Below are 125,410 nucleotides of genomic sequence, written 5' to 3' on the forward strand. Positions count from 1 at the left end.
GCTGGCCCAGCTCTGCCACTATTAGCTGTGAGGTCAGGCAGGCGACAGTCTCTCTGAGCCCCAGTGTCCTCCTCTGTAAAGTAGGAATTCTAGAACCTACCTCATGGCTGTAGCAATGATTTGAGTAATGTCCCTATGTTGTAGCTCACTGTTGGTACACCTCCCCCTCACTTCTCGTCCCAAGCCTGTCACCTTGGCCTTGTTCCCCTAGAGCAAGACTTCAGCCAGGATCTACCCCACCTACCACACAGCCTTCGACACCTTTGGTTACGTGGACAAATTTGTGGACCCTGGTGAGGAGGGGGGCAAAGGGAATCCTGAGGCTGGGGGAGGATGGCCTGAAGACTGAGCCCTGGCCTGGTCACCCTGCCTGCAGGCTTCGGCAGCCACCAGGCTGTGGCCCGGACAGCAGGGAGCGTGCTGCTTAGGCTCAGTGACAGCCTCTTCCTTCCGCTGAATGTCAGTGACTATGGAGAGACCCTCCGAAGTTTTCTGCAGGCTGCCCAGCAGAACCTGGGGGGCCTGTTGGAGCAGCACAGCATCAGCCTGGGTATGGAGCCCCCTTGACATGGGAGGTATGGGGAGCCCTGCACCTCCAGGGCTAAGATGCTGGCTGTTCCCCACAGGGCCTCTGGTGACTGCAGTGGAGAAGTTTGAGGGGGCAGCTGCAGCCTTGGACCAGCACATATCAGCACTGCATAAGGGCACCCCTGAGTGAGCAAGGGCAGCAAGCGGGTGTCTGGGAGGGCAGCATCCGGGGCAGAATGCAGGCTGGCCGCTGGGCTGCTGGTTCCAGGGTGACAAAGGTCCTGCCACTTCCAGCCCCCTGCAGGTTCGGATGCTCAACGACCAGCTGATGCTCTTGGAACGGACCTTCCTAAACCCGCGAGCCTTCCCAGAGGAACGTTACTACAGGTGAGCCTTGGGAAGTGCAGTGGGGTGAGGCTGGGCAATGGGCACCCATCTGAGGGAGGAGAATCTGGCCTTTAGAACACAACCCACCCCCCTGAAACAATTGGGGAATCAAGTTCAAAGGATGGGAAGCAAATCAGTCAAAGTCACCCTGGGACTGTAACCTACGTCTCTCACCACCACTGCTCTAAGGGCCCCAGCTTTCAAAGGCAGTGGGGAGGCGCTTTTGTGCCTTGCTATATACAGATGAGCCCGTTCCAGGCTGAAGCTCCTCTCTTTCCTGGTCCCCGAGTGACTTTGCTTCTCCGCTGTATCTCCCGTCAGCCATGTGCTCTGGGCACCCCGCACCGGCTCCGTGGCCACATTCCCTGGCCTGGCCAACGCCTGCTCCAGGGCCATGAACACAGGCCTTGGATCTGCAGCCTGGGCTGAAGTGCAGAGGCAGCTCAGCATCTTGGTGGTGGCCCTGGAGGGTGCAGCAGCCACCCTAAGGCCTGTGGCTGACCTCTGACCCCAGCTCCCCACCGTCCTTCAACCTATCCCACTCCAGTCGTTCTTGGGTGTGTCCCAGTATTCCTTGATGCCAACCTGAGGCACAATCATGGGACCCTATTAAGCTTCTGAGACAACAGCTTAGGGTCCCACCAGTTGCGGACACCTGAGGGGAGTGAAGCCTTCCTCATTCTGGCTCTTGGTTGGCAAAGGGTGACGCACAGGAGACAGGAGCGGTGGGGAGTGGCACTCTTGGTGTGGGTGGGTAAGGATGGGACGCATAATGCCAACCAGAGCTACCCCTCAGGGACGAGCAGGGGAACTGAGGCCCAGCATGGATAGTCTGAGTTGTTCTCCCTGTACATCCCTATCGTGTCTCAACTCCTCCCTGCTCTCCCCCAAATAAACCAAGCATAGTTATTATTCCTACAAAACCTTTTATTGTGTAGGAATTACGAAAAAAGAAACCTGAGTGCTTAGATCCAGTCCTGGGCTCTGGGAGAGTGCACGCCTTCTCCTCATGCTGGGGACTTGGGTCTGCCCACACCCTCATCTTCCTCCTCAGCCATGACCACCTCCTCCAGGGTGCGCCCTCCAAGTTTGTTCCCCACCAACACTTTGCAGGTCCCAGCAGGTGGCAGCCCTTCCTCAGTGTAGCGACCCCTGAGAAACACAACTCTTTCCTGTCCATCCAAGGGCAGTCCATGGGCCTGGCAGAGGTCCCGCGCCTCTTCGGGGCCATCCAGGGCCAGAAGGTGGACCATGAAGCCCAGAGGCAAGGTCTGGCCTTTGGGGGTGCTCAGGGCCCGAGCGAGGCGGGCCAGGGCTCCCCGGCGGGCACGGCCTACGTGGCACCAGACTGCGCAGCTCTGCAGGTAGGGCAGGATCCGGAGCAGACGGAACAGGCGGGCGGTGTTGCCTTCGCGAAAGGCCGAGTCCACAGCCAGGGCCCTGCGCAGGGCGGGGCAGGAACGCAGGGCATTAGGTAGCTGCAGAACCTCATGAAGGGCCTCCATGGAGCCTGTGAGGGCGGAAGCCAGGGTGAGAACTCCTTGTCTTTCCCCTACCAGGCCACCTTCCATCCCATCTGCTTAGGCCTCCTCCCATCTCTTCTCCCAAAGGCTGGGGTCCTCAGCCAGGCCCACCTCTGGCCAACCACCAGGCCCATCTCCGACCTTGGCTCGCCTACCTTCCACTCTGGCCACGCCCCTCCCCTGGGCCAAGCTCACCTTCTCGCCCCCTTTTTTCTACCAGCCCCTTCCAGAGCCTTATCTGAATGAGTTGCCAGAGCCCCTTCACACAGTCTGGATCCTCATAACAAAGTAAGGCATTGTTTTTGGATGAGGAGACAGGCCCAGATAAGTTCACGACTTGCCTGAGACTGTCTTAAGAGTTCGAATGTAGTACAATTTGACACAACAAAATCCAAGTTTTCTGACTTCAAACCCACGGCCCTTTCTCCACTGCCCTAGCTGCTGCACAGATTAGGAAGTGGGCTCAGCTGTCAACCTGGTAAAGCCTTTTCTTCGAGGACATTCTGCTTCTGCTTCCAGGAGATTCTCCAGGAGAATCATGGACACTGGAACCTTGGGCCACTTTTGTAAACTGAGGCTTCTGACCCATTAGTGGGTTTTGAAACCAAGAGCATTTGATTACAATTAAATACAATAGAATTTATTAGAATGCACCAACCATCCACTGGAAGGATCTAATGTCTTGAAACTTCTGTGTCAGATATATTCTCGGCTGTTTTGCAACACTGAACAGAGTTAAAAAAAGTTTGAAAATCCCTGGGCCAATTTTTCCGTTCCAACCCCGTCCTCTCCACTTTTATCCCAAAAAAACCCACAAAAAAACAAAAAATAAAAACAAACAAAAACCCAAATAGGGGAAAGGACAGGCCAGAGGGCCCACGGGGCGGCGGGTTCCGTGGATCTTGCGCGTGGACTCGACACACATTTAGAAGGCAGGGATGGGGAGGGAGCTAATGGTGAGACTGTCAAGTTTCTCTTTCCTTCCCCGGCCTCCACTGTCCCCACGGAGGCACCCCCCCCGCCCCGCCGCCGAGACCCCGACTCACCCAGGTTATAGAGCAGAAAGAGACCCTGGAAGGCGGCCTGGCGGGGATGCGGCCCGGCGCCCTGCCCGTAGCAGCGCCGCAGAGAACCGAAGCTCTCGTGCAGCTGGGCCTGCAGCAGCACCGGGTCCGCTGGGCCGCGCGCCGCGTCCGGCCCCAGCCGCGCCACCACGGCCAGCAGCACCGCCAGCGCCGCCTCCAGCACCGCCGCCGCCTCGGCGTCGCCCGCGCCCTGCAGGGCCAGGTCCAGCCGCACGGCGCGCAACCGGTCCGCCACGAAGCTGGCCACCTCCGCGCAGGAGGCGTCGGCGCGCTCGGCCACCTCGCCGGCCAGGTAGCGCACGGTGGCCAGCAGCACGGACGGCGGACGCAGCTGGCTCGGCGGGGGCCGCGCCTTGCCGGCGGCCGGCCGTTGGTACTCCTTCACGGCGCGCTGTGGGTCTGCGCGGGGCGGGTCGCTGCGGCCCCCCGGCGCCACCTCGAAGCGGTGCAGCCGTCGCTCCTTTTCGCGCTCGGCGCGCTCGGCGGCCGGGCACATGTCTGGGCAAGTGCCCACGGGCAGCTCGCAGCCGGCCATGGGGGCGCTGAGGGGAAAGGAGAAGCCCTCAACATCTCGGAGACGATGGCGGCCACTCGCCCCGTTCTACACGAGGACTGGCGGAGGCCGGCCGGGGCTCGGGCGCCGGGGCGGGCTGATCCCAGCCGGGCCCCGCCTACCCGCCCCCGCCGTCCTCTCACCGAGCCTCGTCAGCTCCCACAAAGCCTGGAGTTGGCCTCCCGAGACACACTGCGTCGTAGCTCAGCGCCGCCACTTCCGACTCAGACGCCGCCAAAGCTTCCAGGATGCACCGCGCCCAGCCCAGCCCACTCCCATGATGCGCCAGTTTGTAGTCCGTCCCGCAACCAATCGCTTCGCCGGAGGGGCGGGGGAGGAATGGAGCCACGCCCTCCCAGGCTTCAGCCCACCGAACCCCGAACCCTCCTCGCTCTTAGCCTTTGGGCACCTTCCAAAATGGGTAACCCCAAGTTGGGTTCCTCTTCATCATTCCCTTCACCCAATAACCTGGTTCAGTCGGCCTCCTGCCATTCTCTACTCTTGTTTCCCCGGAGACTATTCTCCCCATTTTCTAGATCAGGGGTCAGCGGACTTTTTCGGCAAAGGGCAAGATAGTAAATGCTTTGGGATTTGAAGGTCGCAACTGGGCAACTCAGCAACTATTCAACTCTGCTGGTGTAGTGGGAAAGCAGCCAAAGACAATATTAAGTGAAGGAGTCTGTGTTCCAACATAATTTTATTTTTAATACTTAAATTTCATGTAATTTTCATCTGTCACAGAATACTATTCTTTTGGTTTTTCTTCAACTATTAAAAAATGTAAAAACCATTCTAGCTCATGGGACTTACAAAAAACGGCCGTGGGCAAGATGTGGCTGCAGGCCATTGTTTGCAGACCCCTGTTCTAGATGGGTAAACAGCCAGTTCAGGACCAGGGATGCTGGCCATGCAAGACAGGCAGGATCGGCTTAAGTGTTCCGTCCTAATTCCAAAGTGGCACGTGTGGTCAAGGAGCTCTGAATTCATTATTTGTCTCATTCTTGGTCCAGTTACATAAAGAAATGACCCTTAGTGTTACTAGACCAGGATATCAGGCCAGGACCTAGGGAGAGCTGGCAGTGCTGGAGCTCCAGTCCCGGGCAGGGGTTCACTCCCTCTCAGGAGGGGGGCTGGGACAGGTGCAGGTGGAAGATTTCTTCTGCTCTCTTCAGGTACTCGGCTGCCTTCTTTTTCACACCCTCCCGGCGGGCAGGTGACGGGTCACCTGTGGAGAGAGAATGGCTCAGCTCAGATCCCTGGGTTCAAAACCCCTGGTCTAGTCCCCTACAGTTCACAGAGCATCAACATGTGTCTTTCCCTACCTCCCTGAGAATCAGGTCTATTCTCCCCATTTTACAAATAAGAAAACTGAGGCCACAAGAGGTAAAGAAACTGCCCAAGGTTGCACAGCTTGTCAGTGATGACCAATTCTGATCCTTGACTTGTCTTTCACTTTCCCTTCCCTTCACTCCACCGTCTGAGACTCTAGGCCTAACCTTCCACCTTCCGGTCGTACTCACCAGGAACGCCCTGTAGCAGGATGTGCACGCCGTCCCGATAGCCCTGCAGAGCTGCAGGGTAGGCACCTGCCTTCTCATCCCGCAGAGCCTGGGTGATGAGCTCTGTGGCTTGGCTCAGATAGGCAGGGGCCGGCCGGTCTTCCTCGTGCTCTTCCTCCTCCGGCCCTCCGGGCTCCCAGGGTTCCTGGTCCAGCCTTTCAGACTCTGCCTCCACCGCTGCCAGCTCACCCATGTGGGTTGGACTGGGGCCTGCACCTTCTACCATCAGATACGGAGGGCTCAGGCCAGACTGCCCTCCGTTTCCCAGGGCCTGCAGCCCATCCCCAGACCTCTCTTGCCCATCAAGGTACCAGCCTGCCCCAGGTGGAGGGAAGCAGTGCCTGAGCAATTCAAAAGCCATTCATATATAACAGACTAGCCATGATTGGTTTAATTGGTAGAGTTACTGTGTTTTTGTGTTTTTTTTTCCTTCAAGATTTTATTTATTTGACAGAGCGAGACACAGCGAGAGAGGGAACACAAGCAATGGGAGTGGGAGAGGGAGAAGCAGGCTTCCCGCGGAGCAGGGAGCCCGATGCAGGGCTCGATCCCAGGACCCTGGGATCATGACCTGAGCCGAAGGCAGACGCTTAACGGCTGAGCCACCCAGGCGCCCCGAGTTCCTGTGCTTTTGTAAAAACCATATTACCTTCCTAATTCTTTAGGTACATATTAACATTAGTTTGCGAGGTCTGGGTCACTGCGCCTACTTCCTTCCTGACTACAGTTGATCTACAAATCTAAGAATTCCCTCCGTAAAGTTTAACTGAAGGACGCCAGACCAAATAAGCCAGGCCAAGGGTAGAAATGCTCCAAACCTTGGAATGTCAGAATAACAGAGGCAGAGAATCTCAGGTCTTACAACCTCAGCTGAGGACCCAAACATGAAGACAGTGGGTGGTGGGTGTCCTCAAATTCCAGAGAGAAGGTCTCCTTATATACCCCAGGACTGGCCAAAAGGGGGCCAAACATCCCCTCTGCAGCTTATACAAGAGAAAGCTAGAGATTTGGTCCATCATTGGCGAAAAGGCCTTTGGAGGGAAAGTGCCAGAATCGGGAGCACCATGGCGTACCACTCACTGGTCTGGAGAGGGGAGGGTGGACATTTCTCTAACTCCATTCCAGTGACCCCATGAGGAGACTGGGAGGCCTCCTGCAGGAAAGGAAGATGCCCTCTCACTTCCCAGCTGGACATACGGCCCTCCCTGTGTTGCTCAGGGAGCAGAAGGCAGAGCGGTTCCTGGGATGCCCTAACATGAGGACGAGAGTTTGAGGCACGTGTTGAAGACAGAGATGAGTGCCAGCTCGTTGCCGGGAGGATTCTGATGCTGAGGGACTTGCTGGAGGTGCCCACAACAGTGGGGCACAGAGCTGAGGCAGCATCTGAGCAAACTGTACTTCCAGGCTTTGGCGGGGCAAGAGTTTGGGAGTTTTCTTTTCTTTCATTTTTTTTTAAGATTTTATTTATTATAATTTGTCAGAGAGAGGGAGAGCGAGAGCACAAGCCGGGGGAGCGGCAGGCAGAGGGAGAGAGAGAAGCAGGCTCCCCGCGGAGCAAGGAGCCTGATGCGGGGCTCGATCCCAGGACCCTGACGCTTAACCAACCGAGCCACCCAGGCGTCCCAGAGTTCAGGAGTTTTCTTATGGGCCAAGGGAATGTGTGATGGGAGCTACGTCCTAGGAATCCTGACAGGCTCCTGTCGGAGCATCTGGCCACTGGCCACCCCTGGGGGCTCAGCTGGGGCAAGGCAGGCAGGCCCCGGTGGTACCACCCTCACCTTTCCCCCTAATTCCTCCTTCCCCATCGCAGCTGCGGAGGGGCCGAAGGAACAGCGACGGGAGGAAGCAGAACAAGAAGAGGAAAAGGATACCCCTCCCCGGGCGCCTGGGTGGCTCAGTCGGTTAAGCGACTGCCTTCGGCTCAGGTCACGATCCCGGGGTCCCGGGATCGAGTCCCGCGTCGGGCTCCCCGCTCAGCGGGGAGTCTGCTTCTCCCTCGGACCCTCCCCCCTCTCATGTGCTCTCTCTCTCTCATTCTCTCTCTCAAATAAATAAATAAAATCTTTAAAAAAAAAAAAAGAAAAAGAAAAGTAAAGTTCCAGTGTCTCAGAGCCTGGGACTCTCAGCTCAGCTCCAGGACCCAGACCTCCATGGGAAGAGGGAGGGGGGCTTCCCCCTTCTATGGCGGGTCTGTGGGCCCCCACGTGCCTGGGCCCCCTGTGCTCTCTCTGAGCCCGGGTCTCATTCCCCCCACCCCCTACCAACAGGCCTCCCCTGCCTTCAGGATCTGCAGCGCGACCCTAAGCTGGCCAGGAAACCCCCCCTTGGGCTTCCAACGGAAGGAACTCAAATCCTCCCAAGACGGTGTGATGCCTGCCTGTTCCAGAGCTTTTTTGGGGAGAAGATCCAACTGTCCCTGAGAAGATCTCCCTTGTCTTTCTCCCTGGTTGCTCACTGTCCAGGGGCATCCAGCTCATGAGCCCTGGTACCGGGGTGCCGGCTTCCAATGCTCACTAAGGCTGCCAACTGCCCGGAGTGGGGCATCTTTCTAGGATTTACACAGGCACTACACACGCTAGTCGGTGGCTCTGCCCGCCCTCCTTGCCCCCACCTCTGCCCCCCTCTGCTTGTCCCAGCTCGTTACCTTCCCTGGAGAAGGGGTCGAAGAGGGCAAGCTCAGCCTCTGTGAGGGGGCCTTGGGCAGGGGAACTGGACGCCTCCTCGGTGCTCCCACAGTTAAAGAGGAGATCCAGGGCCTCCTGGGCAGGGCTGGATGGTGGGGGATCTGCTGTGGAACAAATCAATGGGGACATTCATGCCCGTCCTTATCATTTCCCAGCTTTCAAAATGCAATTACCCTCTCCCTAACTCCTTGTGGCACCCACGGGCATAGACGAGCCCACTCCTTGTCAGGGTGGTACCCCTTTTACAGACTAAGAAGTTGTAGCCTAGAGAAGGAAAATGGCCTGGCCAGAGCTCCTCAGCACGTTAGTGGTAGAGGAACTGGGACATACTGCAGCATTTTTACAAAGCTCACTGAGAAGGAAGTGTGTGTTCTCCACCACCCCCAGACCCTCCATCCCTGGCTCCCTTCCCAACCCTGAGGTACCTGGCACGTCCAGTTCCTCGAGGCCTCTCCTCTCTGTGGGGAGCGGCTGGGGCAACCAGGTATCCTCAGGGGGCGGTGTGGGGATCAGAGGGGGTGGCAGGATGTGCAGGTCTCTGCACACGTCGGAGGGCCGGGTCACCTCCCCACCCTGCAGGAGAGAAACACAGGGACAGGGTGGGGGAGGGGGTGGGGGGGTGTCTCAGGGTGCAGCCCAGGCGGCAGGTAGGCTTCCCAGGTGCTGGGGAGGAGGGACAAGCAGGGACACATACCCGGAAGAACTCCTTGAGCTGGGGGCTGTTGTTGAGCGCGGGGATGTGCACAGTGAAGCGAAGCAAGTCCTCAGCCCCCTTCCGCCGCTCTTCAATCACTGAGGCCTCAAACCGGCCTGCAGCGCCCCCCAGGACGAGGGGTGGGGAGAGAAACAGGGAGCCACAGGGGTCACTTTCCTGCTTCTGCCAGAGAGGATCCCAGCAGCCGGCCATCCCCCCAGCAATCTTCCCTGGCTCCTCCTGGGGGGTGGGCGTGGGCTGCTTGCAAACAGGGACCAAGCCCCCTAGGCCTCCATGTACCAGATGTTTACGGAGCACCTACTAATGTGCTAGGTTCAGAAGGTGAATGGGAGGAAAGCAAGGTCTCTGCTCTCATGGATTCCCATCCTAGACAAGGGAGGTGGGTGGGCAACCAACAAGAAACAAAATAATTTCAGATGGTTTTGATGTAACGGAGAGGAAAGGAAGACTCAGAGAGAAGTGACTTGCCCAAGGTCACACCGCAAGTAGCTCCTTTTTCACAGTCTCCCTGCTCTGTTCTAGGCATGCTGCGGAATGAGCTGCCTCTGACCTAGCAGCCGGCCACACTGCCCACGGCCTGCATCACCTGCAGGCAGCAGCCCTTCGCCTTGCTGGGAAAGAATATCTCACGGGAGTCCAGAGACCCAACTGACAGATCAGTCCTGTCCACCAGAAATACATCACGAGTGGCATGTGCAATTATTAATTTTCTCATAGCCACGTTAAAAAGAAACAGGTTAACTCAACTTGAATAATTTATTCCACTTAACCCGGTATATCCAAAATAGTCTCATTTGTACACGTGATCAATATATAAATTATCGCCATAGTTTACATTCTATTTCAGTGTGCATTCAACCCATTCGGCACACCTCGGCTCAGACTCACCACCTCCGGCTCACAGCTGCTGTTTTTGGACAGCGCAGACACCAGCTCCTGGGGAGGAATTCTGGTTCTGCCACTTACAGGCCAAGCCCCTCTATGACCCTGAGCCTCAGCTGCCTTGTCTTGAAAATGGGGCTAAGGAAGAAGGAATGCTGAAAGGCTCCACACACACCGAGGGCTAGGCTGCTCTGAGCCTCAGTTTCCCCATGTGTGAAATGAGGCTGTCTCTAAGGGCCCTCCCCAAAAGTGCTTCTGCTGGGGGTTTGGGCCCCCCTTCCGGTCCCCCCCCCACCCAGCAGGGGTCCCCTCTGCCCACCTCTCCCTCCATCTCTGGCCTGAATGCCTAGATCAACACTCACCAAACACCTGGGCGCGGGGGAAGGCCGGGAACTCCTCCAGGCGGCGGAAGAGGTTGCGGTGGGTGTAGGCCAGGTCCCCATGCAGCTTGCGGAAGTCGCTGTACCGCTTCCAGACCACCACCTGCCGGGGACCCAAGACTTGGCCCAGGCCGGCATTGGTGGCGGTGGAAAGAGGCTTTCCCCATCCCCAGCCTGGGCTAGCGCGTGCGTGCCATGCCTGTGTGCGTGCGTGGGTTGGGGCACCGCACCTGCTCCTCCCAGGGCCGAGGAGTTACCACTTGTTCCTTTGCTGCTCCTGCATCTGGAACTAGGGAATGGTCCCCCTTCCTCCCAGGAGCCTCACCTCTTTGACATCCTCTGGGTCCCTCTTTGAGATGAACTGAGGAAGAAAGGCAAGAACCAGGTGAGACCAGAGACTGACATCTGACACCCCATCGCCCAGTAGAATCCAGCGATGCCCCAGGTACCTCCCAGCCCTCGTTGTGGCCTTTGGCTGTTGTTGGCCACTGGTATCAAGGTGTCCTGGCTTCAAGGCTTTGTGTCACCTGAAGCAGTTTTTCTATCACGTGCTAGTTTCTTCCTCTGCCAGATGGCAGGATCCCATCCAGACCCCTTGGTCCTCAGCCCAACTTTTATCTCAGTTCCTTCATGAATTTGCGTGTCATCCTAGCACAGGGGTCATGCTAATCTTCTCTGTATCGTTCCAATTTTCTATGTGTGCTGCCAAAGCCAGCACTATCTCACTTCCCTCGACGGGCCAAGTCCCTGCATCTCCTTCTGAAACCAAAGAACCTCCAGTTCTCTAAAGAATGAGGTTCTGTCCCAGGAGCCACTCCCTTTTTTAAGTGAGGAAGCCTCTGTGGGCCAACACTCCTTTGGGCGGAAGGAAACATCACTGGGGTTGCAACCTCTAGAAGAGAAGAATGGGGTCTGAGCTGGGAAGAGGACTCTGTACTCACTATGGTATAATCATAATGATTAGAGAATAACACTCCACAACGTGGACCACTTGATAGTTTTCTTTTTTTTTAATTTTTTTATTGTTATGTTAATCCCCATACATTACATCATTAGTTTTTGATGTGGTGTTCCATGGTTCATTGTTTGTGTATAACACCCAGTGCTCCACGCAGAACGTGCCCTCCTTAATCCCCATCACCAGGCTAACCCATCCCCCCACCCCCCTCCCCTCTAGAACCCTCAGTTTGTTTCTCAGAGTCCATCGTCTCTCATGGTTCGTCTCCCCCTCCGATTTCCCCCCTTCATTCTTCCCCTCCTGCTATCTTCTTCTTTTTTTTTCTTAACATATATTGCATTATTTGTTTCAGAGGTACGGATCTGTGATTCAACAGTCTTGCACAATTCACAGCGCTCACCATAGCACACACCCTCCCCAATGTCTATCACCCAGCCACCCCATCCCTCCCACACCCCACCACTCCAGCAACCCTCAGTTTGTTTTCCTGAGATTAAGAATTCCTCATATCAGTGAGGTCATATGATACGTGTCTTTCTCTGATTGACTTATTTCACTCAGCATAACCCCCTCCAGTTCCATCCACGTCGTTGCAAATGGCAAGATCTCATTCCTTTTGATGGCTGCATAATACTCCATTGTGTATATATCCCACATCTTCTTTATCCATTCATCTGTCGATGGACATCTTGGCTCTTTCCACAGTTCGGCTATTGTGGACATTGCTGCTATAAACATTGGGTTGATAGTTTTCCAAACATCTCCTTTTAATTATCCTAGATCCCAAGGTGGCAGATATGATTAACAGACCCATTTACCAGATGAGGAAGTGGAGGGGCAGAGAGGGGACGTGACCTGTGCAAGATCACACAGCATGTTTTGCAAATGATCTATCTGATAATGAGTTGATATCCAAAATATATAAAAAACTCCTACTCAACACCAAAAAAACAAAACAATCCAATTTTAAAATGCGCAGAGGGGGTGCCTGGGTGGCTCAGTTGGTTGAGTGTGGGTCTCCTGATTTCGGCTCAGGTCATGATCTCAGAGTCGTTAAGACTGAGCCCCATGTAGGGCTCTGAGCTGGGTGTGGAGCCTACTTAAGCTTCTGTCTCTCTCCCACTCTCTCTGCATCCCCCACTGGCTCGAGGAAGGGAGGAAGGAGGGGAGGAAGGAAGGGAGGGAGGACACTAGTAAAGGTAGCTCAATAAATATCAAAAAAAAAAAAAAGGGGCAGAGGACCTGAATAGATGTTTCTCCAGAGAAAATATACAGATAAGCAACAAACACATGAAAAGATGCTCCACATCACTAAGCACCAGGGAAATGCAAATCAAAGCCACAATGAGATATCACCTCATACCAGTCAGAACAAAAAGGTAAGAAATAACAAGTGTTGGTGAAAATGTAGAGAAAAGAGAACCCTTGTGCAGTGTTGGAGGGGATGTAAACCAGTGCACCAATATGGAAAACAGTATGGAGTTTCCTAAAAAATTAAAAATAGAAATACCACTGGATACGGTAATTTCACTTCTGGATATTTACCCAGAGAAAACGAAAACACTAATTCGAAAAGATATATATCCCCCTATGTTTAGTGCAGCATTATTTACAATAGCCAAGATATGGAAGCGATCTAAGCGTCCATCAATAGATCAACAGATGAATGGATGAAGAAAATGTCATAGATATATACAATGGAATATTACTCGGCCATAAAAAGGAATGAGATCTTGTCATTTGTGATACCATGGATGGACTGGGAAGGTATTATGCTACATGAAATAAGTCAGACAGAGAAAGACAAATACTACATGATTTCATTTATACGTGGAGTCTAAAGAACAAAACCGGAAACAGACTCTAGTTTTGAGAGAACAACCGGTGGTTGCCAGAGGGGAGGTGGACGGAGGGGGTAAGTGAAGTAGATGAAGTGGATCAAGAGGTAGAAACTTCCAGTTGTACAATAAGTAAGTCATAGGGACGAAAAGTACAACATAGGGAATATAGTCTGTAATATTGCAATAACTTTGTATGGTGACCGATGGTCAACTACACTTACCATGGTGAGCATTTCCTACTGAATATAAATGTCAAATCACTATGTTGTGCACCTGAAGCTAACACAATATTGTATGTCAACTATACCTCAGTTAAAAGTAAAAATTTAAAAAAAGTCACATACCAAGTAAGAGGGACTGGTAGGGACCAAAACCCTGGCCTTTGCTTTTCACAATAGACTTGGCCTGCAATATCTTGGGTAAAAGAAACTAGATTTAAAAACTGTTGAGGAGGGCGCCTGGGTGGCTCAGTTGGTTAAGCGACTGCCTTCGGCTCAGGTCATGATCCTGGAGTCCTGGGATCGAGTCCCACGTTGGGCTCCCTGCTCGGCAGGGCGTCTGCTTCTCCCTCTGACCCTCTTCCCTCTCGTGCTCTCTGTCTCTCATTCTCTCTCTCTCAAATAAATAAATAAAAATCTTAAAAAAAAAAAAACTGTTGAGGAATACAGATACCTGACAAAGGAGTCATATCCAGAATATATAAAGAACTACAGATCAATACTAAAAAGACAACTCAACTTTTGAAATTGGGCAAAATATTTGAGCAGGCACCTCCCACAAAAGGTGTTTGAATGGCCAATAAGATAATGAGAATATGCTCAACATCATTAGTCATCAGAGAAATGCAAATTATACTCCAATGAGATATTACACATCCACCCACTTAAAATGCCGAATTTTTTTTTAAAGATTTTATTTATTTATTCATGAGAGACAGAGGGAGGGAGAGAGAGAGAGAGAAGCAGAGGGAGAAGCAGGCTCCCAAGGAGCAGGGAGCACGATGCGGGACTCGATCCCAGGACCCTGGGATCATGACCTGAGCTGAAGGCAGATGCTTAACCATCTGAGCCACCCAGGTGCCCTGCCGAATTTTTTTTTAAAAGATTTTATTTATTTATTTGAGAGAGAGAGAGAGAGAGTGTGAGCACAAGAGGTTGGGAAGAGCAGAGGGAGAAGCAGGCTCCCCGCTGAGCAGGGAGCCCAATGTGGGGCTTGATATTAGGACCCTGAGATCATGACCTGAGACAAAGGCAGATGCTTAACCAACTGAGCCACCCAGGCACACCTACAATGCCGAAAATTGAAGATGCTGATGATACCAAGTGCTGGTGAGAATGGGGTTATAAAAGTACTTTGAAGTACCGTACCACTTTGGAAAACTGGTAATTTCTTTTTTTTTTTAAACGATTTTAAAGTTATCTCTAAGCCCCAACATGGGGCTTGAACTCATGACCCTAAGATCAAGAGTTGCATGCTCCAGGGCGCCTGGGTGGCTCAGTTGGTTATGCATCTGCCTTCAGCTCAGGTCATGATCCCAGGGTCCTGCAATCAAGTCCCACATCAGGCTCCTTGCTCAGCGGGGAGCTGCTTCTTCCTCTGCCTGCTGTTCCCCCTGCTTGTGCTCGCTCTCTCCCTCTCTCTGACAAATAAATAAAAAAAAAAAAATCTTTTAAAAAATTAAATAAAATCTTTTTAAAAAAAGACTCAAGGTGTAAAACAAGGACAGCTGTTTTTAATTCCTCAGAGAATTGGATTGCCACCTAAAAGATATCAAAAGACTGACACATCCATCTATGTTGAAAGGTTTTTCTGTCCCTTTGGGTACATTTAGCATAGGGATAAAGGCCAAAACAAACAAACAAACAAACAAACAAAACAACCCCACAAGTTCTTATCAGACTCTGAATATCAGCCACCAACCTGGCCAACTTCCAACCACAGAGCTACTTAAACATTCTTTTAAATATTTTGTCAGTTTCATTTAGGACCAACAGCAAACAGTGCCCTGGAAACTGGTAATTTCTAGGACAACTACACATGTAGCTATCAAATGATCCAGCAATTCCACTCTTAGGTACATACCAAGAAAAAAATGGGTGCACATGTCCATAAAAAGACTTGTACATGAATGTTCATACAACTCTACTCGTTATAACTAAAGATTTTTTTAGACACAACCCAAATGTCCAACAACAGGAGAATGAATAAAGAAATGGTGGTATATTTCTACAAGGGACTCCTATCACATGGCAATAAAAAAGAACAAACTACTTATACATGCAACAACATGAATTCCAAAAACATTACATAGAGAGTGAAAAAGGCCAGACACAAGTGAGTACTTGCTGTGTAATGATTTCATTCGGATGAGGTTCAAGAACAGACAAAACTAATCTACAGCGACAGAAGTCAGGACAGTGGTTACCTCTGTGGGAGGAGAACTATGGATTGGAAAGATACAAGGCAAGTCCCTGGGGTGAAGGAAATGTCTGTATCCTGATCTGAGCACTGCCTGCGCAGAGGTATACACTTTGGAAGTGCCTTTGTGTTTTTGCTTCCCTTTAATAGTTACAAATGCACCAGTTTCACAGTTGCCTAGTTTAAAATGCTAAAGGGACAAAACAATTTACAATGAAAAGTCTTCTCCCAACCAGTTCTCGGATATCATTCTACAGATAGTCTTTTATACGGTTTCTATTTTGAAATTCTTCTCATGGTTTCCCCTATGTATCTATAAAATCTGCTTATAAAGTTGTTACTGCTTCGGAATCAACTTTAGTCTTTCCCTATTGACTTCCTGCTGGGGCTGTGAAGGTAGAGACTTACTCTTGAAAATTCTCGAGCTGTATGAATTTTTAAAGTCACAGGTATTTTTTTGAAAATTAAAAATTAAACTCTTAAAGAGGGCTTTTATGTAAATATCAAACAAACCAGTTAACACAACTTACTCCAAGAGATTGGAGAACTAACTAATATTGGGCTGAGCCAGAGTTTTCGTGTTAAAAAAATTCACAACCAGATGTGCAGACACCACACGTTGGGCGTGGGAACCCACCCCTCCCACTCAGAGAACTGCCGTCCACGCCCTTTTAAAAGGACAGCGCCCTCCCAGGGTCGCACCCCCTGATGGCTAAAGATGTAAACGAAGTCTCCTAGCGCAGCCTCCCCTTAAAGGGGAAATGCATTTCTGTCGTCTAAAAAGGGAGCGTCCAGCAGTGCCTTGCCTTAAAGTAAAACACTGCCCCCCCTTGTTAAAAGGGTAAAGGTCCCCGTCGGGCCCCACCTCACCTGCGCGGTCACTTTATACTCGGTGTAGCCCTTGGGGTGGGTCCGGGGGTCGGAGACTGTGTACTGCCGCAGGAAGTCGTCCTTCGCCTGGCGGGACATGGCAGCCGAGCCGGAGTGGAGCTGCCGGCCGGCCTCCGCCTTCTCCACGCCGCCCCCGCCCCTCCGGGTCAGTCCTCGCCAGCCACCGCCTGTCCGTGGCCTGCGTCCGCCTTCCCCGGGCCCAGGGAGCCGGTCGCAAGTGACGGTGCAGTTCTCGGCCTCGGCTTGCGGCCAGGGAGCGTCTAAAAAGTTCTCAGTGGCTGGTAAAGCGTGAACTAGGTGATTTTTAAGAGTTGAGGACTGGGGAGGTTGGATCACTCAGCTCTGACCAGTGTTCAAGCCCGCCCCATCCAACGTGTCCAAACGACTTCTCCTCTGCTTCCCAGTTCCCTTCTTTTATCTACCTACCCAACTTTTATTGTGTCCAGTGCGTGCCAGATGTAGCCAAATCATTTCCCTGTCTCCCTCCATAGGATTCGATAATTCATATTTTCTGCAAGGGTAGGGGAAGCAAAAAAGAACTCCAGAGAAGCAGGATGGCTTTATAGGTTCTGAAGTCACACTTCTTACCAGCTGTATGAGTTTCCGTTAACTACTGGAGCCCAAGTTTCTCATCTCTAGAATGTTTATAGTGTTTATAAGGGATGTTTATAATAGAATCTACTGCAGAGGATGATTCTTTTTTCCCCTGCTTGGTCTGTCCAGCATTCAGCCCCACCTATCCGTTAGCACCATATCTTTGTTTGGAGGTAGTTCTCCCTAGGGGTAGCCCTTCAGCCTCCTACCCAGAATCCAAAGGTGCCAGCTCCTTTCCTTGCCCCGCCCTGGATGGGGGTGGGGGGAGTCTCTCCTGAAGCTTGAATCTTGAGTTTCTTGAGTGAGGGACAGAGGGCACAGTGCCTGGCAAGGGCACTAGTTTGTTCCTGATGTGCGGTGTTGGCTGTGGATTGAGCTGCCCAGCCTCTGGGCACTCTTTTTTCCAAACCTGATGTCCGGCATCCTGAGACCTTCATCGGGATTCTATGAGTTCTTAGTATCCTTCCAAGAACCATCCTTTCTGCTGAAGGCAGTTGTGATCCATGTCTGGGGCAGGCCTTCGAGGACCCTGACCGATACCACAATGACCAGGTTGTGAAGCTTCAAACTGGTAGTGTGGGTGAAGCGGCCGCTCTTATAGTGGACACTGTATGGCCAGTTTCCAGACAGAGACAAAGCCAAGTCCCAGATGAGACTCATGGAAGCTCAGACACAGGGTAGATCATCCGGGAGGTGTTTGGGAGGAGGCTTAGATGGGTGGCGGCCCCTTGAACAACACGCACCTCTAGAGACCCTTTTTAGACATCACTTCTGCTCTCTCAAGCTCTCCCGGCAGGACTGGCTCCAAGTCTTCTTCTTGCCCATCATTCCCTCCCCTCCCTGACCCTGCTCCCAATTCTCTCCATTTTCTCTTCTTTCGCCCTGTCCCCTCCAAGCCCATTCCTACGAAGATCAGTTTGTCCCCCGGCCTTCAGACTCCAACTCCACTATTTCCATCATCAGGAGAAGCAAACAGAAGAGCCCTCTTAGCCGTAAGGAGGAGAGAGGAAAGCTGCAAATGCACAGCTGCCAGTCGGGCCCCCCACATTCCTACCCCCACTGGGTTGACCACAGGATGCAGACTTGCTGCCACAGCTCAGATCCCCCATCCACAAGCCTTGGTAATGAGTATAACCTTGCTATTTCCTTGTCTCTAACCATGCAGAATTCACTCTTTTAAATCAAGGATGCTGCTAAGGGCCCCCAGGAGGACTTGACCCCTGGGGTGGCTCATCCAGATCAGTAGATGGCTGAGTTCCCGTTGGTTGGATCTGCTTGAGCTCCTACCGGTTCAAATACTGAACATGATGGCTAACATTATACAATGACACACAAGACACCCACCCATTTGGTCCTTGTCCCGCCCTTAGCGGGTGGGTGCCTTATCTTTCCCCAGAGGACAACACAGGCACAAACACGCGAGGCACTTGCTAAGCATCATCCAGTGAGTGGCAGGGCTGGGCTTTGGCTCAGGAGCCTGGGTCTGTTCACTCACCACAGGGCTTGGGTAGCACGGGGATGACAATGTCTGTCTTGCACAGAGGACAGGGCAGGGGGTTTTAATTTTCTACGCTAAAGGACAGTTTATGTTCTAAGGTTGTTTACCCAACATCAATTTCCCTTCTTCTTTCTTAACAGAGCCCAGATTTTGCACACATCTGTACCTCTCCAGGAAGGGATCCTGGTGCCAGTTTAGGAGCAAATCTCGGTGGCTCTTCCTCACCTTTTCCTTGGGAAAACTACTCTTTGCTCATTAGACACATCAGGCCTCCTCTCTCTGCCAGCTGAGCTTTGAGCAGAGACAAAAACCTAGAATAGTATGGCGTAGTGGTTAAATGTGCTGGGTCCAAATCCCAGCTTCCCTACTTCCCAGCTGGGTGGCTTTGAGCAAGTCACGTAACCTCCTTCCCGGAGGCTCAGTTCCCCTATAGACGGGATCTGGAAAGTCTGTACTGTTTAGGGCTGTTCTTCAATGTGATGATGCCAGGGAGTGCTTCGAACAGAACCCAACGGAGTAAGCAGCCCCAGGTAAGACCAGAGCAGGGGGCCCTGTGAAAACACCCATCTGTCGGGTCACCTGCCGGGCAACCCTGCTTCAGAGAGCGCCTTAGTCTTCAGAAAAAGACCTTTCCCTGCTCTGCTCGGTTAGCAAGCCCTGCTTGATGATCACGTCCTTACACCCGAGTCCTCTCCCCTCCCCACTTCCCAGGAGCCCTTGAGCTTCATTTCTCGGTCACGTGGGTCCCACTGCTTGAGCCAGCGCTGACCGCTGCCTGTGGGTTCCTGGCTACGGTGGGGAGTTGGGAGTTGAATTTCAGCCCGTATTCCCTTCAGCAAATCATGAGCCCTGATGTGGGGCTGTGTCCCTTCTTCTTATTTACTGTTTAGGTAAACTGTCCACCCCCTTCCTCTACACAGAGAACTTCTACTTAGCCTTCCCACCCAACGTCAATGTCACTTCCTCTGGGAAGCCTGCCTGGACTCTTCCAAATGGAATTAGTTGCAGCCCTGTCCCATGCTTCTGTAACGCTTCGTGTGTCCCTGTGACACAGCAGCAGTGAACCCTCTGACTGGAATGATCTGTCCCTTTCGGTGCCCCGCTACCCTGCGGGCTCCTGGGGGTGGGTCTCGGAGAGCTGTGGAAGCAACAAACGGCTCCACCAGGAACTGGGGCAAGGAACGGTTTATTCTCACGGCTGAGCAAAGGATGAGGCCCACAGCCTTGGTAGCAGCAGAGGCAGCCCCCTCCCGGGCCCGGCCCCCTCCTCTCCCTCCTCTCCGGACGGCGGCTGCGGGCGGGCTGCGTCGGGAGCCAGGGCAGCAGCCCTCCAGCCACGGGAGCCGGGGGGCCACAGAGCAGCAGCTTTAGGCGCGGGGTTGGGGGTGTTCGCCAGGCTGGCTGACTCGCATTCCCCCATGGATGGTGCCTGATGAGGGCTGGGGGTGGGGGCGGGGCTGGACTGTGAGGTGGGGGGCATCCGGAATGCTTCAGTCGGCCGTGAAGATGCGGCTGGAAATGTCATCCAGGAGCCAGTCAATGCCGAGTAGGAGGTTCTCCCCGGTGACGGCGCTACAGCCCTGGATGCACCAGTGGTGGCTATGGATGGAGTCCAGCTCCAGGGCCTGGGAGGGCGGAAGAGGGGGGCGGGCCCCGGTGACCGCGGGCCCTGCCACTCACAGCCCCTTCCCCCTCCCGGCCCAAGGGAAATCCGTGCCTCCCTCCAGGGCCCTCAGAAGTCTCCTGGGGAAGTCTCCCTTGAGGATCTGTCAACTCCTCGGGGCACCTGGGCTCCGGGTACACCACCACACCCCCTTCGTAACAGCATAGCAACGTGGGCTCCCGAGCAATTGTCCTCCCATCCATTCCTCCCAAGGCCCAGGGAGCCGGGGATTGCTGGCCAGTTTACTGAGGAGAACAACAATCCTGCCTCCCAAGTAGGAGGCAGGATACAATTTGGGGTCCCACAGGCCTGCCCTGAAATCCTGACTTGTCTGCTCACTGGCCGAGTGACCTCACTTCTCTAAACCTGCTTGGCCATCTGCAGAACGATCGTAATGGCTCCTCCCTCAGGAGGCTGGGGTGAGAACTGGATGGGCTCATCCACGCTCACCATCCATGCTCACTACCGGCTGGCTGCTGCTACCCTGTAGGGTAACGTTTGCACGTCTGCCTTCCCCCGGCCTGTGGGCCACAACTAGCCCTTATCCATCAATCTCCAGTGTCCGCCACAGGTCCTGCCACACAAGAGGAGCTAACACATGCTTTTTAAAATAAGGGAACCAAGAAACGTGTGCGCCTTTCCCTCCATGGGCTTATGCTAAGGCCCAGACTCACCTCACGGATGGCGTTAGAGGACAGTGCTCCGGGCAGGTCTTGCTTGTTGGCAAAGATGAGGAGGGTGGCTCCAGCCAGGCGCTGGGGGAGAGAAACGGTGGGGGGCGTGGGGGCTCAGAGGGCAGCCCGGCCCCTCCTCTAATCACCCAGATCAGGTGGGGTCAGAGATCAACCTGGAAAATCAGGGCAAGGCCCCGGGGTGGTATAAGAGGCCCAAGTGGGGTAGGCGGTGTGGACATGGCCTGTGAGTCCAGCCATACATGGGGGTGGGGCGGGTGGCAGGGAGGGAGCCCTAGGCTGGGGCCCAGCGGGCACCTCTCTTCCCCATGCCTCAGTTTCTTCCTCCATAAATGGGGAGGGGGTGATGGACAAGATGATTCCTGAGCCCTCTGGCTCTAGACTGTCCCATGTGATGACCCGACCTGTACAAAGAATGCAAGCGTCCGTCCCGGGGCCATAGGGTCTGCTGGGAGTGACCCTTCCCTCTTCCAAGGTCATGTAGCACTTTCACCGTTCCACTACCGGGCCTCACTCTCTGCCTTGGCTTCCAGTTACTTCCACATGTTGCTCCTGACCGGGAGTCCCTCCAGGTAGGTAGGTGGATCTGGGCCTGATGAAGGGCCTCGGGGTGCCAGGCCAGGGCTGAGCATGGACAGCCATGATCTCATTGGACCTGCGTGGCACCCCCTGGAGGTGGCTAGTGCTAGACCAGCTGACCGCGTCCCTGTGTGCCCAGAACAGTCCTGTTTATGTCTGTTGTCCCTGTGTAATTATTAACAAGTCCCCCTTTTGTTCTTAAAAGTGACCTGATTTTCAACTAGATGCAAGTGTAGTAACCCAGATCAAAACCTGGAACAGAAAAAGGATAGCAATGGAAAAACTGGTGAAACCTAAAAAGAATCTGTAGTTAAGAGTAACTTGCCAACGTTCACTTCTTAGTTTTGACAAATGCACGGTGGTTATGTATGATGTTACCATTAGAGGAAGCAGGATGAAAAGTATATGGGGTATCTCTTCACTATCTTTGCAACTTTTCTGTAAATCTAAAATTTTATTTAAAGGAAAGTGTTTGGGGCCAGATAATAAGTTATAAGATCACCCTAATTCTAATGCCCATCTTAGAAATGAGGAAGTGGAGGTTCAGAGAGGTTAAGTGTCTTGCCTGCGGTCACATAGCAAAGAGTCCAACTCCTGAGCCAGGATCCACTGCCTCCCAGAGCTTCACACACTGGCCTCGAGTCATCCTCCCTAAAGCCCCATTCAAGGTGCAGAACCTAAAGCTCAGGGTGCTGAAGAGCAGTGACATCAAAGGGACATGAACCCAGGTCTCAGTTCATAGCACGTCCTGCCCACAGCACTGTGGGGCTCCCTGGGACCAAGCGTACAGGTGGTCTCTGACTCCCCAAGGGTGCTGGGCACCTGCTGAGGCTCTGTGGAGAAGGAGACCCCGCCCTAGGTGCCCCTAAGGGGATCCACTGAGGAAGGTGTTCACACATCCACGCATGGGCACCAAGTTTCGGGGCCCGGATGCTGTTGGAAGCCTGGCTTCCCCTGCTTAGCCCGGTGCCCTGCCCACCTCCTCCACCAACAGGCTCTGGAGTTCCCGTTGGCAGTCCTGCATGCGCTGACGGTCAGCACTGTCCACCACCCAGATGAGGCCGTCTGTGCTCTCGAAGTAGTTCCGCCAGTAGGACCGCAGGGACTTCTGGCCGCCCACATCCCAGATGTTCAGCTTGAATCTGGGCGGGAAGCGGGGTGGCGAAGAGGGTCAGCCTGGCCCCTCACCCGCGCTCCCTGCCCTACGCCGGGGCCAGCCCACTTCAGGGTCCCTGCTTACCCTCGGTGCTCCAGGGTCTTGATGTTGAAGCCCAGCGTTGGGGAGATGGTGTCAATGTCTTCCCCATTGAACTTCTTGAGGATGGTGGTTTTGCCAGCGTTGTCCAGGCCGCTGGAGCACGGCAGGTTAAGGAGAAGTCCCCGTGCTCTGCAGAATGGTGACATCATCCCGGTGCCCCTCTTTTAGGGAACGAGTCATTTCCCACCAGGTAGCACATTAGTTGAGCCCGTGCCTGACACACAATTTACTGGCCCACGCTAAATGGGAAAGGATCGAGAGTGCTCATCTCTACCTAACCAAAGGTCCCTTAGTTTACTCTACAATATTTAGTGAACGCTTACTATGTGCCAGGCCCTCTTCTGGGGCTGGGGGTACCCCGGAGCCGAAGTCCCCACCGTTGTGCAACTCCTATTCTAGTACGGAGACAATCGATAGAGCGCAAACAAATGGGAAACAAGGCACCGTCAGCTCCTGGGGAGTGTTAAGAAATACAGCTGAGAGGCTTTCGGAGGGGGCCTCCACAGGAACTTTCTTTAGCTCGAGCAACTCTCTCAGAGTCTCGAGCTGAGGCCCAAACTTCAAGGAGGAGCCAGCTTTCCAAAGGACTAAGGGAAGAGCCTTCTAGACAGTGGGAAGAGCAAGAATATGTATCTGGAGGTAGCCACCCTCACCTTTCTTTTTCTGGAATGTTCCAAACCCTTTGCTGCGAAGTGAGGGGGAGTTCAGCAGCTGGAAAGAACCCCCTCCCCCCAATCCCATCCTTCTAACACTTAAGAGGGCTTGCAGCTGGGAGGGGGCCCAGGTGACTCAAACCAGTAGAATGAGGATGACAAAAGCCCTCCGGAGACCCAGACTTTGCCTCCAATATACCCCCCCACCTCCGAACCCCATCATCCCCTGGATCATTCCCATCAGCTGCAAGCCGGTGTCTCTCTCACCTTAGGAGAAGCAAACCACACCCTCTCTTGATCCCTTTATAGCAAACCTCCTCAAAACCTCTGTCCATACTCACCCTCTCCCATTTCCATCCTGCTCTTTCTTGAACCCATGAGACTTTTGCTCCCACTGCTTCCCTGAAACTTCTCTTGCCAAGGTCTCTAAAGACCTCACATTGTGCTCTGGCTGGGCAGTCCTCAGCCCCCCCGGCTTCCTCTCCATCAGAAGCACCTGACGGAGTGGCCTGCCCCTTCCTCCACTCCCTTACCTGGTTCCCATCGCCCTGACCTCTTACCCAGGTACGCCTCAGTTCTCCTCCGTCCACACTCATCCCTTAGTGCTCTCACCCAGGACCAGGCTTCAAATACCATCTTTATGCTGATGACTCCAAATGTACACATCCCACCCAGCTGCTCCTCTGGACTCAGTCCCTCTATGCAGCTGCCCATCTGACACTTACAGGATGTCCCAGAGGCATCTTGCATGGCCAAACGCCGAGCTCCCATCTTTCTGAACCTGCTCCCTGCCCCTTGCCCCAACTCAGCAAGTGGTTCCTCATTCTTTGCACTGCTCAGGCCAGAAACCTAGAAGTCAGGCTTGACTTCACGCTCCCTCCCACACTCGAGTCCAATCCAGCAGCAATACCTGCTGGGCCTCTGGTCAGAATGTCCCCCAACTTCCATCACCCCACTGCTTCCATCCCGGTCCAAGCCACCATCCCATCTCGCCTGTGGTGCGGCAACTAATCTCTGATCCCGCTTCCCCTCGGCAATTCTCATTTAAAGGAAAAGCCAAGAACCAAAAGGCCCTACATGAGGTGGCTCTTCTGTCCCCGCTCTGTCCTAACCTCCTTGCACACTCTCTCCAGCCACACGGCCCTCCTTGACATTCCTTTAACACACCAGCTGAGTTCCTCCTTCCAGACCTTGCACTTGCTGTTCCTTTTGCTTAAACAAATTTCCCCGGGTATCTACATGGTTCATCCCTCACCTCCTAGTCTTTACTCAACTGTCACTTTCTCATTGTGGCCTTCTTTGACCCTGTTTAAACTGAATTCTTCATGCATCCTATACCTTTTACCTATTTACTTTGTTAATATCCTTCTCCCCACAGCACTATAGACCGTCCATGACGGTTAAGGATCTGTTTTGCCGTTTTACCCCAGCTCCCAGGGCAGTGCCGAGCACACAGCAGGCACTCAATAAATATTTAATTGGGTGCGTGAATTCTCTGTGCCCTTCTCTGAGCTCTTTAAAACAGACATGATGTGAATGTTATAAAGTTATCTGCGCACTTAAATGTCTTCTCTGCCCTGCCAGGGGAGCTCCGGGGGAGACCCGCCCAGCTCTGGGATCGCAGAGTCCCGATCGGGCCTGGCACAGAGAAGGGGGAAAGAGGGCAGGCGCCCGCTAACGGGACTCAGAGGGTCCGTGGGGCCCTCGGGCCTACAAGCCGTCAGTCGCGGTTGGGGAGGATACCGTGCGGTCACAACCGAGAAACTCGACACACGGCAAAAACACCCCGCGCGGTCTACACCCGCCTCCCCTAGGAGCGCAGGGCGGGGCCCGCACGCCCCCGGGATTCCGACCTTGAGGGCGGGGCCGGGGCCTGACACCCTCGGATGGGGGGAGGAAGGTCAGAGGCAGGGAGGACAGCGGCCTCACGCTCGAGCCAGACCGACGGGTGGTGACATCCGAGTCGCCTCCGGGTCCCCCTCCCCCCCACACAGGGACATCCGGTCCCGCCGCTGCGCCTTTAGGCCCTCACCTTTGGCCTTGGAAACGGAGTCCCCCCCCGCCCCGAGCCGGTGGTACGGCCTCCTCCCGGCCCCCCGCCGGCGCGATTGGTAGGGCCCACGTGCGTGACGCACAATGGGCAGTTGGTACGCGCGGGCCGCGCACCCCGCGCCCGGTAGGGGGCGCCTGGCACCGCCTGCCCGGTGGGGAGCCCCCCCCACCGCTACCCTCGCTGCTCCGGCGTCCGGGAGGATACAGCATGAGCAGTCGCAGCTCCCGCTCTTTCTGCTTCATCTTCTTCAGAATGGTCAGAAGCCCCATGGTCCCTGTAGTCCCCTCCCGGCCGCCGTTTCTTCCTAGTCCCGGGACCCCTCTCCCTGCTCCTATTGGCTATCACGCCCACCGACAGCGCAGCCTATTGGCCGGCCTCTCGTTTGGTCCCGCCCTCCTCTCACGTGACCGCGAAGCCGCCCGGAGGTGCAGCTGAGATGGTCCCTCTAGCGGCGCTGGGGGCTTCTGCGGGGCCACCAGCGTTAACCCTTCGCTTCCCGAGGGTTTGGGGGACGAGGGCACCGCCATTCCTTCCTCCCCAGGAACCTAGGCTCGGCTGGGAACGGAAACCCGGTTGTGTCTTGGCTACATAGGAAGTAGGAGTTCTGACTCAGGAGTCGAAATCCAGAGCCCCAAGGAGGTTTACAAGCTCGTTCCGGGGCCCCGTTCCCCGGAAACATGGTCCAGATACGGCTCGTCGTGGACCTCGGCATCATCCTCAACCTGCCAGTTAGAGGGCCTCCCCGTTTCCCTGTCTCCTGGACTCGGCGAGGGTGGGCCGGAGATTCTTCATCGCGGGCGAAAATGCCCCCTAGGGGCCGTTTCGAAACGTGCGGGGACATTTTTGGGTTGTCCCAATTGCAAGGTACGGTCCCTGTCGTTTTGAAGGTAGGGGGCCGACCCGCGCAAGGAATTGTCCCGCCCAGGATGCCCATCGTTTCTCCGTTGAGAAGCACTGTTTTTCATTTTGCCAGTGAGAATATTGAGGTGCACATGATGCTTACACCGTGTCTGGCATATAGTAGGTGCTCAATAAATATTTGTTGTTGAATGAATGACTTTGTGCAAGAGTTTGGTTCTTTACCTCAGCGCTCAAGTCCTGAAGAAGTGAAGAAAATGAGGGCAGGGACTAGGTAAATTGTAAACTCAGAAGGGGGAGCTAAGCCTACTGTCTTACATGGAGCCCTACCCCCCAGCCAACTACCAGGGTAAATGTGAGTAGACGACACACAGAGGGCTCTTTCTGCTGCTTGGGAAAGAACAGTCCCTCACCAGCCGAAGATAATGGCTGATTTCTGTGAATTGTTTATAAAGCACTCCACGTTTTCTACTTCATCCTCCCACCAACCTGGGGAGGTTTGTTGCCTTTTTGCAGATGTGACAGTGAAGTCCAGAGGATTTAAAAGGAGCTTGGGCAGCAGTTGAAACTCAGGTCTGGTTGACAGTAAAATGCCCTATTTTTTAGGGGCTCTCCATAGTGTTGGTCTAGAGAGGGAGAAGTCTGGAGCAAGCCTGAGCTTCCAGTCCTGCAGAAGGAGGTTGTGGACAGATGAGGGCTGGACAGAACAGGGTGCCTGGCTGAGCCCCCTGGGCCAGTACAGTTTACCCTCCACCAAGCACACGCAAGGGAAGAAAGTGAGCCTGACTCCTATTCAAAGGCTTTTGAGACACAACTAAGACCACATGATGCCTGCCATCCTGCCTCCCTGAGTCTATGCGACAGAAATCCCAGCACCAGCACGTGAACGTTTATGACAAGGAAGTTCACTGTGGCAGGGTTTGGAACAACAAAACATTGGGAAAAAATCTAAGTGCCTTCAGTGGGGATCGGTTACCTAAGCTGGGATACACCTATGCGGTGGATCCCATGAAGATTTTGAGAAGGGCCAGATGAAGCATAATGTACCTGCATGGAAAGATGTCATGCCATGTTAAGTGAAAAAAAAAAAAACACATTTTTGGGGGCGCCTGGTGGCTCAGTCGGTTGGGCGACTGCCTTCAGCTCAGGTCATGGTCCTGGAGTCCCGGGATCGGGTCCCACGTCGGGCTCCCTGCTCAGCAGGGAGTCTGCTTCTCCCTCTGACCCTTACCCCTCTCATGTGATCTCTCTCTCTCTCTCTCTCATTCCTGCTCTCTCAAGTAAAGAAATAAATGAAATCTTTGAAAAAAAAAGAAAAGAAAAAAACATTTTCAATGCCATTTTAATATTAAAAATAACAGTAAAAACAATGACCCATGAAACAATGTCTTCCTGCGGGATGCAGCCCATTAAGCAGAATGTGAAACTACTTTAGCGTCACAAATTAGTTGAACCATATGAAATCGCCCATATTTTACCGTTTTGACTACAAAGATGTCAGTTTCATATGGTTCAACCTAGCAGCATTAGCAAAAAAATTACATGGAATGAAGACACTAGACAATATCGCTGCCTTTACCCGTGGAATAAAGGTAAGTCATGTTTGTCGGAAAATCCAGATATTTATTTATTTATTTTAAAAGATTTTATTAAAAAATTTGAGAGAGTTGAGAGAGAGCATGAGAGGGGAGAGGGTCAGAGGGAGAAGCAGACTCCCTGCTGTGCGAGGAGCCTGATGCGGGACTCCATCTTGGGACTCCAGAATCATGACCTGAGCCAAAGGCATTTGCTTAACCAACTGAGCCACCCAGGCGCCCCCCAAATCCAGATATTTATATGTACATGTGTACTTCTTAGTGAGAGTCCTAGTCATGAAAGTTTGAAAATCACTGCAATTCGACTGTTAGCTCTGGAGTAGGTTTGAGGGAAACTTAAAACCATTACCTTAAGCACATCTGGATTGTTTTACTTTATGACTACCACTAGTACTGAAATCCTTGTTTAAATGTCAGGATGAAAGCCCTGCCCTGTGCAAGCTGTTGCAGCTTCCCACGGGCCACAGGGTGGGATTATAATGGATATCAATAAAAAAACAACAAAAAACACTGGAAGCTCTGTGAAATAGTAGTCCAGGCTGTAACTGTATTTAACCTTCCATTTTTTTTTTTTTAAGATTTTACTCATTTATTTGTCAGAGAGAGAGAGAGTGAGCACAAGCAGGGGGAGCAGCAGGCAGAGGGAGAAGCAGACTCCCCGCTGAGCAAGGAGCCCGATGCGGGGCTCGATCCCAGGACCCTGGGATCATGACCTGTGCCCAAGGCAGACACTTAACCGACTGAGCCACCCAGGCGGCCCTGTATTTAACTTTTGAATAATAATTGCTTGGGGGCGCCTAAGTGGCTCAGTCGGTTAAGCATGGACAATTGGTTTGGGTTCCTGTCATGATCTCAGCATATAGGCTGCTTGAGATTCTTTCCCTCTCCCTCCTCCTCTGCCCCCCACCTCGCATGTTCTCTCTCTTGCTCTCTGTCTAAAATAAATAATAAATAAAAATCTTAAAAAAATAATAATTGCCTATAGCTAGAAATCTAGACTGGGGGGGAGGAGGGGCAGAGGGCTTTTATTTATTTATTTATTTTTTAAAAATCTTTATTTTTTTTTTTTAAAGATTTTATTTATTTATTTATTTGAGACAGAGAGAATGAGAGAGAGAGAGAGTACATGAGAGGGGGGAGGGTCAGAGGGAGAAGCAGGCTCCCTTACTGAGCAGGGAGCCCGATGTGGGACTCGATCCCGGGACTCCAGGATCATGACCTGAGCCGAAGGCAGTCGCTTAACCGACTGAGCCACCCAGGCGCCCGGGGCAGAGGGCTTTTAAAGACAAGTGCAGGGGCCTTAGTGAGGGACAGGCAGTATTTTCATTTGCCTCTTTGAAAGGAAGAAAGCGTGCTCTTAAGGAAGTAAAATCTTTAGGGAATACCCTTGGAAGAAAACTGGAAAGATTATAGAGCTGTAGCTATATATAACTGTGAATATGTATATATTCACGAGAGAGAATCGGGAAATTGAAATACCAAATCCTGTCAGCTGTGAAACCTGCTGTTGAAGGGAGAGTTTCTGGAGGCTAAATAAGTGGATTGTAACTTGAGGACAGAGTTCTAGATGCCTTTTTTTTTTTAAAGATTTTATTTATTTATTCATGAGTGACAGAGGCAGAGGGAGAAGCAGGCCCCCCACAGAGCAGGGAGGCTCATGTGGGACTCGATCCCAGGGCCCTGGGATCACGACCTGAGCCAAAGGCAGATGCTCAACCAACCGAGCCACCCAGGCGCCCCTAGATGCCTTTTAAAAAGGCATGCGTGTTTACCCAATGTCTGGGGAGGAAATTTTTGCATTATAATTTTAATTGTAAGTGGTGTAGCCTTTTTGAGTCAGCAATACATTTCATGTATCACCTTTATAATCATAAAAGAAAAGTGACAACTCTTTTTATCCTGGAACAACAGCAAGCCGGGGAAAAGACCCTGCCTTAATCAAATTGCTGGTCATTAAGCACTGGCAAGAACCATACCTAAGTATCCTATTTATTTATTTGCCCTAGATGAATTTTCTATTTGATTCTTCTAAAGTATAATGTTCATGGACATTGTTTAAAGTTACAGTTTTGATAAAAGGAAGTCTGTTTTTCTCTGGTGAGACACATCTGTGGAGCACCAGCATATGACAGAAGCACCAACCAGCACTTGGTGGCAGCATACCCAAGTGTAGGCTTTGCCCTACCAATCAGTAAACAAAGAACTGGAAGTTTGAGTGTGCAACCTAATCCCTGGAATGGCCACAACCTCCAGACCACAGTTCTGCCCGGGTCTGTTCTAGTACTCCCACCCCTGATCTTCCTGTAAGCTGTAAGGATCCAGGAAAAGCCCCTGTCCTCAGTGGGTGTGTCCGAGGTGCCGGCCACAGCCGAATGCCTCACAGGGCCAGCCAGAGTGTTCATGCATACTCATTCCGGTCCTTAGCCCAGCTGCCTCATGTGGGAGGGAGAGGAGGTATCTTCTCCAACTTAAGGATGACAAAACGAGCTGTTTACACACACCTTTGTCATCCATCCAAGGGCACATGACATCCTCAGGCTTTTCCAGAACCTTAGGAGTGGGGAAGGGACTTGAGAACCTGAGCTCTTCCAACAAACACATTCACCTCACCCGTGCCTGTGGGCTTCTCGTTGCCACGGCGCCTGGCGGGGTGCACAGTGGCTACGCCTTACCTCAGCAACCCGAGAGGCAGGTTCCGCTCTTCTCCTTACTTGACGAAGGAGCTCCACCCGCCCCATCACTACCACAGCCTCTCCCTCCCACCATTTTCCTGTTCCTTCTCCCCAAGGCAGAGGGACGTTTTTATCCTGTGCTCAGATTTTGTCCCTCCTCTGCTCAAAGCCCTCCCCTGTCTGCTGGGTGCTCCCTGTATCTCCCAGAGTTAGAGCCCAAGGTCTCCAGCAGCTCATAAGGCCTGTATGAATGGCCCACGAGGCTCTCTCCCCCCATCACCTACTCCTCCCCCTGCCCCTACCAATCCCCCAACACATGGGCACATTCCCACTGCCCCTAACCCACACTTCCGGGTCACCTGCCTCTCTTCAATTCTTTGCTCAAACACCCAAAGTCTCAAAAAAAATTTTTTTTTGTTGTTATTCAAATGTCTCACTGAGGCCCACCCTGACTGTGCTGTTTAAATTTGAAACCCCTTAATCCCCCACTCACATTCCCTAAATCCTTTACATGACACTTAAGGCCTTCTGCAGCCTCTATAATTCCCTTACGTTGTTACATTTATCTTCCCCCACCCCTCCATCCACCCTTGGATGGAAGCTCCAAAGGGCAGGGAGCTGGATTTCTTTCCCCCAGTTTTATTGTAAAATAATTGACCTACGTCACTGTATAAGTTTAAGGTGTACAGCGTGATGGTTTGATTTACGTATGTGGTGAAATGATTGCTGCAATAGGTTTAGCTAATATCCATCTTCTCATGTAAATACAGTAAAGAAAAGGAGAAAAAAAAGGAAAAAAGTCTCCTTGTGATGAGAACTCTTAGGATTCATTCTCTTAACTTTCCTATACCTCGTGCGGCTCTGTTAGCCACGGGCCTGGGGTCACACATTACGTCCCCAGGACTTAGTTATCTTGCAGCTGGAAGTTGGTATCTTTGGACAACCTTCCTCCATCTCTCCCTCCCAGATTATCCACCTCTGGTGTTGAATCTGGATTTTTTTTTTAAATACTTTAAAAAAATAATTTATTTATTTGAGAGAGAGCGAGAGCATGAGTGGGGGGTGGAGAGGGGGAGGGCAGAGGAAGAGGGATGAGCAGACTCCCTGCTGAGCAGAGAGCCCAACTCGGAACCTGGGATCATGACCTGAGCCAAGGCAGTTACTTAACCCACTGAGCCACTCAGGCGCCCATATATTTTTTTTTTCTTTAATCAGATGTCTCCCAGCACCTAGAGCAGGGCCTGCCACGTGGTGGATGCTCAGTAAATATCTGTTGAGTAAAGGGGACAGAGGCAGAGGGTCTGTTAACCGCTTCCTAGCAGCTCACTCAGCCAGAAAGCAGCTGAGCCCTGTCGGCCTTATTCTTAACCACTTAGGCTTCTCGGCCTCCCGACCTTGGCTGCTGAGATCCCACAGGGGCCAATTCCCAGAGTGGCCCACACTGAAAAGGGCATCACCTGGGCACCCGGGGAGCTGAGGCCTAGAGTGGGAGTCAGACAGGTGACAGTACCAGGAGAGGGCCCAGGCCTCCCGAGCCCATGTACCCACCCTCAGTTCAGTGTCCCCTTGTCTGATAGAAAGCCCCCTCTGTTCTCTCAAATGGCACAGACTCCTGAGGCTGCAAGGTGTCCATCTCCCAGAAGGCCTCAGGCCAGCCCCAGCCTCCAGCCACAGCAAAAGGGGCCCTGAAAGGTGAGTTGTCACATTCTTTCATGTTACATATGAGAAAACTGAGCCCCAGAGAAGGGCACAAGGCTGCCCGAGGCCCTGTGCCTGGTAGCACGTGAGCTGCCTGTAGATCCAGTTTTCCTGGGACCCTTTCCTAGGCTTTCTTCTGCGTGGGGACCCCCTTCGGCTTCAGGACCCCCGGCCCGGGACCTGTGGGAGGCCCCATCCTCATGGGTACTTCACCGTGGGTCAGCAGGCTTTCCCCTGCAGACCCACAGCGGGTTTCCACCACAGGAAGGAGGAACATTCCCCATCCTCCTGAGGGTGCTCTGTGTCCTCATTATTTCTGCTCCAGAGCCAGAAGCCATGAGCTGGATCAAGAGGAGCATGATGGTAAAAGCCTGCTGGGGGCGGGGGGGTGCCTGGGTGGGTCAGTCGTTAAGCGTCTGCCTTCGGCTCAGGTCTTGATCCCAGGGTCCTGGGATTGAGCTCTGCATCGGGCTCCCTGCTCAGCGGGAAGCCTGCTTCTCCCTCTCCCTCTGCAGCCTGCAGCTCCCCCTGCTTGTACTCTGTTTCTCTCTCTCTCTCTCTCTCTCTGTCAATAAATAAATAAAATCTTAAAAAAAAAAAAAAAAACCCGCTGGAGCTGTGGCAAAACCTGTCAGCCGGATTCTGCCCTGTCCTTGCACTTGGCCAAGTCCCCTTCTCTCACCGAACCTTACTTTCCCCACTCATAAAGCAAGGAGACTGGATGGACAATCTCCAGAATCTTCTGACCATGACTTATGACCAAGCTGCCTTGCCAAAGCTCTTGGCGCCCTTGGTACAGTACTTGGGATGGGAAGGCAAGTGCTCTCTTGTCTCTTGCTTGGGGGACACTGGCCACGCTGAGTTGGGCTTGTATATCCCACCCCACTTCAGCCCTCCAGGCTCTGGCTTATGACCCTCCTCCACTAGCCTCAGAGCAAGGCCTTCCTGGTGTCCAACACCAAAGACAAAATGAGGGAGAGCCATTTGGGGAGTGGAGAGGCTCCCTCAAAGGCCAGGGTGACAGCCCTTCCTCTCTAGTGTCTAGGATCTTAGCAGGGTCCCCAGCATGGGCCTCTCTGCTATGTGCAGCAGACAGAGGAGATGTGACAAGGGAGAGCCAGCCAGGGACGCTGGGACAAGAAGGAACTTGCTGGTGACTGCTTGCTTGCTTTCTCTCTCTCTCTCTTTTTTTTTTCTTTAACATTTTCTTTTCATTCATTTTGAGAGAGAGAAGGTAGGCAGGGGGAGGGGCAGAGGGAAAGAGAGGGAGAGAGAGAATCTCAAGCAGACTCCACACCGAGCACAGAGCCCAACGAGGTGCTCAATCCCAGGACCCTGAGATCATGACCTGAGCCGAAATCAAGAGTCAGACACTTAACCCGCTGAGCCACCCAGGCGCCCCTGGTGACTGCTTTCCATCCGTGGTTTCCGTCATCATGACAGTGCTGGCAAAGCAAGGCTATTATCCCCATTTTACAGACAAGGAAACTGAGGCCCAGAGAAACCATGGGGCCATGTCTAAGGTCACACAGCTGGAAGTGGCAGAGCAGGGATTTGAACCCTAGCCTGTCTGGGACTTGGACCACCTGGAAAATCCAGGAGCTGCGGTCACCAGGGCCACACCCTGCGAAGCCCTGGGAGGTCTGCTGACTCTAGCGCTCAGCTGTTGATTATTTATACTACCTGCCCACTCCCAAAAGTTTGAGTCCGTTTCTGGGAAAGATGTATATGTTCAGGGAACAGAAAATCAGAAGCACAAAGCTTTGGGGGCAGCAGAGGGCCCAGCAGGACGAGGGCTGGACACCCTGCCCCAGCTCCCACTGACAGGTGAGCAGTGATAGCGTCACTGAGCCCTGGTGAAGTCACCCAGTTCCTGGGAAGCCGGGCTATTTGCAGATTGCAGCTGGGATGAGTGTTCACAGGGTGCTGTGCTGAAGTGAAAGTGAGTCTTTTCCTCCCTCGGCCCACCCGGCCCTGGGGAGTCCCCACGATGTCGCTGCCCTAGTCCCTGCCCAGCATTTGGTTCACTTGGAATCCTTCCCTCAGCAGCCCCTCTGCTTTTCCACCCACGGGTCCCTGTGAAGCAAAGGAAAGAGAGGGTGCAGGGTTGGTGTCAGACGTGGGGGCATGGAGTCCATCCCATCTGGGGAATGTGACTCTACCAAGGGATGCATCTCTAGCAGCAGCTTCCTCATGTCTGAGTCTGAGCCAAGGTGGTGGCGTCAGCCCAGTATCTGTTACCCTCTCCTGCCAACAGCCCTATGGGGGTTGCCCTTCCCTCACCCATAGTCCCTAGGGTTAAAACAGGGCTGACCCCTTCTCTTGAGCTCCAGGATGGGCCTGAGACCCCTGCCTGGCCTATCTTACTTTATCTCCTGGCCGCAGTGACTGATGTCAGGAATAGCCACATGACTTAAGCCAAACCAAGTCCTGGCCCTTTGTGGGAACCTCTGGGAAAGTGGCAGGGGTGGGATGCGCCCTCCTCGTGGTCATCTTTCTAGAAGAGTGAGGGTGAGACACTCGCTCCTGATGACATGGTTTGGGCATCATGATCCAGCTGTGCCTAAAGCTGTTACCCTCTAGACTTGCCAGTAACTTACGCTTGAGTTAGATCATTCGGAAAACTAAGAATCCAGAGAATCCTAATTTCCCATCTGTTATTAATACTCCTTTACAAGCATGAGAAATTTTGAGCAACTGACATCAAATATTAAGTGCTGCTTACACGTGGACAGCAACACTTTTTTTTTTCCACTAAAAAGGTATTTCATTAGGGAAAAAAAAATCTCATCCCTCCTGTACTCCATTTCTTTCTTTTTTTTAAAGATTTTTTATTTGAGAGAGAGAGAGAAGGAGCAGGGGGAGGGGCAAAAGCAGACTTCCCGCTGTGCAGGGAGCCCAACATGGGGCTCCATCCCAAGACTCCCACTCTGGGATCGTGATCTGAGCCGAAGGCAGATGCTTAACCGACTGAGCCACCCAGGTGCCCCTCCACCATTTTTTTCTTAAAATACATAATAATAACTAAAATACAAGCCTTTGGTTATGTGAACAAAAATTTCTCAGGTATTTATTTATTGAGTGCCTTATTAAAATTTGAACCGATGTTTATGTGCCAGACACTGTGCTAAGCCCTTTACATATATGACTTCATCAAATCCTTATATTATTATGCCCACTTTACAAAAGAGGCAGAAAGAGTTAAGTGACTTGCCCGAGATCAAGTTCCAGGCCCCAGGATGGAGCCTGCCCATCCTTCAATGTCCTTGCTAAAGAGTTTCTTCTTTGGAGGGCCTTCTCTGATTTCCCCAGTAGGAAGTGCCCTCTGCTGCCACGGACGCCCCACCCCGCCTTGCCAGCTGATGTGCTGGGTGTGTGTCTCACACCCTGGGTGGGGTGTGAACTGGTGTGGGCCGAGGCTTCACTCCCACGCAGGTCCATCCACAGTTGCAAGTGGGAAGTCGATAGCCAGCCTCAGCCCCATCTGCAGCCACTTGGCCTCTTTCTCTGCTATCCTGAGAAGACCAGGCCTCAACTGAGGGGTGCACACGGTGGGCGGTTGGGGAGACCTAGACAGAGGGTCCTCATTCCTGGACAACTGGAGACCCCCAGCATCTCTCCAAGCCCGGAAGGTGTGGGAAGGAACTGGGACAGGGCTCCTCCCAAACCAACTGTGTGACTGTATCCTCCCTGTGCTTCAGTTTCCTCGCTGGTAAAATGAGGAGGTTGGTTGAGGAGAGACCCCCCCCCCGCCCCAGGAATCCAAGGCAGGTCCTGTGGGAATGAGTAAGGCAGAAGTTTCTTTCCTCGTCCAGGAAGCTTTTGGGGTTTCAGGCAAGCTGTCTGCGGGACTTGCATTCTTTCATTCATCAATTGATCACCCCTTATGTGGAGGCAGTGTTTGATACTTTGGAGAGTAAGACAGGAAACGACCCCGTTGCCCAAGAGCTCACTCTGTAGCTCTGGTGTGGGGAGGCCTTCCAGCCTCCCCTCGCAGGGCCCGCAGGCTTTGAACTAGAGGATCAAGACCTCCCGCCCTGGCCGTGGACGAGGACTCAGGGCTCAGAGGAGAGAGATGTGTCCTCCCTCCAGCTCTGCCCCCTCCCTCCAGTCCACCTGGGCTCTCTGGGCACTAGTCCCTTCCCCTTCTAAGTGGGAGGTTGCCCTGGAGGACCCTGAAGCCTGCCCTGCTGGCCTGGGAGGGCGTCCACCTCTTGGGGAAGCCATGCACAGCCATTCGTGGTTAAACATTACCCATTCTGTGTCCCTCATCCCTGACACGCCTTAGGGAGAGCCAGCCATAAACACTGCCTTCTTCAAACTTCCTCCAGGGCTGTGGCCTCCTGAGAGAGGCCACAGGCACACTTGCTGACTGTCTCCTTTCCACCCAAAGCTAGGGTCTGCAGAGGGAAAGACTGGGGTCCAGGTCTGGGGCTGGGGGCCGAGGTGGGGAACGATTGGGCCCTAGCCACTGCCCCCCTGCCCCGCAGATTTTTTTTTTTTCTTGGTTACATCACGTGTGTGGCTTCTCCAGATCCTTCCCTGTGGAGCTCATGGACTGGCTTAATGAGTCCCTTAGGTGCCCGCCTCAGGCAAGACGACCTGGCCCTCTTGGTTTCCGAGGAACAAAAATCATCCAGAGTCATCGAGGCAGCCTCCCTGCATGGGGTGCCCCACTTCAGCCTCTGCTCCCCGACCCCTTTCAAGCAAGGAGGGCCAGGCCCAGCTGTCATACCCATCCCACCGGCCTGAGCATTTAAAATTAAGATTCATTAATCCTGGGTTCCCACAAATCTCACCAGGGGGAATGGATTCTAGGGGGATAGCACTTTCCCATATGCAGAGAGCTTTCTTCTCAGCTCATTCCTTTCCATCTTCAAAGCAACTTTGTAAAATAGGTATGATCTCATTGTCATCCACAGCGTACGTATGACAACGTTGAGGCTGCAGGTCATCAACCTTTGAGTGCCAAGTATCAGAGTCGCGTCTGACTCCAAAGCCCAGACTGGTTTCATGCCCAATTCTAGGCAGAGCAGGGGGTGGCCATTCCCCCAGCCCCGCTTAAGGCAGACATCACTAATCAATCACAGCACGGCAGGTGCTGCGACTCATCTGCCCTGCTCTTTTCTAAGAAGCTGGGAGGCAGCTGTGAACCCCTCAACACCGCATTGCAGGACACCATTACCTATCAGAAGATCACATCTACGCTATTTGCCATTCCTGTGATCCCACACCATCAGCCTTGAGCCCTCAGGACTCAGAAACAATCCCGAGGTGCTCTAGTAACCAGACCACGGGACCCTGGGCACCGCACATCAGTTGCTATGCTGTTCTCCGACCGGGGTTCCTGGCTCCTCTGTCCCCCAGACAGATGTCCCTTCTGTGCACGGTCTCCCTTAGAGATGCAACAACCATGCTGGTTTGCCTGAGGCTTCTGGGTTTGCTAAGTCTTTAATAGAAGTATTTATTAGGAAACACTTCAGGAACGCCTGGGTGGCTCAGTCGGTTAAGTGTGTACCTTCAGCTCGGGTCATGATGCCAAGGTTCTGGGGTCGAGTCCTGCATCGGGATCCTTGCTCAGTGGGACACCTGCTACTCCCTCTGTCTGCCTCTCTCTCTCTCTCTCTCTGACAAAAAAAAAAAAAAAAGGAAACAGGTATACCCCAACATGTAGATAATATTATCAGAGTTTTTAAGCCACAGAACACCACAGACACAACTAAATCCCTGTGTGTCAGTGCACCCACGCCACCACATTCTGAATTTCATGTTTCTCATTCCCATGCACATTTTTATACTTTTATTACATATATGCGTATCCATATGATTAAACCTTACAAAAATGGTGTTGTTCGGATCTTGTTGCAGCTTGTGATTTTCAAACAACTGGACGTGATGGACTCTCAGGCACGATGCTCAGTGCAGCTCTGAATCGCCCAGCAGATCATAGTTGCAAGTATTTGTCGAACTCTTCCTCTGTACCAGGCACGGTTGCAGGTGCCTTGCCCGCCTCACCTCATTTCACATTCCTGACAGAATTATTTTTATCCCCCCTTTATAGATTTGAAAACAAAGGCACAGAAAAGTGAAATTATTTTTTTTAAGATTGTATTTATTTATTTGAGAGAGAGAGCGAGAGCAAGAGAGCACAAGCAGGGGGAGCGGCAGGCAGAGGGAGAGGGAGAAACAGGCTCCCCTGAGCAAGGAGCCTTGATCCCAGGACCTCGAGATCATGACCTGAGCCGAAGGCAGATGCTTAATCAGCTGAGCCCCCCAGGCGCCCCAGAAAGGTGAAATTATGTCCCCAAGTCACATAGCTTGGAGGCTGTTCTCCTAACCGCTAGACACCGCTCCCTCTACTTCTGCGTGGTCTGTTGAATGAAAACACAGTAATTTATCCATCTGTTCTCCTATTTAAGGGCCATTGCTTATTTTTGCACACTTGCCTCAACATTGGTCTCAGAGGGTTTGGGGGTGGTTGTATTATCTTGCTTGGTTCCTCCGTGAAGCTGTGAGTAGCTACTTGTCCCATCCCCCTACACCCGCTAGAGATGAGGAAACTAAGATCAGCAAGGATGAATCACGTTCTCAAAGCTGCGCAGCTCCCACGGGCCAGAGGTGGGCAGCGAACCTGGACGCCGGCAGTTCCGGCACCCAGAGACTCTCCCGTGTCGCACATGAGCCCTCGGCTCCCCATTGGCTTCGCCTCTTGGCTCTGTGCCTGGCCGCCTGCCCTCCCTCCCCCACAACCCCCTCCCCAATAACAGACTTCTGGTGTCCCCTCCTCTGGCCACCCTCTGTTGTCGCTCTCCTTCCAGAAAAGGGACCCAACCGGAAGGCCAGTTCATGTTAGGAAATTCCAGCCACGTGAGCCAACCCGAGCCAGGGATTCTGAGCAGCCAGTGGCTTTAGAAGAAACTGAAACTTGGTTTGCTGGGGGCGGAGTGGTCACCGGGGATTTAAAGAGCTGCCACTTCCTTGGGCCCCCAGAGGGCACTGGGAGGTCACAGTGGCAGAGGGACACCCGAACTGAGCCTCTGCCCGCCCCCTGCCTAAGCCATGCACCTCTGTGGGGGCAGTGGGCTGCTGACCAGGACGGTGAGTACAGGGAACCAGGGACAGGGGATGAGACGGGGAATATGGCCAAGCGTCCCCAGTTCCTAGGCAGGGAGGGACATGGCCAGAGCTTCTAGTCCCAGCTCTGTGCTTACGGGCGGTGTGACCGTGGGACCCATATATCCCCTCTCTGGGCTTCAGTTTCCCCAGGGGATTGAAGTGAGGGCTTTCCTGCTCTCATAGTGCAGAGCCAGGCTCCCGTTTTAGAACACGGCTTCTGAAGAGTGCTGTCTCCACACCCACCCTCCCCTCATTGCCCTTATGGGAGCATTCTCTTCCCTCCCCAAATTCTCCGGCGGCATGGCTCCCCTTGGAGGCCCTGCTCCTCTCCCAGGACCCAAGTACCAGAAGCCTATCTCCTTCTGTCAAGTGCAGGTCTTTCCCCCAGGCTCCAGTCTCTTGGCCCTCCCAGAACCTGCAATGGGCCTCTTGTGACCATGAACTGAGCAACATGGAGTTCTCAGCCAGGGAGGGCAGGGTCTTGGGTCCTGTCTGAGCTCCCTACAGTCAGAAGGCACTCCCAGAGTGACCTAGGGGAAGGGGGATTTGGGCTATGGGGTCTCCAACATTCTCTCTTGCCCGACCTTCCAAAACATGGGGCATTGGGGTTACTTTGTGTAAGTTTCACGGAGCCCCTAAGGGGGGGTGCCCAGGGGAGGGGAAGGGGCACTGCTGGGAAGCTTTGGGTCCACTCATGCATTCCTTCCAGGTTGCTGCCACACTAGAATGTCAGCAACTTGAGGGCAGGGATTTTTGCCTGCTTGATTTGCTGTTTTGTCCCCCTCACTCGGTGCCTGGCACACAGCAGGTGCTCAATAAATATCTGTTGAGGCACTGAATATCAGCTTTGGGCCTGGGCTGGGCCTGGGCTCACAGAGCCGAATCGGACCCTGGCCCTGCCATTGCTGGTGAAGCTCACAAAGCCTGCTTTGTGGCCCTTGTACCGATGAGGCAGCGGGGCTCCAGAAGGGAGCGATTTGCCCAAAGCAGGATGGCTGCTAAGTAGAGTGTAGGTGTGAAGTCCATTCTGTCTGCATTCTAACTGAGGCTTTGGGCTTCTCCATTCATCCTCCCCCATTGTGAGCTGTAAGCAGGCCGTGTGGGTGAGGCAGGTGTTCCAACAAGGTGTACCTGCGAGCGATGCCGTGTGTGGGTGCCCAGAAAGCCAGAGGGGGCCTCTAGGAGACAGGAGACTCTTGGGGAATTGGATCGTGGAGAGTGTGGCTTTACAGATGGCCTGGACAGAGGGTGCAAGCCCCCGCCGGGACCCCTGAGCCCTCTGCCTCACATCCTGCAGGACCCCGAGGAGTGTCAGAGGCTGAAGAAGAAGCAGAAGAACCGCGCAGCCGCCCAGCGCAGCCGGCAGAAGCACACGGACAAGGCGGACGCCCTGCACCAGGTGGGGGATGCCTTCCTTTCCCTACCCTGACTCCACTCTCCTGGCCTGGCCACCTCTCCTCCATCCCTACCTCCATGCCTGTGAGTGGCTCTCCCTCCACTGCTGTATGTTTCCAGGTTGCCTGAGCTCGAGAGAGGTGCTAAGTACAAACTGTGCCAGACATGCACTGGGCTCTGGGGACACAAAGGTGTGTCCGCAGCCCAGCCCTGCCCCTGAGGTGCCCCAGATCTAGGGAGAGGAGACAAACACTCACCCTATGAGAAACTCGTTCAGGGTTAAGATGGGCTGCTTTAGAGTGCCAGCCGTGGCACTCATAGCTACAAGTCACTTCCTTCGCTGAGCTTCACTGTCCTCATCCAAAAACGGGGACCATAATCCCCCTCTGGCAGGACCCTTGTGGAGACTAAAGGAGGCAAAGGAGCCCAGTGGGGTCTGGGAGGGCTCCACTGTACTTGCCTCTTAACCTTGCATGGTAATTTGACCTTGGATGGTAAGCTGACCCTTGGAGCTTTTCTTCTTCCTCTGTGGCAGAGAGAAAGGACATCACCGGTTCCATCCCAGGGAAAGGATTCAGAGCTGGGCTGAGGACCTGGCCCTTGGGAAAAATGCTTACACCTTAGTTCTTATAGTGCTGAGTGAAATTCTACAGCCCTGCCTACCAAAGGCCCTGTGCTGTTTCCTCCCCTAACACCCCACACCCTGTTCTCCCTGTTCCTTCGATGACCACGCACATCCAGCCCAGGGGCTCTGCAGAGACTGTTCTCTCTAGCCTCAGACCACAGTCCAGCTAGATCCTCACTTCTTTCCGGTTGTTTGGTTTAAATGTCACCTCCTCCGAAGGGCCTTTCTAAATCACATGATCTAAAGAGCCGGCTACCTGTTACTCTTCTCTATTCTTCTTGTTAGCCCTGAACTTACATATTTGAGGTCTATTGCTCGTCTCCTTCGCCAGACTAGGAGCACCATGAAGGCAGGGAACTATTTTGTCCCCTGCTGTTTCCCCATCACCTGGAGCAGTGCCCGACAAACAGAAGGAACTCGGTCGTGCCCTGTGGAGCGGATGATAGAGTCAGAATAAAGTGCTCTAGGAGCACAAAGATGGGGCAACACATAGCCAGTGGCATCAGGGTGATAATGGAGATGGAGTCTGAGCTGGTCTTGAAAGATGCATAGGAGTTTTCCAAACGGATGAAGGTAGGAAAAGGCATGCCGGCAAATGAAATAGTGCTGGCGTGGGCATGTGTGAGTGAGGACCAGGATGGTGCCCGCCTGGCAGGGTAGAGACTTCATGCATTCATGTGTTCACTCCTTCTAAGAAGGCCTATTGAGTGTCTTCCATGTGACAGGTACATTTCTCAGCATCGGCGATACAGCTGCGAACCCAGCAGACAAAAACCTACCCCACCCTCTCCAGGGCTCATATTTTCATGGGGGAGCCAGACAGACAAATAAATTATCCATGGGGGATTGGGGATGTCAACTGGTGATAAGCGCTGTGGGGCCAAATACAGCAGGGCAGAGGCAAGGGAGCGGGGAGGGTGGGGTGACGGAAACCTAACTGGGGAAGCCTTCCCTGAGGAGGTAACACGTGAGCAGCCTAGAGATGGTGAGGGAACGAAGGAGTGAACCAGCAAATGACTCAGTTTCTGGAGGTGAATTGAAGCCTTTGGAGAATTTAGGTGAGAGGTGACCTAATGCCATGTTTTAAAAATATCATTCCACATGCAGAGACCGGCCTGGAAGTAGGGCTGCTAGTGGTTTTGAGGCCTGTTAGCATTTTGAGTTCATGCTCTCAGCAACATTTTTTATGTAAAACACCCTTGTGGCTTCTCCTTTTAAAAACTGTCCACGAAAGGGGCGCCTGGGTGGCTCGGTGGGTTAAGTGTCCGGTTCTTGGTTTCAGCTCAGGTCATGATCTCATGGGTCATGAGATCGAGCCCCAAGTGGAGCCCGCGTGGGGCCAGTAGGGCCCTGTGCTCAGCAAGGAGTCAGCTTGAGCTTCTGTCTCTGCCCCTCCCCCTGCTCACGCAGTCTCTCTCTCTTTCAAATCAATGAAAAAAAAAATAAATAAAAGATAAATAAAAATTGTCCACAAAAGGGATGAGGTAGGGGAGGGAACCAGAGGAAGTCACTCAGCCTTAGGAGCTGTGGAAAGAAAGCTCTTTCATTGCTGTCACTATAAAGGGTCGTTTAGAACTGCACGCTATCAGTAGGTTCTCAGAACTCAGAGTCCAGCAGAACAGAACCTACCAGATGCTGATTCGGGGGTGCCGAATACAACATTCCGATGCTGCCACCCTCTGAAACACTACCCGAGGCTCCTCCCACAGTGCCTCCGTGAGTCAGTTCTGGGCACTAGGGAGATCTGACAGGGGCATGAAGCAGCCTAGAAGTGTGCAAAACAGGATGACCTCCAAGCTGTCGTGAGAAGGCCACGTCGGGATTAGCCCAGGGGAGGAGGTACTGGAAGAGTGTGCAGGCAGAGGAGACAGGAAATGTGGTGAGGAAGCAGAGTCCACTGGAGGGAGAGGAAGTTAAGGGGAGCAGGAGAAGTCAGAGAGATAAAGCTGGAGGTGTGAGCTGGGGCCACGGTGCACAGGGAGGCGTGGGAGCCTTTAAAGGACTTGAACTTGAATGTACAGTTGATCCCGTAATTGCCAAACTGTTCCTCTGGGCCAGGAGAACAGGGAGGTTTCAGGGGCGCCCCAGTCAGGATACTCGTGGAGTTCTCAAGTGAGTGGTGGTGGCCGGCTGGTGGAGACCAGCTGGCCCACGGGACCGGTGGTGAGGATGGAGAGCAGGCCAGTCGGAGCCCCAGTAGGAGTGGAATGGGCAAGAGGGGCTGGGTGGTTGTGGAGAGCCGGCCAGAGAGGAGCCAAGGGGCCCTCGCGGAGACATTTCGTTGGCAATATACCTTTCCCTCTAAGTTAAGGACGCTAGGGACGGGGTACACGACTCATGCTGGCTGACGTCCCCTCCCCCATCCATCTGCTTCTGCCCCCAGCAGCACGAGACCCTGGAGAAACACAACCATCTGCTGCGGAGGGAGATCCAGGCCCTGCAGGCGGAGCTGGTGTGGTGGAGCCGGACCCTGCAAGCGCATGAACGCCTGTGCCTCATGGACTCTGCCACCTGGTTGGCTCCAGTGACCCCTGGTTGCTGGGGCCAGACCGAGCGGCCCCCGGACTCCATGCTCCATGGACAACATGGCTGCCAGGAGCAGCTGGGCCTGTTTCAGACCTCAGTCTCTTCTCCCTCGGCTCACCGGCTCTCTCCAGATCCACAGCCTCATAGTTCACCTGGCCTCCCCCTGTCCCCTCTGCCTTCTCTGTCCCTTGACTCCACTCAGGTCACCGCATCTCCTGCCCAACTGTGCCCCAGCCCTGTCCAGTCAGCCTCGCTCACTGGATCCAGCCTGCCAAGGCCTTCCTCCAAGCTCGACACCCTCCTGCCCGGTCCCCCAGCCCAGCCCACCCCTCTACAGCCCCTTGTGATGGAGCACCCCACCAGAGGGAAGCTGGGGTCCTCACCTGACAGCCTCTCAACTGCCCTGGGGCTGGCCTGCCTGCAGGGTGGGGAGTACAAGCCCGCGGCCTTATCGGCAGCAGATCAGCAAGGGCTGGGTGTGGATCCCAGCCCCCACCCACTCTTGGCTTTCCCCCTGCTTTCCTCTGCTCAAGTCCACTTCTAACCCATCCCTGCGAGCCGAGCTAGCCCCTTCCTTGGACTGAAGTAGCAACCTCAGCACACTGGCGTCTCCTCCCTTACCATTGGAGGTTCCCTTTCTTGGCTGACCAGCTGGCCCAGCATTTCACCAGGAGGAGAACGTCATCACTGCTGCCCAGCACTGCCAGGCCCTGTCACCGCCATTATTGTATTTCAACTTCATGGTCATTCTGCAAAATCCAGATGATCACACCACTTTTTTAGATAAGGAGACGGAGGCCAGAGAAGCCGTGTGATGTGCCCAAGGTCGCACAGACTTTTTGGGGACCTGAAACACCACCATCTGCTCCTCTTTCTCCTGGTGGGATCCTGGCCCGGGCACCCTAGGAGCTGAAGTCCTAGAAACTGGGGGCTGGTGTGAGGTTTATGTGCTGGGAACAGGAAGGAGCTCTTTCTTCTGGTTTGTGGGGGAGCCCTGCAGTTCCTGAAACCTCAACCTAGCTGGGGCTAGTCCAGAGTCCAAGAGGGATAGGGAGAGGCCAAGCAGGAGCCCAGAAGTGGACTTCTTCTTCCCTAGCAGTGTTTTCAGTGCCAAGGAACTGAACCTGTGGGTTGGAGTTGGGGAGAAGCCTGGAACAGTCCCCCCAGGGATTTCTGCAGGAGGGGAACCCGTAGCCATACCAAGACCTCTGGGAGATTCTCCAGGGTCAGCTCCCCAGGCTATTCCCAGATAGCTCCCTGCCTCTCCCAAGCAGGAGCTCAGCTGCAGTATCTGCTGGGGTAGGGGTTGGGGGGGGTGGGTGTGGGTTCTCACTCAGACTCAGGACAAGCTCTGTAAGGGGCCTGAGATGAGAAGCCCCAATTCTTCACCCAGATTTTCTTTTTTTTTTTTTAAGATTTTATTTATTTATTTGACAGAGAGATAGAGAGAGAGCACAAGTAGGCAGAGAGACAGGCAGAGGGAGAGGGAGAAGCAGGCTCCCCAACGAGCAGGGAGCCCGATGTGGGGCTCGATCCCAGGGCCCTGGGATCATGACCTGAGCCAAAGGCAGCCACTTAACTGACTGAGCCACCCAGGCGCCCCATCTTCACCCAGATTTTCACGCACATATAAACAGACACTATGCTAGTATTTAACACACTCCAGGATGCTGAGCACAAATCTCGGCACATGTTATGGTAAATAAATTAAAATGTTTTCCAATTCTTTTTGCGTTGGCCCATTCTTTAAAGCTCTGATTGTACTCGGCATGGTTGAAGCTGACGGGCCTTTGAAAGAAGAGGTAATAGTCTAGAGTTTAGGGGTGGGCAATCCCTCATGGACCTCCCAATCTAACCCCCTCCTCATATCGAAAATGAGGAAGCTGAGACCCAGAGACAGGCTGAACTTGCCCAGGACCACACAGCTAGGCCTGGTGTGATGGTTGCAGGACTGTTGGTGGTGCCAGAGCCAGGGTCACCACAGGTTCATGGAGAGCAGACTGGTGGGAGGAAAGCCAAGGTGCTTTTGATTGGAGGCCAGCTGGAGTCTGGAACAAGAGCTGATATAACGCACCATAGACCAGGACTCAACGAGGAGCGGAGTGTGTGTTTGTGAGGATATTGTGGTCTGGCTTGTGTCCATATACCCTAAATATAGTCAGATACTGTGCTGTGTTTTACTTGGGTTAACTCCAGGTTATGCCTCTAATATGCCTCCAGTAACTCTGTGAGGTAGGTATGGATATTATTCCCACTGTTCAGAAGGGGAAACTGAGGCCTGGGAGTGTTAAGTAACCAGCCCAAGGACACATAACTAGGAAGTAGCACAGACTTGATGCAACATCAGGAGCACTTAAACACAGACGATCCTGCCTTCCACCTACCCCATATTCCTCCCATAAGCCCTGCTTGAAGGGGCTGGCACGTACTCATAGATGTGACCCAAGGAGTTAAAACCCTACCTTGAGCTCAAAACTCAAAAATAAGAGAGGGGAGTGACTAAATTAACATTGGCGCACTCCTATAATGGGCTGCTGAAGAGGTGCGAGGAATAAAGAATGCTTTGAAGAATAGTTAATGAGATGGGGAAATGCTCACAACACATGAGGCAGAAAAAAATAGAATGTGTAACTGTCACTATAGTTTGATATGTTTATTTAAAAATAGAAAAAGAAAAGGAGTAGGAGGAGATGTTGTAGGATTCTTGAGAAGGGATATGAGCTAATATCTGTGAATCCTCAAATTTGTAAACACAGCTACTGTTATAGCATGAGGCTTCCACATAGTCGAATATATCCTAGGAATTTAGATCTGAGTGTGTCTATCACTGCACAACGAATTACTCTAAAACGTAGTGGCTTAATTGACAAATGTTTTATCATCTCACAGATTTTGTGGGGCAAGAATCTGGGCACAGCTTAGTGGGGGGCATCTGGCTCAGGGTCTTCCACAGGCTCCAAAGTGTTGGCCAGGGCTGCATCATAGGAGGGGTCATCTGGGGCAGGGAGATCAGCTTCCAAGCTCACGCATAGGCTGTCTGCGGGCCTCAGAAGGTCCACTTCTGAGCTTACTCACAAGGCTGTTGGCAGGCTTCAGTTCCTTGAGGGCCCCTGGACCAAGGACCTCAGGTTCTTGTAGGCTGTTGGCTGGAGAGATTAGTTCCTTGCCACAGGGACCTCCCCACAGAGCTGCTCGACATGGGAACTGGCTTCCCTCAGAGCAAGAAAGCTAGAGGGTGAGAAAAGGTGAGCAATAGAGAAGCCACGGAAATTTTAGAAATAACATCCTGACAATTTTACTATATTGTATCTCCAGCCCATGCTTGAGGGGAGGGGAATTACATAAGGGCATAAAAACTAGGTGGGGAGATCATTGGGGATCATCCATCATAGAGGCTGCCTACCATCCTTGGTCAGAACCAGCGCTTTCTTGGATCCCTTCTTTTTCCTTTTGTCACCAGCATAGCAGGTAGCTAGCTCTCTTTGGGGAGGTCGTTTTTTGGAAGGAAACTATTTTGGCCCCTTAGTAGCAATGACAATACCCCCAGCAATGATCTGGTGGGTTTGGGGTTGCGGCAAGGCCCCTGGCTAGACTCATAGCCCTAAGTGAGCCTTGCAGCAAACACAATGCAGACACTCCCTCCTCAGAATGACCTTTGAAGTGATGCATGGACAGTCAGTGCTGAGATAGCAAGTATGTGCAGGCCAAGAGTCTTTTATGCTTTGAAAAATAATTACTCACTGGAGGACTAAAGTTTAAACTCAATTTAAACTCTTTTAGGTTCTGAGATTCACCTCTGTACTCAGTTGAATGATGGCTCCTATGTCCACCCAGAACCTATGAATGTGACCTTATTTGGAAAAAGGATCTTTGCAGATGTAATTAAGTTAAGGATCTTAAGATGAGATCATTGTGGATTATCCAAGTGGACCCGAAATTTAATGACCAATAGGAGGAGGTCACCAATAATAGGAAGACAAGGTGCAGAGGAGAAGGCCATGTGGAGACAGAGGTGCAGATTGAAGTTAGGAAGCCCCAAGCCAAGGAACATCTGGAACCACCGGAAGCGGGGAGAGGCAAAGAAGGCTTCTCCCTGTGGCCTTCCAAAGGAGCATGGAAGCAGGGAAAGCAGGGAGGAGGCTGTTGTAGTCATCCAGGTGAGTGATGATGGTAATCATGACCAGGGTGGTAGCGGGGAGGTGGTAAGGAGAGCTCACATTCAGAGTAGGTTTTGTAGATATAGCTGATGGGACATGCTCATGGATTGGATGTAGGGAAAGGGAGGAAGGAAGGATGATGCTGTGGTTGGGCGCCTGAGTAGTTGGTTGCTGGTAGTTCCAAAGAAGAAGAAAGATTGGAAGAGGAGCAGTTTGGAGTGTGTGGGGACAAGATCGGGAGCCCTCTCTTGGCAATGTTAATCTGAGTTGCCTATTTGTCATCCAACTAAATAGAAAAGAGTTTAGAAATCAGGGTAATATTCAAGACTGGGTATGTAAATTTGGAAGCCAGCAATGTAAAAATGGGTGAGTAGACAATGGGGACTGGACAAGGTGACCTCTGAGGGCCTTGTAGCTGTGACTCTATGAGGACTTCCTCTTCTTCTGTCCCCAGACTCTCTCAGCCTGGCACTCCTTCCCTCATCACCCTGACATGCCCAGAATCTGCCCCCATCTTTCCTCTTTAGATGTTTTTTTTTTTTCCTCTAGGAAGCCTCCTATGATCTTCCAAGATAAAAATGACCCCCTTTTGGGGCACCTGGGTGGCTCAGTTGTTGAGCATCTGCCTTGGGCTCAAGTCATGAACCCAGGGTCCTGGGATCAAGCCCCACATCGGGTTCCCTGCTCCGCGGGAAGCCTGCTTCTCCCTCTCCTGCTCCCCCTGCTTGTGTTCCCTCTCTCGCTGTGTCTCTCTCTGTCAAATAAATAAAATCTTTAAAAAAAATGACCCCCTTTTCCTCAGACTCCTTATCACACCCTTCTATCAATTTCTTTCTTGCATGACTGTGCCTTCCTATCTTTTTGTCTCCCTCAATGGCAGCAACCAGTCCGGTACGTCATGAGTACTTTTTGCTTTTTTAAAGATTTTATTTTTAAGTAATCTCTACACCCTACGTGGGGCTCAAACCCAGAGCCCCAAGATCAAGAGTCGCATGTTCTACAGTCAGGCGCCCCGACATCATGAATACTGTTAAATGGTCCATGCATTGGGAGGCAGTAAAGCATGATGGTTAGAGAACTTGAGCTCCAATCCCAGACAGGATAGGATTCACGTCCCAGCTCCACTACTTCCTGGCTCAACGTCCTCAAGCCTCTGTTTCTCATCTGAAAAATGGGAATTGAAAAATGTACCACATTTCCCACCCAATATATATGTGTGTATGTGTATACATATTCATATATACATGTATATACAATATCTTATATATTATGGAAAAGCGTATGTTCACCTAAAGACATGAGCAAGAATGTTTCCATCAGTGATATTCCAGAAAACTGGAAACAACTCAAATGCCCCATCAGCAGTAGAATGAATAAATTGAGGAACGTTTTACACAAGGTGATGCTACATGGCAACAAGGGTGAATAAACTACAACTGTCTAGAACAATGCGAATAAACTTCACAAACATAATGTTGGGCTATAGAAGCCAGACCCCAAAGAGAAGACAATCTGTATGACCCATTTATAGAAAGTTCAAAAGTAGGAAAAAAAGTAATCTATGCTGTTAAGAGTCAAGGCAGTGGTTACATTTGGAGGATAGCACCTGGAAGGGGAGATGAAAGGCCTTCTTGGGTGCTGATAACGTTCTATGTCTTGATCTTCGTTTTGGTTCACTGTATGAAATGAATTCACTGTATGAAACTTCACTAAGCTGTATGTGTATGACCTGTGCTCTTCTTCATTATGTCTGGTAGACTTAAATAAAAAGAGGCTAAATGTGAGGAGCATATCACAGTCTCTGGCACATAGTAAGTACTCAGTAAATGCTAGTTATCATGAAGGAACGAATGAAAGAACCCTCGCCTTGCCTTCCAGAGAAATCCATTAGCAGTCAGAACCATGGACAGATCAGAGTCCGCTCTCGAGGAAAGCTGAAGGAGAAAGTGATCTTAGGTCAGCTACAAAGGATTGGAAGCAGGTGAGAATCTGAGGCCTTTCCTCTTGGACTAGTGGTTCAGTGCCTTTTGGGGGGCATCCTACAATGCAGAAAGGAGACTATTCCTAGGGGACTGTGGGTTTGTGTGTGGGCTCATGCAGAATTTCATTCTATTTTAAAAGGTCTGCCGCCTCTTGTTTTTCTAAGCAAATGAGTACTGAAATCCCCCTGGGGAGTCCATTCCTGGATCTAGCATATCCAATGGCTTGCTCAGGCTCTGCAGGCTTTGCTCACTGTCTTGGGCTTATATTTACCTGGTTAGGGGAGACAGGGAAGAAACCCTCGGTAGGGCAAAGATAACCTGTGACAAAGATCTTCTCTCAGTCATGCCCAGGCTCTAGGAAAGAAAGGCATATTTTGTTATTGATTTAATGCTTTATTTGATAATGAGTTCCCTGTTACTAGGAATATCCACACAGAGGCTGTACAACTACCTGCCAGGACTGCAAGGAGGACTCCTGCAAAATAAAAAACTTACCTAGGTGACTGCCAAGGGTATCCCAAGCCTAAAATTCTCTTATTTAATTCAACACATTTCCTTGAAGGCGTGAACTGCTTCTCTATGCATTGCCCCCTCCCATCAGTGCTTTTCTTTTTTCCTAAAAATTAAAACATCTCATGCTCAGTAGGAATTTGAAAAGTGTGGGGGGGGAGGGGTGTTATCCATACCATTGAATATTACTCAGCAATAAAAAGGAATGAACTACAGATAACACTTAACAACTTTGATGGGTCTCAAGGGCATTATGCTGAGTGAAAAAAACCAATCTCAAAAGGCCACATACTGCATGATTCCACTTATGGAACATTCTTAAAATGATGAAATTATAGAGATGGAGCACAGATTAGTGGTTGCAAAGGGTTAGGGACGGTCGGGGAGGAGATGGGTGTGGCTAGAAAGGGTTGCATCTTAGAGGTGATGGAACAATTCTGTACCTTGCATGTGGTGATTACATAAATTTACACACCTGATAAAATGATTCTGAACTATACACACACTTTATAGCAATGACATTTTTCTGGTTTTAATATTGTACTAGGTCATGTAAGATGTAATCACTGAGGACAATGGATGAAGTGTATAGTGTATATGAAGTGTATATTTGTGAAGTGTATATTTGTACTGCCTTTGCAACTTCTTGTGAATCTATAATTATTTATAAAAATAAATAAAATAAAATAAATTAATAAAATAGTTTTTAGAGCATAGCAAAGCTCACTGTTAACATTTTAGCATATTTCCTATCAATTATTTTCTTCACACAGTTAGGATCATATTGTATACAAATTTTGTATCCTGAAATTTTTTCCTTAATAGAACAGCATAGGGCGCCTGGGTGGCTCAGTTGGTTGGGCGACTGCCTTCGGCTCAGGTCATGATCCCGGAGTCCTGGGATCGAGTCCCACATCGGGCTCCCTGCTCAGCGGGGAGCCTGCTTCTCCCTCTGACCCTCCCCCCTCACATGTACTCTCTCTCTCTCTCATTCTCGCTCTCTCAAATAAATAAATCTTTAAAAAAAATAGAACAGCATAGGCATTAAAAAAAAAGAATAGCATAGGCATTTCCTATGTCATTAACATAACAATCGCTGTAATAGTTACGCTCATCAATTGGAAAAATGGATAAATAAACTGTAGTACATTCACACAATAGAATATTATTCAGTGATCACAAGGAACAAACTGCACCAATATGGATAAATCTCAAAAACATTACACTGAGTTGAAGAAGCTTTACACAAAATAGTATACACTATATGCTTTCATTTATATAAAGTTTTAAAACAAGCAAACAGTCTATGATGGATAAAAATTAGGATAGTGGTAACCTCTGGGGGTGGTGGTGGTGGTGGTGGGAGTGGGGGCAGGGATTGACTGGGAAGGGGTTTGAGAGAACTTTCTGGTGTGTTGGCAATGTTCCATATCTTGATAGGGATTTGGGTTACACAGGCATACGTATTTGTTAAAACGTAGCAAATGTACACTTGAGATTTAGTCATTTCATTTCATGTAAATTTTATCTCAAAAGAAAAAGTTCATAAATCAATATGATTCCTATTTAATGAAGTACACGCTGTAGTATTTACAGGAAGTATACTGATGTCTGCAACTTCTTTGAAATTCTCAAAAAATAATGGATTGATGGATGACAAGAAGGATGGGTAGATGAATGGGTATGTAATGAAGCAAGTAGAGTTAAATCAGAATGATAGTCTAGAGAGGTAGGTGTATAACTTTTCTATAGGTTTGAAGATTTTCATGATATATATTTTTAAATTTAGACAAAAACCACTTGGAATCCTTGGTACAAATGCAGAGTGCCTCCTGGCCTCCTGGCAATGTGACTCCCTGGGCTGGGACTGGGACCTACTGTCTAGATCATGTTCTTTGGAGGATCCTTGGCATACCTGAGCCCCTAAAGGCTCTCAGTTATGTCCAAACACAAAGCCTTTCCAAGGATCAGTCTTCTAAAGGGGTCTCTCCAGAGTTTCTCTCACCTCCTTGCTGGGGTTCTCTGCTTCTGTCCTATGGCAGACACCACCAGCAGAAATCAACTCTCTTTACTAAATTCACAAGGGCCTCCAAGGTCTAAGCTGAGCTCAGAAGGATTCTCTTTTTTTGGGGGGGGGGGGGGTGGGAGGAATGAAACCTTTTAATCTGATGGTAGCACATAATACTGAACAGAGAGCGCTCCCAGTTCCCCTCCAGATTATAAGTAAGTTCTCAAAAATAACTGGATTTGCTAGACCCTGCCCCCCTGCCCATGAGAGGGAGAGGGAATGGAGTGGGCAAAGCACTGAGGTCTGCTCTCTTGTCACCCACAGATCCAGTTCTGAGCACAGCTCTTCTAATCCACCAGCTCTTCAGGCCAAAATCACAAGCCAATCTCCTCTGCACTCTATATGGAATCGCTGCCATGGGTAATGTTCCTGACAACTTGGATGCAAAAGCCCCATGGATAGTCCCAGGCTTGGAGTACGAAGGGTTGGTCTCCCCGAGCATCACTTGACCTGTCTTCACCACATTCAGCCCCTCCCAGGCCATGGCAACCACAGACCCTGATTGCAAGTACTTTACCAGGCCACCAAAGAAAGGTCGGTCCTTCAGGTCAATGTAGTGTTCTTTGAGAAGGTCTTCTGAAGCCTGAATTAATTTCATAGCAATGAGGAGGAATCCCTTTTGCTCAAAACGCTTGATGATCTCTCCCAAGAGGCTGCACTGGACCCCATCAGGCTTGAGGCAATGAAGGTGTGTTCACTGTTGGCCATGGACCTGGGGATAGACAGCCCACCAGCTGCTCGGGTTGCAACTCCATCTGGGGCTGCCGGCAGTGCTGCACAGCACTGGAGGAGCCCAGAAGGATTCTAAGGCCTCTTTGAGCAGACCTAGCCCAACACATTGCATCCCTGAGCTCTACAAGGCTCCCGCTTGGGTAGTCACAGGGTTTCACAGTCTTGCAGAGAACCCAGACACCCAACACTCAAAGAAGGAGAGAAAACCGGCCAATCAAATGATAGTTTCCCTTAGGAAATCCCCCTGCTCCTACCCCCAGGGCTGCCCCTCTGCACCAGTCAGTTTTCCCTGTGGCCCCACCAGGCCAGTCTCTGGCCTTCAGCCTCCCCCAGCAGAGGGCTGAGGACCATCACCTGGCCCTGGTAGGGAACTGACCTGGGAAGCCCAAAGGGAAGTGGTAGGGGCTCAGGGGAGGGGGAGCCCCAGGTGCTGCAGGAAGTGGAGCTGCTAATTAAGCAGTTCCTTCCCACCCTGGGAGAGGGAGATGGGGAGCTGCAGAGGTCCAGGAAGCAGTGGCTCTTAAAGGGGACAAGACCCCTTTCTGAACCTATTAGGAAGAGCTGTGCTGTATCCCAGGCTTCTTTACACGTCACACCCAGGATTTGTCCTGTCCTCTGGGGCTCACTGGTGAAACTATTTAGTGGGAGAGAAGCCTGTTAAGGAACCCATGTGAGGGGCGCCTGGGTGGCTCAGTCGTTAAGCATCTGCCTTCTGCTCAGGTCATGATCCCGGGGTCCTGGGATCGAGCCCTGCGTCCCCCTGCTCTGCGGGAAGCCTGCTTCTCCCTCTCCCACTCCCCCTGCTTGTGTTCCCTCTCTTGCTGTGTCTCTCTCTGTCAATTAAAAAACAAAATCTTTAAAAAAAAAAAAAAAGGAACCCATGTGACCAGCATTCCTCTGAGAAGCCTGGGGGAGTCCCTGGGAGCAAAGAACCAGGAGAGGGCACTCTAAGGCCCAGCTCCAGCTCCAAGGGGCGGGACAAAGGCAAGACTAAGGAAATCCCAGGAAGAGATGCTCTGAAGGGTCAGGTGGTCAGATGGTTGTGATAAGCAGCAGCAACGAGGGCCCCTTGATAATGCCTGGCCCACAGCTTGGCTGTGAGGAGCACCTGAATTGTAACCACAGCCACATCAAAGGTTCCCTGAGTGTGGTCCTCACCAGCAGCATCATGATCGCGTGGGAACTCACTCTGCATGTTCAACATGCACATTTTCAGGCCCCCTCTCCTTCCCAGACCTATGAATCAGAAACTTGGAGGCTAAGACCAGAGTCCACAAACCCTCTAGGTCACTCTGACACATGTTTAAATTTGAGAACTAGTCTAATCAGATTGGAGAGCTGGGCTGCCCAGAAAACTTTCTCCATTCGCAAATTCATTCACATTCATCAAACATTAGCACCTTCTTTGTGTTGACCCCGCGTCAGGTGTCATGAGGAGCCCAAAGTGGGACAAATTATAGTTCCCACCCTCCAGGCAGACTGATTAGTCAGTACAAAGCAGGACAAAGAGCCCCAGGAAGGAGCCAATCTTTCTGGTTAGGGGGATCCGAGAGGACTTCCAAGAAGAGGTAGACTTTGAGATGGGCCTTGAAGGATGAATTAGAATCAACAGAGCAGAAAAGGAAGGCATTTCTAAAACCAACATCTAACTTTTATTTTAATTAATTAATTATTTTTTTAAGAGAGAGAGAGAGCACATAAGCGGCTGGGGTGGGGGCAGAGAGAGAGGGAGAAAGAAAATCTTAAGCAGGCTCCACGCATAGAATCCCATACTGGCTTCATCTCAAGACACCGAGATCATGACCTGAACAGAAATCAAGAGCTGGACGCGTAACCACGTCCACCCAGGTGCCCCACCAAAACCTAGCTTGCTTTCATTTATTTATTTATTTTAAAGATTTTATTTATTCATTTGAGAGAGAGAGCAGGAGCGGAGGGGACAGGTGGGGAGGAGAGGGGCAGAAGGAGAGGGAGAAGCAGGCTCCCCACTGAGCAGGACCCTGAGATCATGACCTGAGCCTAAGGCAGATGTTTAACCATCTGAGTCACCCAGGTGCCCCCAAAACCTAGCTTTTAAAAGCACTTTAATAGCTTTGGGGATAAATTCAAATGCCTCAGCGCAAGCTTCTCCATGATCCAGCCCCATCTCCTTCATTAACTCCATCGCCTGCCACTCCACTCCTCCATCCCTAGATCTGAGTAAAACTGAGCTTCTCACAGAAGTGCACACACAGCATGCTATTTCTTATTGCCCGGCCTTTGTTCAGGCTGTCCCCTCTGCCTGGAATGCCCTCTTTGTGTCTCTTAGCCCAAGAGCCACCCATCCTTCAGGACTCCTCTTAGGTGTTTCCTTTTCCAGGAAGCCCTCCTGACTCCTGGCTGGTTAAGAATCATCCTTTAGGGGGATGCCTGGGTGGCTCAGTCAGTTAAGTGTCTGTCTGCCTTTGGCTCAGGTCATGATCCCAGGGTCCTCAGATCGAGGCCCATGTAGGGCTCCTTGCTCAGCAGGGAGCCTGCTTCTCCCCCTGCTTGTGTGCGCTCGCTCTCTCTCACAGATAAATAAATACAATCTTAAAAAAAAATTAAAAGCTGCTTTATGCTAATCCCCCCATTAGAATGAGAACCTATTGTGAGTAAGCATCTTCTTCAACTTTATGACCCTAGAGCCTAGCGCAGTGCCTGGCACGCAGTGTGCTTTCAATAAACAGTTATTTAGCAAAGGAAAGAAGAAAGGGAGAATGTTAAATAGGAGGTCCAGGGGAAAAACCATGGCAGGAACGATGTAGAATCTGACAAGGAGGACATCTGAAGGCAAAGGCAGGAAATGTTTTTCTCTCCCTAAAGCCTGGAACAGAGGAGACAGTGCTTAGTAGCCAGGAGCCTCTTGCCGCCTGCTTGCTGGCTTGACAGACCTGGCATATGTGCTTTGAATCCAATTGTCATCTGCTGAGCATTGCTGCTAAAATGTTCCAGTCTGTCGGGCCAAACGTGAATCCACAGAAGTCTCTTTAGCACTGTGGGTTGGTTTCTGAGTTGGGGTATGGGTTTATTAATTCTCAAGAATCTCAAGAGCACATGAAAGGACGCTCAACATCATTAGTCATGAGGGAAAGGCTAATTAGATCTACAACTAGATACCATTAACATCTATCGGAATGCCCCCCCAAATTAAAACTGAAAACACCAAGTGCCAACAAGGATGTACAGCAACCGAAACTCTCATACTCTGTGGGTAAGAATGCAAACCGATACAGCCACTCTGGAAAACAGTTGGTAGTTTCTAATAAAGTCAAACGTACACTTGCAGTACAACCCAGCGGTCCCCATTCTAGGTATCTACTTGACAAATAGGAAGACTTAAGTTCAGACAACAACTGGGATGTCGATCCTTATAGAAGCTCTATTCAAAATTGCCAAAAATGGGGGCACCTGGGTGGCTCAGTCGGTTTGGCATCTGCCTTCAGCTCAGGTCATGATCCCAGGGTCCTGGGATGGAGTCCTGCATCTCGCTCTCTGCTCAGTGGGGAGCCTGCTTCTCCCTCTGCTTGCTGCTCCCGCTGCTTGTGTGCTCTCTCGCTCTCTCTCTCTCTGACAAATAAATAAATAAAATCTTAAAAAAAAATTGCCAAAGGGCGACTGGGTGGCTCAGATGGTTAAGGGTCTGCCTTCGGCTCAGGTCATGATCCCAGGGTACTGGGATCGAGTCCCGCATCGGGCTCCCTGCTCCTTGGGAGCCTGCTTCTCCCTCTGCCTCTCTCTCCGTCTCTCATGAATAAATAAATAAAATCTTTAAAAAAATTGCCAAAAATGGAAAATAATGCAAATGTCCATCCATAGGCAAATAATAAAAAAGTGGTGGAATATCCATACAATAGGATAGTTTTCGGCAATAAAAAGGAATGAGCTATGGATATACACAATATGGATAAATCTAAATTTATCACTCAGAGAAAGAATCCAATTCCAAAAGGCTACATACTGTATGAATCCATTGACATGACACACTGGAAAAGGCCAAACTAGGAGTGGAGAACAGGCTGCCAGTGGTTGAGGGTGGGAGGAGGGTTTGACCACAAAGGGGTAACCTGAAGTAATTTTTTGGAGTGACAAAACTGTTCTCTATTCTGATCTATCCTTGAATCTATGCATATGTTAAAAAAAAAATCATAGACGTATACACCAAAAACAGTGAATTGTACTACATGTAATTAAAAAAAATGTAATACCAGTTTTGGGGTGCCTGGGTGGCTCAGATGGTTGTATCTGCCTTCAGCTCAGGTCATGATCTCGGGGTCTTGGGATTGAGCCCCAGGGCTCCCTAGCTCAGCAGGGAGTCTGCTTCTCCCTCTACCTCTGCCTCTCCCCCTGCTCATGCTCACTTTGTCTTTCTGTCTCAAATGAATAAATAATAAATAAAATCTTTTTTAAAAAATTAAAAATTAATAAAAAATGTAATACCAGTTTCAAGTAAAAAAGAATCCCAAAGGACAAGCCAGTCCTCAGGCCCACAAGTGGTGCCCCTCCCACTGTCTTGTGTGCAGTGGCCAGTGTCTGTGTCACCTCTATCTCTTTAGGTAAGGTCAGTGGGTCACACAGACCTCTTGGTTGGCTCATGATAGCAAGCTACCGTCCTCTCCTCTAGTTTGATCAGGGTCATCTCCATAATGACAGTTAATTTTGTCTTCTTCACCTCAGCATCACCAAAGGGCTAGAATAGTGCTTATAGTTATTCAAATAAATATCTGTTGATTGAGTAAATATTTGTTATCCCTTTTTCGGACTGGCTCCAAATTCCTGAATCCACCCTCTTAACTGAAATGCTCACCACAGCTCAATTCTCCAATAATGTCACTTGCTCTAAGTTCCTTCCTGGAATTTTGGCACCTAACATTCCTGCTCAGGTGTTGGCTCTGCCCCTTTTCTGGCCCAAGGGTCTCCTGTTATCTCAGGTAAGAATTCCTCCCTTTGGCTGCATCCCATTATGGACCTCAGTCAGAGTACCAGTGGAAGCAGCCTGGCCTCATCACAAAAGATAGTGCCCAACACGGGTCTGGTGCCCTCCTCAAACAGGAAGGAAATAAAGTGGACCACATGGGCTGGAAAGCCACCTCCGGTTCGCCAGGTGCTGCTCTCATGCCTCATCAGCAGTGTGTGTGTTTGTGTCTGCTAGGAGACACTTCAGTTCCATCTTACTCATTCTAAGTGTTTGTGTGTTCCTTTTATTTCACTTGACACCCCGTAATTGTAGATGACAGGAAGTGGGATGTTTGGTCATTTGGGGTTGTAATAAGACTTTTTGGTTAGAATCCCCTGGGTTTCTGGGGCACCTGAGTGGCTCAGTTGGTTAAGTGACTGCCTTCGGCTCAGGTCATGATCCTGGAGTTCCAAGATCGAGTGCCGCATCGGGCTCCCTGCTCAGCAGGGAGCCCGCTTCTCCCTCTGACCCTCCCCCTTTCATGTGCGCTCTCTCTCTCTCTCTCTCTCTCAAATAAATAAATAAAATCTTTTAATAAAATAAAATAAAATTAGGATATTAATAACTGCCTTACAACACGGTGGTCAGGATCAAAGGAGAGCGAGTACGGAAAGTGCCTGCACGATGTTCGACACGTAGTAGGATTTCTGCAGTAGACAGCTACCCACCGGACCACGGCAAGGACGGAATGTGCGCTAAATGAACAATCGGTGGACAGGCGACGTAGTGACAAAAAGGCGCCGGGGGCCTGTATTCCAGCGGGTGGGGCCATCGGCCACTCCCAGCCTCGGCTTCGCCCTACGGGTGGGCGGTGTAGCCGCGCCGCGCACGCGCACATCGTGGCCAAGCCTCAGAGCGCGCGCCAACTGGGCGAGGCCAGGAAGCGCGTTTGCGCATATGCAGAACGCCCGGCCGGCAGTGGGGGAGTGGGGTGGGGTGTGAGGAGCGCAGCTGCGCGCGCGCAGAACGCCTGGCGGGCGCGCGGCAAGAGCCAAAACGCGGGCGAGAGGCTGAGTGAGTTCGGGAGCCGCGCTTCGTGCGCAGTCGACGCCAGCTCCTTTTCCGGGCGCACTCTAGTGGCAGCTTCGGCCAAGGCCACTTTTATGAGGCGCGAAGAACCCTGTGTAAGAGCCCGCCGGCCCCCGGGAAGTTCTTGGGCCTGAGGTAACGGCCCACAGCGGCCTGGTGCTCCCCTGAGTTCGGCGCTTCGTTGCCTTAGTTTTCCGAGGGAGAGTTACAGCCCCGGCGCCGCAGCTGCCCCCGACGGAGAGTTACAGCCCCTGCCTCCGCAGCTGCCCGCGAGAGTTACAGCCCCTTGCGGGCCGCGAGGGTGCGAGGGAGGGCCGGGGAGCGGCGCGGCGGCGGCCTGTGCGGCGCCAGGCGCAGACCCGCCTCCCCGGCTGAGCGGCGCGGAGCCCGGAGCTGCTTCTGTGCCCCCCCCGCCCCCCCCGCCCCGCTTGGAACACCACCCTCCCCGGAAGGAAAGCGTGCGCTCTGGCCTGCAGCCTCCCTCTGACCCCGGCTTCGCGGTTGCCATGAAAACAAGACTTGTCCCATTGAGACATTTCTTGTCACATCATGTCTTAGCGATCTCAGTGAGTTTCTGCCTTCGAATGCCTGACTGAACCTCGGAGGTAGAGATCTGAGTCATGGCCCTCAGTGAGACTTCTGTGTTCAGCGCCTCCGGGTTTTGAATCTTGGCATCTGAGAAAGTGGAAAGATTCAAGCGGGCATACCTTGCTGTACATCCTTGGCTTTTCCGAACTTTCGTTCCTTCCTCTGCACATCCGCAGGTAGCCGACCTACCACAGTACCCCAGCAGGCTACCTGAAATCTCTCTCTGGCGATCTCAAAACGGGCACCTGGGAATTGAGCATGGCCCAGTAAGGACTTCACCTCGTCCCCTCAAAAACTGACTTTCTAAGGCTGCCTTTTCCAGGAAGTGGCACTTTTTTTCTCTTCAATAAGTTGCTCAAGCAACTAGGAATCATCTTTGTTCTCTCCGCCTCCCCCCACCAGTTCACCCAGTCGTAGCTAGACAACTTCCTAGGCGTCTTCCACACCAGTGACGAGACCAGGCTACTTACTAGCTTCCGCCTTGAACCACAGGCTGGTCCTGGTCCTTTTTTATCTGCTCTTGTCCGGGGTTATTTCCCACATTACAGCCAGATATATAAATATGTCTGCTTTAACTCACATCTGTGTGGTCATTTCTTTATTATACGCTTCAGTGCCTTCCTATTGCTCTTAGGGTAGACTCCGCAAGCCATAACCTGGACTACAAGTAAGGCCTTCATCCCTTCTCTTAGCTATACCTTCTTAGATGATCTCATCTGTTCGGTAGCTTTAAATACCATCTAAACACTGATGAGTTAAATTTATATTTCCATCCTGATTTCCTTCCATTGTACACTAGGCAACCACCCTCTTGGCATATCCGCCGAGATGTCTAATAGTCCTCTCAGACTTAACCAAAACAGAACAGTGGAGTTTTCTCCCCAGATCTCTTTCCCTAGAATCCTTCCTCATCTCAGTAAAGGGTATGTACCATTATCCACCTAATAAAATAACAAAGGCTAAAAACATAAGAGCCATCCTTGATTCCCACACCTAGGCCATCAGTCTAAAATATACCCCAAATTCAACTAGTCGCTAACCACTGAGACTCCCCAGTCAAAATCAGCAGCATCTTTTCCCAGGATTACTACAAAATCTTCCTGAATGGTTCCCTGTTTCTACTCTTATCCTTGTACAGTTCATCTTTCTTTTTTCTTTTTTTTTTAAGATTTATTTATTTTAGAGAGAGTGCATGGGTGGGGGGTAGGGGAGGGCAGAGGGAGAGGAAGAGAGAGTCTCCAGCAGACTCCCCACTGAGTTTGGAGCCCACCGCAGAGCTCTATCTCGTGACCCTGAGATCATGACCTGAGCCAAAATCAAGAGTTGGACGCTTAACCAACTGATCCACCAGAGTGCCCCATGTACAGTTCATCTTTCTAAAGCATAAATCATTTCACTTTTCTTTATAAAACCCTTAGCATAAAATTTGAACTCTTTACAATGGCCTACAGGCCTTAAATGATCTGGTTTATGCCTATCTCTGACTTCATCTTCCTCTAATCTGTCTTCATTCTCTGTGCTCCAGTCACACTGAACTTTTTGTCCATTAAACCACCCATCACAGGGCATCTGTGCTTGCTTGTTTTTTTTTTTTTTCCTGCTTGGAATGCTTTTCCCCTTGATTTTGCCTGGTTGTTCCACTTTCCATTAAAGCCTAACTCAATTGTGATCTTGTCCAAAAGGCCTTCCCTGGCCACAGTAGTTAAACCAGCCTCCCGGTCACTCTTTACTATAAAGCCCTATTTTATTTTCTTTATAGTACTTGGAGTACTTCAAATTACATTTATATATTTATATGTTTATTGTTGCTCTCCATACTTACTAAAATGTAAGCCCTTAAAGACAAGTTATCATGTCTCTCTTGTTACCTACTCTAAACAGGCTCAGAACAGTGCCTAGTGCATAGTAGACTCTCCGATGTATGCTGACTAACTCATTGCTTATCTGTATAGAGTTAATGTCATAGCACTGTCCTTTTTGCCCATTATGTTCTGGGTTACTATACTTCTCTCTTTTGAAAGTGCCATGCTCTTTCCCAGTTGAGGACTCTTACATCTGCTGTTTCCTGTACCCACCCCAGACCCATTCTCTTATTTGTGCCTTCCTAACTCATACTCATCCCTCAGATGTGAGTCTGTTACTTAGAGTGGGCTTCCATGATTTCCATTCTGGGGTTAGATTCTCTATCATGTTGCCACATCACCCTATTCTTTTTTGTGGCAGTCATCAAACTTTAAAATTATTTGTAAGCTCTTTGCAGGTGAGGACCAAGTTCTTACTCTTCTCCACCGTGTCTCCGACACTTCATTTCTGGAACATAGTAGGTATTCGAATATTTGTGAGCTGAGTGAATGTTGAATGAACATGAGATTGAGAGAACCAAATCAGGTAAAAGTGAGGAGAGCAGTTAGAGTATAAGGTAGCCGAATCTGCCCTTCCTACTTTAATAGAAGTTCTTTGATCTTGTGAGATAAGGATAGGAAAGCATTATATACACTGAAAGTGCTTCATAAATATGAGGTTGTTTGTTAAGATCTGTTCACCATCAGATCCATATGGTTTGATGGTTTTTCAAAGTACAAAGCTTTATGTTTCTTAGCAATAATAACTGATTTTGTTATTTTGGAGCTAGGCTTAGGTGATAAAATGTAAAGAATTGAGGCTAATATGGAGTCTAGGCCAGTTCATAATCAGCTAGACTGTCTTGCTTTAGCAATACATCTGCGTTTTAGTCTTGCTCTTGTATGATCTTGGCCAAATTAGATGATGATCTTAAGCCAGATATATCTTTTTGTAAATAAAATTCTTATCTCCCCAGTATCTCACCAGTATTGGATTAAAGTTAGTAAAATATTTCAAATTTCCTGTGTGAAATTTGCTCTCTTTACATAAAAAGTATTTTAATTTTCTTATGAACTTAATTTCAGAATATGCCATTGTTTCATGGCAAGAACAAAGCTGTATATTTTAGAAGCTTTCTTTTTACACTTTCCTATATCATTCTTCTGTCACTAAGACCCTTGAGATATGTACATCAAAGACTCAAAGAGTTTTTAGCTCAAATTATAAAAGATGTTCCTTTCTCTCTACCTATTCTCTCTACCATTTGCCCTTCAGAAACTACTGATGCTTTTCCCCCCCTCTTTAAATATTTCATCCCTACATGTACTGCTTCAGGGCAACTCACCCAATGGTGTAACCAAAAAATAAAATGTCTTTCATTGCCTGCAGTTTTACATCTAAATGCTTTTTGGGTTCCTGGGGCTGGGAAGATGTTTAGAGTGCTGCAGTGTGATGTGAATGTAATAGGTTGTCATTAAACAAGCCACAACTACTAGGCAGGATGGTGAGATGAGATACCATTCTATTGCTTTTCCAGAATAAGGAGCACAGTTCTGGACCTATTGACCAAAGGTAGTTTTTCCAGTAGCATTTAGAATGGTTAAGATGTAGGTGGAAGTGGCACTTAGGTGCAAAAGGTAGCGTGAGAGATTAACTTAGACTCCTTTCTGGTCTATTGAGTTGTCCCAGTAGGCCTTTTGGTTTCATTTTGGGGCATCTTCCTACCTCTCTGTTAGAAGGTTTAGTCACTCCTCCCCTCTCAAACAAAACAAAACAAAATCTGATAGTTCCAAGAGCAAATCTATTCCTGAACAAATACCAAGAGCATTTTAAAGATTGTGTCTAAAGAGTAGGAAGAAACCTAATGAGAAAGAATGACATCGAGAAGCATGAAAGTATCCTGAGTAGTCTTAGATTAGTCTCTTCTTGTCCAATATCTTAACACATTGTTTTGTTTTTAAAGAATAATCTATGTGTAGAGCATTACAGTAAGCAATTATAGCTGCATTATTTCATCAGCCATCCTAGTCACCCGGCAAGGTGAAGAAACAGAATAGTTCCTTTTGAAAATAGAGCTTGAAGACAAACAAATGTGAATGTGACCCTTTAACACCTCCAAGAAATAATTCTAAGAACATTTAATCAGAAAAGCTAACATTTTGGTTTGATGCCTTTGTGCCCAGATTGAGTTTATCTTGAGTCATCCACAATTATGGGAGTGACCAGGGTTTATAGTGTAATAAAGTGACTGACAGAGTGATGTGTTGTAATGGAAAATGTGTGGGCCAAAGGAATCAGCAGTCTTGGGGAGTGCTAATCCTGGTTCCATACTGAGTTATGTAACCTTGTGAAATTTATTTCCTTCTTTGGTGAAATCAGTTTCTTCTCGTACCCTCTAAAACAAAGGCCACTTCAGGCTATAGGCAACCATGAGTCTGGAAGTATTCTCTACTATAGAATCTCTAGTCTGAATACACTTCAGTAGAGCCAGGCAGACCTCTGAGACCAGCCAAGGATTTGTGAAGGCGGAAGGAGAAGCTGGTCATCTGTCTTCAATCTCAGTTTTAAAACTTGGGTAGTAAATTCACAGTATCAGTGGGATTTCCCTATGTTGTTGCCCACACTCATTGGTCACAGAGCCTGTCATATTAGATCTGCCCAGTAAATGTATTTTGAATAAATGCTTATGAAAGCTCTTTTATTCTTTAACCTTGTGGAGGATTTTTCCATCAAGTGTCGCCAGATATATTTAGTGACAGTACTTCCTTATCATCTCCTTCCATCTCAATAGTTAATATCATTATCCTCATATAGCATCAGTCCTGCTTTAGATTCTATGCATTGACCTAGATGTTTCCTTATGTGAAACAAATTACGAAAAACCCTTAAAAATCTAACATCATTGCCAATGTGTCATTTAAATCTAATTATTGGGAATTTTCAGAAAAAATCAAGAAAGGTTCTTGATTGGGATGTGTCAAATTTTTGCACTGAGATTAAAGATGGTTTTCCTCTCTTAAATTTGCTTTGCTAGTGAAGCATTAAGAGAGAAACTTCAAATCTATCAAAACAGCTAATGGTTATATAATACTCTACAGTTTATGAAGTGCTGTTTACAATATAATCTTATTTAATCCTTCAACAATTCCAGGGGTAGATAGGATTCCCATTTGCAGGTGTAGAAACTGAGAAATGATGAGGCTAAGTGACTTGCTCAGGGTCTAATGACTAATAAGAGGCAGAGCTAGGACTCAAGCCTTGATCCTCCAATTCCAAATCTTATGTCTTTCCAACGAATGCATATTGCCTCTAAACTTTTTTTGGTTTTGTTTTAAACCCATCATGTTTTTTGATCACCTAAAAATGGGTTGAGAGTCTGACTCTTCATCTGTTAAGATCCCACAGTGTCATCATGACTGCAGTACTCATGTTGGAAAATAACCTTGTGAAATCTTTGAACCACTACTACTATGTGGTTCTTTTGGATTATGCTGTCTAATCTTTATTTTCAAATGAGGTAATTAGTGTGTGGTGTTTGTTTCTGAACCAGGCAGCCAGCAATTAACAGGCAGGCTCCAGCCAGAGAGGGCTGTTTTTACCTGTTCCAGACAGCCAGCTGTGGTGCAATACACGAAGTTTCCTCCCTGGATTGTCATTTCCAGCAAATGTCCTTCATTTCCTTTGCTCTGATCCCCCCAGCCCTCAATCTGTGGTGAGAGGTGACTGCATTGTAGGAGAACCCCCTGAATAACTAAAAGCTAAATTTTTGTGGCCGCAACCTAAGTCTCACCAGGTGCACTCCTTTCCTACTTAGAAAAGTCACCTTAGCACCAAAAACACAATCAAATCTAGCTGGGTTCCTGCCATGCCTTGGACATGAGAATCAGCAAGCTTTTTTTTTTTTTTTTTTTCAGGATATGAACAATATTTCCCCTCTGGTAACTTTGCAGTTGGCACCAACTATATCTTTTCACTTTTGACTGCAGTTCTAGTCTAAATAGTCTCATGGGCTCTGACTCCAGCCTCCTGTCATTCTAATCCAAAGCAGCCGAGATCAGACACTGGGATACCTCTTTACTGGCAGTCCCAGACATGAACTTTGGAAATTGTGGGAAATTCCATGCTTTGGGCACATAGATCTCCTGACTCCACCATACAAGAGTTTTCTTTGCTGAGTAGAAATGGTATTGGGGTAATATGGAGGAAAGAATAATGAAAATAGTCCTTTACATGTACATAATATTTTAGTACTTACAAAATGATTTTATATTATCTTTTTTTTGGGGGGGGTACTAAAATCCTCAGAAAGCAGAGTGGAAAAGTAGATAAGAGTATCAAGTCTGGCCTTATATTACCTCACTTTGGAATCCTGATTCCAACCTTCATACAGCTATGGGGAGGTTACTTCATCTCTCAGTGCCTCGGTTTCCTTATCTATCAAATTTAGACTATTGATTTCAGGCTTATTGTGAGGATTAAGTGAGATATGTAAGGCACTTACAATAGGGCATAACAAAAAGCTGTTGTTAGTTGTTGTTATTATTGTATAAGCAAGAAAACCAAGGCCTAGAGAAACCAAGGAGGGACGTTGGAGCTGAGGTTCAAACCTAAATTATTCTCTCTTTGTGCCTGTCTGTCTACCCCATCTTAGCTGCCTCTGAAATCAATACTTCGTGTTGTGTGTAGGTAGCTTTTATCCTCAGGAGCTCTGGACCTCAAATCTCATTATTTATTACTTAAACTTCCACATGAAGAGACAGAAAATGCAGGGTTTATTATCTCTACAAGTAAAAAGAGACACAGAAAAGTCCTGATGACTTAGAAAATCACTAATTACTGTGCTTGATTCTTACTTCTGAGTGTGTACCAAATGCCCTCTTGGAGGAGAAGAGACATGCCCCCTTTCCCCAGTTTCCCTCAGAGAGGACCTTAAGTGGGCAGAGATTCTGGAATAGGAAAAGTGAAACTAGTTAAGTGCTAGGAGGATAGTAGGCACTCTTGTGGCACAGGGCAATCTCACAAGCAGTGAAGAGGAAGGGTGGTTGAGAGCTAGGAAAGATAAGGCATTCCTCGGCTGCACTGGAAAACATTAGTGTACATCCTTATTTGCTGTGTTAGCTGTGGCTGGAAAGTGTGCTCATCCCTTAACTTCATCTAAAATTAACAGCAGAGGTCTTTCTAATTATGCCACCTATTGGTGCATTTGGATTGTTTAATTATTTGACTTGAGCCCTCTTCACACTGGCATAGGTTCCAGGGAAAGTGGGGACAAGGGAGGAGAAGAGATTCAAGAGATATTTGGGAGATTTAATCGTAACAAAAACCTTGTGAGTCATCAGATGTTGCTATTACTAGTCTCATGGAGAGAAGTGATTTGCCCGAGGTGTAAGGTAAACTACAAACCTTGAACTCACGTCTTTTGATTTCAAGTACAGAGATTATCCCCAATCACCATATCTTCCCCATGCAGGTAGGAGAATGGTCCAAGTGATTAATACAGAAAATTAGTATAAAAACTGAGCCTGGGACAGTGGTGCTGAGTGTTGGGACATTTTACTCATGAAGAGATGCTATATATTGGGCAGGCTGTCTTTCCTATACCATAAAGTTGATAAGGAACCATTTTTAGCTTTTTAATAATTCTCCAATATTTCTGTTTTATTAGGCTATCATTTGGAAGCAATGAGTTTAAAACCCTTCACCTTCCCGTTTCCAGAGACGAGGTTTCTTCATGCAGGACCCAATGTGTATAAATTCAAAATTAGATATGGCAACAACATCAGGTAATTTTAAAGCTAGGAGAGTAGCCTTTGCAAATACAGGTTAGTACATTCCAACAGGTCATCCCTTCTCTGCCTTCACTCAGTCCAGGGGACTGGCTGAAGTAGCATCTTGTAGGACTCTCCCAGATATTTTATATTCCACATATTATTATTCAGGTAAGTTTCTAAGTTAGTGATGGCATATCTTTGGAGCAGTGGTTCTCATGATTTTTTATCTCAGGATCTCTTTGCACTCTTAAGATTATCGAGGATCCCAAAGAGGTCTTGATTATGTGGGTTATACCTGTCAATATGTATCATATAAAGATTAAAACAGAAACATTAAAATAACATACTTATTAATTAATTTAAAAATAATGTATCATTAAATGTTAACAGATAATATATTTTATTAAAAGTATATTTCTAGCACCTGGGTGGCTCAGTCACTTAAGCATCTGACTCTTGATTTCGGCTCAGGTCATGGTCTCAGGGTCATGAGATCAAACCCCACATCAGGCACCACACTCAGCAGGAAGTCTGCTGGAGATTCTCTCTTTTCCTCTCCCTCTCCCTCTCCCTCTCCCCCTCCCCCTGCTCTTGCTCTTCCTGTCTCTAAAATAAATAGTAAATCTTAAAAAAAAAACAACAACTATATTTCTAAAAAATTAGTGAGGAGATTGGCATTGTTCACATACCTGGGATTTACCCCAGGAATTCAAGGATGGTTCAACATACAGACATCAACCAATATAGGGGCACTTGGATGGCTCAGTCAGTTAAGCCTTTGGTTCAGGTCATGATCCCAAGGTCCTGGGTTCAAGTTCTGCATTGAGCTCCCTGCTCAGCAGGGGGTCTGCTTCTCCCTCTGCCCCTCCCCCTGCTTGTGCACGCTCTCTCTCTCTCTCTCAAATAAATAAGTACAATCTTTAAAAAAAAAGAAGTCAACCAATAGAGTACACTGCATTAATAGAATGAAGGGGGAAAAATCACATAATTATCCCAATTGCTAAAGAAAAAGCATCTGAGGCAGACAGCCTTTCCTCTGCTGTCCTGCCTGTTGCCCCCCTGAGGTGTATTCAATAAACTTTTACCTCCTTTAAGAAAAAAAAGAGAAAAAGCATTTGACCAAATCCAGCAACCTTTCATGATAAAAACACTCAATAAACTAGGAATAGAGGGGAACTTCCTCAATATGATAAGGCCAAATATGAAAATGCCACAGCTAACATCATACTCATTTTTTAAAAAAAAAGCATTTTCCTTAAGATCAAAAACAGTGGGGCACCTGGGTGGCTCAGTCGTTAAGCATCTGCCTTCTGCTCGGGTCATGGTCTCAGGGTCTTGGGATCGAGCCTCTCATTGGGCTCCCTGCTCTGTGGGAGGCCTGCTTCTCCCTCTCCCACTCCCCCTGCTTATGTTCCCTCTCTTGCTGTGTCTCTCTCTGTCAAATAAATAAATAAAATTTTAAAAAAGAGACAAGGATGCCTACTTTCATCACTTCTATTCATCATAGTACTGGTTTCTAGCCAGAGCAATTAGGAAAAAGAAATTAAATGCATACAAATTGGAAAGGAAGAAGTGAAACTATATCTGTGGAAGACATGATCTTTTTTTTTTTTAAAGATTTTATTTATTTATTTCAGAGAGAGAGAGAATGAGAGATAGAAAGCACGAGAGGGAAGAGGGTCAGAGGGAGAAGCAGACTCCCTGCTGAGCAGGAAGCCCGATGTGGGACTCGATCCCGGGACTCCAGGATCATGACCTGAGCCGAAGGCAGTCGCTTAACCAACTGAGCCACCCAGGCGCCCCTGTGGAAGACATGATCTTACATGTAGAAAATCCTAAAGAATCCACACGTACACAGAAAAACTATTAGACCTGATCAATGAATTAAGAAAAGTTTCAGGATACAAAATCAACATACAAAATCGGTTGTATTTGTATGCACTAGCAAAAAACAATCTGAAAACAAAATGAAGAAAACAATTCCATTTACAATAGCATCAATATGAAAAAAATACTTAGCAATAAATTTAACCAGAGATGGAAGACTTATACACTGAAAACTACAAAAAGTTGCTAAAAGAAATCAAAGTCTTAAATTAATAGATGTCTGTGTTTGTAGATTGGAGGACATAATATTATTAAGATGACAAAGCAATCTACAGATTCAGTGAAATCCCTATCAAAATCCCAGTGGCATATTTTGCAAAAATGGACAAGCCCATCTTAAAATTTATACGGAATTTCAAGGGACCCTGAATAGCTGAAATAATCTTAAAAAAGAATAAATTGGAAGACTCATACTTCCCAATTTAAAAACTTACTACAAAGCTACAGGTAATCAAAAAGTATGGTATGGCCTTTGGACAACTTTGTAGACCATAGGATAGAATTGAGAACCCAGAAATAAACCCTCACATCTATGGTTTCTAAAAAAAATTTTTTTAAAAGATTTTATTTATTTGAGAGTGAGAGAGAGAGAACAGGAGAGGGGGAGGAGCAGAGGGAGAAGCAGACTCCCCACTGAGCAGGGAGTCTGATGCGGGACTCTATCTTGGGACTCCAGGATCATGACCTGATCCTGGCAGTTGCTTAACCCACTGAGCCACTCAGGCACCCTGGCCAATTGGTTTTTGACTAGAGTGCCAAGACCATTCAGTAGGGGAGGAACAGTCTCTTCTCTTTAATAAATGGTTCTGAGAAGAGTAGATATCCACATGCAGAAGAATGAAGTTAGACCCTTACCTTATACCATATACAAAACTTAACTAAAAATAGATCAAAGATCTAGGGGCACCTAGGTGGCACAGTCGGTTGAGCTACCAACTGTTGGTTTTGACTCAGGTCGTGATCTTGGGGTCATGAGATTGAGACCCATGTTGGGCTCCACACTCAGTGTGGAATCTGCTTAAGACTCTTTCTCCCTCTCTGCCCCTCCCCCACTAAAAATAAATAAATAAATCTTTTAAAAAATCAATGATCTAAGTTTAAGAGCTAAAACTATAAAACTCTTAGAAGAAAATATAGGGACAAATCTTCATGACTTTGAATTTGGCAGTGGTTTCTTAAATACAATACCAAAGGCATAGGCAACAAAAGAAATTAGATAAATTTGGACTTGACTAAATTTAAAACAATTTTTTTAATGATTTTATGTATTTATTTGCGAGAGAGAGCATGGGCGGGGAGCAGAGGGAGAGGCAGACTCCCTGCTGAGCAGGGAGCCCAATCCAGGAATCGATCCCAGGACTCTGGGCTCATGACCTGAGCCGAAGGCAGACACTTAACCGACTAAGCCATCCAGGTGCCCCAACTAAATTTTTTTAATTGTGCATCAAAGGGCACTATCAACAGAGTTAAAGGGCAACCCACAGATGGGAGAAAAATATTTGTAAATCATATATCTGGTAAGAGTTTAATGTCTAGAATATAGAAAGAAGTACAATTCAACAGCAAAAAAATAAACCAATTTTAAAATGGACAAAAGACGAATAGACATTCTTCAAAGGAGATATACGAATGGCCAATAAGCACATGAAAAGATGTTCAGTATCATTAGTCACTAGGGAAATGCAAATCCAAACCACAATGAGATACCACTTTACACCTACCTGGATAGCTATATAAAAAAACAAAAAACAACAAAAAAGACCACCCAGAAAATTAACAGTTAGCAAGGATGTAGAGAAATTGGAAACCTTGTATAGTGCTTTTAGGAGTATAAAGTAGTGCACCTGCTGTGGAAAACAGTTTGGCAGTTCCTCAAAAAGTTAAACATAGAATTACCATATGACCCAGCAATTTCATTTGTAGGTGTATGCCCCAAAGAATTGAAAACAGGGATTCAAGCAGGTGGTTGTACAACACTGTTCACAGCTGTATTATTCACAATAGCCAGAAGATGGAAACAACCCAAGTGTCCATCAAATTAGTGAATGGATAAACAAAATGCGCTTATATGTGTGGTATATACATATATACAATGGAATATTATTCAGCCATAAGAAGAAATTGCAAAAGAAGTTCTGATACAGGTACAACATGGATAAACCTTGAAAACATTATGCTAAGTGAAATAATCCACTAACAAAAGGAAAAATATTGTATGATTCCACTTCCATGAAATATTAAATAGGAAAATTTATAGAGATAGAAAGTAGACTGGGGGGTGCCTGGGTCGCTCAGTTGTTAAGCATCTGCCTTCAGCTCCGGTCATGGTCCCAGGGTCCTGGGATCGAGCCCCACATTGGGCTCCCTGCTCAGTGTGAAGCCTGCTTCTTCTCCCACTCCCCCTGCTTGTGTTCCCTCTCTTGCTGTGTCTCTCTCTGTCAAATAAATAAAACCTTAAAAAAAAAAAAAGTAAGTAGACTAGGGGTCACCAGGGTGGGTGGAGGGCAGAATGGGGAATTATTGCTTAATGAGTACAGTGTTTCTGTTTGGGAAGATAAACTTTGTAAGTAGTGGTGATGGTTGCATACCATGGTTATGAGTGTAATTAATACCACTGAATTGTATACTTAAAAATGTTTAAAATGGCAAATTTTAGGTTGTATATATTTTACCGCAATTTTAAAGTATATTAATTTAAAATAATATATCCATTAAATGTTAACACATTTTTATTAAAAATAACCATATTTTCCAAGATAAAACGTTAATGAGAAGATTGGCATTGTTTTAAATTTTTGCAGATCTCATTAGTGTCTGGTTTACTAGAGGCCTGCTAGATTATATCTGCTTCTGCATTCAATCTGTTGTGAATTTTTTTTTTTTTTTGGTTGAGTTATGTGAAAAAAATCCAGTCTCACATAGATTTGTAGTTGGGAAGGGTAGGAATTTGATAATAGCCTTCACAGATTATTGTGGATATTCTTCTTTGACCCTGCATTAAAAATTAACAAGTGGTAGTTGTTTTGTTTTGTTTTAATGTAGTTTTTTAAAAACATTATTTATTTGAGAGAGAGCAGGTGGAGAGGCAGAGGGAGTGTCTTTTTCTTTTTAAAGATTTTATTTATTTATTTGAGAGAGAAAGAGAGAATGTGTGCCTGTGCGTGAGCAGGAGGAGGGGCAGAAGGAGAGGGAGAGGCAAAGAATCCCAAGCAGACACAGCACAGAGCCGGGTTTGGGGCTCTATCTCACGTCTCATGAGATCATGACCTGAGCCGAAACCAAGAGTTGGACACTTAACTGCCTGAGCCACCCAGGCTTCCCTAATGTGGTAGCTTTTGTTTTGTTTTGTTTTGTTCTTTTTTTTTTTTTTTAAGGCTTTATTTGTCTAGAGAGAGAGCAAGAGAATGGGCAGGCAGGTTTGGGGAGCAAAGGGAGAGGGAGAGCGAGAATCTCAAGCAGACTGTGCACTGAACACAGAGCAGAGAGCCCAGAGGCCTACACGGAGATTGATCCCAAGACCTGAGATCAATCATGACCTGAGCTGAAATCAAGAGTTGGTTGCTAAGCCAACTGAGCCACCCAGGCTCTCCTTTAATGTGGTAGTTTTTTAAAGGTTAGTTGCAATATGGAATCTGAATTGTATCAGTGAACTTTTTGAACTCTGCTACATTGAAAGCTATTGGTCTGTCTTGTTCTGTAAGTGAATCTTTTACCTAGAATGATTTTGTAACATGATGTGTTTCATTGGTCATTTGGAAAATATTGGTTCACTGACTTATATAGATCATCCAAATGTCGACTCATTTCATTATACAATATCATATAATCATATTTGCTAATATCCCTACCAATCTCAGAAAAGTATTTAAATATTTGAAAGTTATCAACCTCAGTGTGGTGCATAGAAGTTTTCCAAAGTTCAAATTTTTGCTTGAAATCCCAAAATTTATCATTGACACAAACTGTCCGTTGCTTTCCTTGAATTGATAAGCTCATTTTTGAGAAAATGTCACATTCCTAAATCTGAAAACAACTGTAGTTTGTCTGTTAACTGATCACTGAAGTAAAACAACATCCCATGAAAAGACCAGCTAGTTCAGTTTGCAATTTAAACAATTGCACAAGTGCTTTTCCTCAAAACAACCGTCGTATTTCAGTGTGCAGCAGAAGTGCTGTATGAGTACTTTCCATTTTATCACATAACGTATTAAAAAGACGTGTATTTAAGGGTTGAGATTTTATAAAATTATTAATTTTTTCCTGCTTCCTCAAATACATTAAATGAAGCTGGATTTTTTTTTTCCTGTGTGGTAGTTAAAATGACCACAATTTAAACTTACAGTTTAGTGCAACTGGCTAGATTTGTGCAAAGGCACCAGCAATTTTGCCCTCCACTGCTTTTGTGCTAACGATTAAAATATTAACACAGCAAAAAAGGGCAAATAACATCTTATTATTACTATAAATAGTTTTGCCCTTGGAGATCCCTTGAAAGGGTCTTGAGGACACCTGGGAGTCCATAGACTACACTTGAGTACAACTCGACTAACAAACTATTAACTTTCACAGTGGAAATGTCAGGTCTTGGCAGGTTAATGAAGAAGATATTTTGGTATATCCTTCTACCGATTGTCAGATTACACCACCTAAGTGATAACTTTTTCCCATGAGCCCTGAGTCAACACACACAACTGTTACTTAGTTATGTTTCTGTAGCTCAATGGAAGTGTCATTTTTACTCTACTGTCTTCTCTTTACTGACCGTAGAGTCTACTGTCTTCAGAGTTTTCCTTCTTGGTGTACTTATGTCTTATCTGTTTACCTTCTAGAGGGGAAGAGATAGAGAATAAGGAAGTCATCGTCCAGGAGCTGGAGGTAGGGAAAGATGCAGACAACTTCTGGGAAAGTTACTCTTTAAACCAAAGATGTGTCCATATCCAGATCTTAATTATTTCCTGTGAACTGAGTCACAGCCTCCACTTGATCACTTGGCTTCTCCCTGCCATGTTTCCTCTGCAAAGAAACTTCACTGTTTTTCCAGGGAAATTAAAGCCTGTATCCTTTCTCAGTTCTTCTAGCTGAAGTGTCAGCACCTTTGAGGCTGAGTTCTATTGTTTCCACCAGAGTTCCCAGCCCTCTTCAGCTCTCTTTTGTGGCAGCCAGCATAGAGAAAGCTTCTGGAAGACTGCCGCCTTCCAGGGCTCTGGGAAGCCTCACCCTCCCAACCACTGCCTGGTACTTGACGTTCAGGAAACTCAGCTGTAAATACACAGACAAGACTGCTGTGTCTTCACTTTAATTGGAAACATTTGCAATTTGCTTTATTCCCACTTCATTTTCATTCCTTTTCTACCCAGCGTTAGGTTCTCCCACAGGAAGAAGATTGAGCAAGTGAACAGCTTTGTAAATTGGTGAAAGCATTGTCCAAGGAGTTAGAGCTCTGGATGCTGGCCCTGGATTCCAGCCCTGGCTGAGCTACTGATTAGCTGCGCGCCCCCCAGTAAATCATTCTCTTGGTCTTAATTGCCTTTACATAAAATGAGAGTGCTAAACTAGGTTATTTCTCTTCTACGTTCACAACTCAGTGATTTATGGCTGTTCTAATTTATGAAGACATCTGCTGCCAGATTTCAAAGAATTTGAATACAATGAAATATACAAACAAAACTCTTTCAACCAAAAATTTAAGTCATAGCCTTAAAGGTATCTATCTATAGCTCTTTGGCTAAGTGTTAAAAGATACATTAGAATCTTGCAGGAGCTCATAGACATCATTATAAATAACAATTATTTTAATGTAGGACCATGACAGTTTTCTGCTTATTTTAATTGTGAGCAGAGGAAAGTTTATTTCACTCTGCTTCAATTAATTCTGGCAGAGAACAGCTCAAGGCAGCATAGTAAAGTGGAGAGAGCATAGACCTTCGAGCCAGTCACATCTGGATATGAGTTAAGTTCTGCCTTCACACTGGGGTTTTGGGGAAGTTACCTATTTTCTCTGAGCCTGTTTTCCTACCTGTCAATGAAGTTAATAAATAATACCTGTTTCCAGGATTGTGGTGAAGATTAGAAATAGATGTGTGCAATGCTTGCCGCATAGTAAGTAGCTCAGTACATCATAACTAGAAAGCATCTGTCTACATTTATAATCCTACCAAATTTTTCAAAGTGCTTCTTATATGTTCTTACTCTCAGTTTTGAGTTAGATGTTACCATCCTCTTTTATTTATTCAGAAAACGTTTATTGATAGGCAGTGAGCCTAATGGTTAGGAGGGTAACTCTGGAACCCCACTGCCTGGGTTCATATCTTGGCTCCACCATTACTATCTGTGTAACCCTGAATAAGTTATTTCACCTTTCTTTGTCTCGGTTTCCTTGTCTATAAAATGGGGATAAGAGAAGTGCCTATCTCATAAGGTCTCTGTGACTGTTAATATGTATAAAAATAATAACACTTGACATCATGATTATTCAATAAATATTAGCTATTAAAATTATAAGCCACAGGCTCCGGACTGGCTCAGTTAGTGGAGCGTATGACTCTTGATCTCGGGATCATGAATTCGAGCCCCGTGTTGGGCGTAGAGATTATAAATAAATAAACTTTAAAATTATAAGCCAGATACTATGGTAGTACAGAGAATACAAAGATAAATAAGGCACCATTTCTACCTGTTGTGAGCCCAATACAAGGAAATTGAGGCTTAGAGAGATGAAATGACAAAGCTAAGACTGAAGTTCAGATGTTTCCCCCATAGAAATCCAGTAGTCTTTTTATGATACCAAATTGTTTAGTTGGTGTATACTAATAAGCATAGGTTAATTAGAGACTAATCAATTAAGATTTGAAAAGAGTAGAAGAAAATGTTGAACTTAAGCTAAAGTAAAATAACTACGTATCAATAAATACTAGTATTAGTCAGTCAGTCAGTATACACTTACTGAGGTAGACACCATAGAAGGGATGCTAAAATAAATCAGGTATATATTCTAGCTCAAGGAGATTTCTCAGTAAGAAAAAACATATCTGGATGGGATGTAGTAAAGACTCAAGGCTAACTGCTGTGAAGTTTGAGACTAATAGTTAATTTACAACTTGGGAAATCAGGGAAAAGTTTCTGGAGGAGATAGCTTCTGAACTGGACCTTAAAGGATAGGTGGAATTTGGACATAGGCTGGTGGGTGGAAAGGGCATTTCAGGCAGAGGGAACAGACTGTGCAAGAACACAGAAATGGAGAGGCAGAAGGCGTGTTCGGGGAACAGCAAGTAGTTCAGCTTTAATAGAATATAGAGTATGGAAAAAACAGTGACAGGTAGAAATGGAAAGATTGACTGGGACCAGACGGTATTAAAGTCATTTCAACTTTTTTTTTCTTCTCAGGATTCTATTCGTGTAGTCTTGGGAAACTTGGACAATCTGCAGCCATTTGCTACAGAGCACTTCATTATATTTCCCTGTATCCTTTCATTTCTGGATAGAAACGAGCTGCAGGTCGCATTGTAGATTCCAATGGAAGCAGCAAACCCACGGGGCAAACCAGGGAAAGGAGAGGGTCTTACCCCTAAAATAGTACTCAAGGACTCATACTGACTGACTTCTTTCCTCACTCCTTAGCACCATTTCCCAGATAAAAGCAAATGGGAGAGAGTGTCCCACCTGAAATTCAAACATAGGGAAATTGTCTTAGTCCCTTATCCATTCGTTTTCACTCTATATGTGGAGATGAAATGGTTTCATGAAAACCCGTCACCTGGTAAGTAGAATGATGGAAGTTAGTGGTAGAGAAGAAATAGGGAAGGTTGAATGTCCATGGTTAGCAGTGCAAGCTCAATATGGCAAAATGGTCAGCCAGACTGGGCCCAAACACTGCACGGTGCAGAGGTTAGGAACAAAGTGCTCCAAGCCAGACTGCCTAGTTCAAATCCTGGTGGATTAGCCACTTAATAGTTGTATGACCTTAGATGAATTAGTTAGTCTTTCTGTGCCTCCTTTGTGAAATGGTGAAGAATAATAATAGCACCTATCTCATTGGGTTGTTAAAAGGACTACATATATATAAATACTGGTAGATGGAAAGGAGTACAAAGTCTGACTGACAGTAATCACTCAGTGAAAGCGATCTATTATATAAAAATACTTCCTTCCATTTTAGAGTATGCAGTGCCTTTCACCTTAGGGGTATCCTTAAAGGCATCTCCCAGTTGGTTTTTTTTTATGACTATTTATTTAGGGGCGCCTGGGTGGCTCAGTCGTTAAGCGTCTGCCTTCGGCTCAGGTCAGGATCCCAGGGTCCTGGGATCGAGCCCCACATCGGGCTCCCTGCTTGGCGGGAAGCCTGCTTCTCCCTCTCCCACTCCCCCCTGCTTGTGTTCCCTCTCTCGCTGTGTCTCTCTCTGTCAAATAAATAAAGAAAATCTTAAAAAAAAAAAAAGACTTTATTTGACAGAGAGAGACACAGCGAGAGAGGGAACACAAGCAGGGGGGAGTGGGAGAGGGAGAAGCAGGCTTCAAGCTGAACAGGGAGCTCAATATGGGGCTCGATGCGGGGCTCGATCCCAGGACCCTAGGATTATGACCTGAGCCAAAGGCAGACGCTTAACAACTGAGCCACCCAGGCACCCCGGCATCTCCCAGTTTTTAATCTCTGAAGGCCATTTCTATTTTTAAACATAGAGGGACAAATAGATACCTGCCAGTTTGAGTTGGAAAAGAGTGCAAAGGCCTTGCCTCAAAGTATCTCCCCAGTTCATTTATCACTGATGTCTGAAGTTCTGCCTTGTTTCTTTTAGTAAGAATCACTCCCTTTTAAGTGGCATATCATTAGAATACAGTATGAATGTAATACTTTTGAGCTTGTAGATGACAATAGTTCTGAAACGGGAGGAGGAGAGTTTGAAGACACTATATTTCTAGCAAAAGTGGTACCAGGCAGAAAGGAGAAGGGCAGACACAGAGGTTTTTGTCTAGGACCAGTTCTGAGAACTAAATGATAGCTAGAAATCCAAGTGAACAGCATCTTGATCCATTATGACATTCAAATTTCCTATTGTAGGGGAGCCAATAAACGACAGTCCTCTTGGATTGGTAAGTTTGCCTTTTCTGTACAAGATGACAGTTGCCTTTATTGCCTTGTGTTGTCCAAAAGGTTCTGCTCTGATCTCTTCCTCTGCCCCTTTGTTGCTGCTCAGATGCAGTCAGAATTGTATACATGAGACCATCTTTTTCCTCATGGCCAGATTTCTGAGACGGTCTCTAACAGAATGTCTATCCTTACTTGAAAAGCTGGTGTTAAAAGTCACTTTTGGTAATTTAAAGATGGGGAGTTCTCTTCACTGTGCCCTCATGAACTGTGAACAGCTCTGGAAAAGGAGTCACAGGAGTTGGGTTCCTCTCTGAAGGTCCTAGCAGAGAGGAAAACAGGAGCCACGATGAGGAAACGAAAACGAGCGGAAGTGCCCAGCTCCCCCAGCAGGCCAGCACTGGACAGGTCAGTGGGGTTGGGAGAGAGTCTAAGTCCTGCATCCTGGTTAGGCTTTGCCAGCTACTGCTGCCAGGCAACTTGTCCTTCAGTGAGTCACTTTTTGTCTTGGGTTCATTGGTACTTGCCTATTTCCATGGGTGGACTAAGGGAAGGAGACAAGTTGATATTTGCAATACAATTTGAACACAATTCCTTCCTCAGCAAAGTAGGATTCTTCTGTTCCTCAGACAATGGCTGGAAGGAAATGCGATCAGATCTATACAATTGAATCCAAGTCCTACTCAGTGAGCATTTAGTATGGTCATACTACCAGAAGGCCTAAGACTTAAGAAGTCCCAGAATATTATACAAGAATGCAGAGAAACCCTCAAGAGAGTGAGAAAAAAATAAAATATAATTCTTATTTTACCTAGTAAGCAGTAAACTTTTGGAATTCTACCTTAAGAGATGGAGTAGGCTAAAATGGAAATGTCTGCAAGAGGTTATGTATCAATTACTGCGTGAGATGCCAGAACATTAGGGGCAATGTTGAACACATCCCTAACATGTCAAAGTTGGTATTGTGGAGGGTACTTATTTTCTTCTTCTGAATCTCTGTCAGGGACAGAGTGAGTCAGTAAGGTAATACAGTCATTCTTTTTTAGCACCCAAAGAGGGCAGCTAGAATAATCCAAGATGTGGTTTGCTCCCCAGCCCAATGTGCTTTCAGCCCATGTTCACAGAGAGCAGCTGCTCCCTTCCTGGGACCATGGGGGCACACAGCAGTGAGGGTGGGCCATGAGGGAGCCGAGCCCTTTACCCTCCAAATGCACATGTCAGGGAAGAGTTAGGAAATTTCTTTCCCAGCCAGGTGGAATGTGAAGGTACTTAGGGGTGTGAAGCTTTGCTCGGTTCTATTTGACTGAATTTTCCATGGGGATGAGGCCTCAGATCTTGCCTTCCTCTGGGTTTTGATGCAGACAAGTACTTCAGAATCTGATTACCTGCTGTCAATCGCATTTTTCCTTTCTCAATCCCTAGATCACTAAATGTCTCAAATTGGGATTCTGCTGTGAATTAAAGCAGCACCCAAAGAGAATTTGGCCACACAATTTATTCTGCAGGCCAGGAGTGTTATAAAAATAGCCAACCTGCTGAAATATTCATTTGGGCCACATTTGCTTAAATGTGGTGATGTTGCTGCTGCCAGTAACATTTCCTGGGCTTTTCCCTCACCTCAGGGCCAAGATGGGGATTTCCAGCCAAGGCCCCAGCAAAAAGAAGCCCCTTATGGAAACCAGGAGGGTAAGCACCAAAATGGAGGCTTTCAGGCTTCTGGCTGTTCCTGCTCTGTTACAGGTCGGGATTCCTGTTACCAGCACTTCTTGGTCCTAAGTACAGACTGAGCTGACTGAACTCATTCTCAGGTTTCACCATCCGCAGAGCAGCATCCAACCATTCCACCCTTGCCACAACCTGTCCCCAAAGTGGCCACGTAATACATACATCGATGAATCCTTTTGTTAAAAGGTCTTTTCTTCTCAGCTTAAAAAGCTGCTTCTTGTACTCTGCAGTGAGATAAGAAAACAGGTCTGCTGAATTGTGGTGGGATCCGGTAGAGAATTTTTTTCATTTTAGAAACCTTTTTGCCATCATCTACACTGGGGTCTGAGCCTGGGAACATCTAGTTTTTATAGAGGAGCTAGGCATGTATCGCATGGGGTACTGGTAAGAAAAAACTTCATTTAGGGCAGTGATGGGCTGGCCCCGATAGTATTGGATTTCATTTGTGAGGTTCCATTTAGATATTTCTATATTTGCTGCTACTCCATTTGGGTAGTAGGAGCTGCTTTTCCATGGTAGTCTCTAAAAGAGCACTCTTTTTCTTTTCTTCCCCTCTTGAAATAGCTGTTATTTGTGCTCTTTTCTTACTTTTCACTTATTGCTCTAAAGTAGCTCTGACCTTCAGCGTTTAAACACTCCCAGTTCACCTCCCTCACCTTCCCAAGTTCCATAGCATGATCAGTATATCTATATAAGCATTTATTCAACAGACTTACTGTGTGTCTACTGTGTGCCAAGTATTAGCGATATCATGCTCTCCTCTAAAAATGCCAATGGTATAAAGCTAGGCAGACAATTATTGATTGATGTGCTACATACAGGAATAAAGGAAGTACAGGGAACAAAGGAACCACAAAGGAGAACCTCACCCAAATTAGGTGGATGTGAGGGAGGGTTCCCAGGGTAGCTCAAAGAACTAAGGCCAAGAGGAGAGAGTACAGTGCATTTGGTGACTGCAAGCCAGTGTACCTGGAGCTTAGTTAAAGTAGAGTGCTAAGAAATGTTACTGAAGAGGTCAGCACAGGCTGGATCATGAAGGACTTAATGCCACTTTGAAGATCACAGGATTTCCCTAAAACATATATATATATAAAAGATTTATTTATTTATTTATTTGAGAGAGAGAGAGAGAGCACATGAGAGGGGGGAGGGTCAGAGGGAGAAGCAGACTCCCTGCCACGCAGGGAACCTGATGCGGGACTCGATCCCGGGACTCCAGGATCATGACCTGAGCTGAAGGCAGTCGCTTAACCAACTAAGCCACGCAGGCGCCCTCTCTAAAACATTTTTAAAGTAGAAAAGTAAAGTAATTTTCATATCTAAATTATTACTCTGCCTCCTGTTTGCAAGGTATTGTGTTAGTTGCTGGGGTGCATGCGAACACGTAAAACCTGGTTTCTTTCCAGTAACTTATTGTTTACTGGGGGAAGAGGGAACCCTTAGGGACTCGGACCTCTGCCTCTGTGGGTAGGGGCAGGGCACAGGACCCATTGTGCAAAGCCATCTGGCCCACTGAGTGACTATAGGCAGATGATTGCCCTCTTCTATACTCCCATCCTTTCAAGAAGGAAGAAAAAGAAATGAGAAAGTACAGGAGGAGTACATGAAGATCTGAAGAACAAAGACGCTTTACACAACCAAGATAATTACTATTAAAAGAACATTGCCCTCACTCTCTATCCTTCATACCTTCCTATTCTTAGTTTGACACATCATCTCCCTCAAGAACAGTACCCACAGTTTCTTACTCAACATAATTACCTTTTCAACCTGATACTGGGCTTAGAAAAAAATGAGAAGAAAAAAAACCCAAAAGGAACATGTTTATTGATTTTGACTCAAAGCCCAATGACGGTCTGCACTGTAGACCCTGTTCCCAGAGAGAGGATTTCTCCTGAATTAGACTGATCACAGTGACTCTCAGTGTAAGTCACTTGAGCTGGAAAAATTGAATTTGCTCCTATGGTCCAATGCTTAATATTTTCTCTCCCCTTTGGGGAACTCAGGGTGTCGGGTCACATCAGTGTGGACTGTCATGTCTGAACATGACACCAGTGGGATCTGGTACGGGGAAAGCTTAGAAGAACATGGCACATATCTGAATAAGGTCTCTGTTTCATAAGAGGTGTTTTGGGGAGAATGGGAAGGAAAGGCAGGCCAATTCCCTTTATTACTTCAGGTCCCAGACTAGAGATCCAGACTTTGTAAGGATAAAAAGTGGGGGAGAGCTGATGAATGGTTCAGAAGTAAAACATTATCATGTGGGTAGTTTTTTTGTTTTTTTGCCACCTCTGCTTGAACTGTACTTCTAAGCAGATCGGGCCCTGACCATACAGAGAACAACCTTGTGTTGGGTTGTAAGTGCATTATGTCTTGTTGGATGTCGCAGATGGTACTCTCAGTCTTACTTCAGGCTGTGTTTTTCCTTTCTTACGACATTTGCCTAAAAAGACATTTGTCAAGTTCTCAGGAGAGCACAAATGCTAGACTATCTCATGAGGGGAATCTCCCCTGGTTGGGAGATCTTTACCTTTTCCCCAGGGCCTCTGCCCTTCTGTTCCCCACTGCCAACCTAAGGAGATGCTTTCATTAGGGCCAATGCAGCAGAATTTAAGCTCCAAACCATAGTGTCATTAAATTTGTAAGAATCATTTCCTCAAGCTACAAATCAGAGCTGTCCCCCTCTAAGCCAGTGTACCTGGAGACTTAGAAGAGGTAAGAGATGGTTTCCTTCCTCCCCAGAGTTCCCTTTCACGTTTACAGGAATATTACTTAGGTAGCAGCCTGTGTGTTCTGGAATTTGCAGTTTTGTGGAAAAGTTTCTCTTAAAAATACAGCTTAGGGCACCTGGGTGGCCCAGTCAGTTAAGTGTCTGCCTTCGGCTCAGGTCATGATCTCAGGGTCTGGAGATCAAGCCCTGCATTGGGCTCCCTGCTCAGCGGGGAGTCTGCTTCTCCCTCTGCCTCTCCTCCTGGCTTGTGCTCTCTCTCTCGCTCACTCACTGTCTCTCTCGAAAAAATAATAAAATCTTAAAAAAGAAAAATACAGCTTATGCTTCGGATGGGGGCTACATCCTAATTTTCCTAGAGGCTTATCATGTCTCTGCCTCCTGACCCACCTTGACAGTCTGTAGTCCCTTGCTGTAGAATTCTTCACCAGCACAAGGGCTCAAGGAACTTCTCAGCACTGCTAGGTAGTCAGGCCCTCAGGTTCTTTCCAGGTGAGGGGAGTGGCCAGTTGGCAGGGAATTCCAAAGAAAACATATGAACCATGATTCTGAATATCAGGGTGTCAACTGGAAATGTTGTGGGCTTGGAACCAGGTGATAGGATGTCCCCTTCAAAGTACGAAAGAATATCTATAAAGGAGTAGCCCAGGGAGAAGATTGAGTTTAGTGTGCTGGTTGCTTAGGCCATAGTTATGTTTACACTGCCCCAGCTGTAGCCACGCACATCACATTTACTTGTTAACGTACTGTGCCTTTGTACATCATGTCCCTTTCTAAATGCCCTACCCTCTCTGACCATCTCCTCACCCTCATTATGACAAAATCCCACTCGTCCATCAAGTCCCCATTCAAATAGCACTTCCCCTATGAAGTCTTCATTGACTTCACCAAGCTCTATAGGAGTAAAGTTTAAAACTTTTCTTGGTCTTCTTTTCATCAGAACAGAGAAAGAAAAACCCAGCAGGAATGGCAGGAGACCCCAACATTTAATATCACTGATACCCAGGAACAGGGTAGGTTCTGGGAAATTTATTCTCTTTTAGTAATAATCCTGTCCTCTTCAGTTCTCTGATGAGCAGAGCAGCATAGAGTTCTGAGTGTGGACACACTGGGTGGGTGATGTGTCTTGCTCCCATGGAGATGACTGTTGGCCATCCTCCGGTCTGGGGACCTGCCCTTGAATAATAAAAGCTCCCCCAACCCCCAAGAGAAGTGAAGGGAAACAATGCATGTACTTCCTGTGCTTCTGATGGTGAAAATGATGCTCCGACTATTTGAAAACATTTCCATGTGGGGTGATAAGTTTTACAGAAAAGTTGGGAGGGATGTGTTTCACTTTTTTGTCTTGTTGGAGAATAATCTTTAGGAAGCTGTCTTTCCTCCTCTTCCCTTTGGGATACGTATTAGTATTAATATTGAAGGTGCAGTGGACGCTCGGCGAGGGCTGGGAATGCATGTTAAGGTGTTGTCTAGCAGAAGGATTCAGGAAGGACTGTAGTTGTCACAGATGCTAGGATGTAAGCACATGAGTTCTTCAACAAGTCGTCATTCCATGAGAAGACAACAATCTGTGGTGGATGGCTAGGACTTGAGCAGTGTAAAAATCTCAGGGACCCAACTAAAAATACTCCAAGGTCAGAATAACATCTCCTGAGATGAAATTAGGAGGGTCAGAACAAACAAGTCACCTGGCTTCAAACGAGTCTTGGTGTGAGGCTGCCCTTGGTCCACACTGGATGTCACATGAAAGCCCACAGACTAACACTTTTTCCCTGACTGTTTTCCTTGCAGATTCTAAGTGGGAGGACAGCCTAGCCGGGCGGATTATCCCCCCACTGCAGCAAAACAACCCATCTCCACCTAAAGGACCCCCAGAGCTGGGAACCAGTGGCTTCTTTGGGTTTCTAAGGTAGGACAGGTGTCTCTCTTACCATCACACACACGAAGTGTCTAGCTCCAGAGTCTTCCTCATTGAGTCTCTCAGGGAAATTAGAAAAGAAAGCAGATTACCTGCATAATTTCTATTTTCCCCAGGATACATGATGGAAATGAGACCCAGCACAAGGGCCCTAACTGGATTTAATAAAGACTGTGTCTTGTTCATTTTTACACAACCCACCCCAATGTGCCTAGCATTGGACCTCATTCCATAAATTCTCCTTGGACAGAGACTGTTCTTATTGTTGGGCCATTCAGATTCTTCGGTTACCAAGATGCTTCCGTTCTCCCCTCTGAATCTTCAGAGTCCTTTTTGCAGAAGACTGTTAGCAAATCCCTTTCTCTCTCTAGAGCTCAGCTGCCCCATTGCAATTCTCCTTCTTCATGCCCCACTCCTGAGTATAAAGCCAAATTAGCTTTTGGGTACCTTTTCAAATGCTGCTCCAGAGTTGAATCCATATAGTGGTTCCCTAAAGTAAAAATGCCCTTGTTAATGCCCCTAATGGGACTGGGAGAAGGGAGGGACCTCTAGAATCTCAACCCATTCTGCTCTCTTTCCCACAGCTCTCTCTTCCCCTTTCGCTATTTCTTCAGAAAGAGCAGCCAGTGAACCTGCCAGATGCAGCAGTGGGAAGAGTGTCCTCTCGCAGTGACTCTTCGCATTCCGTCCTCTGTGTATGACATTTCCGTCATGGGGAATGCAGGCCCCAAACTCCCTGAGTCCTCTTGTGGGTTTGTCCTATCCTTTGCCCCTTTACAATGGATTTTTTTTTTCTTTTCAACTTAAAACACTGAGAAAAGAACTTCCTAAAATGTTCTAGTCTAAGAACTGGGTTGCTCTGAGGGCCCGTTTAGGTCTTTCATCTCTAGCACTTAGGATCCTAATGAAAATAAATTATTTATGAAGAGTTATTGACTGAATTTCATGAAATAGAGAGACAGCAGACTCTTCCCTGAAGATACAGGGAAGCGATGCCTGAAACCTCTCCCCTGGGTCTACTTAGTTATTGTTGGTGGGATGCTTTGGGTGGGTGGGGTCTGTAGCTGACGGCAAACCTTAGCCTTAGCCTCCCCGCCAGGGCTTGAGAATGGGGTCTTATAAGACTCACTTTCCTGAGCCCAGCTGACCCTCAAGATATCATCTATCCCAAATTCACCCAGTTTGGCCCCTAAGTGCACCCTCAGTAGATAAGTGCTTTCCACTCACCTATCCCTCTGGCTTTTGACAGTAATGCAGTTTAGCTTCTCAGATTAACTGCAAGTCAGCCCAGTTTAGGGGCCCTGGAGAAGACCAGGGCACCCAAGCTCTGACTTCATGTAACCCAAGGGCTGATCTGGGACAGACAGATTAGACTTGTGTTGTGTGGCCACAGATCAAATAGATGGGAATATAGGGAAACTCAATTTAGCTCAGAACAAAGGAATCTCACTGTTACAAATGTCCAGTATTAGAATGGGCCACCTTGTGAGATGAGTCCTTGTCACTTCTAGTCTTTAAACAGAGCTGATGGTCTGTCAGACGCTGGAAGGTTTCTGTGACGAATGGCAGAAATGGGGTTGGAATGCTGAGGTCCCTTGGGGTCCCCTTGTTTGGCTGACTTACCCTGGAGGGGGAGAAGACGTGGCTGCTGTAGGCAGGCCCAGGTCCTGAGGGGAGAAGGGCCGAAGGGAAACTGGAAGATTAAGGACAAGTTGTGTTTATAGCCTTTGTCCTCCTGTCCCAAACGTGGCCTGTTTTACAAAGCTGCTGAAAGGCACAGCTCCAGAATCTCGAGATCTGAGTGCCGTTCTGACTCTGCCGAGCTTACAGTGAGGCCTTGGCAAAGTCACTTTCCCCTCTGGTTTGGATTCTCTCATCTGAACAACGGAAGGTGGGTGGTGTGTGCGGCTGGCTCTGCCTCTCTCAGCAGATCAGTGAGGCAGTGGCCCTGGGGCGTGGGGGCCCAATCACCATAGGCTTCTTTCTGATCCCTGGCCGCCCGAGCCCGTGCAGCTACTGCTGACTAGGGATCTTTTCCATTTGCCACATTCTTGTCCCAAGTGTAACTTAGCACCACGTATGGAGAGCAGATTTGGCCTGACCTTAGCTGTGTGACCTTTAGTAGCTTTCCTTCTCTGAGCCTTAGCCGCTTTACCTGTAAAACCTGAGCCAGAGCGGGACTAAAAGATGGGCTTTGCTGGTGTTGACAGCTTCAGACTGTTCCAGGAGTCAGGTCCCTGTTATTCCAGGGACTAGGGGGAGCCGCCCTCTGTGGCTGACCCCCAGGAGGACGAGTGAAAATGAAGCTCTGAAATGGACTTAGAACCCCCCATTCTCCCCAACTCTGCCACCCAGCATATCTCAAGAGGCCCTTACTGGTGTCCATTCCTTTGCCCATAAAAATATCCTTCCAACCCTTTTCCTGTGCAGTGGATAAGGGACAAGCAAGAATGAGTTTAGTGGCTTTAGGGTTGGGGTGGCAAGGCCCTGAACAGGGGAGTGTGTTGCCCAAGGTCACACAGCAGAGAAGAGAACCCTGGCGGCCACAACTCAGCCCAGTCTTGATTCCTCTCCCCACATGCACACAAGCCGCCCACTCCAGCAGCTCCTGGGCTTTTTTCCACATCTCACTGCCCCCAGCCCGGGACCTCAGGCGGCAGAAAGCGGCAGAAGCCACTCTCTGAGGACTACACCTCAGAGAAGAGCCGGATCTCCCAGGTGGGATTGCTCTGAGGCCTCTGCCCGGGAGGCAGGCCTGTAAGCTGATCCCCCAAGAGGGCGTGGCTCCAGGACGCTGGCAAATAAAAATCCGGAGAACCGGGCGCTGTCTGGAGACGAGCGGAAGACCTGAGGAACCCATTCCGCAAGCCACTCGGTTCCTGGGCTTTGGAAGTGGTAAGCCGCCTGAGGCAGGAGGAGCTTGGGGAGGGCCTGGGGCCTGTAAATGGGGCCGATGGAGGGAGGCAGATGTTTGTGCTCCAGGTGTCAGGAGATTCCAGGGGAGAATCACTGCCGTGGGCTGACAGCTGCTCACACTCACACCCATCATGAGAGACACACAAGCAGACACAACATGCACCCAAGGGCAGCTACGGGGGAAAAAGACAGCCCGGCTCACAGGCTTGCCTCACCCCAGTCAGAAAGGTCAGCCTCACCCTGGCTCATTCACCGGGAGGCACCCAGTAAAGAACTGCCCCTCCCACCTGCACACTTATCTAGAGACAGCGAGCTGCCCACTGTGTTTCAGATCCCCATGGCATCCCCCCAAACGCTGCTCCTCTGCCTCCTGGTCCTGGCGGTCACGGAAGGTTGGGGTCGCCAGGCGGCCATCCCAGGCTGCCACCTGCACCGTGAGTAACCCTGGGAGCAGACAGCCTGGGTGGGAGACGAGCGCTAATGGATGGGACCGAAGGGCAGGCAGCACCCTCAATGGACCCACGCTGAGGTTCTGGCGACAGGAGCTAGGTGAGGCTTTGCAGAGGCGCTGTCTCCCACTCGCCTGTCTCCTTCTAGCCTTCAATGTGACAGTGCGAAGTGACCGCCAAGGCACCTGCCAGGGCTCCCATGTGGCACAGGCCTGTGTGGGCCACTGTGAGTCTAGCGCCTTCCCTTCCCGGTACTCCGTGCTGGTGGCTAGTGGCTATCGACATAATGTGACCTCCGTCTCTCAGTGCTGTACCATCAGTGGCCTGAAGAAGGTGAGACAGCCCAGCCCAGCAGTGGCTCTTCGGGGATGGGGAGAGACAGGGGAGACGGAGCTCTCAGATGGCCCAAGGAAGGTGAATGGAACACGGGTCCCCCTCTCCTGCAGGTGAAGGTGCAGCTGCAGTGTGGGGGGGACCGGAGGGAGGAGCTGGAGATCTTCACGGCCAGGGCCTGCCAGTGTGACATGTGTCGCCTGTCACGCTACTAGCCCGTCCTCTCCCTTCCTCCTCCGCCTTGGTCAGAGGGTTTGAGTTGGAGTATGTCCTGTGTATCCTGAGCCTCCTCGAGGACAACAGCTCCGCTCTCTTTAAGATTCTGTGATTGTCACTCCCGAGAAGAGGCCAGTCTCTGCCTCTCCCCTGCCTCGGCCTGGCCTCCCAACCAGTCTGTCATCGTTTCACTCCCCTCTTTGTCCCTACCCCTAAATAAAGCAAGCAGTTCTCAAGTTGCTCTCTTTATTTAAAGTCTACCCCCAGCCAGGGGAAGGGGGACAGACCATGGTAACTGTGACACCCCCCCCACCCTAGGACACGGGGCATCTCTTCTGCCTGTGCCCTCACCCCTCCCCCTGCCCAATAAATAAAAAGGGGACAAGGAAGTACAGGGTGAGGGAGAGGAGGGAAAGAAGACGCCCCAGGGGCATGTGTTGGGGTGAGCTGGGGAGAATAAATAGACCATGGATCCCATGGTAGGGTGAGGAAGGACCTCGTGCTGGCACGAGGCGGGGCAGGCGAGGGGCTGAGTCCCCTTGCTCTAGGCAGGAGCAGGGGGGGAACCTGCCTGCAGTCTGGAGCCCAGCTGTGCGGGGCAGGTGCAGTCCCCAGTGGCAGCTTCCCGGTCAAGCCTGCCCTGGTCAAGTCCTGCCACAAAGGCCTGCGAGTTCTGTTGCCAGGACCACCATCTCCTCTCCTCCTCTCCCCACAGTGAAAGCTGCCCACGCTGGGCCAGGCAGGGAGCCCTCCAAGCCCGCTCTGGCAAGGCCAGGGGTAGGTGTGTCTCTGTGGGCCCCTGGGTAGGCAGAGGGGATGGAGGGACTGACAGCTCTGGATTCAGCTCCTCCCCTTCTAGGGGATCTCTAGCTCTGACCCCCACTGGTGGCCACCGGGGGTGGGAGCCGTTGGAGGGGTGCCTCTTTGGCCCCTTGGGTCCCCTGTAACCGGCGTAGCCGTAGCTCCTCCAGGCCTTGCCATAGCTCCTGACGCTCCCGGGCCTTCTGCTGCTCCCTGGGGAGAGAGGGTGAGGCAGCTCCCCTACCCGGGCCCACCTACCGTCCAGCTTCGCTCACCACCACCCAACTGTAAAGGGACTTTACGGGACCTTCCACTTAAGGAAAAGAGCACTGGGAAACCAGCCCCGGCCTGTGGTCATGGAGCTGAACGGGAGGAAGCTCCAGACCTGGAAGAAGACTTGGGAACACGACTGGAGGGGATGCAGTGGGGAGCTGGGCATGGAGGGTCCAGCAGGAACACAGGGAGAGACTAGGCATCTGATCACACAGCATGTGGGGCCGTCCTCCTAGGCTCCTTCCAACCGCAAGGAGCCGGCTCCATCCCGCTTTTTCCCCTCCCCCCACGCCCAGTCCAACACTCACTGCTGCTTTTCTAGCTTGTAGGAGGCCGTGAGCTCATCAAACAGCTTTCCATTCATCTCCATGAACGTCTTGAGCACGTTGTAGATCAGAGATACGATGGTTCTTGACAGGGTCCGGGGAGGGGTGAGGAAATGGGAACAGCTTCGTTTGGTGCCACCTCCCTCCCTAGCGCTCTGCCCACCCCTGTTCCCCAAACACACATGTCGCTCTGAACACCGCAGGCACTGCTCTCAACCTGCCCCTTTTCCCATCCCTGACCCTCTCAGGTCTGGACTGGCCGGCCCTGGACCCAGCTTCTGTGGGTTAGGTCAAGGCCTAGGCACTCACTGGTTCCAGTGTTCCTTAGAGACTTGGTAGAGGGTCCCAAACACAGCAGGCAGCACAGTGTGGCAGTTGTCCTCGATGAGGCTCAGGATATACTCATTGTTCCAGAAATACAGAGCCCGCTCTGCAACCTGGGGCAGCAGGGTGGCAGAGTGAGCGCCTGGTAGTGGCCTCCCTTGCAGGTGCAAGGCCCGGTATCCACCCCCCACCCCCACACCCCAGGGAACCCTGTCCTCCACACACCCAATCCCCAGGGCTCGTCTGACCCACAGGAGGCGGCAGTGTAGTGAAAAGTAAAGAGCACTGAGGTGCAATCCAACGCCCGGGGTTGAATCCTAGTTCCACTACACACTGGACAGATGTCCTAGGGTGAGGCATTTAACCTCTCAGCCTCAGTCTTCTCAACTGTAAAATGGAGCTAATAATAGCTATCTCCCCAGGGCTGTTGTAAGAATCACATGAGGTATTTAATAAACTTAAATGCCAGAGTCCCTGGGAGGAAGACTTGACTTCCACCAGGTTAAGGCACATGTGAATGGGCGGCCGTCTGCGCACGTGTGCAGAAAACAGCAACTACAGCCAGCCTGCGGAAGTGGAACCGCCTGGCTGGGCACTAGACTGGGACTAACGGAATCAAAAGCCACAAGGAAGAGGGGAGCGGGGATAAGAACCCATTCTGGAGCACACTCCAGTCTACCCAGTAGGTTGGCCCGACACTCTCTTTAGTCCTCATCACCACCTTGTGAAGAGATCACTGTGGTCCACTTCACAGATGAGGAAGCTTCATCAGATCCGAGGGGCAAAGTGATTGCCCAGGGCCCTTCAGCCCGTGGGGAGCATATCTGAGGCCTGGCCCTAGGTCTCCTGACCTTAAGTCCAGCATCTCCCCATTATCAGACCCTGGCGGGTTCGAGAGGGTGAAACTGAGGGTGGAGGGAGCTGTGTCAGGTCGACTGGTCTGCCCTCCTCGTCCATACCCTGGCTCCCACCCCTACCTGTTCCCACCCCATACCTGGAAATGGGGGCTGGACACACAGCGGGCCACCTGCTTGAAGAGCGGCTCCTGGATCTTCACAAACTGGGAGGGCTCAATGACATCAAGAATCTCTTCCATCTCCCCCAGAAACATCACCTGGGGGTAGGGACACGGGAGACAGCACTTCCCATCTCCCCCCCCCGCCCCAACACATTTGGCTGCCCTCTGGAACCAGAGCCCTCCTGACCCCCCTCTGGGGGACATCAGAGCCCTTCTTCATACCTCCTTCTGTGTACAGGTCTTTGGCCAGTATTTCAGCAGCCCCCGGATCACCTGTGGGAGTTGAGGCAGAAAGGAGTCAGACCTGCAGGGGTGAGGCCTGCCTTCCGCCCCGCCCCGAGGTACTCACGTGCTCTGTCAAGGTGGCATCCTTCTCCAGGAACTGCACCACACAGTAGGCCAGCTGAGCGGGGGAGGGGGTAGAGAGAAAGAAGACTGGGGTCAGGAGGGGACCACGACAGGACACCAGGTGTTTGCTCCCTCACTGTGTCTCCTCTCTCATTCACCAAACATTTACTGACCAGCCGACTACCTCGGATGTGCCAGGCACCACGCTCTGTGTGCAGGGACACAACCACGTGCCCCCAGGGGGAACATGCTGCAAACTCGCCCTTATAAATTTCACAAAAGTTTCCATAATTGAAATCTACATCACAATCTACAGGAATATGGAAAGAGAAGAGTTTAATCCTGCCTAGGGCAGGCCGGGACGGAAAAGGCTGGGAAGGCTGCACAAAGCTGATGTCTGAGATCAGCCTTAAAGTGCTGTGGAGATGATCTAAAGTGGATGGAACAGAATTAGCAAAGAAAAAGAAGGTGAGGGAGGATCCCATGAGCTCATGACTTAGTGTGGCTGGAGCAGAGTGTTGGGCTGACCCCACGGCTGCCCTGACTCTGTCGGCATCTCTCTGCTGCGGCAGGGCCAGGCCTGGGCCTTACCTGGGCATGAAAAACAGACAGTGACTTGACAGAGTGTAGGGGAATCAGGACCCGGACCAGGAACTGCTTGTGCTCGGTCTTCAGGGGCAGTGCAAAGCCATTGATGATGCTGAGGAGGGGGCAGAAGAGAGGAGGAGGGCTCAGATGACCGGGCCTCAGTCTTTGCTCCCAGAATCCTGATGCTCCAGCCAAGGCCCAGAGAGTCACCTTCCTAAGATCTCCAGCAGCTCAGCCACACCATTGAAGTGCTCAAGTTCGTAGATGAACCTGCGAGAAGAAGAGCAGGATGCAGAAGGGCTCAGAGCAATTACAGCAGGCCCCGTCTCCCTCAGCCATCCTACCCGCCACCCCACCTTGCACACTAATCCAACTCTCTCCCAACCCCAGAGGCTGAGCTCCCTTCCCAAACCAGGCCCCACTGAGATCCACGCCCACCTCTGAATCACCCTCCTCAGCCCAGGCACTGGGGCTCAAACTCCTCTTCTATGAGGAATTCTAACTTGTCTCTTTCTCCCCCAGACCCTAACTCTCACTTTCTGGCCCCCATCCAGTCAGCAGGCACCTAGCCTGCATCCTTCACTCTTCATGCCTTTCAACTGAAAGAATGACAAACACTTAGAGCGCCTACTCTGTGCTACGTACTTCTCAAAATTATAATGAGAGATAGGGCTTATTAGATCCATTATACAGATGAAGAAATCGAGGTTCAGCAGTTCAATGGCACCTGCCCCCAAAGTTAATAAGCAAGGGTTCTAATGGACTTGGAGCTCCTGGAGGACAGGGATCTCTCTCAGCTATTTTGTACGCCAATACCATAAGAGCTAACGTTTCAGGGGCGCCTGGGTGGCTCAGTCTTTGAGCGTCTGCCTTCGGCTCAGGTCAGGATCCCAGGGTCCCCGGGATCGAGCCCCGCATCGGGCTCCCTGCTCGGCGGGAAGCCTGCTTCTCCCTCCCCCACTCCCCCTGCTTGTGTTCCCTCTCTCGCTATGTCTCTCTCTGTCAAATAAATAAATAAAATATTAAAAGAGAGAGAGAGAGAGCAAGAGCGAGAGCGAGAGCTAATGTTTCAGAGTCCCAGCCTTGGTCAAAGAGCTACATACTGTGTGCTTTGGAGACATTGTCTCATTTCACCCTGATGACTGTCCCGGGGTGAGCAGAGCTATCATTCCCGTTTTAGAGATGAGAGAACTGAAATAATCTGCCCACGTTCACTGAAACATTTGAACCAAACTCAAAAAGGCCATTGAGCTCCAAAGCCAATCTCAACTACAAGGCCACGTGGGCCCCTATGCCCAGTGGGCACTGTTGCTCAATACACATTTGCAGAAAGAATCTTTTTATTTGGGTCTTTAAATGGCTCAGCACAATAAGGGTCAGAAGATTTGATCCTAGGCCCCCAGGACTGGCCTAGTCCCTGCAAACCAGTCCATCTCTCTCAGTCTGTATTTCCTCATCTGTAAAATGGAAATAAATACCCTTGCCCTGCTGACCTCACGGGAGCCTTTGCCTCCATCTTCTCCCCTACAGCTCTCCCTTCCCTCCCCAGGTCTCAGCTGGGCAGGCAGCAGGCACCCACCGGAGGAAGATGTGGCTGCACTGTTTGCGGATGTAGGCCCGGAGCCCCAGGAACTTGCCATAGACCCGGTGCAGGATGGTCTTGAGGTACTCACGCTCCCGGGGGTCCTCACTATCAAATAGCTCCAGGAGCTAGGGGACCCAGGGTCAGGGGTCAGGGGGGGAGGCCAAGCCCAGGTCGCTTCCATCCTATCCCCACACCCCTCAGAGAGCCTGCCCCTGTCCCACGGCACCACCCGGCCTGGGCTCCCCACTTCACCATCAGCACAAACTTTTGATCCACATATCTCTTGGCCACGGAGGGTTGAAAATCTGGGCTCTCCAAGAAACGCAGGAAAAACTCGTATACCAGCTGGGAGAGGGAGCAAGACAAAAAGGTGAGTTCAGGAACAGCCTCCCTCCTCCCCCTGCCGTATGGCCCCCTTCTGCCAGTCTCCTTGACCCTCTCCCCTCTACTGAAACTCAGCGTCCTGCCTTCCCCCCCCCACACCTGCAGATGTGGCCAGGAAGGCTCCAGGTTGGGTTCATCCTCTTCAGGATCAAACTCAGGGTTCTCACTGGGTGGTAGGGTCCTGAAGATATTCACTGAGATCTGAAGGGCAGGATCAGGGTTCTTTTAGGAAGAGCCCTCAAAGGCAGAAGTCAGGAGGTCTCTTATCCAAAGTTCTAATGAGCCTCAGCACCTGCCTCTGCAAGCAAGTCACTCCTCATCAATCATTACCTGAACACACGGAAGCCCTGGGCCGGGGGCGGGGGGGGGGGGGTGCTGGGGACCCAGAAATAAACAAGACACATCCCTGCCCTCTACTGGGCACAGTCCAGCAGGGAAGACAAGATGTTAAGTGGTAAGGTCTACACTCTAGTCAGCACAAAGGAGATTTCTAGCTCGAACACTGAGAAGCTTCACGGAAGCAGCAGCACCTGAGCCAGGCCATGGCAATAAGGGGCATGGTGGGAGTGCACACCAGGCCTCAGGAGAGCATAAGCCCAAGTGTAGGGTGGGTCAGGCCCAGGAGGCACTGAGGGACCTACTCAGGCCAGACGCAGTGGGGCTGGGGGATGGGGGGAGGGGAGAAAGATGGGGGCCTTGAGGCTAAGCCAGAGAGAGGCAGGTATTCTCTGCAGAAGAAGAGGACCGCAAGCAGGTCAGTAGGGTTCCATGTCCCCCAAGCCCTCCCCCAGAGGTCAGGGGCCAGGTGCTTACCATGCGGATGATGTCTGGGTAGACAGGCTCAATGAGGACCCCCCGGGTGCTCCCCACACACTCCACCAGCTCATTCAGTGCTGCCCGCTTCACCTCCTTCCCCTTCAGGTCAGCCACACAGTCCAAAAAGTCAAACATCACCCCACACTGGGCCAGCTTCCGGCTCAAGAGCTCGTGCAGCTCCGAGGCTGGCACATCTGGGGAGAAGGGAGGAGGCTGAGCCCGCGCCCCAGTTACCACGGCTCTGGGCATCGGTGTGCCCTCCGAATCCACAGAGCAGCCTCCCCTGCCCCCAGGCCCCCTGCTCTTGTGACATCCCCCACTCTTTGCAAGGAGCAAACGACTCCTGTCCCATCCTCCATTCCTGCAGGGTAAAGGAGCTGCATCTCTTCCTCCTAACCCAGGCTCAGACAGCATGATGGCCTGACTTAAAGCAAGGTAAGAGACCCTGGATGCCCGGGCTTTCCACAGGTGCCCGAAACCACCATGCCTCCCTCTCATAGCTGGCGCTCTGTTCTAAGAGCCAGAAATGAGAAGGAGGGTGGGGCCTGAGGACTTCTTGGGTGCTCTCTGGCTCAGCCAGTTGAGGGCCCTGTGACCCAGAGGTGGGGAGACTACATGGTGATCACAGGGAGCCATGCTGAGCACCTGCTCCAGGACCCTAGCAGTGGCCTCCTGGAACCCAGGCTCTGGGCCCCACCCTTGGCCCTGGTCTGCCCCCCAGGGTGGCGCCACTTCCAGATGCCCCACCTCCAAGGATGACAGGCCAGTCAGGCCATGCGTCAGCAGAGAAGGCTGGAGGCCTGGGGGGTGGGGGTCATCTCCAGTGGTGGAGTCCCTCGCCTGGAAGGGGCCATCTAAACCCTCTAATCACAGCTGCCAGGGCTTGTCACTACACGCTGCAGCCCTGCTTGCCCGCTGTGGGACTCAGGTACCCTGGCAGCCAGCAGCAGGGCTCACCTTTGAGCAGCGGCAGTGGAGTGAGCTCTTGCTGGTTGCTCTGATAGCGGAACTGGGAGGAGCTATGGGAGCGCCGGGGCCGGGCCCTGCGGAGGGAACGGCGGGAGAAGCCATCCACCTTGTCGGGTGGGGGCACAGGAGATAGTCCTGGGGAAGAAGGGCTGGTGGGGGTGCTTGCAGGGGGCAGCTTTGTCTCCATGGTGGCCAGGTGGTGGGTCAAGCCTTCAGAGCCCCTGGGGTTCCCTCTGGGCCTGGAGGATGCCGAACGGGGTGAGGCTGACTAACTTGGGCCCATCCTGGCGGGGGGGGGGGGGCACACAACCACAGTCTGGGCCCCCCCCCGCCAGGGCCTTCGGCAACTGCCCAGTCCTGGGGGCAGGCAGAGTAGAGAGGAGGATGGCTCAGGCCTCAGGTCCTTCCTGGGGGTCCCGAAGAGTCCAGTTAGGGTTCTCACCCTGGCTCTTTTGAAAATGCAGTCAGGGCAGAGAGACCAGCAAAAGAAACAGAGAGAGCCTGTCAGTTCTTCCAAGAAAGACAGTGTGTGGGGCTGCCCAAGTCCGAGTGCTCAAGTCTTCTTTTCCCTCCTACCCTCGCTCAGATCCTAAATACATGTGCAGTCTCTTCCCACAGGAGCCATGTCCCACCCTTCTCCCAGACCTTAAGATCCCAGGCTCCAAAACAACCCCTCTTGGGATGGGGCCTATCCCCCGAACCGGCCCCTACCCCAGAATGGGGAACCCCATCCTAATCCCTGGCCCCTAAAAGAATGGGGCCCCCTTCTGCTCCACTAATCCAGGCCACCAGCGACTTCCCCAAGAATGGGGGCCCTATCCCCACGCCACCCCTCCCTCCTAAAATCTGGCAACCTCCTCCACCTCAGCTCCTCCTTCCTCGCCCCCCAAATCTCATCTGCCTCCTGGTGGGGGGGAACACTCACTTCTCAGAAGCCCAGACTCCCGTCCCCAACCACCGGGGGCTGCAGGTGGGGAAGGGGCGGCTGTTCAGGTCTCCTTCGCAGCGGTTCCGCTCCGGGCGCTGGCTCTGGGTGGCGGCGCTCCTGGGTTCTCTCTCGGGCTCCGGGAGAGCCGGAGCATGCCCCCAGCTCAGCCCCAGTTCGGGGTGCGGGCGTCCGGTGCGCTCTGGGCTACCCCGGCAGCGTGCAGACCTCTCCTCAAGTCTTGGGACCCGACCCAGCGCGGCGCGGCGCTGCGGGAGCCCTGGCTCTGTGCGCACCGGCACCCGCCGCCCAGCTGCTCAGGATGACATCAAGTCACCTCCCCCCGCCCGGCCCGCACCTCCCCGAGGGCTGGGGTGGGGGGTGGTGGAGGGGGGTGCTGCGTCAGAAAGTTCCCAGGGCCACTGGGAGATGTAGTCCCCGCACTGCTTAAAGGGGGATGCCAGACCAAAGGGGTAACCCCTGCAGGGGCCTGGGGTCAAAGCTTAAGCAGAGCGGGATGGGGTCCAACTGGGGCTAGGCTCCCACGTTCTAGAAAGGAGACTGCATCGGAAGAGAGGATTCGGAAGTCTGCACCAGGAAGCTGGGGGTGAGGCCAGGACCGTGACGGGAGAGAGGCCCAATCCTATACCAGGCCCAAAGATTTGGCCCGCTTCATCTGTGCCCCAGGCATTCCACCCGCGGCGGAATCCCACCCTCACCCCAGAATGGCCGGACACTTCAAACCCACTTGGAAACGGGCACTGAACTGGTTAAATAGTCTGCGGTGAACCAGTGCCTGCTGGGAGAGGTGTGGTGCACCCAAGACTGCTGGGAAATGCAGTCCGCCCTCAGGCCTGCAGTCCCCCTCCCATCCCTTGCTGTCTATGGTGACATCATGGTGTAGGGTTTAAAGGGCCAGCTTGGATATGGCAAAGCATCCGAGCAGGGGGTGCTCCCTGGCGTGCCATCCCACCCCAGGCAAGCTGGCCTCCCTGGACAGACCTCCCTTCACCCCTCTAGGCCCTAAGATGTGATAGTGGGGTCTCTGGTTCAAAATTCTACTGCAGGGCATCCAAGGTACAGCTGGGATTCCAGGAGTTTGGCATTCTGGACAAAAGTTCCTGGCCTACAGTCTCGGGCCTCCTTCTTAGGACCCTGGACCCCAACACCCTTTATATCTCTTAACTCCATCCCCTACACTACACTGTGAAATCTCCACCCAGAAGTTTTGCCTGGGATGAACAACTAACTGGTTCATGTAAACAGCAGGAACGGGCAATGAGACTTGGACACTGAGGTCGGGAACGGGACTGGGGCCATTTTCAGAGTCTTCTTACCCTGCCTTAAGCCTTGGTGACCACCCAGCCATCTTCCCTGAGAGGTGCCCACCTGCTGGAGCAACAGAAAGCAAAGGCCGTAGTTTAGCCAGGTGGGGTAAGGGCTCTACGACAGAGGAGCTTGCCAGAAGCCCCCCTGCTTGGTAATCTTCAGCCGGCCTTGTCCGCCTTGCCCTTGGTGTCCTTATCTGTCAAATGAAAACCCACAATTTCCTCCTTGCCTACCTCCCAGGCTCAGAAAGTGAAGCCCGTCCCACATCCGTGCAGAAAAAGCTGGGGGACAGCAGGCCCACAGAGCCTTCTCCAGCCAGGTGAGAACCCCCAGGCCCAGAGAAGAGAAGTGCTTTGCCCAAGGTCGCAAAGCTAGGACCACAGGTCTCCCAGCCTGAGTCAGGAGGGCACCAGCTCCAGCCTCCCACGCTAGGCTCCCTGGAGGCTAGTGCCCTGAACTCTGAGGGTCTCCAGGCCAGAATGAGTGTGGAGGGTTCATGTTTTATAGAAAGGGTGTGCTCCATTTGAGGATTTGGGGGCCTGAATGGTGGAAGACGTAAGACTTCCTACAAGCAGTGGCATTTGAACTGGGTCTCAAGATAGATACAGTGTCACCTGGGGGGTATTGGGTAAAAATTCCTTTTTAAAATCATCATTATTGAGATATCATTCATATACCACACAGTTCACCCATTTTGGCATTGTCATTTAATGAGTACAGAGTTTCGGTTTTCCAAGATGAAAAAGTTCTGGATACTGGTTGCACAAAAATGTGAATATCTCTAACACTACTGAACTGTACACTTAGAAATGGTTAAGATGGTAAATTTGATATGTGTAATTTACCACAATTTAGACAAAATGCAAAATCCAGGCCCTCCACCATGGATCAAGTCAAAAGCCACAGCCCCCAGGCTACCTTCCATGATCCCTTCCACACCTATCCAAAGGCCACTGAAGGGAATTCCCTGAGGGGCTTCTTCGGGGTGGACCATCCCTGGGAAAGGGAGAGCCTCCCCCCAAGGCCCCACAAAGCCTGACCCTCCCCCCTTTTTATCTCTGTGGAGAGGAACCATGGCCCGGGTCTTCATCCCAGAAATATATGAGGGGCCCCCACACCACCTTCCCTCCTGAGAACATACCATTCTCCTTACTCTGTATTTTTTATTCTCCCATTCAGCTCCTGCTCCAAGGCCCGGGCCAGGTTGTGGAATGACTAGGTCTTTGGAGTTGGTCTTCTGTGGATCTCATGGCACACTGGGGGAGGCAGCAGGAAAGACTTTTGTGCCCCTGAGTCCTGTTTTTTTCCTCCGTTGTGGTGCAGACACTGTGCTATGTCACAGACGTGAGTACAGCCTCACTGGAGGGAAGCTGGCCCAAGAAGCAGCCACCCGGATTGGGGGCCTGGATACTGAGAATGGCTCTGTGTTCCCAAGCTTTGTACATGATGCACCCCATTCTCACAGCAAGGGAATGACCCCTTCTCTTAGTCTGGACATCAGGACAACTTTCCCTAGACTCCAGAATACACCCTTCCATCCCCACTGCCTTTGGGAGAAGTGATGTTTGTTCATTCACTTGCTCCATAGGCTCTTAGACACACAGCCTCAGTTTTCCTCTCCTGTACAATGGGGATATTAATAGTACCTCCCTCCAAGGGTGTGGTGAAGAGCAGATGAAGTAACGCCTATAAAGTGACAAGCCCATGGCCCAGGACATCACACAGGCTCAATTCATGGTGTCTATCACTTTAATTATTATTAATTTAATAAACATGTGATGAACACAACACTGCCCCTGGCCTGTCATGGGGAAAGACTGATCTTTTTTGATTCGTTCCACAAGCATTTCCCTGTTAGCCTGCCTCCTTGAATGGAAACTTCCCAGGGCTTCCCCAGATTCTCTTTTGAGTTTGTTCCTTAGTCCCTTCCAAGTAAATGAGCTATACCACCTACTAACCCAACCCCAGGTCACAGGGGATAGGAACAGGCTCCTGGAGGAACAGTGACTTTGCCTTAGGCCACACAGGACTGGACTCCAGGTCCCTGCCCCTCAGGCCAGGGTGTTTGCCCTTGCTTCAGGCTGACTTTTAGCATTAGATTGCAGTAGAGTCCCCCTCCCTTGTAAGGCTAAAATAGGATTATAATTACCTGTGGGTATCCTTTAAGTCACCCAGGATGTAAGAGGGCTTGGGTGACCAACCCTGTTGAGCAGGAGTTGGCAAACTTTCTGTAAATGGCCAGAAAACAATTATTTGAGGCTTTGAAGTTACCCACCCCCCTTGCGCCAAGTGCTCAACTCTGCTGCTGTAGCAAGAAAGCAGCCCCAGACAGTACTTAATCAAGCGAGTGTGGCTGTGTTCCACTAAAACGTTATGGATACTCACATGTAAATTTTATGACATTTTCACGTGTCATGAAATCTTATTTTTTGGATTTTTTTCAACTACTTAAAAATGTAAAAAAAAAAAAAAGCAAATAAGAATTGTACAAAAACAATAGACCCCTGCTCAAGGGATTTAAAATCCTTTCGTTATTAACTTTAGGTTAGAGATAAGAAAAACCATTGTTTTTTTCAGAGGAGCTGGAGGCCTGACCAAAAGCAGAGAGAAGGGAGGGTGGGTAAATGTCCTGATCAGCATTCCAGGTGAGGAGGGGTGAAAAAAGATTTCCTTGGTGATGGACTTAACAGCAACCTTTACAAATTTGCTTTCTTATTTGTAAGATGGTTTTCTTATCTGTAAAATCGCCACCTTAGAGGATTAGAAGGGTTGCATGAGATAAAAGATGGTAAAGCGTTTTGTAAAATGCAAATGCTTACTCACTTAATTGTTTCTACGACGCGTGCTGGAGCTCTCACACAGACTCTTACTCCTCTGGGGAGCTTCCGATTAAGTTTGATGAGACATTGTCCCTTTAAATTCTCCCCAACTACCTCGAGGAGGTGGACCAGTCGGCACATGCGCGTTCCTCCGCGGGGCTGGCACCTCAAGCCGCAGCCTTCCCAGAGCCCGTAGAAGGGAGGCTAAAGGTTCGCCCCCGCAGAATTTTTACGCAGGCGTAAATCAGGATTGGGAGCACTATATCATGCAGAGAGCCCAGTCCCTTTTTCGTGCTCGAAGACTCCGCCCCCCGCGGCCAATCACTAGGCCTCGCCCTTTACAATGGCGAATGGCAGTGAGCGTGGGGGGCGTGGCTGAGGGTCCGGGGGCGCGGCCTGGCGCTGAGAGAAGCGGCGGGGACAGCCCGGGGCTCTAGTGAACAGCGAAGCCGGACAGGGATCGCCGGCGGTCGGCGAGCGGAGGCGGCCTGGGCCCGGCGGTCTCCGAGATGTCACGATGGCTGTGGCCATGGTCGAACTGTGTGAAAGAGCGGGTATGCCGCTACTTGCTGCACCACTACTTGGGTCACTTCTTCCAGGAGCACCTCAGCCTGGATCAGCTCAGCCTCGACTTGTACAAGGGCAGTGTTGCCCTGCGGGATATCCACCTGGAGATCTGGGTGAGGAACGAGGCCCAAGATCGGGAAGCGGGGGAGCTGTGCGCAGAGACCTGAGGATCCTGGCTAAAGGGTCAGGCTGGGGGACCGGGCAGAGGGCGCGAAGGGGCTGTGGGAGTCAGGCCCTTTCCAGGCGACTGATCGGCTTCAGAGCCAGAAGCTGGGTGGGAAGGGGGGGGGGGTCCCTGCGTCCAGTTCACAGTAGGAGAAACAGGCTGAGGAGGGGGATGTCACTTGTCTGGAGAATGCCAGAGTCAGCACATCGAGTTGGGGGCCCGAGTTGAGAAGCTTGGTCCTCAGGAGCTAAGGAGAAGGTGAAGAGGGAGCGAAGGAACTAGGGGGCTCCGACAGAACCCGTCCAGGGCAGTGACAGAGTTGGAGCCTTGCAGCTAGCTGGTAAGGCAAGGCTGGTGTAGGGGTCTGGAGGCCTGCTGAGAGCACCCGTGGGAAAGGTGCTCTGACCTCCTGACCCTCGGATCCTGGGCCAAGTGGGTGGGGTTCGCCTCAGGACCGGGATGTCAACAACCGCGTCAGCACCCGTCTTGATCAACACCTCGTGTGACTGCCTCCGCTGCCTACTTCCTGCTTTGGGGAGAGTGGGATGGACCCAGTGGTGTTTGGGGAGGGGCTTGGGAATCGGCCGCCCTACCTGCGGCGAAGCCCCTGAGGACAGGTGGAGAGGTTTGGCTTCAGGCAGGGAGGAGGCCAGGGGAGATGCTGGGGAGGCAGGGAGGAATAGGTCTGGGTCAGAAGCCCGAGGCTGGGAGCGGTGAGGGGCAGTGACTCAACTCATCTGAACTGGGAAGTTGCAAAGGAGCCACCAATTAGAGGCATCAGGCCGGGGCTGGCAGGGGGTCAACCCCCCACTCCAGAGCAGCAGGGGTGGGCGTGGGGTCAGGGGCTTCTCAATTTTCTGGCTGAGCAGACAGGGTGCTTGGCCTAAACACAGTCTGGGGCAGGAAAAGCTGAGCTTTAGGGGTAGGCCAGGACTTCCTGAGCAAATGTAGAGGCAGAGGGAGACATCCAAGCCCAGAGTTGGGGACACCTCCCGTATCCTCTTGTCCTAGTGGAGGCCTTTTGTGACCGCTGACTTTTAGACTGGCCTGAAAGAAATGGCCAAGACCTCTAGGCTGCTGCTTTCTATTTCCAGTCCCAGAAAACACTCCCATCCTGCCTTGCTCTGCCCTGCCCTCTTGGTGGGGATTGAAATGGCTCCGAGCTAGGCTGCTTTCTGGGCTGGCCTCCAGGGAGAAGTTATCCCCTGGTGAAAAGCAGGTGCTTTCATAGCCAGCCCCTCCTCCCCCCCCACTCAGCCTGCAGCCCCTGCCTTGAAGACCCCAGAAGAAGCTGAGTGCCTGGGGGTCCTGGGATGGGGTGAGGAGAGGAGGCCTGTCTCCCAGTTGCAGTCCTCACACTACACTGAGTGATTAAACTAGTTCCTTCTCTCTAGGCCTCAGTTTCCCATCTGTGGATGTCTGGGTAAGGAGTTTCAACTTGACCTCTATAAGCCTTCTAGTTCTGCCATGTGTTTGTTTATTCTTGGATCCAACAAGTGTTTACTGGGAACTTCTCTGGGTGGTACCACACAGCACCTGAGATCACACGGACCAGGCAGGTGGGTTGCTGCCTAGCTCCCAGATGGCGATGGTGCTCTCTCCCCCTTGGTAACCAGGGGCTCTCAGCCTTGTACCTCAAAGAGGTACAGCTACACCAAATGTTTGGAGTTGGGGGGGGGTCCCCCTCTGCCTCAGTTCAGTCCTCTGATAGCCTCTCCAGCATACTCCGCTTGAACTCCATACTTGCCCAGAGAGAACGTGGGTGCACTCTGCTGGGCCTTTCCACATGCTGTTCCCGTGCCTCGATCATGCCACCTTCCGTCCTCTCTGCCTGGCTTCCTCTTCATGCTTCAAGCACCCCCTCCTCTGGCTTAAAGGATGAAAGATGTTTGGATGGGCCAAGAGTAGGAATCAGCTAAAGCGAGGGTAGAACTCTGGAGTAGCACATGGTGGGGACGGGGAGAACAAGGGAGCTCTCCAAGGTCAGAGCTGACTAACAAGGAGTGTGGCAGCCAAGGAGACAGCCGCATTTGGGGTTTCCTTGAGCCGGCTTTGTCCCTTCCCTGCTCCTAGTCTGTGAACGAAGTGCTGGAGTCCATAGAATCACCCTTAGAGCTGGTGGAAGGCTTCGTGGGCTCTATCGAGGTGGCCGTGCCCTGGGCTGCGCTGCTCACTGACCACTGCACCGTGCACGTGTCAGGCCTCCAGCTCACCCTGCAGCCTCGTCGGGGCCCAGGTGAGGGCAGGGCAAGGCTGGGGTTGGGGGCGGTGGGGAGCAAGTGGTAGGAGTAGGCCTGGGCACCCAGGAGCTGAGTAGGCCTGCCTCTCCTGAGACCCTCTTCCTACTCACAGGGCCAGGGGCTGCTGACTCTCAGAGCTGGGCCTCATGCATGACCACGAGCTTGCAGCTGGCTCAGGAGTGCCTTCGGGACGGGCTGCCCGAGCCCTCGGAGCCCCCACAGCCCCTGGAGGGACTGGAAATGTTTGCCCAGACCATTGAGACTGGTAAGTAGGCCTCTCATTGCTGCCCTGCTGCCTGTGCCTCCATAGCCCACAAGACAGGGGCCCCAGACAGCAGGATGGCCACACTGCTGCCCCAGCGGGGAAACTCTGCCTGCCCCTTGCTGTTCCGCCTGGCCTGAGACCCCTTTCCACCCCTCAGTGCTGCGAAGGATCAAGGTGACCTTCCTGGACACTGTCGTGAGGGTGGAGCACTCGCCGGGTGATGGGGAGCATGGCGTGGCAGTAGAAGTCCATGTACAGAGGTAGGGGTATGCCTAGCGGGGTGGGCTGGGGTGAAGATGAGGGGGAGTGAGGGGCTGCTGAATGGTGTTGGCCCTGCCCCTAACCTCACCTTGGGCTCCCGGGAAGTAGCAGAGCAAATCTTGGGTGGGCCTGGGTGGTGGCTCAGGTGGGAGGGAGACCATATTGTGAGTCTGGAGTGGTGTCCAGGGGCCAAGTGGTACGGGCCCAAGGTGGCTGGGACACCCCGAGGATCAGGTTACACACTGAGGGCCCAAAGGGCAAGGGCTGGCCATGGAGGTCCAGGATGGCCTGGCTATGATGGGGCAGCTCTGCTGGCCAGACTCTCTGGTCCCCAGGCCCCTAGAACAGGGTACCACGTGGGGAGAAGGGCTCCAGCCTGGGGTGGCTGGGGCGAGGGCTGATCCTACACTCGGCAGACTGGAGTACTGTGATGAGGCAGTGCGGGACCCAAGCCAGGCGCCTCCAGTGGACGTGCACCAGCCTCCTGCCTTTCTGCACAAGCTGCTGCAGCTGGCAGGAGTTCGCCTGCACTTCGAGGAGCTCCCCCCGCAGGTGGGCTGGCTCTGATCCCCACAGTTTCTTTCCTTCTAATCTCCACCTTCTCCCTGCCCCGCTGCGCCCCATCCCTTCTGACCATCTCTGACCTCATCTTCTCGACCGCTTCCCTCCTGTCTCCTTTTGCCTCCAGGAAGATCCCCCGAAACCCCCCTTGCAGATCGGCAGCTGCTCAGGGTATATGGAATTGACGGTGAAATTGAAGCAGAATGAGGCCTTCCCAGGCCCCAAGGTGGGTCCCCAGCCCCTGTGGAGGAGAGAGTGTGGCCCATTTCAGCATACTCCTCAGCAGAACTGATCTTGCCCCATACAAAGCAGGGTCATTGAGTGGGAGAAATTACTGTCTTCTGGGCAGTAGAGAAGCAGGCTCAGTGGTCAGGTTGTGGCCAGCGTCACACAGCTCCTTGGTGGTGTTGGAGCTTAGCCTGGCAACTGGCATCCTCCCTCCTTTGGGTGAGGGCAGGTGGGCGGTGGCTCTCAGAGAGCCGAGGTGGCAGGTGTAGGCTCCATGGTTGGCCCCTCTGGCCCCTTCTGTCCCCAGCTGGAGGTGGCTGGACAGCTGGGCTCCTTGCACCTGCTCCTGACGCCTCAGCAGCTCCAGCAGCTTCAAGAACTGCTCAGTGCCATGAGCCTCGCAGGTAAGGCCCCTGGGCCCTCCAGGGGATGGGATGGCTGGGGAGGGGCCGGCTAGGCTGGACTGACACAAAAAGTGTCCTCCTCCATAGACCCTGACGACCTGGTTGACAAGCTGAACAAGAGCCGCCCGCTCGGTGCTGAAGACCTGTGGCTGATTGAGCAGGACCTGAACCAGCAGCTTCAGGCAGGGGCTGTGGCTGAGCCCCTCAGCCCAGAACCCCTTACCAACCCTCTTGTCAACCTGGACAACACTGGTGGGTGTGGGGCCAGACCTGGCAGTGGTCCAGGCAGCTAGCCGGGGTGTAGGAGTCACGGGCGCCAAGTGTGGCTTTCCCTGACCTCCCCTGCCCTGGCCCACAGACCTCTTCTTCTCCATGGCGGGCCTCACGAGCAGTGTGGCCTCAGCCCTCTCTGAGCTCTCCCTCTCGGATGTAGACCTGGGACCCTCTGTGCACAGCGACATGGCCCCCTGCCGGCTCTCTGCCCATGCCCACCCAGCTGGTGAGTGCTCCTGGGGCAAGAGGAGCTGGAAAAGGCCTCAGGGCCCATGTGATGTCATGTACATGTAGGAGGCCCCCATCGATGCTTAGCTGTCCACTGTGGGTTACTTGGTTCCCTGGGGATGCTCAGGGGAGGCTGGTAACACAATGGATAGAGGCCAGGTTTCAAAGTCCGTGATCTTGGGCCAAGCACTTAAATTCTTGGAGACTCAGTTTCCCCTTCCGTAAGAAGGCCATACTAAGATCTGACCTTGGCAGGCTATGTATGTTTTGGTCGATGTTTATTGAGAGATCACATATGTCAGGTGCTGGCCCGAGTGCTTTATCACTCTACTTCTTCCAGCTCCTTGAGAGGGTTGGATTGAGCCTAGGCTCAGTACCTGGCATAACGAGGCTCTGGGGTTAGCCCTGCCCAGCCAAGCCCCGTGCCAGAGTCACAGTCCATCTGGGCCAGGGCTTCTCCCAGCCCGCAGCCCAGTGTCTGACCATCCCTCTACCTGGGGTACCCACGAGCTCTGGGAAGCCCCTGGTGAAACCTCTATCCTCTCAGGCAAGACGGCCCCCACGCCCCTCCCGGACACCCTGCGCCCTGACTCGCTGGTGAAGATGACCTTGGGGGGCATGACCCTGACCTTGCTGCAGACGTCTGCCCCATCTTCCGGACCACCTGACCTCACCACCCACTTTTTTGCGGAGTTTGATGCCACCAAGGATGCGCCCTTCGGCTCCCGTGACTTCCACCATCTCCGACCGCGCTTCCAGAGGGCCTGTCCCTGTAGCCATGTCCGGTACAAGCCCAAGGCAGGGGCCCAAGGAGAGACCCCCTCCGCCCCACAAGACCAACCTCTGATGCCCAGCTTCTTCCCCGCAGGCTAACGGGGACAGCTGTGCAGCTGTCCTGGGAGCTGCGGACAGGCAGGGGCCGAAGGACTACCAGCACACAGGTGCACTTTGGGCAGCTCGAGGTGCTGGAGTGCCTGTGGCCCAGGGACACGTCAGAGGCCGAGTACACAGAGGTGAGGGCCAAGAGCAAGTGTGTATGTGGCAAGGCCTGCAGCTTCCAGTGGGGGTGGAGGCTCGGCCTGACTTTTGCCTCCTGTGTCCCATCCCAGATCCTGAGCTTCCCCAGCACCCTAAGTTCCCAGGCCTCAGCTCGGCCCTGTGCCCACCTGCGTCACACGCAGACTCTCCGCCGGATGTCCAAGGTAACCCACCTCACCCCATGCCTACGGGCCCTTGGCTGTTCCTCGCCTCTCAGCCTCTGCAGTTACTTCCCTGCTCCCACCCTCCACCGCCCTTGCCCGTGCTCAGCTAGAGCACACCTCCCCATCTGGGAGCCCTTGAAGACAGCTGGGCCCTACATAAGGCACCCCCTTGGCTCTTCCCGCTTCCCTGGCTCATCTTGGCAAACCCCTGCGGGTCTCCAGATATCGGGTGGCTTTTATTAAACAAACATGGTCATCTTTCTCAGGCAATGTGGTGAGGATCTCCAGGTCCCCTGCTCAAGCTTTCCTTCCCACCCCCCAGGAGGGCTCTGTGTTTTGTTTTTGCTCAAGGGGGTCCCTTCCCATCCTGCCCTCACCTACCCCACAGCCCTCGCTGACCTGAACACCCTCGCCCTCAGAGCCGACCCCGGCGCCCCGCTGCCTACCATTGCCACTCAGAACTGGCCCTGGACCTGGCTGACTTCCAGGCAGATGTGGAGCTGGGGGCCCTGGACCGGCTTGCTGCTCTGCTGCACCTGGCTACCATACCCCCTCCTGAGCCACCTGCCGGCCTCCTGGTGAGATACCCAGCTGGGGCAGGGAGCAGGCGCGGACCCTCTGGCTCAGAGCCTCAGTGGCGGGTCCCCTGGCAGCAGCTCTGATACCCGCCCCTCCCACCATCCTCCTGCAGACAGAACCCGCACCAGCTGCCGAGCAGCAGACGGTGGTGCGGCTCTCAGCACCCCGGGCCACGCTGCAGCTGCGCTTCCCCATTGCCGACCTGCGGCCCGAGCGGGACCCCTGGGCAGGCCGGGCTGTGCGGGCCGAGCAGCTGCGGCTGGAGCTGAGTGAGCCCCAGTTCCGGTCAGAGTTGAACAGCGGTCCCGGCCCCCCCGGCCCCACCCGCCTGGAACTCACCTGCTCCGACTTGCATGGTGAGAGCCCCCCAGGGGACTGAGAGTGGGCAGAGTGGGCCCTTTATCCCTGGCCTGCCGCAGATTGTGGGTGTGAGGGAGAGCGCAGGCCCGTAAACAGTAAGGGACAGTCACCATGATGGACGTTCCAGGCCCCCACTAACCCCCCGCCCCCACTGGGGAAGAAATGGGGAAGGGCAGCCGTGACAAGCCCCAACTCCTCCTTACTCTTCCAGGCACTTACGAAGATGGAGAGAAGCCACCCATCCCCTGCCTGCGGGTCTCCAAAGCCCTGGATCCCAAGAGCCCTGGGCGCAAATACTTCCTGCCCCAGTAAGTGGGGGCTCTGGAAGGGATGGACAGGAGATTGCTTGGCTGCTGAGGGTGGCTCCCGAGGTGGGATCCGGGGCTGAGGGGGGCCTTGCAGGCCAGTGACAGGCCTGTGCCCTGGCAGGGTAGTGGTGACTCTGCGGCCCCAGCTCAGCAGCGCACAGTGGGAAGTGGCCCCTGAGAAGGGAGAGCTGCTGGAGCTGTCAGCTGAGAGTCCATGTGAGCTGCGGGAGCCTGAGCCCTCGCCCTTCTCCTCTAAGAGGACCATGTACGAGACGGAGGAGGTGAGGCCCCTGGAACCCAGGGGAGCCACTTGGTGGCTGTGGGATATGAAGACAGGACCACCTGGGGCACGAGTTGGCGTGACCTGGCACCAGCTAGAGTTTCATCTCTTCCATGATCTTAGACCAGTGGGGAGTCAAAAGCACCCCAGCTCATGGGGCCTGGGCACGAGGACACCGGTGAGGGCAGGCCCTGCAAGGCACAGGTCCCTGATGGGGAAGACCACAAGCCCGTATGTTGACAGTGTGTGTTGGGACCTCAGGATCCTCTTCTCTGAAGGTGCTGAGAGTTGAGTGAGAGACAGTTAAGGGCCTGGCCTCTGGGCCAAAAGGTCTGGGTTTGAATCTAGGCTCTTCCATTCGGTGGCTTCATCCTCTTGGAACTGGTCTAATCTCAGAGTTCTACGCAGATGAGTTTCCTCATCTTGAAAGTGGATACAATGACCTGTGTCACAGGCTTATCACGAGGAGAAAGGAGTTGCCACACGTGAGGTCCTCCCTCATAACAGGGTTGGCACACGGTCAGCACTTCGCACGAGCTGGCTGTCGTACATCGCAGCAGAGAGGGGCTCCTATGAATGAATGAGAATGAATGAATGATAGGAGGTCAGCGTGCAGACCAGGGTCTGATTGCCGAGCCAGAAGCAGGCCCTGACATGTCTCAGATGCCTTGCCTGCTCGCCTGTCTAGATGGTGATTCCTGGAGACCCTGAGGAGATGAGGACCTTCCAGAGCCGGGCCCTGGCGCTGTCGCGCTGCAGCCTGGAAGTGCTCCTGCCCAGCGCCCACATCTTCCTGCCCAGCAAGGAGGTCTACGAGAGCCTCTATAACAGGTGGTGACTCAAGTGGGTAGGGGGAGCGTGGGGAGGGGCTGGGCTGGGCCACCCTCACTGCTGCTCTCCATCCACCTGCCCCAGGATCAACAACGACCTGCTCATGTGGGAGCCTGCGGACCTGCTTCCCACCCCTGACCCCGCCGCTCACCCTGCTGGTTTCCCGGGCCCCTCAGGCTTCTGGCACGACAACTTCAAGATGTGCAAGTCAGCCTTCAAGCTGGGTAGGAGGGATGCCCCAGCAGGGGCCCCAAGGCCCCCAGAGCTGGGCAGGGCTGGGGCAGCCCTCCCAGGTCTCCTTCCCACTTGGCTCCTTGATCTCACCCCAGACTCAGACTCGGATGATGAGGATGCCCACTTCTTCTCAGTAGGGGCATCAGGCGCTCCCCAGCCCCCTGCCCCTGAGCCCCCAAGTCCTCGCTCCCAGAGTACCTTCTCTACACTGGTGACAGTGCTGAAGGGTCGGATCACAGCCCTCTGTGAGACTAAGGTGAGGGCAGCCCTGGGGAGGTGAGCCCCGCTGACTCCAGCGCCCCCCAACCCACCGTTGGCAGGAGAGCAGGACCAGTGTGAGCAGCTCCAGTTTGGGAATCTGGGAAAAGAAACCCCAGTGTGGCTGAGAGTGGTCTGTCTGGCCAGCAGCACGCACCCACCACCCACTGACCCACCCATGCCTCCCCAACCATCCATCACACCCCATTAGCACCTGTTACACGTAAGGCACCAGGCTAGGGGTCCTCATGGCCCCCTAGCTCATGCTGGATGGCAGATAGGGCAGGGATGACTCGCCTTCTGGCAAAAGAGACAAGTCATGGAGTGCCTGCGCAGCTCAGTCTGTGAAGGGTCTGACTCTTGATTTCGGCTCAGGTCATCTCAGGGTCCTGAGATGGAGTCCCATATCAGGCTCCACACTGGGCATGGAGCCCGCTTAAGATTCTCTCTCCCCCGCTGCCCACTCAAAAAAGATCTTCTCTCTCTACCTCTCCCTCCGCCCCTTCCCCACTCCCTCTCTAAAAAGAAAAAAAAAAAAAGACAAGTGCTGCTCTAGGTCTTCAGCAGAGTCTGGGTAGAGCGAGAGCAGGTCCTACTCAGGCCAGGGCTCCGAGAGGCCAACCCCCCCTGAGGGCGCGGGGGCTACCGAGGGCCCTGGTGAGGCCACGCCACGTGCTCTGCTTGCAGGACGAGGTTGGGAGGCGGCTAGAGACCTCACACGGGGAACTGGTGTTGGATGTGGAGCAAGGCACCATCTTCAGCGTCTCCCAGTACCGAGGCCAGCCGGGACTCGGCTACTTCTGCCTAGAAGCTGAGAAGGCCAAGCTCTACCACCGAGGTGTGAAAGGAGGGGACTTGCCAGAGGGACGTGGCCCTGGGTGGAGGGGACGGTCAGCCAGCTTGGCAGGGGGCTCACCAGCTGCCTCCCCAGCGGTTGTGGATGACCACCTGCTGCCCAGTCGCCTGGAGCTGCCCAACTTTGCTCCTCCGGCCCAGCTGGCCCCAACCATCTACCCATCAGAGGAAGGGGTGACCGAACGGGGAGCCTCGGGCCCCAAGGGCCAGGGCCGCGGTCCCCACATGCTGTCCACGGCTGTGCGCATCCATCTGGACCCCCACAAGAATGTCAAGGTACAACAGTGCCTGCTTCTGGTCTACCCACTTGGCTAGGGCAACTGCCTCCCTGGTGCCTGGTGGGCTAGCCCCCCACCCCCCACCCCGTGCTGACTGTGCCCCACCTCCAGGAGTTCCTGGTGACACTGAGGCTCCACAGGGCCACCCTGCGCCACTTCATGGCTTTACCAGAACAGAGTTGGCACTCCCAGGTGAGCGAAAGTGGTGTGGGCAGGCAGGTCTCTACAGTTGGGGGGAGGCCAGTGTGAGGGGCCTGGGCTGGGCCAGAGCTGACTTCCAAGCAAAGCCCCTGGGCAAGGGATATGGTAGCAGCTGATGGGCAGCAAGTGGGGAGCCATGCTGGGGCGCGGGGAGGGGGTTAGAGGAAGGAAGAGGCCCCTGATCCTCGGTACCCCTCCTGTCCTGGCCCCCAAAGCTGTTGGAGTTCTTAGATGTGCTTGATGACCCAGTGCTGGGCTACCTGCCCCCTACCGTCATTACTGTCCTACACACTCACCTGTTCTCCTGCGCCGTGGACTACAGGTACCCAGGCTGGGTGGGCCAAGAGCCAGGGGCCGGGGGGCAGGCTCTCTGTGTGTGAGGAGCCCGCCCTAGTGCATGTGTGACACCCCCCACCAGGCCCCTCTACCTCCCTGTGCGTGTCCTTGTCACCGCTGAGACCTTCACCCTCTCCAGCAACATCATCATGGACACCTCCACTTTCCTGCTCAGGTATGCACCACCCCCACCCAGCTCACTTTCCACCTCCCCCCACACACACACACAAACCAGGCTGCAACTGCTACTTCCCAGGGTCCTGCCTACCTGATTTGTGTCCTCAGTCTCTGAGCCTTTCTGTACATTTGGGTGATGATCCCTCCCTCAGGAATGAGAATTGATTCCACCTTCCCGGACAACAGTTGGCACCTCCTCAGCAGAGCCTTAAAAACATCTGTGCTCTCTAACCTGATCGGCTCACTGACGTGCTTGTTCTAAGGATATAAAGATAACAGAGGTGGAATGCGATGCCTTTGTAGTAGAATTTAAAACTTATAAACAATCTAAATGCCCCCAGATGACAACTTGAGTCAGTAGACATGGCTGACCCGACCATTAAGGTCAAGTTGAAGAATAACATTGAAAAACACGAGAGATGCCGTAATGCAATATGTGCTGAAAACCCGAGATAGAAAGCTCTACGTGGTGGTGATGTTTTTTAAGATCTATAAAGGTTTATTTGTATACATGTCTGTGGCTTCACAGAAAAGATGAAGAGAATGCAGAGGGCGCTTTTCTCAGAATTTGGGATTAAGGGAATATGGTTAGAGATTATTTTTTATTCCTGTGTTTTAAAATATCTTAAAAGAGCTTGTGTTGTGTTGCCATTAAAATAAGGACTGACTTTGAAAGAACAATGAATGCTGTGGGGGTGGGGGGGGTGGAGCAGGACACTTCCCTCCTGTGGCCGCTGCGAGGCCTAGATGAGGAGGAGCAGAAAATACTTGGAGAGAGCTACCTGCCCTCTGACCTAAGCAAGCATGCGCTATTTGGGGCCTGCGGCGCAGGGGACAGGCCCAGTCTCCCCAGTGTACAGACAAGAACACCGAGGCCAGAGAGGACCCAGCACTAGTTTCTTGTGGGTTTGGGACCCCCTGTGGCTCCCCTCGGCCTGTCTCTAGGGGCCCCACCCCGTGGCTCCCATGGAGCTGCAGCCTGCAGCGGCTCCTGGGCCCTTCTCAGCCCTGTTCCCCACCAGGTTCATCCTGGACGACTCAGCCTTATACCTGTCCGACAAGTGTGAGGTGGAGACGCCGGATCTGCAGCGAGGTGGGCAGGGCCTGGACTGGGCTCCCTCCCCTCTGAGGGCCCACAGCCCCCGGCCACACCCAGAGCAGCCAGAAGTCCTCACCCAGCTGCTGGCTGGGTTCTTAGCACCCACACACGCATGCACGCACACAAGGGCTGCACTTAGAGAAACGCCAGATTCTCTGCTCTGGTGGTGGGCCAGGGGCTGGGCGTGAAGAAGCAACTGGAGCTTCTCTTGCTTTCTGCTTCAGATTATGTCTGTGTCTTGGATGTTGACCTTCTGGAGCTTGTGATTAAAACCTGGAAGGGGAGCACCGAGGGCAAACTGGTGAGTGTTGTCCAGAGTCCTCCGGAGCCAGAGCAGGTGCAAGGGCCGAGGGAGCCTTCAGGGGATCACCCTTTGCCACTGCACTCTCTCCTCCCTCTGCTCCCTGGGTCTGGGCTCAGGTTCCGATCACTGCCTGCCCTTCCATGCTGGGCTCTGGTTCGTGGCCCCCCTGGGAAGGGCCAGGCCTAGCCTGGGTGTGCCGTAATATGAACCCCACCACCAGGGGGCAGCTGCAGCCAGGGCAGAAGCAGGGCCTCGGGAGTCAGAGGGCCTTTGTGGGGCCTGCTTCCTCCTCTGTAAAATGGAGGTAACGGGCCCCACGTGGCCAGGCTGAGGTGAGCGATAAAGGCCTGGGCACTGGAACACTTTCACGCGGGGAGTGCACTCTTGCTTCCTTGGGTGGTTTCACTCCCTGGGCTCCTTTTGCTCCTTCATTCAGTGGAGCTGTTGGGCAGCAGACTGACCAGCCCCGGGAAGACCTGGCCGGGTCCTATCTGTGTGTGGCGGGGATGAAGCCTGGGCTGATGGTGCCCCATTCCCCCTCCCTCGCGCCCCCCAGAGCCAGCCGCTGTTCGAACTGCGTTGCTCCAACAACGTGGTGCACGTGCACAGCTGCGCAGATTCCTGTGCCCTGCTGGTCAACCTGCTCCAGTACGTAACGAGTGAGGGCGACCTACACCCCCCTCCCCGGGCCCCCAGCCCCACGGAGATCGCCGGCCAGAAGGTACAGGTGAGGCCTGGCCCTACAGGCGACTGGAACTCTGCCGGGCCCACTCTCCTGCCGCAGCCCCCAGGGGCCTGGCTTCGGAGGAGGGGCGCCCCTCCTTCCCGTGTCCCTCATTTGTGACTCCTCCCCTGCCCGGCCCAGCTCTCCGAGAGCCCTGCCTCCCTGCCCTCGTGCCCTCCAGTGGAGACGGCCCTCATCAACCAGCGGGACCTGGCCGACGCCCTCTTGGACACTGAGCGCAGCTTGCGGGAGCTGACCCAGCCTTCAGGTGCGGGGTGGTGGGGGGGGGGGGCGCGGGGGGGCTTTGGGGCCGGGGGACACAATCAGGCACCCAAATCAGGCATCGCCCCCAAAGCTGGTGTCTGTCTCCACAGGTGGCCCCCCCGCTCAGGCCTCGCCTGTGTCAGTCTACCTATTCCCAGGTGAACGGAGTGGGGCCCAGCCCCACTCGCCCCCTGTTGTGCCCCCCGCTGGCAGCTTGGGGTCCTGCTCGGAGGCCAAGGAAGATGAAAAGGAAGAGGGAGATGGAGACACTCTGGACAGTGACGAGTTCTGCATCCTTGATGCTCCTGGCTTGGGCATCCCGGTGTGTGGGGGGGGGGGGGGGGGGGGGGGGGGGGGGGGGGTGGAAGGAGAGGGTGGCTCCCTGCTGCACCTTTCTAGAGCTCCTGCTGGGAGAGGGCTAGGAGGTGGTCTCTGTCCCTGAGGAGGTGGGTCTGGGTCCATGGCAGTCTCTCTGACTCTGGGCCTTGAAGGAGCAAGTGGCTTTCCAGAGGAAGAAGGAATGGCATCCAGGACAGAGGGGGGCAGGACCTCAAGGGGAGGGAAAGAGAGGGGCAGGGTGGCTGGCAGGAGGGGAGGAGAACCATTTGATTGCCGGGGTGCTGACCGGCTGGCCCCCAGGAGCCCATGGGAATGTCACATGCAAGTGAGACCCAGGCCCGGGGAGACAGGACTGGCAAGAACATGGGGCACTTAGGTCCCCCCTGGACAGAGCACTCCGACACAGCTTCTGGGGACGGTGGCCCGGGACAGTCATCCTTTGTCCACAGTGGGGGAGGGGGGGCGTACGAGGATGGGGAGGAAGTTGGGAGAGGGTGGCCTGGACTGGGGAAGGTGTCCGCACCTATGTTCACTCGGCCCCCTCCTTGCAGCCCCGAGATGGGGAGCCCGTGGTGACACAGCTGCATCCAGGCCCCATTGTCGTGCAGGACGGGTACTTCTCACGGCCCCTGGGCAGCACGGATCTGCTACGGGCGCCTGCCCACTTCCCCGTGCCTAGCAGCCGTGTGGTGCTCCGTGAGGTCTCGCTCGTCTGGCACCTCTATGGGGGCCGGGACTTCGGCCCCCACCCTGGCCCCAGGTAGGGACGGGTGCAGGTGGCAGCAATGGCGTGGGGCCCACCCAGCTGGGAGATGGGGCCCGGGCTGGGGGCCGGCTCTGACCTTCAGCCGCTGATAACCTTGAGCAGTGTCCTTGCCTCAGTGGCCCCCGTTCTTCCTCCTTCCTTACCGCCCCCCCCGACCCCGCCCAGGGCTGAGGCTGGAGAGGGTTTCCTGCCCCAGGCTGAAGGGCCCGCTCTGGCGGGAAGGGGGTTCCCCCGAGTCAGCTTGTCCTCTGTCTCTCTTTCCAGGGCAAGAGGCAGCTTCATGGGCCCCAGGGGCTCTCCTTCCCGCTGCTCCGGCCCCAACCGGCCCCAGAACTCTTGGCGTACACAGGGGGGCACTGGGAGGCAGCACCACGTCCTCATGGAGATCCAGCTCAGCAAGGTGAGCTGGGGGCTCGGAGTCCAGAAAGCCACCTGGGAGGGGGACAGGGCAGGCCCTCCCATCGCTGGCCCAGCCAGCATGCCACCACGGCCACTTGGCTCCAGGTCCCTGGTCAGGCACCAAGTCCCCGAGCGCTTGCAGAGCAGCGACCACACGGCACCCCAGGTGCTGTTCTAGACGATGGAGGGAGCAGCGAGCACAGCAGACAGAGCCCTGCTTGCCCATCACGTGTGTGGTAGTGGAGGGAGCCACAGATCTGTATGGTGTGGACTGGGATCGGTGTTTGGGGAAGGTGAGCCAGGGAGGGGGCACAGGGAGCGCCGGGGAGGATCAGCACAGTCTTCTTGAGACCGTGCCGTTGGCAGAGACCCGTGGAAGGGGGCAGGAACAGGGTTTCGGGCAGAGGGCGCAGCACGAAGGCCGGGGCCAGGAGCCTCCCTGCCGTGTTGGAGCCACGTGGCCAGCAGGACTGCAGCCGGGCCGTGGGGGCGCCGTGGGTCTGACTGGGAGCCAGGCTGCCGACCGCTCTGCCGACCGCCCCGCAGACCACAGGACGGTTCTGGCTTTTATACTAGAGTGAGATGCAGTCAACAGGAGACGGTGGCCGCACAGGATGGTGGCAGCCGCGGAGCCGGTGACAGCGGTCCGATCCTGGGGAAGTGTGGATGGGGAGGAACCCCAGGTTGGGAGGCCGGGCGACACAAGGCGGTGCGGGCAGAGGTGCTGCTTCCTGAGGGCAAGGCCATGCGGGCCCTCTCCCCCAGCACACGGGGCTGTCGTGCCGAGCAAACTCGGGGGCTCTCTGCAGCCAGTGGGGCTGGGGAGCCAGCACTGGGTCGGGGAGAGGGAAGTCCAGGGCCAAGTTCCAAAGCCGAGAAGGGCCTTGAGCTCTTTGAGGGGCAAGAGAGAGGCCAGTAGGGCTGGCGTGTCAGGAGCAAGGTGGAGGGAGAGGCCGGGCCCCTCCAGGCCCCGAGGGGGCGTGTGCTGTGTGAAAATCCCTCTGGGTGTGTGGAGAAGGGCGGTGCTGGCGCTTGGTGACAGGCACACAGGGGCCTCTAAGGTGACAGGAAGGGAATGGAGCAAGGAGATTCAGGGGAGACATTCAGGTCAAGAGTTCAGCATGCCAAGCGGAGTTGGAACTGACTATGGGACTCCTGGGGAGGCAGTCTGGTGGGCGGCTGAGTGGGGGCTGGGAGAGGCGGGGCCCTGCCTCCCCGGCTCAGGCGTCCGTCCGCCCCGCAGGTAAGCTTCCAGCACGAGGTGTACCCGGTGGAGCCAGCCACAGGCCCTGCGGCCCCCAGCCAGGAGCTCGAGGAGCGGCCCCTGTCCCGCCAGGTGTTCATTGTGCAGGAGCTGGAGGTCCGGGACCGGCTGGCCTCCTCCCAGATCAACAAGTTCCTGTACCTGCACACGAGTGAGCGGATGCCACGTCGCGCCCACTCCAACATGGTACCGGCCGCCCCCGCTTGCCGCCGCGGGCAGGGCCGTGTGTGCCCACACAGCAGGGGGTTTGGGAGCCTGGGAGAATGCTGGGGCTCAGGCAGACCCAGCTGAGGGACCAGCGTGTGCAGATGCAGCACCGGGGGTGGGGGTACAGGGTGGGGGCAGGGGCCCGAGGCCCGGCAGGTTCCCAGAGCTTGCCCTCTGCCCCCAGCTCACCATCAAAGCACTGCACGTGGCCCCCACAACCAACCTGGGGGGGCCTGAGTGCTGTCTCCGGGTCTCGCTGATGCCCCTGCGGCTCAACGTGGACCAGGTGAGTAGGCCAGACGGGGGGCAGAGCGCGCGGTGAGCCCCACTGCCTCTGGGCCCCTCTGACCTGCCCCTTCCCCGGCAGGACGCCCTGCTCTTCCTCAAGGACTTCTTCACCAGCTTGGTGGCTAGCATCAATCCCATGGTCTCTGCAGAGACGTCCGCTGAGGGTGAGAGGCTGAGAGGCTGAGCTGGGAGGGGAGGGCCCGGGCCTCCCGCCTCCCGCCTCCCAGCCATCCCTGGGCCCATCCCCCATCGGTGTCCCCCACCCTAGCTCGCCCTGAGACCCGAGTCCAGCCCGGCAGCCTCCAGGAGGGCCGGCCTGAGGACGCAGAGATGACTGGCTCCCAGGAGGCCGTGGGCGGTGGACCCAGCTCCTCTGCTGAGCAGCAGCCTATCTACTTCAGGTAGGGCTGACGGCTGGGGGGTCCTCGCCCAGGCTGCAGGGGGGCAGGGGCAGGCACCGAAGGCCCCCTCTCCCTATTCCCCGTCCAGGGAGTTCCGCTTCACGTCCGAGGTGCCTATCTGGTTGGATTACCACGGCAAGCACGTCACCATGGACCAGGTGGTGAGTAGGGCTGTCCCGCGGAGTGGCTGCCTGGGCCATCCCTCTCGGGGGTCCCCATTCTGCCCAGGTGTGGCTTCGTCTTCTGGGGGCCGCGGCTTGATCCAGGCAGTAGTGGCTGCTGAGCCGGCCTCCAGGGGCTCCGAGGAGCTGAATTGTGTGAACCCAAATCCCTCCTTCCGCAGGGCACTTTCGCTGGCCTCCTCATCGGCCTGGCCCAGCTCAACTGCTCCGAGCTGAAGCTGAAGCGGCTTTGTTGCCGACATGGGTGAGCCCCGCCATCCCCTCCAGCACCCCCAGTCTCCTGTCTTCCCTTGGCTACATCCTGACTGGTTGTGTGGCTTTGGCCAAGTCCTCACTCCTCTGGTGCCTCAGTTTCCACTCTGTAAAGTGGGCACGGTCATCCTTTGCACTGGGCTGGGGGGCCTGCTATGGAGAGCATTGGGGTACCTCACTCGGGTCCTGGCCCCCGGACCCCTCAGTGTGTGGCTCTGCCCCTGTACCCTCCTCTCCTCTCCCCTTCCCAGACTCCTGGGTGTGGACAAGGTGCTGGGCTACGCTCTCAATGAGTGGCTGCAGGATATCCGCAAGAACCAGCTGCCCGGCCTGCTGGGGGGTGTAGGCCCCATGCACTCAGTTGTCCAGCTCTGTGAGTGGCTGGCTGTGGGGGGCTCTGGAAACGGCTCTGACTCTTGGGCAGCCTAGAAGCTGCCCCCAGGAGTAGGGGGAGGAGGTCCTAAGTCAGGGTCGGTACGGGCGGCACAGCCTCGGGCATCTCTGACAGCCCGGTCCCTGCAGTTCAAGGGTTCCGGGACCTGCTTTGGCTGCCCATCGAGCAGTACAGGAGGGACGGGCGCCTCATGCGGGGGCTGCAGCGGGGGGCTGCCTCCTTTGGCTCGTCCACGGCCTCGGCCGCCCTGGAACTCAGCAACCGGCTGGTGCAGGCTATCCAGGTGAGTGGGCACCTGCTTCCAGGCCAGGTAGGGCAGGGAGAGTCTGCTCCACGGTGCCTGCTCTGTCCCCAAAGCGCTACTAAGGATGGACAGTCTGGGTGTGCGGTCCCATTTTATGAGACAACGGTCATGGACAGGAGAGGCCCAGTGACTGGCCTGGGGCCCACAGCAACTCCTCGGGGGGTGGGTGCCCTGCATGCTTTTAGCCCACCGGGTGTCTGCTCCTGGCCAGCTCTTGAAGAGGAGGGAAGGGGGTGTGGCTCTGTTGACAGACAGGACAACCGCGGCGCAGACTGGCCCTCACTCATTCAGGCCCCGCACTTGGCTAGGCCCAGACAGATCCCCAGGGAGGCCCGGGAGCTGTCCTGCGAGCAGCTCTAGTTCAGTGCCGTGAACGCTAGTGGAAGGGCGAGGATGGGCAGGCCTCTGTGGGGCGGTGAGCGTGCAGATGCAAGGGGGGGCTCACGGCTCTCTGGGGTCTGCACGCCCAGCCCCTTGCAGGCCGGGGGCGAGATCTCTAGCGAGGAGGCTGGAAGGATAAGGCCCCAGAGAGCCCCCCAAAGGCACAGCTAGGTTGAGGAGGCACGGTGAGAAGTGAGGGGCAAAAGGAACAGAGCAGCCAGCGTAAGAAGGTAGATCAGAGTCGGTGGGGGTGAGCTAAGGGACCCCAGCACTCCGCCCGGGCTTCCCCGAGAGCTGGCAGGGCCAGACAAGGGGCAGGGTAGGGGGGACGGTGCACTCGGTCTCGAGAAAGCTACACGGGCGGCAGCTCACAAATGGGGCAAGGGCCCAGATGTGGTGGTCCACCTGAGGAGGGTTTGGGGTCCAGAGAACATGAGGAGAATGCCCTCGGAAGGATGCCGTCCACCCGCAGCCCCCCGACCTGGGTGCTGGAAGCATCGGCAGGATGCAGGAGCCGTACCGCAAAGCACGGCCGTGGGGGAGGCGGAAGCGTGATGCCCCCCCCCCCACCCCGGGCTGCCCGGGGCTTCCAGCACGGTCCTCTGGGGCTGGCTTGGGGTCCTAGGGGCCTCGTGTGTGTGCCCGGGCTGGCTCTCCTCATCTGGTGCCCTCCGTGTCCCCTCAGGCCACAGCTGAGACCGTGTACGACATCCTGTCCCCGGCAGCGCCCATCGCCCGCTCCCTGCAGGACAAGCGCTCGGTGCGAAGGCTCCGAAAGGGCCACCAGCCTGCTGACCTCCGGGAGGGTGTGGCGAAGGCCTATGACACAGTTCGAGAGGTGATGAGACCCTGCCTGCTTCCCAGTCCCACACCCACCTCCCCCTGCCCCCGCCGCCGCCCCCAAACCCCCGCCCTGACCTCCGACTTCCACAGGGCATCCTGGACACGGCTCAGACCATCTGTGATGTGGCATCTCGGGGCCACGAGCAGAAGGGGCTGACGGGCGCCGTGGGCGGCGTGATCCGCCAGCTGCCCCCAACCGTGGTGAAGCCCCTCATTCTAGCCACCGAGGCCACGTCCAGTCTGCTCGGGGGGATGCGAAACCAGATCCTCCCCGACGCACACAAGGACCACGCTCTCAAGTGGCGTTCGGACGAAGGCCAGGACTGAGCACCGGGCGCCAGGACCCAAGGGCGCTGCTCCCCACCTCGCCCGGCCAGCCCTGGTGGCATCTTGGCTCCTGCGCCTGCCCAGAGCTTTCGGCCCACAGCCGGGCGGGCCCTCGGGAAGGACCTGGAAGGACCCTGCCTGCCCCCCCCCCGCCCCGCCCCGCCAGTCGCTGTGAGAACGAGGCCTCCCTGCCTGGGGCCTCAGCCCTGTCTCTGCACTTTTCCTCTGGGGAGAAAGGACACCGCCTCCACCACCACCTGGGCCCACACTGCCGCCTTGTCCCAGGACGGAGGCTCTTGGACCCTCAGACCCAACCCCACTCAGCCAAGTGTCTCTCTGCGTCTAGGGGGAGGTGGGGGACACACACTGTTGGGGGTCAATGTATTTTTAAGCTCCTTGGAGCGTGTGGGTCAGTATCTGCATGAAGTGCAATAAACTGTGCCCGCCGCCGGCCCCCTCATCCTGTGTACCTGCGCTGCCCCGGCCTCAGCCTTGACCTTGGCTCTCACCCAGATCCCCATCTCTGTACCCAGGATCCCCCCATGTTCCTACCAGGGGTCACCACACCTGCCCAGCAGGTTAAAACTGGCCCCCAGCTAGCTGTCCGGCCCTGCAGAACCCCTGACTGGCCTGCGGTCCGCACTCTGCCCCTCGCCGCTGCCGGCCCCACTTCTGTGCGGCAGGGGCTGAGCGAAGAGGCCCAGGGGGCCTGGAGCCTACCTCACCCAGACAATGTTTCTTGGCTCTAGCCCTGCAAGAGCCCAGGATCCAGCCTTACCTAGGGCCAGGGGTGAGGGGACAGCTAGGAGGACACTGAGCCGGAGCACAGGGTCAGGCTGTGGGGTGCCCCAAGAAGGTTCAGACCCTGACCATGTGGTCTGAGGCTACACCCGGGGTCTCTGAGCTTCGGGCCCCTCCTGGTGATCCCTACCCGGGCACCACTCCTGGAGGGCTGCGCCCCCTGGAGGCTGCTCCTGCCATCCCTGGCAGAAGGCTTGTCCCGTGATCGGAGCCTCTGCCCTGGGGTCCCAGCTCCAGGGCACTAGACGGGGAGGGGTGCTGGGGCGGCACTGGCTAGCAGGGCTCCTGCCATGGGGTAGGGAAAACCCCGTTACAGCCCCCCCACACACACACATACCTTGTTTCTTCAGATCGAGGGGCTAATCTGAGCATGCCCCACCCACCTCGCTCCCCGGTAGCACTGCGCCGAAGCACGTGGGCGGTGGACCTCGGGAAGCTGAGGCTCAGGTTAAGAGGCACAGACTTAGAGAACCCTCACTTGCCAGGGTCATCTACAGCTCTCTCGGGGGAGCAAAGATCCCCCTGGTCCCTTCTGTGTCCTTGCTGTCCCCTTTGTGTCTGGGTACCAAGTGAACAGAGCAGGAGTTTTGTCCAGGTGGATCCCGGGGGTCCTGGCCGCCCATGGTCACCTGGGGCAGTCAGCCAAACGGACGGGGCGGGGGGCCAGTGGAAGAAGACAGGGTGCGGGTGGCTGGGGTCTGGGGTCTGATGCCACCGGAGGGGATGGGGGGGGTGGCCCAGCCTGGTGCTTCCTAGAAGTGCCCCACCCTGCCTGGGCACAGGCCAGGGTTCCATGCCCTTCGAACCACACTTGCGATCCCTATTGACAGGCAACAGGATAATCATTAACCACCGCCAGGGGCTGGGCCAACGGCTCAAAAGGCACTGGGCCCAGGGTGCCCCTACTTCCTCCTTGTGCCCCGAGGGCCAGCCAGGCACCCAGGTAAGAGCCTTCCCCGGGCAGTCAGACCCCCACATCCCCTGAGCCCAGCCGCCTGCTGCAGGGGCCCCAGGCCTTCTGAGGAAGAAAGGAAAGGGCCTAGGCAGCTGCCAGGTGAGCCACGCAAGTCCCTTCCAGCCTTGGGCCCCCGTTTCCCCCTGTGAGATGAGAGGGCCGGGACTCCTGCTTGGGCGGCCACCACCACTGCCTCCGCCGAGCCTGGCGCTTAGCCTTTCCTGGGCGTCTTCGGGAGGGCCTTCTGGGTTCAAGCGAGTGGGAGGTGTCCCCTGCTATGGTGTCTTCATTCACACGCCTGTCCTCCCAGGCAAAGGACTCCTGCCCAGGGACCTCCCATCCCACCTTGACTGCATCCCAAGAGGAAGGAGGCCACTGCAGAGAAGTTGCCAGACAGGACGGACCTCAAGGCCCTGCTTTGTGACCTTGGGCAGCCTCCTTTGCCTCTCTGGGCATTTCCACTACCCAAGTCCACTCTCGAGGCTCAGAGTCCCAGGTCCCCTCTCCCCTCCAGAAGTTTTGGGTTCTCCAAAATGTCCCCTAGGTGGGGGTGGGATTGGCATTGGAACCTGTCACTGAAACCTCTTGGGCCAGATCCTGTCTGCGGAATGGGAGGGTGGGTGCAAACACACTTTGCAGGAGAAAAGTCCACTCCTCTGGGGGTCCTGGGCCCGCTCAGGGACCACAGCCAGCAGCCCCTTCCACTCCCCACAGCGGGGATGGAACCAAAGCTTGAAGGGAGGGTGGCTTCCCACCAGTCAAGCCAGAGGGCAGGACAGGCCTCACAGGCCCGGATTTGCACGTGAGGAACCAGCCAACCGCTCAGAGAGGTTAAGCCACGTGCTCAAGGTCACCCAGCTCCCAGACCCCTGCTGGCTCTCAGGCCACTGAGGTGATAAGTGTTCTTCCCGATGGTGGTTGTGACAGCCCTGTTCTTAGCATGCGGTCAGCAGCAGGTTTGTGTATCAGCATCTTTTCAAGGTCCCTGTTCTCCCCCTGCCTCCCCCCTCACCTTTCTCTGTCCCTATTTGCTCTGTTCCTTTCCAGTTCCCTCCTGTTCCACATCTGCTTCTCTCTTGGCCTCTCTGCCTCACTCTCCTACTTTCTGTCTCCCCCCTGCACCCCCACCCCTCTCAGTCTTGCCTCCTGCTTCTCATCTGGGGCCATCCCCAGGAATCTGGGCCCTGGAGACTGACAGATGCCCAGCTGTCCCTCGCTGTCCCTCTGCCCTGCGGTTGTGGCAGGAAGGGTGGGCAAAGGGCAGAGGGTGGAGGCCGCCGTGGCCCAACCTGGAACTGAGGCCCCGCTCTGGTTGGGAAAGAAAGGAGGAAACAAGGAACTTGGGGACAGAGGGCGTGGGGGTGGCAGAGTGGGCAAAGGCTGCCCGGGAGCTGTAAATCAGAGCCACTCCCGGCTTTATGAGCAGAGCTGGGGCTGAGCCTGGACTTCGCCCAGAGAAGGGGGGGGCTGGTGCAGGGACTCGAGGTGTGGGCCCCGGATGATAAGGAGCCTCAATAAAAAGACCATGGACCCGATGGGTGGGCATGAGGTCCTCCCCAGACTTCTGCCCAAGGGCAGCTACCAGGCAGGCAGGGCCCAGGCCTCCAGCCGGTTTTCACCCCCTGTAACAGCAACTCCATGTGGAAGTGCCCACTGGTTCCAGTGGGGCTGCTGTTATTGGGGATGGGGGCCAGTATGCACGGAGGAGGAGAGGTGGCTGCTGCCCAGCAGACCAGCAGGGACCTCCATGGCCACGCTCCCAGGCCCAGCATGGCCAAGGCCAGTGGGCCGTCAGCGGGCTCCTGAGACCGAGTGCACAGGGCTCTGACCTATGAATTGACAGCCAGTGCTCTCTTCTCCCCTCTGGCTGCCAATTCCATAGGTCACAGGTATGTTCGCCTCAATGCCGGCCACCGGGACCTGTGGGGGAAGGGACAGGGCTTTGGGGACCCAGAGGGCAATGAAGACTTGCTACCCCAGTGCAGCACTCAGGCCCAACTCCCTCCTGTCTAATTCCTACCTTTCCATTTCCCCTCCTGTGAGCCCGTGCTGCTTTAGGGCCCCACCTCTATATGGACTGTTTGTGGCAAGCCTCTGTGCCTTATCCATGCTGTTCCCTCTGCCTGGAACGCCCTTCCAGCTTTTCTTTTTTTTGGCCAGGTTCACCTTACTAACTGTTCCCAGCTCTGCCCAAGCATTTGCTGCTTCCAGGAAGCCTTCCTGAAGCCCACTTGATCCCCACTGCCCACCTGGGCGCCCCCAGCACCCTGTGCTTCCCCAGAGGACAGAACTCCCTCAGTGTGTCCATCCTCCCCACCACCTGGGAGCTCGGCTCCCAGCCCAGCCCAGGCCCAGGTGCGTGCTCGATAAATGTCTGAACAGATCCTAAGCCTTTGTCTTGCACCCCAAGGAAGCACCGCCAATGTCCCGTGTGGCCAAGAGGGGCCAAGGGCCCTGGGCCCCAGTCTGTGTCAGAACTCCCCCCAGGACGAGGACCCAGCCTCCCTCCACTTGCTCCCTCCCTGCCCCCCC

General features: G+C 52.1%; 9 protein-coding genes, 2 long non-coding RNA genes, 1 other non-coding gene and 1 pseudogene across 17 annotated transcripts in view; 5 read left to right on the forward strand and 8 right to left on the reverse strand.

Moving 5' to 3' along the window:
- NAALADL1 (N-acetylated alpha-linked acidic dipeptidase like 1) overlaps positions 1–1,684 on the forward strand; it is a 12,690-nt gene extending 11,006 nt beyond the window's left edge. Inside the window, exons 14-18 of the mRNA XM_025879241.2 lie at positions 212–293; positions 377–550; positions 627–714; positions 823–915; positions 1,237–1,684. Of these exons, the coding sequence (XP_025735026.1) occupies positions 212–293; positions 377–550; positions 627–714; positions 823–915; positions 1,237–1,423 (624 nt within the window). The 3' untranslated portion in view covers positions 1,424–1,684. The remainder of the gene's footprint in view (positions 1–211; positions 294–376; positions 551–626; positions 715–822; positions 916–1,236) is intronic.
- A 137-nt stretch (positions 1,685–1,821) lies between these two features.
- On the reverse strand, positions 1,822–4,338 carry SAC3D1 (SAC3 domain containing 1). Its single transcript, XM_025879242.2, has 3 exons — positions 4,220–4,338; positions 3,485–4,065; positions 1,822–2,425 (listed from the first exon to the last, which is right to left on the reverse strand). The coding sequence occupies exons 2-3, from the start codon at positions 4,056–4,058 to the stop codon at positions 1,923–1,925; spliced, it is 1,077 nt and encodes a 358-aa protein (XP_025735027.1). The 5' UTR covers positions 4,059–4,065; positions 4,220–4,338; the 3' UTR covers positions 1,822–1,922.
- Positions 4,339–4,756: 418 nt separating this feature from the next.
- Positions 4,757–16,641, reverse strand: SNX15 (sorting nexin 15). Of its 2 annotated transcripts, none has more exons than XM_025879165.2 (8): positions 16,384–16,641; positions 10,622–10,657; positions 10,279–10,399; positions 9,014–9,129; positions 8,745–8,892; positions 8,280–8,420; positions 5,597–5,854; positions 4,757–5,301 (listed from the first exon to the last, which is right to left on the reverse strand). In XM_025879165.2, exons 1-8 carry the CDS (start codon positions 16,480–16,482, stop codon positions 5,195–5,197), a joined length of 1,026 nt encoding a protein of 341 aa, XP_025734950.1. In that variant the 5' UTR covers positions 16,483–16,641; the 3' UTR covers positions 4,757–5,194. The 2 variants fall into 2 exon arrangements, with proteins under 2 accessions (XP_025734950.1, XP_025734949.1); XM_025879164.2 differs by having other exon boundaries at positions 8,280–8,423; positions 16,384–16,640.
- LOC112829837 (U6 spliceosomal RNA) lies at positions 10,909–11,014 on the reverse strand. Its single transcript, XR_003209755.1, has one exon. It is a non-coding gene; the product is annotated as a U6 spliceosomal RNA (small nuclear RNA).
- A 3,025-nt stretch (positions 16,642–19,666) lies between the features above and the next one.
- On the reverse strand, positions 19,667–25,758 carry ARL2 (ARF like GTPase 2). Its single transcript, XM_025878971.2, has 5 exons — positions 25,599–25,758; positions 22,671–22,781; positions 22,410–22,572; positions 20,834–20,914; positions 19,667–20,121 (listed from the first exon to the last, which is right to left on the reverse strand). Exons 1-5 carry the CDS (start codon positions 25,661–25,663, stop codon positions 19,987–19,989), a joined length of 555 nt encoding a protein of 184 aa, XP_025734756.1. The 5' UTR covers positions 25,664–25,758; the 3' UTR covers positions 19,667–19,986.
- Positions 25,759–39,142: 13,384 nt separating this feature from the next.
- BATF2 (basic leucine zipper ATF-like transcription factor 2) lies at positions 39,143–45,605 on the forward strand. Of its 2 annotated transcripts, none has more exons than XM_025878972.2 (3): positions 39,143–39,315; positions 40,631–40,732; positions 43,737–45,605. In XM_025878972.2, exons 1-3 carry the CDS (start codon positions 39,277–39,279, stop codon positions 44,421–44,423), a joined length of 828 nt encoding a protein of 275 aa, XP_025734757.1. In that variant the 5' UTR covers positions 39,143–39,276; the 3' UTR covers positions 44,424–45,605. The 2 variants fall into 2 exon arrangements, with proteins under 2 accessions (XP_025734757.1, XP_025734758.1); XM_025878973.2 differs by having other exon boundaries at positions 43,740–45,605.
- Positions 45,606–46,797: 1,192 nt separating this feature from the next.
- LOC141370926 (uncharacterized) lies at positions 46,798–54,128 on the reverse strand (annotated as a pseudogene).
- Positions 54,129–59,237: 5,109 nt separating this feature from the next.
- Positions 59,238–87,550, forward strand: MAJIN (membrane anchored junction protein). The gene is made up of 12 exons (XM_025878691.2): positions 59,238–59,427; positions 67,428–67,545; positions 74,250–74,295; positions 76,804–76,879; positions 77,051–77,176; positions 78,476–78,507; positions 78,822–78,910; positions 80,125–80,188; positions 83,896–83,968; positions 84,747–84,864; positions 85,458–86,764; positions 87,514–87,550. The coding sequence occupies exons 2-11, from the start codon at positions 67,445–67,447 to the stop codon at positions 85,501–85,503; spliced, it is 771 nt and encodes a 256-aa protein (XP_025734476.1). The 5' UTR covers positions 59,238–59,427; positions 67,428–67,444; the 3' UTR covers positions 85,504–86,764; positions 87,514–87,550.
- LOC112829228 (uncharacterized) lies at positions 78,727–83,684 on the reverse strand. The gene is made up of 3 exons (XR_003209680.2): positions 83,346–83,684; positions 80,390–80,451; positions 78,727–78,824 (listed from the first exon to the last, which is right to left on the reverse strand). It is a non-coding gene; the product is annotated as an uncharacterized lncRNA (long non-coding RNA).
- Positions 87,551–88,126: 576 nt separating the features above from the next.
- GPHA2 (glycoprotein hormone subunit alpha 2) lies at positions 88,127–89,023 on the forward strand. The gene is made up of 3 exons (XM_025878710.2): positions 88,127–88,223; positions 88,387–88,571; positions 88,685–89,023. The coding sequence occupies exons 1-3, from the start codon at positions 88,127–88,129 to the stop codon at positions 88,784–88,786; spliced, it is 384 nt and encodes a 127-aa protein (XP_025734495.2). The 3' UTR covers positions 88,787–89,023.
- A 62-nt stretch (positions 89,024–89,085) lies between these two features.
- PPP2R5B (protein phosphatase 2 regulatory subunit B'beta) lies at positions 89,086–98,348 on the reverse strand. Of its 2 annotated transcripts, XM_025878689.2 has the most exons (14): positions 97,145–98,348; positions 96,208–96,668; positions 95,248–95,444; positions 94,534–94,635; positions 94,303–94,395; positions 94,045–94,175; positions 92,676–92,735; positions 92,469–92,577; positions 91,879–91,932; positions 91,752–91,802; positions 91,506–91,625; positions 90,497–90,624; positions 90,170–90,271; positions 89,086–89,801 (listed from the first exon to the last, which is right to left on the reverse strand). In XM_025878689.2, exons 2-14 carry the CDS (start codon positions 96,404–96,406, stop codon positions 89,654–89,656), a joined length of 1,494 nt encoding a protein of 497 aa, XP_025734474.1. In that variant the 5' UTR covers positions 96,407–96,668; positions 97,145–98,348; the 3' UTR covers positions 89,086–89,653. The 2 variants fall into 2 exon arrangements, with proteins under 2 accessions (XP_025734474.1, XP_025734475.1); XM_025878690.2 differs by lacking the exon at positions 97,145–98,348 and having other exon boundaries at positions 96,208–96,693.
- A 783-nt stretch (positions 98,349–99,131) lies between these two features.
- On the reverse strand, positions 99,132–101,417 carry LOC141370950 (uncharacterized). Its single transcript, XR_012375471.1, has 3 exons — positions 101,297–101,417; positions 100,623–100,701; positions 99,132–99,729 (listed from the first exon to the last, which is right to left on the reverse strand). It is a non-coding gene; the product is annotated as an uncharacterized lncRNA (long non-coding RNA).
- Positions 101,418–101,702: 285 nt separating this feature from the next.
- On the forward strand, positions 101,703–121,582 carry ATG2A (autophagy related 2A). 3 transcript variants are annotated; one of them, XM_025878327.2, is made up of 41 exons: positions 101,703–101,972; positions 104,099–104,261; positions 104,378–104,530; positions 104,688–104,790; positions 105,208–105,343; positions 105,480–105,578; positions 105,888–105,984; positions 106,072–106,236; positions 106,343–106,483; positions 107,033–107,270; positions 107,354–107,498; positions 107,595–107,687; positions 108,107–108,265; positions 108,379–108,622; positions 108,838–108,934; positions 109,056–109,215; positions 109,903–110,045; positions 110,130–110,269; positions 110,375–110,535; positions 111,225–111,375; positions 111,469–111,668; positions 111,782–111,862; positions 112,087–112,193; positions 112,290–112,382; positions 113,407–113,477; positions 113,708–113,784; positions 114,344–114,514; positions 114,653–114,779; positions 114,886–115,097; positions 115,723–115,874; positions 116,145–116,280; positions 117,523–117,729; positions 117,935–118,036; positions 118,118–118,202; positions 118,307–118,439; positions 118,528–118,600; positions 118,783–118,865; positions 119,125–119,246; positions 119,396–119,550; positions 120,638–120,790; positions 120,886–121,582. In XM_025878327.2, exons 1-41 carry the CDS (start codon positions 101,802–101,804, stop codon positions 121,120–121,122), a joined length of 5,736 nt encoding a protein of 1,911 aa, XP_025734112.1. In that variant the 5' UTR covers positions 101,703–101,801; the 3' UTR covers positions 121,123–121,582. The 3 variants fall into 3 exon arrangements, with proteins under 3 accessions (XP_025734112.1, XP_025734110.1, XP_025734111.1); XM_025878325.2 differs by having other exon boundaries at positions 101,704–101,972; positions 115,666–115,874; XM_025878326.2 differs by having other exon boundaries at positions 101,704–101,972; positions 114,344–114,508; positions 115,666–115,874.
- Positions 121,583–125,410: the final 3,828 nt, after the last annotated feature.

This window comes from Callorhinus ursinus, unplaced genomic scaffold (genome assembly GCF_003265705.2).
Source record: "Callorhinus ursinus isolate GAN/ISIS: 27379988/994484 unplaced genomic scaffold, GSC_fseal_2.0 scaffold51, whole genome shotgun sequence".
NCBI classification, from domain to species: domain Eukaryota; kingdom Metazoa; phylum Chordata; class Mammalia; order Carnivora; family Otariidae; genus Callorhinus; species Callorhinus ursinus.

Coding starts and splice junctions, on each gene's coding strand:
- PPP2R5B (XM_025878689.2), bottom strand. CDS start 96,406: ATGGAGACAAAGCTGCCCCCTGCAAGCACCCCCACCAGCCCTTCTTCC. Junction 94,396..94,533: donor CTTCCTGGCCACATCTGCAG/GTGTGGGGGGGG, acceptor TCCCTCTCCCAG/CTGGTATACGAGTTTTTCCT. Junction 91,803..91,878: donor ATGCCACCTTGACAGAGCAC/GTGAGTACCTCG, acceptor CAACTCCCACAG/GTGATCCGGGGGCTGCTGAA.
- MAJIN (XM_025878691.2), top strand. CDS start 67,445: ATGAGTTTAAAACCCTTCACCTTCCCGTTTCCAGAGACGAGGTTTCTT. Junction 80,189..83,895: donor CCCTTATGGAAACCAGGAGG/GTAAGCACCAAA, acceptor TCTTTTCATCAG/AACAGAGAAAGAAAAACCCA. Junction 84,865..85,457: donor GGCTTCTTTGGGTTTCTAAG/GTAGGACAGGTG, acceptor TCTTTCCCACAG/CTCTCTCTTCCCCTTTCGCT.
- SNX15 (XM_025879164.2), bottom strand. CDS start 16,482: ATGTCCCGCCAGGCGAAGGACGACTTCCTGCGGCAGTACACAGTCTCC. Junction 10,400..10,621: donor ACCCAGAGGATGTCAAAGAG/GTGAGGCTCCTG, acceptor GGTCCCCGGCAG/GTGGTGGTCTGGAAGCGGTA. Junction 9,130..10,278: donor CCCCCGCGCCCAGGTGTTTG/GTGAGTGTTGAT, acceptor GGGGCGCTGCAG/GCCGGTTTGAGGCCTCAGTG.
- GPHA2 (XM_025878710.2), top strand. CDS start 88,127: ATGGCATCCCCCCAAACGCTGCTCCTCTGCCTCCTGGTCCTGGCGGTC. Junction 88,224..88,386: donor CCCAGGCTGCCACCTGCACC/GTGAGTAACCCT, acceptor GTCTCCTTCTAG/CCTTCAATGTGACAGTGCGA. Junction 88,572..88,684: donor CCATCAGTGGCCTGAAGAAG/GTGAGACAGCCC, acceptor CCTCTCCTGCAG/GTGAAGGTGCAGCTGCAGTG.
- ATG2A (XM_025878325.2), top strand. CDS start 101,802: ATGTCACGATGGCTGTGGCCATGGTCGAACTGTGTGAAAGAGCGGGTA. Junction 105,344..105,479: donor TCGAGGAGCTCCCCCCGCAG/GTGGGCTGGCTC, acceptor TTTTGCCTCCAG/GAAGATCCCCCGAAACCCCC. Junction 113,785..114,343: donor GGAGCACCGAGGGCAAACTG/GTGAGTGTTGTC, acceptor CGCGCCCCCCAG/AGCCAGCCGCTGTTCGAACT.
- ARL2 (XM_025878971.2), bottom strand. CDS start 25,663: ATGGGGCTTCTGACCATTCTGAAGAAGATGAAGCAGAAAGAGCGGGAG. Junction 22,573..22,670: donor AAGACCCTGGAGCACCGAGG/GTAAGCAGGGAC, acceptor CTTCCCGCCCAG/ATTCAAGCTGAACATCTGGG. Junction 20,915..22,409: donor AGAGCCTGTTGGTGGAGGAG/GTGGGCAGGGCA, acceptor TCTCTCCCCCAG/CGCCTGGCTGGAGCCACCCT.
- SAC3D1 (XM_025879242.2), bottom strand. CDS start 4,058: ATGGCCGGCTGCGAGCTGCCCGTGGGCACTTGCCCAGACATGTGCCCG. Junction 2,426..3,484: donor CTTTCTGCTCTATAACCTGG/GTGAGTCGGGGT, acceptor CCGCCCTCACAG/GCTCCATGGAGGCCCTTCAT.
- BATF2 (XM_025878972.2), top strand. CDS start 39,277: ATGCACCTCTGTGGGGGCAGTGGGCTGCTGACCAGGACG. Junction 39,316..40,630: donor GTGGGCTGCTGACCAGGACG/GTGAGTACAGGG, acceptor CACATCCTGCAG/GACCCCGAGGAGTGTCAGAG. Junction 40,733..43,736: donor AGGCGGACGCCCTGCACCAG/GTGGGGGATGCC, acceptor TTCTGCCCCCAG/CAGCACGAGACCCTGGAGAA.